The sequence below is a fragment of the Zalophus californianus genome, chromosome 15 (assembly GCF_009762305.2).
Source record: "Zalophus californianus isolate mZalCal1 chromosome 15, mZalCal1.pri.v2, whole genome shotgun sequence".
NCBI classification, from domain to species: domain Eukaryota; kingdom Metazoa; phylum Chordata; class Mammalia; order Carnivora; family Otariidae; genus Zalophus; species Zalophus californianus.
This window is the reverse complement of record NC_045609.1, coordinates 23711509-23855687: the sequence shown is the minus strand read 5'-3', so window position 1 is coordinate 23855687 and position 144179 is coordinate 23711509. Positions and strand designations below refer to the sequence as shown.

At 36.3% G+C, this 144179-nt stretch overlaps 1 protein-coding gene and 1 long non-coding RNA gene across 6 annotated transcripts; one reads left to right on the top strand and one right to left on the bottom strand.

The window, feature by feature from the left end:
* Positions 1–37203: 37203 nt before the first annotated feature.
* On the top strand, positions 37204–120989 carry RTKN2 (rhotekin 2). 5 transcript variants are annotated; one of them, XM_027597084.2, is made up of 13 exons: positions 37204–37482; positions 44191–44387; positions 58360–58418; positions 63504–63557; positions 65086–65203; positions 67596–67790; positions 87938–88032; positions 88346–88432; positions 98330–98436; positions 99364–99495; positions 111182–111347; positions 115343–115450; positions 116665–120989. In XM_027597084.2, the coding sequence occupies exons 1-13, from the start codon at positions 37423–37425 to the stop codon at positions 117198–117200; spliced, it is 1914 nt and encodes a 637-aa protein (XP_027452885.1). In that variant the 5' UTR covers positions 37204–37422; the 3' UTR covers positions 117201–120989. The 5 variants fall into 5 exon arrangements, with proteins under 5 accessions (XP_027452885.1, XP_027452884.1, XP_027452887.1 ...); XM_027597083.2 differs by having other exon boundaries at positions 58342–58418; XM_027597086.2 differs by lacking the exon at positions 88346–88432.
* LOC113923874 lies at positions 49581–97395 on the bottom strand. The gene is made up of 6 exons (XR_003520443.2): positions 97152–97395; positions 76522–76641; positions 75095–75145; positions 62261–62302; positions 60254–60401; positions 49581–49730 (listed from the first exon to the last, which is right to left on the bottom strand). It is a non-coding gene; the product is annotated as an uncharacterized LOC113923874 (long non-coding RNA).
* Positions 120990–144179: the final 23190 nt, after the last annotated feature.

The following is a 144179-nucleotide window of genomic DNA, read 5'->3' as shown; positions in this document are numbered from 1 at the left end:
AATGTATTTCATTTTTCTGCAACTAACTTAATTTCTATTTTTATGTCCTATTACCCCTGATATCTAATGCAGCCTGCCTCTGCCCATGGTTGTGTCTAAGTCAAGGAATGTAGGGCATTCCAAGGCATCATGGAGGAGGTCTGGTCCCTGGTCCTCTTCTGTCCCCAGACAGAAATATCTGAAATACTCTCTTTCCTACCTGGCCTCAGGTCATGAGTACCTCTGGCTCCTATTTCCTCCTGACCACAAAGTCACTTAGGTCCAGCTCCCTCTATCAACAGCCTTTGCCCATACTTGGTCTCTCAGGAAAGCATTCTGCTGCTTCTCCAGCCCTCCTGGGTTTGGGGGACTATGGGAGCTGACTCAGGCTCCTCTGTGCAGAGACCCCTCCCCCATACCTACTCTGTTGCTTCCCCACCACGATGCTGACAGGGGACCCATAAGGCTTGCTACCTTTCCTGGCTCCGCGAGAAGTAGCCCAGCAGTGGGGACCAAGGCACAGGCTATCTCTCCAGAAAACAACAGGGTCTAAGTGTGCTCTGTTTCTTCTTTCTTATGGATACGGTAGTTGAAAGGATGGGAAAAATTGTCTTGAACTGAGAACGTTTTCTTTATTATTCTGTTCTGAAGTCTTCAGAATCCAGGCTCTTGCAACTCGAAACACCTTTCATTTCAAGACAGTTATTTTTGCTATCATTCCAAAGGTCTATTTTAATACTCAAGCGCAGAGAATCGCCTACTTGTGCTCCTTTCTCTTGTATCATCTTGTCCAAGAAGCCGTCCCAGCGTCGGTGAGGAGAGTCACAAGAGGCAAAGGAGGATGGTGGGGGCGTGGTGGTGGTGGTGGTGGGGAGACATACGCTTCAGTTAATAGCTCAGTGTCCTCTCTTTCTACACACGCATAAAGGGGAAATGTTGATCAGGTTTTGTCAATTTCTCGACCTCCCTTCAACGCTCATCACTGTTTCATCGTTTTCCCCTGGCTACGTGTATTCTCTAGTGTCTAGCAATAGGAATTCATAATATAGATTACAAGAAGTTCCATCTCATAGACAACTATGCAGTCATTTATAATCATATTAAATTGATATTAGAGGACATGAATAATGATTCTGGAGATTGGAAATGTTAGCCTGCCCGCCTGACCACCCTGGGTTGTAAGGGAAACAGCCCCAGCAGCTCCTCTCGCTGCAGGGGGGCGGGGCCTGAGGCTTGTTTGACCACGTGGTCCTCCCTCCACGGTCGCTGATTGGCTAAGGAGTGAGTAACAGATGGAAGAGTAACCCAACAGTAGACTTACCAACAACCCATTATCTGTATGGGCTTGATGGAAAAATGAGCAGGGCAAAATTTGAAATTTGTACGAAAAATCCAGAAATCATGAGACAGTAAGGTTGACAGATCAGTTAAAAGGTCATAAGGTAAAATTGACATTGGAGCAGGTGCTGTGAGAAGTAGGAAGCTGAAAGTGTGGGGGCACCAAAGTTAAGAACAACTAGGAGAGCGGTTGAAGGCAGAGTGAGAAGACAGATGGAGGGCAGCCCCTGGAGGTTCTTGGCAGCTGCCTCGGATGCAGGCCCACACTGCAGTCATTTTCACAGGGGGCTTGCCCTAAGCCGACCCCGGCTTTTAGTTTTCCAAGACAATTTCCTTGCCATTCTTTGTAAATCCTGTCATTAAGCCCTTTGCACTGTAGGGCCTCAGTGGCTCCCCAGACTGCAACTCTTACAAGAGTATATAGACTTGAGCCCAATTTTATATTTTTAATGTGTGCTTACATATATGTATGCATATGAAGTAGAGTCACAAACTTACTAACAATATTCTTAGGTGTACCAAGATTATATGGCTTCTTTATTTCTTCATTAACTGATTTGATCACCCAAAAGTTACTAATCACTGGGTGCCTGGGACCGTTAAACTTGGCAATGTTCCAGCATGCTGTGGCATAATCCCGTTTATATATTCATTTAAAGTTCAACCCCTTAGGTTTTTGTTAAAGATATATCTCATGTAGACAAAAATAACACATTTATAAAGTCATTCATTGTACCACTGTTTGTAATGGCAAAACGTTATCTATGTCCATCAATAAGGAAAGAGTTGAATAAATCAGGAAGCATCCTTACAATGAAATAGTCTCCCAAAAAACAATGAATACATTATATACTATACAGATATGGAAATCCCAATAACGTATTTTAAATGAAAAAAAAGTGATGCCACCTTTGATTTAAGAAAATGAAAAATCAGATTAAGAATATATATTTGCATTTGCTAGTAATAGCATAAACTCTGGAGAGATACATCAGAAGCCAACTAAAATAACGTCCTTTGGGGGGAGTGCTCTTGGGGGAGTAGGAATGGGATGGAGGGAGACAGGATTCTTTGCTGTAAATCTCTGTACATTTTTTCAGTTTATGGATCATGTGACTATATTGTTATAAAAATGAAGCCTATTTTAAAAAGCAATTAACATTCAACCTATGAAAGCAATTTAAATAGTATCTTTTGTGTGACTCTGGGTAAAAAGATTGGTCCCTTCAGACTTACCCTAATTCTCTGGTTAGGGATAGATGGAGTCATCCCATGGTGGTGGAGTGAGGGGAACTGGGATCTTAGCTGGTGATCTCTCTTTTCTGCCTGGTCATGCTTGCCTTCCTGGCATCTGCAGCTGAAGTTGGCAACTGCTGTCCTCTACTGTCGGGTCTTTCTGAATGGGTCTGGTTGAGTGGTGCGACCAGGCTGAATTGGTCTTAGCGCTTGCTGGTACTCAAGACCTCCTGGGTCTCTCCCATATCTCCTATCTGGCTCTACTTTGAGTCTGATCCCACAGCCTCTGCTATAAGACCATCCTGCTCAGGCCTGCTGATTTCTACAGAGCATATTGGACCCTTATCCCCTACCTCATTTCCCACCTCCTCTTTCAGGAGACCCTGGGACCAATTGGTGACACCCAGGAATTAGAAGAGTTCCTGGAAAGCTATACTTCTATCTTCCCTGTATCTATCATGGAGAGAACTTCCCAATTCACACCGGTGTGGCCAACTCCCAGGTTGGTATGTGGAAAACTCGCAAGGCTATCTCCCCCAGAGACCCAAATGTGAATCTGAGCAAAAACTCCTGCCCTTAGCATTCCCTTCCACTTTTCTTACATAATTGGCTTTGGCCCAGAGAGAGGAAAAATTATAATTTTTACTTTTAAAAGAAACAATTTTTTTTAAGATCTTATTTACTTATTTGACAGAGGGAGAGAGAACACAAGCAGGGGGAGTGCAGAGGCAGAGGGAGAAGCTGGCTTCCTGTTGAGCAGGGAGCCCTATGCGGGGCTCGATCCCAGGACCCTGGGATCGACCTGAGCAGAAGGCAGATGCTTAACCAACTGAGCCACCCAGGCCTCCGAGTAAATTTTTTTAAATGTTAATTTTGTTTTGACTGGAGAGAACACGGGAGTTTGATATATTATCCTTTGTACTCTCCTGAATTTGTTTCCTTCTTGTTTTTTTGTTTTTTTCTTTTAATTTGAAGAAAAAAAATCATTTGGGCCCAGATTTAATGATGTTTTGGGGCCATTTTTAGAGCTATTTTTGGGGGGACAAACTGGAATTTGATTCAGCATTCATGATTAGTTTGTGAACTGCACAGGTGAGATGGGAGGGATTTATAAAATTAAAAATGGAAGATAAACCCCAATACGTACACACACACACACACACACACACACACACACACACACACACACACTTCATCCGTCATTGGTTGTTGTTTCCTTCCACTATCCAGATAATTGTTTCAAATCCCTAGTTTATTTGGCTAGTTCAAATCCAGCCTAGGAAACAGACATGGTAAGATGGTTTACATGGCTCTTCCATAACTATTTTTTCTCAGGTCTCAAAATTTGGATTTTGAACTTCATTCATTTGGTCAAGAGAATGCTGACCTTCTTCCTTAGTAATGGCTTTTTTTTAAGGTAAAAATGTACTCACAAAAATACTACCTCCTTGGAAATCTTGGCAAGTCTGCCTTCAGATTTCTTTTATGTAGAAAATAACTCTTGTGTTTTCAAACCACTGTAGTTGGGTTTCTTTTAATACCAAACTGATTTAATTCCTACCTGACACAATCATGGGTAGGAATTTGTTCATTCATTTATTCATTTAATCAACAAACTATTACTGGGCTTCCAGATTCCAGATGCTGCACTAAATATTGAGTATTCTGGGACCAGATATTGGAATAACGGAAATTTTAAAAGAATAATAATAATGAAGAATATTATGCTGAGTCCCTTTTCCACTTGCCCCTCTAAATCCACTCTTCATGCATCCTGCTTTGTGCCCCCGGGAGGCTGACCCAGTTGGCTGTTATCAGTGAACTCCCCAACTCTTTGGCTCTAGTTGGATTATTTTTCCCCCAGCTCCTTCCCTGTAGGATTTTCATAAAGTGGCTTTATCCCTCTACTGAAAGTCACAGCTCCTGTCAGGCAGCCCTCTCCAGCTATTCTCTCTGTCTTCAGGTTCTCACAACTGCCCCCTTTTCTTACTAGTTCAGGCCTCCAGGGGTCATACTGCCCAGTTGTACTAAGCTTGGGGTCTCATTACCGTCTTCCCAGGCCTTTATAAAGAGTTCCTTTCCAAAACTCTTCTCAAATTAATTCAACAGGAATGTACTATCTGTTTCTTTTTGGGAACCTGATGGTACAGCTCTCATTTATCAAGAACTTCTTTTGTGCTACACACTGCTAGGTATGCCATTTCATTGAATCTTGTCCACATTTTACCAAGTTAGGCTGATGAATAGAAGTTAACTATAACGAAGTTGTTAACTAGATTCTTTTATTTTCCTAACCAGGAATCTTACACAGAGAGGCTTGACCTTATACAAAACAGCATTTAGCAGGGGTGTACCCCTCCATCTTGCTCCCCATCGCAGCTTTTCTTTCTGTGCCTCTTGCTCAAAGTACCATGTGCTCCCTCTTGGGGTTCAAGGCTCCTGTCTGTGGTGCCTCTCTCTGGCCTGTCATACCAGCAGTGCTCCTTGCCCCAGCCATAGTTACCTTCCCTGTGGAAGGAGGGGAAAGGTATCAAGATAGTCATACCACATACCACATACCACTTGCTGTTAAGTATTAATTATTACCTCTCTGGGGGGTAGCAAGAACTCTAGTTGACCTGTTACCTTAATTCAAACAAAGGGCTTAACCTGTACCGGTAGTTTTAGAGACTGCTGTGATGATTTAAAGACATATTCTGGTGGTTATGTTCTTATTGACCACAGAGCCAATGGTACAAAGTGGTCTTATGCAAGGCACTAGAAAAACGCTAATATTTGGTTTTATGAAAAAATTCTGTGGCAATTCTCCACCAAAGTAATTTGATTCCTGAAATCATTTCCCCTTATGTGTCTTTACAAATTCTGAGTTACATATTCCACATGAGGAGAGCAATTCTCCAGGCAACATGTGGAATTAACAGAGGTAAAAAAGAAAATCATTTCTGCTGGTGGAACAATACTCCCTGTTACCTTTCATTTGAGTAAAAAAAGCCCAGCCAAGTCCATTTATCATTATCAAGGACAATAAGTAATTTTGCTTCATAAACACTTTTACATTCTCTTCCCACATTATAATACAATTTTTAAAAAGCGCTGTGTCCAAAAGTGCATTCAGTATGTTTCCCCAGACAACATATATTCTATAGTTTCAACTTATTTGTTTCTGGTATTATTGGGAGGCAGGGGAAAAAAATCCAAATGGTTTGAATTGTATAACAAAACCTACATGCCGGGAACTCTTTGAGTCACAATTCCAAAAGCAGCCCTCCAAATATGCATGTCCTGTTTCCATTATCCAAACAATTTTGGAGTGGCGTAGTGTATCCTAAATACAGAAGGCTTGTTTATACAGGATGATAATGATGGCAAAGAATTCTGCCAAAAACATTCTGTAGCACAGGTGTGAGGCTTGACTGAACCAGAGAACTCAGGAAACCCAGTAGTCATTTGGTTTAGCTTGGTACATTTAATCCCAATATAAAATTTTCAAGACAATGTGGAATCCCTTGCAATATTCTCTCTCCATGATGGTGGAGAGAAATGTACTACTCACACCTATGAATTTTCCTTGACTATTGCAGTAATAAGACAGAAGACTAGAATAACTCTGGCAGTTTTAAAACATGGCTGCAAATTCTTTGACACTCCTCCCCTTGAGAGATAGGGGCTCAGCCCTTCTTTTTGAATTTGAAAAGCTAGTGACAATTTTGACCAAGAGAGTATGGCAGAAGGCTGTGTATGTATGGCTGTGTGATTTAGAAGTCTGGGTCATAAAAGGTCATGCAGGTAAGCCTTGTTTGCTGGAACATTCTTCTTAGAGCCTTGAGCCACCATGTAAGAGTCTTGACTGCCTTGAGTCTGCCATGCTGGGAAAGCCTAGAATAGGCATTCCAGCTGAGGGTCCCAGTTGAGTCCAGGCTCCCGGCCATCCATCCCTACTAAGGACACATGAATGAAGATGACTTGGACCCTCCAGACAAGCCCAAATTTTCCAACTGAATACCAATAAGCAAACAGAAAATCCTCTAGGCAACCTCTGCCTGAAATCCTAAACCACGAAGTTGTGAGATGTTATTTTAACCACCAAAATTTGGGGAAGTTTGTTTTATAGGAACAGATAGCCCAAATCATTACCTCCTAAGTTATCTAATCACTGATGGGCATGCCACTATTCAGCAACATAGTTCTATCTGATAGACAAGAATCTGAACCACAAAGTCACACAGTAATGCAGAGCTGGAGCTTGATTTCAGTGATTACTGAGAACTCTGTGTTCTTTCTTCACTATGACATCTTTTCATGTTGGTCACAAAATTTTCAAACTAGAATATTAAAAACAACTAAGTCCATTGGCTCTCAAATTGTGTTCTCTGGAGCCTTAGGGTTCCAAAAAAAAAGGTGACTCAAGGATAGAACTGCCAAGCAAGGGAGGTTCTGGCTCTGTTTCAAACCACATTTGTTTTGCTTTTAGTAGCTGCATAAAACATATTAATATTCCACTTAAGAGATCTTTTAAAAAATGTTTCATTACCAAAACAAAACTGTCAAACAAGTTTTCAAAAGTAGTGATCTCATCTGAAATTTTCATTTTACAATTAAAAAGCCAAGTCTTGTGACTACACTTATCGTGGTGAGCACTGAGTCATGTATGAAATTGTTGAATCAATATGTTGTACCCCTGAAACTAATATAGCATTGTATGTTAATTATACTTCAATAAAAGGAAGCCCACATCCTGAGAAACAAAGCATCGGTATTATATCTAGTTATGGGCCAGTCAAATTCTGATTCCTAGCACAGTGATTTTACCATGATTAGACAATTAGTGTGTCATGAATATTAGCAAGACCAAAGACTGAGATGAGTTAATTTATCCAATCAGTATTTACCGAACACTTGTCAGGTACCAGTTCCCATACCAGGTGGAGATGTGGTGTTGACCATGATGCGCGTGGTCATTGTTCCCATTGGTGTTACCACTTGACAGGAAATAATTATTAACCAGTAATCCACAAGCTTCCTTTCTGAAAATGGCTTTGATGTCTGTCACCATCTTATTCATAACAAGTGCAATCAAAAGGGAAATGTTAAAAGTCATATAATTTAGTCTCTTGGTGAGGACAGATGTCACTCAAGAGAAAGAAAAGGAAGGATGCAGGAACTATAATAATCCAGAAACAGTAATAATTAGGTCCCAATTAAGCAGAGAGGGCCATGGACACAAGAGTACAAGGCAATCTGGAATTTTTAAGTTGTTATAAAATTACCAAAATGAATTTTCAAGAAGTTTTATCCACTTCTTTGAGTTGTTTGTTCAATTTTGTTTGAGAACATCTCCTTAACTGTTCCAAGAATTTTTTTAAGTACTACATGACTCAGGTAGCATTTATATAATATGCTTTATAAAGATTAAACTAAACTTAAGTAGGAATGTGAGACAGTTTTGAAAAAGAAATAGGCCACTTGAGAGGGTAAATGGACGTGGGTAATTTCTAAGCATCTACAGGCATAAAGATAACATATCAAAACACCTCATCAGTTGAGTCATAAAAGTTCAGTCTCTTCAGGCAAACCAGTTGTAGAACTTGTGAACCAAATGAGTCTTTATGACTGAGTTAACACCTGGACTCTTCACTTTTAAAGGTGCAAAGAGATATTTTAAACTTTTTATTTTAATTTAAATTTAAATAAGCAAAGGCTCTGCTTGAACTCTTGATAAAGTCTGGCTGTAGAACAATCTTTCCAACACATTTCCTTCTTTAAAAGACTCCAGTTTTGGCAAAATCATCTGCAATTCATCCACAAATCTTTTACTTTGCATAGTCCACAATTTAAACTGAAGGTATTTATCTGGCATTGTCATCATGAGATATTATGCTACTGCAAACTAAAATTCCAGAAAGTGATCATATTTAGTTTGTATAAATTATTGGTTTTCACATCCATAAAATATAAACAAAAATATCTCACACAAATTTATTTTTTCTTTTTAAAAATTGGTATTTTATTTAACTTATTTTTATTGAGGTGTAATTGACATATAACATGACATTAGTTTCAGGTATACAACATAATGATTTGATATTTATAAACATTATGAAATGATCACTACAAGAACTTTAGTTAACATCTATGTGTCACCATACCTTGTTACAAAAATTTTGTCTTTTTCTTCTTATGACAAGGACTTTTAAGATCTACTCTCTTAGCAGCTTTCAAATATACAATACAGTATTATTAACTATAGTCATATGTAGAACATTACATCATCATGAACTAAATTATTTTATAGCTGGAAGTTGTACCTTTTGACCACCTTCACCCATTTTGCCCCTCCCCTCCCTCACCCTGGCAACCACCAAACTGTTCTTTGTATCTATAAGCTTGATTTTTTTATTTGTTTGTTTTGTTTTTTAGATTCTAGATATAAGTGAGCTAATACAGTATCTGTTTTTCTTTGTCTGACTTATTTCACTTAGCATAATGCCCTCAAGTTCTATCCATGTTGTTGAAAATGGCAACATTGTGTTATTTTTTATGGCTGAATAGTATTGCGTTATGTAGGAAAAATAGTATTCCTTTATATATAAATATCACTTTATCCATTTATCCATTTATGGACACTTAGGTTGTTTTCATATCTTAGCTATTGAAGACAATGTTGTAATGAACACAGGTGTCCATATATCTTTTTGAATTATTATTTTCTTTTTCTTTGAATAAATATCCAAGAGTGAAATTGCTGGATATGGTAGTTCTATTTTTAATTTTTCAAGGAACTTCCATACTGGCTACACCAATTTATAATCCTAACCAACAGTGCACAAGGGTTCCCTTTCCTCCATATCCTTGTCAACACTTGCTATTTCTTGTCTTTTTTGATAACAGCCATCATAATAAGTGTGAAGTGATAACCCACTGTGGTTTTGATTTGCATTTCCCTGAATAGGGATGTTGAGCATCTCTTCCTCTGTCTGTTGGCCACCTGTATGTCCTCTTTGGAAAAATGTCTATTCAGATCCTCTGCCCATTTTTAAATTGAATTGCTTGGGTTTTTTGCTATTGAGTTGTGTAAGTTCTTTATATGCTTTGAATATTAACCTTTTATTAGATATATGATTTGCAAATATTTTCTTTTGTTCAGTGGATTGTCTTTTTATTTTGTTGATGGTTTCCTTTGTTGTGAAGAAGCCTTTTAGTTTGATATAGTCCCACTTGTTTATTTTTGCTTTTTGAGTCAGATCAAAAAAATCGTCAGCAAGACTCACGTCAAGGACCTTGTGCCTGTGTTTTCTTCTAAGAGTTTTATGGCTTCAGGTCTTACATTCAAGCCTTTGATCCAGTTTGAGTTAATTTTTGTGTACGGTGTAAAATAATAGTCTAGTTAGATTCTTTTGCATGTGCTGTTCAGTTTTCCCAACACCATTTATTGAAGAAGCTGTCCTTTCCCCTTTGCACATTTTTGACTTCTTCATTGTAAATTAATTGGCTATATATGCATGGGTTTCTCATGCAAATTTATGCTGATGATTATTTAAGCTTTGGTGATTCAAATGGCCCAACAAAGATGGAGTCTCAGAATCACATTTTAAACATTTATTCTCCTTGTTCACGACAGTACAAATGATGACAAATATAGGGTTGGGTCTCTAGCAATGCAGGAGCAAAACTTTGAAAACACTTTTAAAATCAATCATTTATGTGAGCTTTTTACCTCCATTTGTTTAAAAAGCATCCTTAAAAATAAAAAAAATAAACTTCATGCACATACACAAACACACACAGTTAGTTACATATATTTATCTATCCCCCCAAATCAGAGATTTTTGTGACTACAGCTTTTTTTCTTGAAGCTTTATATATCATGCTGTTAGTACAGAAGCCCATCCCAAAGACAGTACTCAATAAATGTTTGTTGACAGAGTAGATAATAAATAGTACTTCATAGCATCTTACCTACATTGATTAATTTCTTCTTGTTTTTCACAGCAATCTTGTGACAAAAGAAGGTCAACTAAAAAAAATGAGGCTTAGAATACTTGCCACGTTTTCAGTCATGGTGTTATTCTGTGGTGGAAACAGAACTGGACTTTTTTGACAGAATCCTATCTCCTTTCCATTCATGGACCTAGTTCCCCTTGTAGAAGGAGGAAATAAAGGCTTTCAGGTTTTTTATTGTTATCATTGTTATTCCAGCAAAATAAATCTGTGTTCTATTTATTCTCTAGCACTGTGCTTTTCTCATCTGTTTCACAATACTTACACAATCTGTAATTCCTTATGTATGTGTGTATTTGCTTGTTTATTGTCTGTCTCTCCTACTAAACTCTAAGTTCTACAAGAGCAGGGAGCCAGTGGCTTTCATGACGCAGACCTCAGCCCAGTGCCTTTGGCTAGTAGGCATTCAGGAAACAGGTAGGCATTCAAAAAACACGTGTTGACTGTTGCAAGTTACAGAATTGTTTCAATTCCGTCTTCAGTCCCTAACTACAATAATGTTAGGAAGTATGCTGACAGTGGGCGGCAGGGAACGCTAGGAAATGCGGTGTTACAGGCAGCACCAGCACCAGGCGCCTCAGATCCTATCTTTGTGAACTGACCACACTCTGAGTCGGGTAACTGACATTTATTCTCAAATATTAGCTTTCCATCTCATTCAGATGTTGTTTCCAATAGAATCTGACATTTTTGTCTGTGATTGATTTCCTACATTGGAAAAATAAAAATTGAGACTCCTTATAACTTGGCAAGTACTTCCTTTCATGGTTGTAAGCTTTTTTTTTTTTAATTTTGAAAATAAAACACACACCCGATACAAAACTCAAACAAATAATATATTAAAAATAACTCCTCCACAAATCTGGTCCCATTTCCAGAGAAAATCTCTTGTTTAGTTCCTTGTAAATCCTTTCCCAAAGGTTTGATTAATTTACTCCTCTATGTGGATACATGCACATATGTGTATGTGTGATCTTATAATTTATTATCCTAATCAAGACAGTTTTGAGGGTGAAAGAAGGTGCTATTAATAATTATGTAGGGAGAGCAAGCATAAACCAAGACTGTCCTTAGCAAACCTTGACACATAGTCACCCAATGTTGAAGTTTTATGCAAACCCTGGTAGTGTGCGTCAAGATCATGACCTTTAAGGGCTTGGTTTGCTGAGCTGTCCAGCTGTTCTGTCCTTTTGCCTTAGAGCTTAGTCTGTGATGAAGATTTTACTGGTCCTTAGGGAAAAAAGAATTAAAATCCAATCATGAGATTTGTTATAAAGCTAAGCTGATTCAATTTAAAAATGTATATTATATTCTGAGATTATGCTCTTCCCACTCTTTTTGGTACTTAAATGTCATTTCAAGTGCGTAATCGTTGTCATTTTCTTTTTTTGTTTTTTCATTGTCAGTTCCAGTTTGGAATTCAATTACAAGGAACAATAACCCATTAAAATAGTCTAACAAAAGTTTGGAAGTAGGTAGTCATGAGCCACTATGAAGGTTCAGTGGTGTCTCCGAAGACCCAGGCTCTTTCTGTACCTCTCTGCTCCACCATCCTTAGCATGATTCCTCCCCAACTCATGGTAGTAAGACAGTCACTGCGATTCTAGGCATCACATTCAAGTTCCAGGCAGAAAAAGTACAGAGAAGGGCCTTCTACTCATACTGCTTAGTCTGTTAAAAATTTGGCAGTCGAAGCCCTCTCTAGTAGATGTCCTTTTATATTTCATTAGACAGAAGTGGGCCGTGTAACAACTTTCAGACCACTCACTGACCAGGGTACGTCAAGACAGCTAGAGAGCTTTTAAAAAAACAAATCCCAGATCATGTGATGCTTCTGCACAAAGCTCCAATGGATTTCCCATTGTGCTCAGGGTAAAAGCCAAGGTCTCCCTGGCTCTACACCATCTGAACTTCACCACTGTATTCCCTCTCTGATCTTTTCCTTACTTATTCTCTCCCTCACTCATTCTGGTCCAAACACCCTGGCTTCTTTGCTGTTCTTTGAACACACCCAGCATGCCTCCTCCTAAAGGCCCCCATGCTTGCAGTGTCCTCTGCCTCCAGATGCCAGTATGACTCACTCACCTTTCACTGAGGCTGTCTCTAACCACTGTATGTAAAGTAACCATCATTCTCCACAACGGCCTATCACTTCCTACCTCATCTTGCTCAGTTTTTCTCCCTAGCTCACCACCTGGCATACTGTATTTGCTTATGTAGATAGTAACTGTTTGTCTCCTCCCACTAGAATATAAGCTTCTTGAAGGCAGGAGCTTTGTCTGTTTTGTTCACTGCTGTATCCCTAATGCTTAGGACGGTGCCTGGCTCATAGGTGTTTGATGATACATCGAATCAAGGGAAGAATGACCATAGTGGTCTCTGGAGTCTCATGATTCACCCCTAGGCCTGAAGTAAAGGCCTACCTTTCCTAAGGTCAAGAGATCTCCCCTCTCTAACTGAACAGGTCTGACTCAGCAGGTAGGAAAAGGCTGACAAGTAGGTAATAGGCAGTATCTGATACAAGGCTCTTACTCAGGAAATTGAACTATTGAAAACCAAATTTCGTTCCACCCAATTTAAAAACAAACAAACAAACATCAAAACTATAGTATCTAGAAACCTTCCTGGGCACTGAGATGATTGCCTCCCTAGCTCGCCTTTGCCCTGCCCCATCTATAGTGCTGGTGACCCTGAACCTCTGCCCTGCTGAGTTGGATGACCCTCCTGGGATCCTTCTTAGCTGTCTGCCTTCAACCCTGACAATCTCCACTTCCCAGGGCTGCCCTGTGGGTAGCTCCTTCTCTACCCTCTAATCCCCCCAGCTGTTGAAAATGGGACCCAAACAAATAAACCACTCTTCTTTTTCTTTTAACCATAAATTCCTAAGAAGCAAAGGAAAAATAAACCCTAATAACTACATCAGTCAAAACTGAAACAAAATCTATCGGATACTTCAAAACAAAATGTCTTAGAAGGCACATGCAAGGGCGCCTGGGTGGCTCAGATGGTTGGGCATCTGCCTTCGGCTCGGGTCACGATCCCAGGGTCCTGGGATCGAGTCCAGCATCGGGCTCCCTGCTCAGCGGGGAGCCTGCTTCTCCCTCTGCTCCTCTCTCTGTCTCTCTGTCTCTCATGAATAAATAAATAAAATCTTAAAAAAAAGGCACATGCAATAAAACATTTAGTAGCAAAATAATTTCAAAATTACTTAAGTTGCATTTCTTAAAGATAAATTCTCACTCTATTTGTTACTAATTTGAATCAAGATTTTAGTCTTTGGTCATTGATCACCATTGGAAATGTAATTAGATTCAAAATAACATGTTCCAAATTGTTGTTTTAACTCTCACAAATTGTTTTCTGCCTCTAAAGTTTACCCCTCCGCCTCCACTCGCCCCCCGCCCCCACCCCGGGGCTGTTACAAACTTGTGTGAGGAGTTTGCCTCTATTATTAGTCTAAAATTGTTTTTTAGCAAAATGATGATCAAATGTCAGGAAATTCGTAGTATTCTGCCTAATTCTGTGTTGCACAATTTGGAGAGTGGATATATCTACCATGTGGAGAACAGCCAGTGGGGTTGCGGGTGGGAGACAAGGGAAAGGGGGACAGATTTCCCCCCATCCCTGGCATGCACGGAACATCTGTTCCTTTATATTAAATGTAAAATCAGGCTCACCACAGCACGATAAACCAACTTCTGAGGTATAATTGGGTATTTAATATTCAAAAGAAATAGAATGCTCTGTAAAAACAAATTTTTCTTGGCAAGCGGGACTTTCCTTTTGAAATTTTGTACAAGATTAAATAACCTTTTATCACCATTTTGACATTAGATTTCAAAACAAACTTAAAGTGTTTTATACTCATTTGGTCTTAAGATGATAAGCAGATTGATGGCCCCGCTGAGGAGAAATGATGTGTATATTTTCATAGAATAAATTGATGTCACCACCATTGAATGGAATGTCTCCAATCCCTTGCTCCATTCCCTGTAAGTATGTGTGAACATGTGTGGTGAACATACATTCCATTTGGTTAAATATCCATATATTTAAACAATGGTGAAAAACCGATTGGAGCAATACTATCTGGGGTTTATGGAATGACATTTTTCTTTCTTCCTTTTTTTTTTTTTTTTTTTTAAGTAGGCTCCACTGGGTGTGGAGCCCAATGTGAGGATCAAGACCTGAGCAAGATCAAGAGCTGGACACTTAACCAACTGAGTCACCCAGGCGCCCCATGGAGTGAAAAATCTTAACAGGACTTCCCTTAATGGTATGGAATTCAGAGGAGAGGAGATCTCTTTTGTTGAGAGTAGTAAGTTAAGGGGAGTTCTTTTATCCCAAAATATATTAAATTGTAGTAATTTTTTTTCCTCTGTGCTTTTTTCCTCTTCCACTGCACTGACTGCAGCAAGTTGAATATTCAGTTAACTCAGTACAACCTAAGAACACTCTGTCTTCTAGAATAATTACTTGGGTTCATCTACAAAAGGTTGAAACTCTTCAATAAAAGCAAATACAAAGACATACTTTAAATAAGCTGCATGTACTCTCCCAAAGTTTCCTATGTCAGACTCCCAGAGAAAGCCCATTATTCCTCCAAATGAGTTTTCTGATCACTTAAACAAATAGAGCGTTCTGTTCCTCTCCTTACTTGTCATAATGAATATTCTCAAATTAATGTACTACACAGTTAATATGTATGACATTGTTGTTTTCTTACAGATTTGCTGTCAAACTTTGAAATAAACAGGTCCACAGTTAGAGAATAGATCTATGTGGTTTCAAATATTTTCAAAGCTCATTTCTATTCCTTCCATTCTAATTTCTGAAAGAAAAACAGAAGCATAATAAGTGCTTCCTTTCTTGAATATAACTTCCTGAATCTAGTGAGAAATATAGGACACTAAAAATGCTAAGCCTCAAAACTGAAATCTTCCAATATTTATCAACAAATATTAGCTTCTCTCTGATGTTCAGAAGTTGGCCTTAACAGACATTAGAATTTTCCATTGCTATTGATGTGGTTTAGAGAAGTGAGAAGAAGATGGAAAAGAGATGAGAATCTCATTCATTTCTATAGGGCAAGGTGCTTTCTAAGATGAAATTCAAATTGTGTATAAATATAGGTCCATTCCAAGTTAATATTAACATTAGGATACACTTTAGAATTATGTAAGTTTATAAGAGGAGGATTTGAATAAATCTGTATTTATTAAACAAAAGATATTAAGAGATAAATGATGCTCTTTTTTTTTTTTTAAAGAAGTATAGGTGTCAGGTTCAGGATAATCAGTAATCTGATGCAGGTTATCCTCTCATCATAGGACCTGTCCCAGGAGAAATTTTCTCTCTTCAACTTTAACCTCCCAGGTAAGTTCTGTTCCCCTACTTTCTCCTTTTCATTTTCTGAACTTTACTGTAGTATTCAGTGGGGGTATAATGGGGGCTTAGTAATTCAGATTTTCACAATAATTACAGTAAATGAGTGTGAATGGGTCCTTGAAGCCTTAAAGGAAGGCCAAGAGAACTTTAGCTTTAAAAAGAAATGAGTATTGTCAAAACAAAACTACTCAGGAAAGCACCAAATGAACTTTTAACTTTAAAACAACTTTTTTGGTGAACTCACTGAGAGAAAAAAACAGTTAAATGTATCCCTAGAAAATGGGTTGTTAACTATAAGGCAGTTAATTTTAGGGGAACATTTTCCAAACATGATGACTCTGTTATCTGTTATGCAGTATTAAACTGAAGTCTTTTTTTGGCAATAATTAGAAAACTGGGTCAGTTGTCAATTTCATAATGGGTCAAAATTAAAAACTTTGTTTTTAGGCTTTTTTCACATCCATTGGAGATATTTTTAACAAGATAGAATAATCAGATTCTACTTCTGTAAAGAATCTTGGAAAAGTCCTACCTTATCCACTCTTTCCCTGCTTCCCAACCCACTCCCTGTTTATTTACTGATGAGAAAACAGACAGGCCAGAAAGCTTGTGGAAGGCCACCAGTGGAGTTGGAAGTAGCCTAGGGTTTAAGCACATGCACCAAGAGTTCACCTGCTTCTGATTTTTGCTCAGGAAGTTCTCACCATCTCAACTTTCTAAAATGCAGTCATCATCTTACCAACTCTTGGAAAGTTTTGTGGAAACTTTCACCTTACTCCCCTCCTCTGCCATTCCTTTGCAAAACCATGATACACAGTGCACATGGCATGTCTGCTATGATGTAATTGCTGATTTCCCTCTATCTCCTTCATTAGACTGGGAGGACAGGTATTATGTGTCTTTCTGTATCCTCAGCACCGACATAATACCCAGAATATATTAGGAACTTAATGATCTATGTATTTAAAAGATTCAATCAGTAGAATTATAGTCTCCTTATTTCTTTTTTCTTTTTTTAATAGTCTCCTTATCTCTAAGACTACATTTTTCTCTATGCATTCTATACTTAGGCAATGCAAACCTTTGTTTTATTTTTTTTTAAGATTTTATTTTTTAAGTAATCTTTACACCCAACGTGGGGCTCGAACTTATAACCCTGAGATCAAGAGTCACATGCTCCACTGACTGAACTAGCCAGGTGTCCCATGTAAACATTTATTTTTGTTATTACACCAAACATTTGGATTTTTTTGTTGCATGTTTATTTTGTCTGTCTATATAGTATCCATTTCCATCTTCAGTTAGCAATATTGGGAAATGGCTCTACTCTCTGTGTGGTTGGGTAGGGTGGACCCCACCTTCAGCTCCAAGGGTCTCAGGAGACCTGATCGCTATATTTCATGTCTTTGGCTGGAGAAACTGTTCCATGGAAGAAAACAGAGCTCAAACCAGATGAATCTCACTAAATCCTAGGACACTTTGGGGACTCTTCTGGAGGAAATTCTTCTTAGGTTAAAACTGGTATCAGTAAATTTATGTTAGTTTATACCTGCCTGGGGTCACTACTTGGAGCCTGATAGTGAAGCCAACAAAGAGGGAAAAACAATTGTGAGAAAAACAGATAAACATTTGATAATATCCCTCAAGCTTTTGAACTTAACCATACCTGAAATCAGTATTATCAATTACAATGCCTTTGGCTACACATAAACATTGCAATAGAAGTGATCATTGCATTTCATCTAACAAAGAGTTCAGGGGTAGATTGTTCCAGATTTGCCCCACATCTCTTGTGTAACCACTGTGGCATCACATTCTCACACAACCATGACTAAAGACAGGAAGGAAAAGTCTTTCCCAAGGGTTCCATGTTGACTTCTCCTTGTGTCTCATTGGCCAGGATTAGGTCACATGCCCATACCTTAGCTGCAAGGGAAGCTGGGAAGCTAGTTAGATGCAGATCTGTCGATTTCCACTTGCACAGTGAGAGATAGGCCTTTCTGGTAAGGGAAAGAATGGTATGGGGTGGGAGGTGAGGAGGGTGTGTGTGTGGGGGGGGGGAACCACTAGTAGGGTCTACCACAGTGATTTTCCATGGATTTTTCGAGTACCTGAGGAAAAATAGTTCATTTATTTAAGCTATTTTGAATCAGTTTCTGTCCTTTGCAACTAATTGTGTATCATAAAATATTCCATTTTAAAAATTTATCTTTTTATTTTAAATTTTAAAATAGTTAAGAGAAATTTCTTATAAATTAGTGTACTATTACCAAAGAAGTAAAAAATTATAAAGGTTATTTAGTTTTAGAAGATGGGTTTGCTGTCCATATTTTCATACCGGTGACCCAAACATTCCTGTGTATGAAGTAGACCACTCATGTACTTACTGAGAAGGTAACTGAGCTATTATCTCACAAATAGGGCCCTGGAACAATTGCAACATAAAATCACTTAATATTTCATAGGGTTCTTCATCTTTATCTTGATTTCAATCTTTGAAATCTATCTCAATCTTTGAAATAAAAATATTTATGGAATTTAAGATTACTGTGCTCTTTTATCCACCACACATTCTGTAAATGCATGTCATTCCATTGCTCACTGTTTAAAATTTTTTTTACAGAAAAAGACCAAAGAGCATAAAGACATAAAAGTTGAACTCAGATGACTGGCAGAATTGGGACTCAAAAATTTTCTTCTCTTCACACACACAAAAAAACTAGCCTACTTCCAATGAAATTTTTTTTCTTTAGTGCGTTTTTTGGTGATTAACTTTTAAAGACTTGAATCATTTGTAAATTAGATATTCTTTCCAATTTTTTCTAAATGATGTTGCTTAATTTTTTCAAAAGCCAGGACAGATGGCTTGTTCATTTTCAAATTTAATTATAGCTGTACATATGAGGAGCAAAATTGTTACTGTGTTTTGTATTAATTTTCTCAAAAATTTTCAGACAATTTAGTGAATACTAAATTTCCTAGCTTTCATAATGGGTTTAGAAAATAGATATCAGAGGAGCAGGTGGACTAATTAGGAATGAGTATTGCAAAAAAATGAGCTTTGTACTTCAACCACAAATTGTAGTGAGATATCAAATTCTTCTGAGTATAACTACAGTTTAGTGAATAAAACTATAATCTGATCAGGGGACCAAGATAAAGGCTCATCCTAAGGGTATTTCAGGAGTCTCTCTAAAGTCATTCTGATATTCTTTTAATCTATGGTATATTTCAAATTATATGTTAGAAATAATTACTATTTATTTAGTGTAAACAATTTGTACCTAAGATGTGAAGATGATAAAAATGGACAAATTGGGAAAAGTTAGGGATAAAATAAAACTTGAATGTGACCATGCCTCTGGAGTTTCTCAACCTTGGTGCTATTGACAATTTAGCCAGATAATTCTTTGTTGGGGGAAAGGAGTTATCTCATGTACTGTAGGATATTTAGCAGCGTCCCTGGCCTCTTCCCACTAGATGCCAGTAGCACTCCCCTTCATTGTGACAACCCAAACTGTTTCCAGGTATTGACAAATGTCCCCTCGGGTCAAAACTGCCTGGATTGAGAACGAGCACTCTAGATCCTACTCCAGTTTACAAGAAGTTCAGAGGACAGAGGAACAGGACATGCAGTCAACAAAACCTACACCGTGGGAAATTATACAAATCAAGTGACATGTTTTTTTTTTTTTCTACAACTAAATCATAAGAAAGAGTAAAAAAGGGATTAAGAGAGACTTAAGAAGCATATCAACCATTTTCAATGTATGGATCATATTTTGACCCTGATTCATACAAATGAAGTATAAAAATGTTATGCAATGATAAGAGAACTATGAACACACTGGCTGGATATTTTATGACAGTAAGGAATTATTTAAATTATGGGACTATGGTTATGTTCTTAAAAAGAGATCTTGTCTTTTAGAGACCCTTCTGAAATACTTTCAGAAGAAGTGACATGCTGTTTGGTACTTGCTTCCAATTAATCAGTGTTGGAGCTGGAAGGAGGGGGCAACTTAGATAAAGCAAGACTGATTATGATTTGATAGTGTTGAACCCAGGTGATGAATTCGTGAGAACTCATTAAATTATTCTTCTTACTTAGAATTATGTTTAATATATGCCATCATGAAGAATTTAAACATATTTAAACATTTTTAACAGTTTTAGCTTCATACACCATCCTTACACTAGCAGCTTTTAATTTTTTTACTACACTCAGTAAAAAACTTTATTAGTTACTAAGTTAATTGCCAAGAGAAAAACACAATTCATTTGCTTTAATCTAAATTTGGTGGCTCTATTGATTAATTTAAGTATTGCTAAGTCACTATCTTATATTAAATAGAGAAAAATCTGACACAATGCCCAGTACATTAATTTTCAGGTAGTGTGCCTCACCAATCCTGAGGTTCCACAGAAGTACTTTCAGAAATACCTGATTCAAATTTCATGGTTTAAACACTTCCAATTATTTTTTAAAACTGCCATTTAAAAGACTCAATTTGGAAATCTACCTATCTATTACCATGTGTGCATGTTAATTCGATTTTCCTAAGAGTAAGAGTGAAGTTACTTCTGCCATCACTGTTTTATTAAGTAAAGAGCACCCTGAGAGTACAGGTGAGTGGTTGAAAAGTAGTGTAATTTCCATTACTAGTTTGTGTGAATCCAAATTTTTTCAATGTTTTCTAACCCACTCCCAAGATGTGAAAGTCTAAAGTACTTTATGACTGTAACTTGCAATCATAATACCCAATATTAATATTTTGTTTACTGTTATTTTTTTAAAGATTTTATTTATTTATATTGAGATCAGGGAGGGGGGAGGGCAGAGGGTGAGGGAAAAGCAGACTGCCCACTGAGATCATGACTTGAGTCAAAGGCACACGCTTAATCTAGACTGAGCCACCCAGGCGCCCTGTTTATTGTTATTTCGAATCAATGTAATACTATAGAAATGTTTGTAAATCTAATAAAATAATTTTATGCTAATCAAGTCCTGAGTTATTTATACATTTGAAAAAATTATGGTGCTACAACAAGAAGTTTGAATATCAATGTCCATGTGGAAAAAAACCCTGGGCATCAACTTTGAATAAACAGACCATGTGCATTGGTGGCAGGACCACACCTTGAGAAATGAGGCCTTATACATTAGAAATTCCATTCCACCTAAAAGCCCTATCAGGTCAAGAATTATATATGGTTTAGTCACAACCATATGCCCAGACTATTACTAAGGTGTGGCCTATGGAAGCTTTAGTTCCCACTTGAATCTTTATTAACTCTCTACTAGTGTCTCAAGACTCTCTAAATTCAAAAATTTAAAAATACCAGTCAGGATACGTGGAGGGAAAGGAAGTCAACTCAGGAAGATTGGAGAGATTCTAAGAAGGGCCTCCCCCCTGAGTCGTGAGCTGAGTGAAGGGAAACGACGCAGCATGGTGAGGTACCTAGGGTCCAGCAACAGGGGAAGCCATCGGTGTCCCTATGCCTAGAAGGGTAAAGAGAGGAAGCAATACTACTGAAACCCAAGGCAGTTGGAGCCTCGAACTGGAGGTAAAGCCGGGGAGGCATACAGCCACCACTCAAAGCAGGAGGGAATGAGGAAGAAGCAGGGACCCCTGTCTTCCCCCATCCTTCAAGTACTGCCAGTGTCTCCCGCCGGCATGCTGTGGTCACCACCCAGCAACCCGCATCTCCCGCATCTCCCGCATCTCCCGCATCTCCCATCCCCACCTGGGAGATGCGGGTCGCCGGGTGGTCTCCACAGCACAGCCCAGGCAACGGATGGATGATGGGCACGGATGAACAGAGAATAATCAGCAACCTTCTCCCTCCCCTGCCCCCAAAATTAGGAAAATGAATATTTAAAATCCTCAGGTTGACAACGTCATGGATTAAATAACAAATGAATGAAATCAAGTAAATCCTTCAATCTAGGGTGACGCTTGGGTGACCAGTGGGAATTACAAGCAATCCTTGTTTCAGCTTCTACTTAAAGATTCCGTTTATGTGAACAGGTCTTCATATATCTAATAAGTTTAACATTTTCATTTTATGGCGACCAGTCAATTCAGCTTTGTTCCGTCCCTGGGGTGGCAGCCTTGGATAGTGTGACTTGTATAGGGTGGCCCCAGCAACTTCTACTTCCAGTGATATCTGCGGAGATGGCTACTAACTTGCCTGCTCCTTAATTACAGGTCCCCACCAGTTGCCCAGAGTGTACCTTCACTGCAAGATCCCTTCTCTGGGGTCCAGTTCTCTCTGCAAAGTCAGCGCCATTCTCAAGGTGTACAGGGATCTGCATGCTGCTCCCGAGCTATGCTGGGCTCTGGGAGAGCTGTCAAGGACCTTTCCCTCTGGGCATGGGAGGGGACATGGGAATCCTTCTCTGCTTCTACAAAGAGGCAAGGGAAACTGTGGAGCCCTTTTCTAGCACATCTACATACCTAGTCAAGTATCCCTTCCCTGGGGCCTCACTGCTTCTCCAATCTCTATCCAGGAGTGAGGCCCAGGTCCTCTGATCAATGATCTTGGATCCTCAGCCTGTCTGCGGTTTCCCTTTTCCAGGGACACACAGTCTCTAAGCTCTCTGAGCTTCTCCTCCTACTTTCACCTCCCCTGACCAGTTGAATCGTATCAAGTTTGAGAGTGGTATCTGTGGTAGAAACCAGAGTTTTGACATTTTTTTCTTTATAGCAAAAAACATCTGGCTCTAATCCTATCAGACACAGGCTCTCCTATTGTACTCCAATTCTATTCTATTCTATTCTATTCTATTCTATTCTATTCTATTCTATTCTATTCTATTCTATTCCATAGCAAGTGGAAAAGTAGTGTAGTAGGCTCTAGAGTCCAACAGATCTGGTTTAAGTCTCAGCCAGGGTGGCCACTAATTAGTTGTGTGAATGAACAAGTTCCTTAATTTGTGAGTCTTCCCCCCTTCCTGCCCTGTATTCACCTGCCTCAGAGCAGTGAGGATTAAATAAGATAGAACATATAAAGCACTAAGTATCATCACTGCAGAACAAAATACCAAACAAATATTAGCTGCTCCTGCTGTTATTACTGTATGTAAAGTCTCTAATTCATACTTTATATCATGGGGCTACTGAAAAGATTCAGTGAGTAAGCAAACAGACTTCAATTCCATTTTCAAATGGGGAGAATATTTAGAAGGCACAGAAAACAGAAAAAATGGAAGGCTTTCCTAAGCACATCATTTAGTGAGTATACTAAGGTCCATAGAAATAATTTAAGAGTAGTGTAAGCTATGAAATCAAAGCCATTAGGAAAATATATACTACTTTTCATTAATGGGGGTAAGAAAAGAATTGACCCCAATTAAGTTAAATGATAAATTTAACATTCAGAAAAATTGGTTAGTAGAATTTTCAAGAATTGTGTTTTCAGGATAATGATTTTGCTTATCTTTATTCTGCAGTTATTTTCACATTTTTTCCATTTTAATATTCATCTGTAACTTAGCAATTGCTAAATGAAGTGGTAAATTCTATAAATACATAAAGGGAATGACATTTCTCAAATATAGTAACCATAGAAGAACTTAACCCTTTGTCAGAAACCCAGCATCTCTTCAACATGCCTACGATTCAAAGATTTAATTCTTACTCAACATTTCAGATCCTTATTCTTTACTATAGCTTGAAGGTAATATGCTTCTTGCTAATATTATATCTTTTGCTAAAAGATAAAGGGTTTGATTCTTAATCTCTTGGGTTCTAGCTTAAATTATTAAGAGATTTGTGTAGTAAACATAGAGTCACAAAAACCCAAACCAGGTTCAAAATAATTACAAAATGAAAGCTGTTAATGTACCCTTTTATACTTTTAGCTAAACATCTTGAAAATAATTTCCCCCTAATCAATAGTGTAATAATGAGAGGAATGTTTACACTATGAAGTCAAATATAATTAATTGTAGAATAAACCAATTTTTACAAAATGTATTAGAAGTAGAACTAATAAAATTACTGCAGTATTAACACATTAGTATACAATAATTAAAGAGAAAATAAGCACATCAAATTTAAAGGATAAAAACATGATTTATAATATCCATAAGGATTAACAACTTACAAGAGAATCACTTATTTCTTTAAACAGTTTTGGTTTATTAAAAAATAGAAGTGTGAAATGACTAAGACTTATTGCTAACTGACCTATTTCAGAAAAAAGCAAGTTGATTATTAGGAAAGCAATTGAGAGCCAAGAGAAATAATCTATCCTAATTGATCATTAATTAATTTTGACTGGTTATTCTTGCTAGACATTTGTATGAAATTATTAATATTGAAAGTACTTCAATAATTTAGCCATGTATTTGACATAAGTTATTTTAATGATACATGAAAGACATCTTGTTAACATTCTGGAATGAATAACTTTATTCATACCATCATAAATATGATGATCATAATAACAGATTCAAATATGTAGTCTCATTTTTTAAATTAATTACTATGGCATCAGACTGACATTTTACCTAGTGTTGTATAACCTTTTGATATTAATCTTGTTAATTTGAGGTTTGAAATGTAGCCACAGAAATAAATAATGATGAGCCTGAGAAATTATTTAATGTTACAAAGTATATGAGAGCATTGAAGCTGAGGGTGGAGGTGGCAAGGCTTTTTGTTGTATTTTTCATCTGAAAAATTAGAGACTTAATATTCAACAGATGCAATCCTATGTTTGGTTATGCCTCCAACTTTTCTCCAATAAAAACTGCAAAGAAATTCAACAGCATTGAGGCTGACTCTTGGCTTTGGACAGAGAAATGTGACGATCGTTCAAGAGCTCTATCTTAAAAGCTAGATTTTGCTTTTTATAAGAAGAGAAAAATTGCTGCTACTACAAGGAAGAAATAAAATGACTTTCTCAGTGGACAGATGACTATATTTATTCTGTGGCCAGTACAGCTGTAGCATAGTGCAATCAAGGAATCATTTTATTTAAAAGGCATTGCAACTGTCATGACCACTGAGCTCCTGGTTGATTAATGTCTTGTCTTATCTAAACTATGACAATTGGATCTGGGAGGTAGGAAAATAAGAAGCACGGCAGAATCTTCAGGGCTGGCATCTTTTCTTTAACACACTCTTGTTTCCCCATTGAAATAACTGTCTACACGTCCAACAGCATTTATAACTTTTAGGCTCACAGCTGGAAAGACAAACCGGAGCAAGAGCCTTTCACAACTGTCCTAGAAAGATGAGCATATGGAGATGGCCCTTGGGGAGATCACGTACTGCTACCTGGGTGAAACCCTGGCCAATACTGTAAGGAGTCATTTTAAAATGATGGGAAAAATACTGTGGTAGCTCATCATTAACAACCAATTTGGGTCCTTAAGTAAATGTTGTCATGGAAAAGGCCACATCAGAAAACCACTTTGTGAAACTCTTTTTTATCATATATTGGAATTGTACCTCATGCCATATAATATATATCAATGTTTATACAAATATATAATAAATGCTGGCGATGTATCATATTATGAAAGATCTTTCAGAAGAGATTACCAATATGCCTCAGTAGTATCTTAAAGGTACTTAATATGTAGTAAATTCTTTTGTTATTTTTATAATGCTTTATAATGATTACATTGTTTCTACCTTCTCCTACAAAACCGTAGAATAGAACTGGATAGGTACTCTCTAAGGCTTGCTCTAATTTCTAAAATTTTATGATTGAATCTTCTTGGCTCTGAAAGTCTTGTAATACATTTTGCCAATAGTCATAAAAATTCTGACCTGATTAAGCCATAAAGAGTTGCCATCAACCCAGATCCCTTTTTGCTACCATTGTTACACAATAGGTTTTACTCTGTACCTTAGAAAAACACAGCATAGCATCTGCCTTGTACACGTGGTGATAATTACTAAATCATTCTCATATTCAAAATATATATAGTAAAATCTTCCATTATTTAACAAATCTAACCTGTCATTCATTAATGACAATGTCTGGGACAATCAAAAATTTTTCAGGGGAAAATATTTTGTTTGAGTAATAAAAGGTGGTTAAATGCTTAATCAATAATTTGTTTCCTCTAATAATGAATTAAGATACAGAAAAAACCAATAAGATACACAAAGGGCTTTTAAATATTTTTTCCTAATTTCTACTGATGTTTTCAACTTATAAAATTCATTTTTGTTAGCACTGAATTATGTTAAAAAATAATTTATGATAATCCAGATTTCCATAGCCATTCTTTTTATTTTATTAATTTTATGAATTTGAAACACAGCTAATAGAGGCAAATTTAGTTTCAGTAAATAAGTAATGCTCCAAAGTGGAAACTAATTGCACCTTAGATAATAAAAGACATATAATTTTGTATGTAATTTCTACAATTAGCCTGAATGTAAGAAACTATTAAGCAAAGAAGCAAAGTAGAATTCGATTAAATAAAAACTATACAGAAAAACAAGATATCAGGGGCGCCCGGGTGTCTCAGTCAGTTAAGTGTCTGCCTTTGGCTCAGATCATGAGCCTGGGGTCCTGGGATTGAGTCCAGAGTTGGTCTTCTTGTTCAGCGGGGAGCCTGCTTCTCCTTCTCCCTCTGCCCCTCCCCACTGCTTGTGTGTTCTCTCTCTGCTCTCTCTCTCAAATAAATAAATAAAATCTTTAAAAAAAAGAAAAAAGAAAAACAAGATATTGGGCATTGGGAAGAAAATTCTTTTTTGGGGGCGCCTGGGTGGCTCAGTTGGCTAAGCGACTGCCTTTGGCTCAGGTCATGATCCTGGAGTCCCGGGATCGAGTCCCACATCGGGCTCCCTGCTGAGCAGGGAGTCTGCTTCTCCCTCTGACCCTCCCCCCTCTCATGCTCTCTCTCTCTCTCATTCTCTCTCTCAAATAAATAAATAAGTAAAATCTTTAAAAAAAATAAACTCTAGAAAATTCTTTTTTTTTTTTTTCTATTTATATGAGTATCTTTTTCTGGGCACAACATTTTAAAGGAATATTTTGGTTAGACACTTTCCAAGTATGAATCTGGTATGATTGTACATAGAATTCTTCAAAGTATTTAGTGTTACACATTAAGGAAGACACATTAAACCTGCAGGTAAAATCTCAGATTTTATTTATACCATGCTAAGGAGAAAGAGTAACATTGTTATAAAAAACATGCACCAAACAAAGAAATGAAACTCCAAATGGTGAAGATACTGTTAGGACATAAAAAAATAAAGATGTATATCGGATGACTATATTCTCAAGCCTACACAAATGTCCTTTCAAGAAGTCAGAGCCTCATTTTTGAAACAGAAGTGACAAGTTTCTTACTGATACTGTATACTATCTTACACTATTTATTTCAACTGAAGAATTTAGTGCATGCTTGATAATGAATGATTTCTGTAAGTAATAAAGAAATGGTTTGAATAAATTAAATTATATTCATGGTAGAATTAACAAAGGGAAAGAATTAGAGCAGTGGCCATCAAAAAGTAAGCTTTCATTTAGCATTAGCTATTATTTAACACTTAATTTGAGCATAACAAATCAGTAAAGCTTATACAGCTCAAAATGAATCCTAAATCTTTTAGATTTCCCATTGCAAAGCTAGAAAGGACAGAGATAAGTAATCCATTCCAGGTGTCTTATATATGAGAAGGAGCTCAGATTTTCGCGTATAATTATTCATCACACATCAACATCATTATTGTGACAGCACCAGTCAACACAGCACTTTACAGAATTAACATGGAGCCCGCCCTACCTGACTGGCCAGCGTAAGACAGCAAATGGCAAGCCAAAAATAACAATCCTGTAAGACCCAGAGTTCCTTGTCATGGACAACTTCAGTGTTCATGGTCTTTGTTAACCAGTGCAGAGCTGCTAAACAGGCTCGCACACTCTGGAAAGTGGTCACAGGATGTTTTCCTGCCTTTAGTTTTCAGAAAATAATAGGAAGGGCATTTTTATAAGACTTTATGATTTATTATTTCTAATGTGGTTCTTTCAATGGAAGATAAGGGTCAACTCAGAAGAACTCACAATTTTGTGGTGAAGAAATGGCTGAAGAAGTTTGAAAACAAAGCAGTTTAATAAGCTTGGTTCTGGAATTCATGGTAAGCAAGCCAACTCAATGCTCACTTTGATATCACATTAACAAAAAACATAATTTTTAAGGCCAAGATAAACTTCTTTTTCTTCCAAATTAACTTTGGTTTTATTTTTCTTAGGTATAACTCTTTAACTTACAATAGAATTTCAAAAGCATTAAAGACTCTTTAAAGAAGTTTATGTTTACAAAACAAAGTGTGTGTAGTTATTTAGATGTTTTAGATGGACATGTCTGTCTGAAATCATCAAGTCATTCATTGCACCATTATCTGATTTAAGTCTCGAGTTTTCATAACTTCATTAATGTTTTCTTCTTGGAATTGGCATTATATAGATGGGAATAAACCAATTCAATGTTGTTAATGACACTACTGGAATATATTTGCACCTCCTTTACATTTTTCAGACACCTTCACAAATGCTGGATACCAAAACCAAACCAGTGCAGCAGACAGGGGAAGAATTATTAGTCCTACCTGACAGGTGAAGGAACTTGGGTTTAGAGGCCCTAAACCTAAGTGACTTGGCATGTGGATACTAGGTGGCATACTTTAAATCCTGTCCCTCGGTTTTGTACTTGGATCACTCAGTATGGCCTATATGATGCTGTAGCAACAGGCAATCCCCGGATCCAGAGGTTCAAAACAGAGAAGATGGATTTCTTGCACTTAAAACATGTTCATCACAAGATATCTGGGGCTCCCTTTAGTTCTCTCCCTCTTCAACCCAGGATATTGTACCATCCACTATCTGGAAAGTTGCCTGTCACTGGGACAGAGGGAGAGAAAATTGTAGCAAATCACACACTTGCTCTTAAAGTTGCTGCACAGACACTTCTATTCATGGTTCATCAGTCAAAGCATACCTCACAGTCATGTCTAACTGCAAATGGGCAAGCCTATGAGGAAGTGAACCAAACCAGAAATATTTTGTGAATGTCACTGATTACAATAGTCCTTCAAGGCACCAAATACTTGATTCATTCAATATATACTCATCCCTCCCTGAAGGAGAAAACCCAAAAAGTGCCATTTAGTGAGTACCACAAGCACAAAGAGCAGGATCTATGGATGAGACTACAGCGTAGTCTCTACATCAGGGAGAAATGTGCTTCAGGTCTGGGTGTGGCTCCTCTTGAGCCAAAACACTTATAAACTAAAAAGTCAAGTAATCTGCTTGCCAAACATCCAGTATACACTGGTGAAACATGTTCAGGGTAACTTCAATAACGATTCCTATTAAGAAAAGAGAAGAATGGGAGACACAGCACTTTTGTCTGTAGCAGGTGTGAAATCCAAAGGGGCAGATATTTTAAGGATCCTCTAGTCCAAAGGAAGAGAAATTTTTTTATGTTTTTTTTTTTTTTTTTAGACCTACAAGGGGCTCTCCAATCCATTTATTCTCTATGGATCTTTGTTCTATCCTCTGAAAAATTCCATCTTTGTCCAAAGATGAACAATGGTGACCTTAGTGGGATACTGATCATTTTCAGGTGGAAGGAAAAAAACAAAAACAACATGGCAAGTTTCCCTTAAAACCAAAAGTGTGCAGTGTAAGACTGCTCTTTATTCTGCACTGGAGAATATTATATACTTCTTATATTTTTGGTGTTAAAAATACCCTTTCCTAGGGGCTTCTATATCAGCAGTGGGGTGGACTTCATGAACAGTGGTTCCTCTCATTATTGAACAAGTTTGCATGAAATATAAATTTTGCATAAAGTATAACTTTTGTAGCATTGCCGAAATCTCAGGAAAGAAGAAATAACTTTTAAGGGACTAAAAATTGAATAACAACCCAAAAGACCCCCAAACAAACAAAGCAACCAGGAGTTGAAACCTGAGCTGTGAGCTATACCTGCACACATGCTGTGGCCATACACAAATGGTTTTGCTCTGCCAGTGGCACGTAGAAGGACCTGCATCTGAGATTCTGCCATTAAACCTAGGAATCTGGGCTGAGTGGTCTTACATGTCTAGAGCCTTATGGCTCCCAGCAGAATGTGCAAATCCTCTCTGGAAGAAAGTTGAGGTTAGCTACATATGAACATCCAATTAAAGACTACAAAACACAAGGAAACAAGTCACCATGAGTAAATGTCAGTGGAAACATCAAATTAATATCCTCAAAAACTACAAATATTAGAATGACTAGATACGGAATGTAAAGTATGAAAAAGATTGAAAGAAATTAAAAATAGAATCACACGAATGCACAGGCAACAACAGATTACCCAAAATGACAAGGAAGATCAAAAAAGTAAAATGGAACTCTTACAAATGAAAAACATAATTGTTGAAATAAAGAAACTCAGTAGTTGAATTTAAGAGAAAATTAGACACAGATAAAGAAATAGCAAGATGGAAACATACTCAGAATTCAGCCACAAAAAGCAAGAAAATGGAGAATATAAAATAAAGTTTAGGAGATAAGAAATAGAATAAGATTTAACCTATGTCTAATTGCAGTCCTTAAATGATAGAACAGAGAGAAGAGAGGAGAGGCAATTCTTAGAGTTAATGCTTAAAAATGAAGGGCATAAATCCCAAGTAACAAGATATACAATGTAGTGAGATAAAGAAATGGTTAAACATTAGAAACATTTCCTTTAAAATCAGGAAGAAGACAAGCATGCCCACTTTCCCAGCTTCAATTTAACACTGTATTCGCTGCCTGTCCTTGCCACAGCGGTAAGTCGGGTAAGAAGAATAACAAGAATTAGAAAAGAAAGAAAGAAAACTGTTATAATTCACACTTCATTGTCTATATAGAAAAACACTCCCTGCCCTCGGCAAACCTACCATTTATTAGAAATAATAAGAGAATTTAAATTATCAAGGATAAATTGGTATTTGGATATAACACCAATAAATGGAAATCAGGCTTATTTTTATACACTAGTCACAAACAGGAGACATATTTTTAAAGCCATTATTTACCACAAGAAGAAGAGATATAAGGAATCCAAAAATATATGGAACAAAAGATATGCAAAGCCTATATGGAAAAAAGTACAAAACTTTTATTGAAAGACATTAAGGAAGATCTAAATTTGCAACATATGTGATGTTCGTGGAGAGGAACGCTCAGTACCCTAAACATGTAAGTTTCTTCTAAAGTCAATATAATTCCGATAAAAATTTCAACAGGCTTCTTTGTTGTTGCTTCAGAACTTGAGAAGCGGATTCAGAATTTTCCATGAGAGCAAAGGCCCCACAATAGCCAAAACAGAGAAAGGAGGAAACAATGGTGAATAGCTATAGACAGAACATCTCCAGAACGAGAGCAGGAAGAGAAGAATTTGTCCTTAGCCTAACTGACGGTATTAATGCACCTGAAGAAAAAAAATTCCTGGACGAGCTGAGTCTGTTTGGGAAACCAGAAGTGGTTAGGAGGGACAGTGAGGGGTGGTGGGAAGTGGAGGAGAGGAATCAGAGAAAAACTGGGGGAAGTGAGTCTGTAAGCATGCCTCTCTGTCAGACAGACACATCCAGGTTTTGCAGTGCAATGTTATTAGAGATCTACATCAGCAGTTTTCCAAAATATTAGTGCAAAACTCCGAAAAGAATTTTTAAAAACTCTGTATTTTTCAACGTGGCATCTATTATGTTTTAGCATATATTTAAATAGTTACAAAGGATGTACTAGCTGGTGTATTGAAAATAATTACAATGTACAATTTAAATCATTATATTTGCTAAGTGTATCTAATGGATCCCAAATGTTAAAGATTTGATACTCAGCCACCATCTTCCCTTTAGAAAAGACTTGAGCCACTTTATCTCTAAATCAGAAATTTTACATTGTTCCTTTTCTTACTTGAACTTCTGTTTTTATTCCACTTTCTCCACAGACTTTTCTACTTACATAAAATATTTTTATGCTTGAGGTCTTCTTTGCTCATCCTATCATGTTTCTCTCCAGCAAGCATATAAGCATAAATTGGAATTTTATACATTTTTACATCTCATGTGACTATAAGATTTAATGGTCAAGAGTTTTCTTTTAGATTGCATTGTTAAAATTGTTAGTATACAATTGATAACAAAATAAGCATATGATGAATTATAACAGATCAATATTAAAGATTGAGAGTAAAATTGTCCTGGAAATGAATCTCATAATGAGATAGATGAGCCCTTTTTTCCTCCAATTGGTTTATGTATCCATGAACAAATATTAATGCTAGAATGAGACAGTTCTCAACATCAAGTCTACTTCTGCTATGTAAGCAAATGAGCCCCTGGTTCATTGATTGTAGCAACATCAACACCAATGAATTTAATTGTCCCTTTGGCCCCCAGATGGTTTTTATAGCGAGGAGCAATGCTGTAGTGTGGATGGCTAACACAAGCGGGAAAAGGTGACTGTGAAAGGGCGATCAGTGTGAGGCCCAGACGACAGGCACCTTAGGTAGATCAACTTTAGGATAGGGTTGAAGATCTTAACAATGATTCCTTTAACACTGTCCAAGCCTATAAAACTTCGGGAAGTTTTGTGTGCCACTGTTTGAGGACCACGGATTCAAGTCATGTAACTAACTCCTCTGGCTGATTTTCTTGCTCAGTAAGGAGCCCTTTGATTTTAATGTCATTTGAATGTCTCTAGGCCTATGTGTAATATATAGGTCACATTAACAGTAACTACTCAAATTGCACTTCACTTCGTCCCCACCTGCTGACAAACCTCTCATCCTTTGCAAAATCTACCTACCTCACCTGCCATCCAAGCTCCCAAACAATGGCTCTGAAGTGTTCAGATAAACCCACATGGCCAGTTTTCATCTCTCGCTGGGCATAGGCACCAGCGCATTACAGCTGTGCTTTCACACTTTCACCTACTAAAATGTACCGGAAACGAATCAAACGTAAGTCAAATTTTGGAAGACAAAAAATGTATTGTTATTTTGCCAAGTAAGAATCTTTTAAAAGACTGTACATTATCACCATTGTTTAACTTGTACAAGAACATTTCAAATACCTTAGAATGATTTCTATTATGACATGTTGGAGGTATGCAAAAGAATATATGCAATATATATGTAAGTTACTAGGTAAACATTAAAATGAATACCTGGGAACCCAGTACCCAGCTTAAGAACTAAAACATTACTAGTAGCTTTGTGTCTGTGTGCTCTGTCTCCCTCCCATCCCCTTGCCTTTCTCCCAGAGGTAGTCACTCTTCTGCGTTTTGTTCTTAGTACTCTCTTCTTTTTAAAATATAAGCTTTTTATTACATGTATGTGTTTCTAAACATAATATTGTTTACATTCTCTTATTCAGCTTTGTAAAAAGTACATAGTCTATGTACTCCTCTGCAACTGATTCCTTCATTTAATATTTCCAAGATTCAGCCATGATGTTACATGTATCTATGGTTTACTCATTTTTACTGACATATGTCATTGGGTACACCACCACCATTTTTTTAAATCCATTGTCTTGAAATGAATATTTGGATTGTTTTGTATTTTTGCTATTACAAACATGTTGCTGGTACACGTTTGTAACAAGTTCCCTAAGGATATATGTACCTAAGAGTGGAATGGCTTGGTATATACATTTTTAACTTTACAAGATAGTTTTGAATTTTTTCCAAAGTAATTGCACAAATTTACATCTCCTCTATCAGTGTATAATACCCTTGTGACCTGTAAATTCGCCAGTCCTTAGTATTATCAAACTTCTTAATATTTACCAATGTAGTAACTATAAAATATTTACCTTGTTGGGGTCTTAACCTGTAAATTGCAAATTTGCAAATTTACAGATTAAACTGATAATAAAGTTGAGCAACTTTTCACATTTTATTTGCCACTTGGGTGTAATCTCCTACAATATGCCTACCATAACATTTGACTATTTTCCAGTTGGATATTTATTGATTTGTATTTCTTTATAATGTCATCGAGGTATTAATTATTTTTCAGTGGTAGGTGGTATATCTTGAATATGCCCAACCCTATTCATATAAGCTTTTCTCATTCAGATCTCAGTGTTCTGTGGGTCCTGTACATCCGCCCATAGGTGCTGATGCTTCCTTCCTACAGTAGCAGTGTCTCATGTTTTTGTGGATAACCAGTTTACAAAGCACTCTCACAAATCTTATCTCATTTGAGTCTCCCAACAACTTTTAAAAAACTAGCTAGGTATTATTATACTTGTTTTATAGATAAGGACACTGAGTGGCTTGCCCAAGGTCATAGAGCTAATAAGTCCTCAGATTCTGTATTCTATATCCTCCTTATGATTATATGATGCTTCTGCTGTTTGTAGATTATGGCCTATTCATTTAAGCAAATGCTGCACCTCTGCTTAGCATCTTTACTTGTTTCTTCCTTTTTTTCTTTTTTTTGTATATAATTCAAAATACAGCTCTAGTCTATGAAGTTCATTTTAAATGCATTGCCTATGAGATAACAGATGAATAGAGGAAGCATCGAGAGAATTTTTGAATAGGAGTTTTTTAAGAGAGTCTAGGAGGATATTAGAAACCACAACAGTTATCTGTTCTGGGGCAGATCACATTTTTAAACATAATAGGTCTATTATGTAAGAGAGCTGATTTCCAGTTCAGTATTTTCTTTTCTTTTGAACTTTTAGAGATTTAGAAAGGGGAATGCAGTGATTAAGAGAAGAAAAATTTGCTGTAACATTTATTAGTATTATCTAAATTGGCTGTCCTATGTCAAATACTGATTTTATATTATTAAATATTATCTATTTGTTATATTAGAGATAACAAATACTTATAATTAGTCTTGCATGTTGAACTTACCATGGTAAATAATATTGGTAGAACAGTAATCCCATCATTCACAATTCATCTGAAGCTTTTATACCTGGGCAATTGGGTAGGCATCCATCAGGTAGGAGCCTGAGGAGGGTGGGATATTAGCTCTCAAATGAGAGATACCCAAATACTATTTTTCAAACAGTTGAGATGGTAAAATGTCATACTTTTTACTTTCCGGGAGTTGTTAAAAGTCATTCATTCATTCATCCATCCATTCATTCATTCTCAAGCTAACCAAACTACTCATGTGAAATCTTTAAACTTTTGGTAGTTTCCATCTCTTTTGATGTACATCACATACACCAGAGAAACCTATGTTTGATGAAACTACCAGAGGGACCTGGGGATAAATAAGGAAACAGCATTCCTGCTCTGAGGTATTTTAATCACCATATAATAGTTATATCTTAAATACTTCCTGGACACATCCCTTGATGAATAATAAAGAGATAGGACTACATTATATCTTCTCCAAAGAGAAAGGTCTTTAATAGCAACTGTCAATTCCACAGGTAATTACTAAATATGGCTTCTCCTCAAGTATCATAAATAAATGCATCTCCAGTTAGTATTTACTCATCAAGTATTCCTACATCCGTGTCCAATTTAAAATTGGTTGGCTTGCCTCTGTTTCCATAAAGTGATGGCTTCTATAAGTATTTTGGTTTGAGTCTGAGAGCTGTGTGTGTTATATGAGAAATAATATATGTCTGTTGATGAGCTCCCTGTGTGTATTTCCTTTATGAGTCAGGTACTCTACTAGGCTCATGCAGCTCATTTTGAGTAGGGGATAATTATACCACAAAGTGGTAAGCAGAAGAGAGGGGTGTGCATTGGGGGAAGGGTACCTAATGACTTTGGAATTCAGATCTGTGTTTGAAGAGAATGAGGTGAACTCATTGTGTTGGTAATTTTGAGCTATACACATTTTATAGTTGTGTGTAAGGATATGGGTCATTGTTAATGACCCATACATTCCTAATGTAAGGGGAGGGTCATTCCTAGCTGGGAAGCTTCTAGTATCATCTTTTCCAGAGGGCCTCAAAGAGGCAAATCACCTATTTGAGAGGACGGGCCCTCTTCATTTTTTCAGAAGTAAATCTTCAAACCAACTGCTTAAAAAAGAGCCTTGTGGATAATGTGACCGTACAATTTAATATTCACTTTGTCTAGACGAGCGCAAGATTGGTGGGACATTGGGACAACAAACCTAAAAAGGGAATGTCTCAGGCAAATAAAAAACATACTCGTCCAATTTATGGAAGGAAAAGCGCCCAAGGCCTTTTATGAGGTGATGGTGGGAGGGTTATTTGGTTAATTTTGCACTCAGGAGAAAAAAATGTCAGAAGTCAAAGAGGAGTCCTGTTGCCTTTTCAAGGGTAAGTCAGGATAGGCCAGGACAATGGATTATAAGGATCTTACAAGGGCCTGAAATGTTTAGCACTTCAATTTTTATTTTAAGGATTCCATACTTTCCCATTATGATTAATAATAAAACCCTTTAAAGAGTCTTTGTATTGGGGGGGGTGCCTGGGTGGCCCACGCCGTTAAGCGTCTGCCTCCTGCTCAGGTATGGTCTAGAGTCCACAGATCAAGCCCCACAAAGGGCTCCCTGCTCAGTGGGGAGTCTACTTCTCTCTCTCCCTCTGCTCCTGCCCCCTGCTCGGGCTCGCTCTCTCTCTCTAATAAATACATAAAATCTTTTTTGTTGAAGAGTCTTTGTATTGGTCTTTAGGGACAGCATAAAATGGGGCTCTGGGAAAATAATACGTCATTCGGCTATCACCTTGGATGCTGGTGGGGAAGGAGTAATGAAATAAGTATTTTGCAAGAAAAGAATGAACTACTTTCAAGAAAGAAGTCTTTGCAAGATGAACAGACTACTTGGGTGTGTGTGGTGGGGTCTCTGGAATTATAAAGAAACACTGGGGACAAAAGAAGGGACCTTGGTATCTCACCAGCGGGTTTATAGGGCCCTGGTCTCTGAGTGACCCTGTGCTGTGTGAGAGCGCTGGGGGCAGTGTCCCTTGGTTCTCTGGGAATGAGGCCATAGGCTCCTAGTGACACCGTGTGTCCCTGAGTTGTCCGTAAGAACGCAGGGACCGCAGCCAGCCCGAGGGCTGTGGAAGGAAGGCCTGCATTGGGATGCAGGCAAAATGCACTGGGATGCAGGCAAAATGCACTCGGCGCCAAGGGCGTGCCTCGAATGCCACCAGCAGAAACCCTGTGCCGGGCCAGGTGCGCTCCGTGGCCGGCGCTCTCCCCACCGCCCGGCCCACTCCCGTCCCAGGCCCGCCCACACCCCAGTCACTGCCTTAAGTCGGCCCTCCGCTCCGCATTTCTCCTCCGGCACGGAGAGCTCGGGTCTCCGCCCGCTTCCCGCTCGCGAGGCCCGGGCGCGGGGCGCTCCCACTGCGCGTGCGCCCTCCGGCTGCGAGCCCCCCGCGCCCCTCCCCCCGCGCCCGGACTTGGTACGGCCGGGACGGCGGTTGGCGTCGTCCGCGGCTCCCCCGAGCGGCGGGCTTTTCAAATCTTACCTTTGGAGGAGTGGCGGCGGCCCGGGCTGTGGCGCTGGAGATGGAGGGGCAGACGGTGAGGGGTCCCGAGCTCCGCCTGGCGGGCCTTCCCGCCCAGCAGGTGAGTGAGGAAGGGCCCGGCCTCGAGTCCTCAAGCCACCGTTGTGCCTCGTCGTGGAGAAACCCCCACCCCGCGTCTCCGATTCAGCCGTGGCCAGAAACAAAGGGAAGGGCTAGGAGGCCGCACTTTTGAGGCTCCAAGGGAGCTTAGAAAATTCCTCATCCCCCACGGCCCCCGATTTCTTATGGAGGAGACAGACCCGAATCGGGAAGCGATGCCAGAGTTCCGCCGAGCGTTTCCGGGCGCACCTGCCCGCTGCTTCTCGCCACCCTCCAGGGTTTGGACCCCCCAGTGTAGGCGATGCCGGGGGAAGGGAGGCCCCGGGGTTTCCGAGAAGTCCAATCGAGGCCAGGGGAGGACAGTTTGCTTATTACTCGATTTGACGGAAGCACAAGTACTGGAGCGCTGTCTCCGCGCGACAGAAACTTGAGGGGACAGGGTGGAGGAGCAAACTGCAACCTTGGAACTTCAGAAAAAGTTGGTTTGATAGTGGATTCTTTTTGAATTGGATTAGAAAGAAGCTTGATAGTTTGCTATTTCGCCATGTAAAATGTGTGTCAGAAACCTTTTTTAATGGAGACCAACATTTTTTCGTAGGGAAATCAGTTATTAAAATGTTATATTTTCCCCTTAACCATAATTTTAAAGTCTTAAAACTGATGTCTTTAAGCTGGAGCTTCACTTCTGTTTTAATCTCCACCTTCTTTTACCTGCTTCTGAGATAGATTAAACCATATGAAAATACCAGTTTTGTAGGTCAAAATTGGTAGACTAGTAGGAATTTTATATGGTCCAACCTATTATCTTTGCTTAGAAACCTGGCAAAGACTTTCCTTAGAAACTTATTCTTTGTTAGAAGCCTCAGTAGATGCAACATTGTTAGTAAATCTTCAATAATACTGAGAAAAATAAAGTAAGACATTAAGAATCATTATGCAGAAAAGTCCAACTCCTTTATTAGTAATGCTGTTTTATGCCAGCATTTTCAAAATTTTCAAACATTTTAATGTAAAATACTTCTTTTTCTGTCCTATCCGTTAAGTACTTTGGCTGTCCCAATTGTTCTGGTTTGTTTGTTTGTTTGTTTGTTTGTTTAAGATTTTATTTATTTGACAGAGAGAGAAAGAGAGAGTGAGAGAGGGAACACAAGCAGGGGGAATGGGAGAGGGAGAAGCAGGTTTTCTGCTGAAAAAGGGAGCCCGATATGGGGATTCCAGGAGCGAAAGGCAGCCGGTTAAGGACTCAGCCACCCAGGTGCCCTGGCTGTCGCAATTGTTAACAAAATCTTGATTTCTAGTGAATTGGCAATCTGTTGAGGTTCTTGTGTGTATTACACAGGTGTTTGTATAGTCGTTCAAGTATATTTATTTTGTTGTGTTCAGCAGTAATATTTAGGAATTACTCAAAAGAGAGAAGAGTATAAGGTCATGAAAGAAGTTTAGCTACATGGAATGAAAATAAATGTTTAAAAATACACCAGGCTGGATTATTTTCATGTGAAAAGGTACAGTATTTAGTGATTTCTTAGGCAGCAAGAAAAGCAAATAATTGAGTTGTGGAATTCTTTCTGTTCAGATCTTGGATAAAAACTGCAAAATAGTAATAGGTTTTAACCTATTATTGAGGGTCACTAAGAGAATTTTATACATGACTAACTGAATTTTTATTTACTGTTTTTCCTTTGATGTTAATGAACCTGCCATCTAATAAGGATAGGACCAAAAATTATTGGGTGGTCGTAACACTATGAAACACCTCTCCTCAAACCTTGGAGTCATCTATGAGTACACACAGCATAGAGTATTGGCTTTAGAGTCAAATTAAGGTCAAATCCAACTCTGCTTGTTGTACAGCCTTGAATAAGTTATCTGTCTTTTCTAAGTCCTTGGTTTCCACAGCTGTAAAATGGGTAAGATGGTTATTCCAGAAAGTTGCTGGGAGTTGAGAACTTCTTTAAAATACTTAGCATAGTACCCAACACTCAGAATGTGCTTGAGAGAAAACGCTTTTTCTTACCATCTTCTGTCCCATTCATCTGAGATGTTGGGGCACCTACCTTTTCTTACAAATACTGAAGCTTTTGAAAACCCAATAAAAACGAAATTCAAGAAGTAATGCTTTGATGCCAGCAGGCCAGGTCAGAGGACCCGTCGGCGGGGGTCTCGCAGGACCAGCCCAGAGGGTCCTTAGCTTCCTGCAGGATGGAAATCTCACATGAGCCCACGGAGGTGAAAAAGTTCATTGAAGATATAGAGAGAGCAGATACAGACAAATGCCCAGGAAACTCAGAAAGACAAGGAGCATGAGTCTTGTCTTAGTGTGGGGTCCGGGGGTTTTTATTGAGGATGATGATCTGGTGTTTGTGTCCTCTCAGGCATCCAGGAACTGGTTAGAACAAAGAGGAGGACCCAAGTGTTATTGCTTGGAGCCAGGGTGCTGGGGGGGGGGTCTTGGTGTCTAGATACCTAGTGCTGGTGGTCTGGAATACACATATGGTAGATCCCTCCAGTCATTCTCATCTGGTTCTTCCTTAGATGTTATCTGTTCTAGAGAAATCATGAACTCCTTGTCCCTTACAAGGAGGAAATACTCTATTTGCATTACAAGGCATGTGTAAAGTGGGGTGTGGGTGCAAGTCCTAGCAAGAATAGAAGCAGGAAAAGGAGCAAAAAGAAGATTTTTTATGGAGTTCTTCAGTTTCTCTGTCTCATTATCTCATTTCAGCAAAGTAAACATATACAGAAACATGAATTTAAGAATTCTTTCTCTAATGCCATTCCCCAGAATGACCACTATTGACGATTTCCAGACTTTTTCTGTACATAAACAATGCTTAAAATAACACGCAATTTCTTTTAGAAGAAGGATGTATGCTATATATCTTCTTTTGCAGTCTTTTTCATCATGGTCTCTTAGCAAACATGGTTTAACTATATCCATTGTGTGGGTGATAGTTTCTGTCTGGATTACTACAGTTGTCTTTCTAGCAGCCCAACTTCATTTTTTTTTTAAGTCCATGCTTAATTTCAAAACTAAGGCCACTGTCTTTGCACTTCCTTTGTCCCATTCTAGCTCTTCAAACCCAGTATCTTTCTGTTTTCTACATAATTTAGAATTGCACTTTTAAGTTCTTTCCCTATTTCATTTTTAGCCTTGCCCTGTCGGTTTATTTTTATTAGCCTGACTTTAGATACCTACATGATCAGGACATTGTCATAAGCTTCGTTTGACTTGATTACAAGGAAGCTCTGATTTAGAAAATTGAAGAAGAAATGGCAAGAGGGGGGTTTCCCCCCCATTCTTTGCTCTTTCTGGAGACTTGCTTTCAGACACTTCTAAGAGGGATGGGTATATCCTTTTGTCTGGGGTCTTACTCAGTCTTAACTCTGCCATTATGATTGAGGCAGCGGCAGTAGGGATTTTAACTTCCTCCTGTTCCACTTTGAGGTTGAGTAAGCATCATCCTTGAACACTCAGTCTTTGCCCTCATTACAGGATCATTGTTCTCACTGTGGCTAGCACCTCAACTCTTACCCCAGGAGTACTTTGCACCCCTAACTAAAATTAACTTCTTTGACTCCATAAAGACTTTCTTGGCTGGAGTAATAGCACTTGACCAGAGAGGTTTTTCTCTGTGTGTGAAGTATAAATGTGTACTAAAGTTGCATGGGGAACACAAAACTAGCTAACACCACAGCTCTCTCTCTCTCTTTTTTTTTAACCTCAGTACATTCGAAAGCATACATACACTTAACAATTCATGCCACTCACGTCAGCTCTCCCAGATCCACATCCACTCACTATAGAAGAGGAGAGGTAAGCTAGTTTACTATGAATGTTAATTTGGCTGGGTTAGGGATCAGCGAACTCTTTCTGTAAAAGAACAGGTAGGTAAATATTTTCAGCTTTGTGGGCCATGTGGTCTTAGTTGAAATTACTCACCTCTGCCATTGTAGTTTGAAAGTAGCCTTAGATAATACAAATGGGCGTGATTGTGCCCCAGTGCAAGTTTATTTACAAAAAGACAAGCATTGACTGGGCTATAATTTGCTGATCCCTGCTCTAAAGGATAGAATTCTAATGTTAATTTGTTAGATATATCTCATTTCCTCAATGAACCTTACAAATAAGGGGATTTAAAAAAAGAAGCCCTAACTTTGCATTTCATTTCTGCACTATTTCCCAAGCCTCTATAGTTTTATAGTCTATCAATAAGTGATGAAGAGAAGACAATCTTCATTTATAAGAGGGAAACCTTGGAAGCCCAAACTGATTCTTTAATGTGTTTGTGGCCACCTGCTGGTTCCTTGAGGTTGTTGCAACTTTCCAGATTGCTATGGAATTTCAAGTACTACAGCAGTGGATCTCTACCCTGGCTGTACATTGAATCAACAGAGGAACTTAAAAAAAACAGCAGCAACAAAAACTCAGGCTCAGGGCGCCTGGGTGGCTCAGTCGGTTAAGCGTCTGCCTTCGGCTCAGGTCATGATCCCAGGGTCCTGGGATCGAGCCCCACATCGGGCTCCTGGCTCAGCAAGGAGCCTGCTTCTCCCTCTCCCTCTGCCTCTCTCCCTGATCATGCTCTCTCTCTCTCTCTCTGTATCTCTGTGTTTCAAATGAATAAATAAAATCTTCAAAAACAAAACAAAACAAAAACAAAAACTCAGGCTCCACCTCCTGAGAGTCTAATTGTTTTGGGGTGAGTCTTAACTTAGGTACTTTTATAAGGCCCTTCTGCTACCAAAGGTGATTCTAATGTGCAGCCAGCTTTAAGAACCGCTGCGCTGGTTCGACTGGCTGCCTCACAGTAACATTTAAAAAGCAAAATTGAATTTAATGGCAGCAGATGGTATTTGTTTATATCTGAGTTGTGGGGTAAAGCTATTCATCCTGGTTTCACGTTGTTCCCTGCATGTACTCTCCAATACTAAACAGTCGGCCAGAGCTTAATCTGTATAGACATATGGGTCACATAGATAATTCTTATAATTAATTATTAATTACATTAAAGAAGAATTTACTTTGGGACTGACAAAGTCATAAAAAGATAAAACAGAATTGCTGAAATTCAGCCTTGTGTAAAGAAGGAAAACCAGCAAACAACTACATTTATATAGTATACCAGTTTTGAGTTCTACTACTAAAGAAGGTTTTTATGTGGTAATTACATGATATAATTACAGAAAGTCATTAGACAGATCTGTTTTTCTGCATGTGAATAGTGCATTTGATTGATTTGGATAGTCAAGTTAAATCATCTACTGCAACTTCTCTTTTAGGGTTATTTTCATAGACTTGCTCTCCTAACTTTTAGGTTTTCCTTTTGAAAAGATTGTCTTTTTAATATCTGGAACTTCTGTTATTAGATTCCGTTTACATTTTTTGATACAGATTTTGATCTAATTAAAAGGTAAATTATAACACTCATTTTTTACCACAGAAGCCAGGATGGTCACTTTACTTTTAGAAATAGATATACTGGAGCATTATTATGTTTGTAGTATAGTAAAGAGTATCATTGGAGTATCCAATGATTTTTAATTTTTTAAAAAGCCACTGTGAATTAAATCAGAATAGTACATTGTAGTTTATAGAATTTTAATGTTACATGTGTAACTTGTATATAGAACCAGGCCATTACAAGATTATTGTATGGAACAAAAGACTTTCAGAACTGAAGTGATTTAGTAGTTTCATGGTGACTCTTAAAACTAAAGTAAACATATCCAAAAATGTATTCTAAATCTCTGTTCCATCTGATAGCTAAAGCTTTTGACATTTTCTGGGCACAGTGTTTTCACTCTTGCTTCTGAGATTTTATTTACATTGCTTACCACAGCCGCTAAACCTTAGTCCCTTTTCCAGCATCTTCTCCTTTAGAAAATTTTTCCTTGGTTAATTAGTCATCAGCCACATCTTGCCATTCCACAATACAACTTATATAATATGTGCATGTGCTTTATTGTTTACATTAGTTACTATATTATTGTATTAGTTTCCCGAGGTTGTCCTATAACAAATTACCAAAACTGGGTGGCTTTAGACAGTAGAAGTTTATTCTCTCATTGTTCTGGGATCCAGAAATATGAAATCAAGGTACCTACTTGCAGGCCCATATTCCTGCTAAGGGCTGTGGGAAGAAATCTTCCCTTGCCTTTTCCAGCTTCCGGTGGTTGCTTGGTGGTCCTTGGCTTGTAGACTCATTATTCCCATCTCTGTTTTAGTCTTTGCATGTAGTTCTCTCTGTGTGTGTCTCTTTCTTCATGTGCTTTCCTATAAGGACACCAGCCATTGGGCTTGGGCCCATACTACTCCAGTATGACCTCATCTTAGCTAATTATATCTGCAAAACCCTATATTCGAATAAGATCACATTCTGCAGTTCTGGGAGGACAGGAATATTTGGGGGACATTATCCAACCTCGTGAAATTATGCTAAGAATATGTAATGTTTCTCACCCTTGTTTCTGTTCTGTTTCTCCACTAGATTGTAAAGACTTCCTAATAAAATAAGAAATGAAGGTTTGCAAAGAGCATTTTCAAATAGCTATATCTTTTGTGCTATTATACATTAAAACTTTGTTACTTTCTCAATATGTTATAACATTAAAATGATGTCTAGTACCTTTTCCATCTATTGGGGTAAAAAGAAATGTTATAATTTTGAATTTTTGCTATCTTTTAAGAATATTTTCTCTTTTTTTTAAGGATTGCAGCATTCAAGAAAAAATAGATTTAGAAATTCGAATGCGAGAAGGAATATGGAAGCTCCTTTCTCTGAGCACTCAGAAAGACCAGATCTTGCGTGCAGTTAAGAATCTCATGGTATGCAATGCTCGAATAATGGCTTACACATCGGAGCTACAAAAATTAGAAGAACAGGTTGCAAATCAAACTGGAAGATGGTTAGTAGCATAGTTTTCTTATGGCTTTTAATGCACTCAAGTATTTGAATAAGAACACAATATAATTTAATTTTAATGTCAATTATCAAGTCACAAAAGCTTTTAAAAGATAAATATACCAAAGTAGTCTCTGATATTATAAACATTTTGGCAGTAGAACTCAGAGTAAACTTAATATTATTAGCAGTTTTCACTAGGCAGTTTTGTTGTGTTCCAGATTATAAAATGGTTAAGAAGCAAGAACTGAGGGAATATTTTAAAAAGGACCCAAGACTAGGGCCCCTGGGTGGCTTAGTCAGTTAAGCCTCTGACTCGATTTCAGTTCAGGTTAGGATCTCAAGGTTGTGAGCGTGAGCATCGCCTCAGGCTCCACACTCAGTGGGAGTCTGCTTGAGATTCTCTCCCTCTTGGTCTGCTCCTCTCCCCACAAGCTCACTCTTTCTCTCTCAAATGATAAATAAATAAATCTTCAAAAAAAAAAAAAAAAGGACGAAGACTGATAGTTGAGTACATAGAAATGTGAATTTGAAAAATTGCTTAAAAATGCTAATAAAGAGGTGCTAGCTGAGAGTAATGGGAACTTAAGTGTAGAAATTGAAATGCACACTCCTTTCATATGGTGAACATAAGTCCTAGAGAGGCAAGCAACTTACTCAAGGACATGTCACTGGCTAGTGACAGATGCTAACGAGAGGTTGCTTAGGATTTGCTGAGTACCTTCTGGTCCTTGTTCTCTCGGTTACTCTGTGCTGCCATTTTGGATCAGGGCTAGGATTTATTTGTAAATAAAATTTACATCCTATCCCATTTACAATGCCAAGTCTTTTTTTTTTATTTCAACTTTTTATTATCAAAGTTTTCAAACATGCACAAAAGAAGAGACTGTTGAGTAACACCCATATATCCATCCTTAGGTTAAATAATTTTTCAATATTTTGCTGTACTGATTCATCTATCCCCTTTTTTCTTTCTTAAAATTTTTTTGACTTTTATTATTTTTTATTTTTTTAATTTTTTTTGATGTAGTGTTCCATGATTCATTGTTTGCATATAACACCCAGTGCTCCATAATGCCAAGTCTTCTTGAACCTAAGAATTGACTCAACTATGTTGGTCTCTTTTCTAATATAAATGGTCTTACATCACCCATTGTTGATCAGTCTTAAAGCTCTAGCACTAGTGAAGAATTTCTTTTTATATCTTAGGGGCCATTGTGCCGTTCACAGTACACCTCTACTAAATAGATACATAAGATAAAAACACAGGTTACAGAATAAGATTTTTGTAAAAATAAAATGTTGATGAGATTGTGATATAATAAAGACTTGTGTACAAAGTAATATTTATTCGCTGTACTGCTTTTGGATAGCTATTTAATCTCTTTGTGCCTCAGTTCCTTCATTATAGTTGGCAAGATAATATTTACATTTTTAAAACTAAGATTATATTAAAAACCTAATCTAATACTTTTTACATAATTGTTATTCAACAAATGTCAAATAATTTTCATTATTATTTATCCCTGACATTATAAAATGAAATTACTCTTGTGTCATAATTTAGGAAAATATTTTTTCAAACGGACATACCTTGGTTTAAGTCAGTGCCTCTCAAACTGGGTCACATATATCACTGAGAGTATGTGATTATGTGTCAAGAGATAAAAAAGCCATGATAAATATGGCATATCTTCTTTATAACCATGAATTTTTAGGGTAAAACATGAGAAATTTGGAATTGTGGTATAATTTGAATTATTCTATGCACAGAGATATATGTTCTCCCCTCCCCATCCTTTTTAAGGACATTTTGTCAGGAAGGGGCTGTTTCAGTGGAAGAGTTTGAGAAGCACTGGTTTAAGTACAGGGTGGGACTAAACCCTTGCTATTACATCGTCTCTCGCAGTTACATGAAATACTCCTCTGGGAATCCTATCTGTTCTCCACATTTATGTTCTTTATATATTTTTAGTGAATTGTGAATTGACTGTTTTCCTAATTTGGTAGTATGACTTTTCTAAAGTTACTGATTTATAAAAATGTTAAATAAACTTAATCCTTATTGGATTGATAGAAAAAAGATAGGAAAAAATATTTGGGACTCTCAACTGGAAATGTATATGATTTTCAGTTTCTTTAGGGATTATCTTCATTAGATGAAACTAGCTTTGCGCTAACATGTATTTGTTCATAATTCCTATAAAAAATTGTCTCCCTTAATTATAAAATTATTTCTTTAAAGAAATCTGAATATTCCCTATGAATTCTTTTGTTTACAATTGCATTTTGTCATGTGCAGATATGATCTGCACTGATCAAATGTAACTGGAAATTGTAATTTTTTTTAAAGATTTTATTTATTTATTTGACAGAGAGAGACACAGCGAGAGAGGGAACACAAGCAGGGGGAGTGGCAGGCAGAGAGAGAAGCAGCATTTCAAGAAAGAAAAATAGCAAAATAAAAGCTAAGGGTGAAAGATGACCATGGGTTATTTAAGAGCAGTGACGAGCTGTGTTTTGCTGAGGCTCAAGTTGAAGCCAAAAGTTGAAAAGCAAGGGGGAAGCAAGATTCAGGGAAGTTTAGAAGGCTAGCTGGCAAGTGAACAGTTGTTAACTGACAGATTTCCAGGTGCCAGATACTATGTTAAGGTGTGCACAAATATCACGTTATAAACTGAGAGAAGTATAAACCTCTATTAAAGACTCGGCAAATGGGACTTTGCAATATTAGATAACTGTTTCAAAGGACACACAGTGACTACGTGGCTAGGATGTGAACCCAGATGACCCAAAGGCCTGAGGACTCCTCACCCTGGAGGAAGTTAATGGGGGTTAACGGACAGCCCTAGGTGCCAGATAATTGTGCTAAGGTGTTCGCAAATGTCACATTATAAACTGAGAGCAATAAACCTCTTCTTAAACTTCCCAGCATTCTTTTTGTCACCTTCATGCGTATTCTTAAGTTCTAATTTTTGTTGTCCTCTACGCTTGCCGTGTTAAATGTCAAGTATTATTCCCTACTTTGTTCAGTTTTTTAGTCAACTTTTTATTATGAAATTTCATATGTAAAAAAATAGTAAGAATAGTATGATAAAAATTGTAAGAATAATATATTCTCTACCTAGATGGGCCAGTTAATAGTTTATAGGTTCATCTACTCTCCCTTCTGTCTTTGTATTGTATGTACACACATACACATGCACACATATACGTTTTTCTTTTTTTGTATTGATCCATTTGAAAATAATTTGCAGACAACATGGCATGTACATCTCAATGGTTCTAAAAACAAACATTCTGCTACACAGCCAAAATATGATTATCATATGTAAAATATTAACAATAATTCCATAGTAATCATCTAATATTCAGTCTGAATTCACTTTCAGCTAGTTGTTAAAAGAAAATCCTTTATAGTTGTTTTTCCCAAACCAGAACTCAATCAAAGTTCATGTAGTACAATATCCTTTAAAAATATCCTGCATTTTCTATTTCTTTAATTAGCTCTTTATAGTATCATTGAAACTTTTCTCCTATTTTCTGTTTTTGCTGTATCTGGAATTTGGGTTTAAAGGCTTATTCATAAGACTCAGGTTAAATATTTTTTTGGCTAGAATCTTTTGAAGGGATGTTGGGTAGGGTCTGTGCTGTTGATGTGAATGTGATGGGATTTACCACTCTGTGTGCTGCAGTTCAATCCCTTGGTTTGGATGGCAGTTGCTTGATTTCTCCTTTGTAATATAATGGTTTTTCCTTTGCAATTCCTAAGTAATCTTTGGGACATTATATTGGGACTAGGAGAATATTCTGTTATCTAACTAGCTTTCACTTAGTGGTTATATACATTTATGATCCTCACCTACATTATTATAATGGGGTTTGCAAATAGTGATTATCTAACCCTATTATTTTTTCTACACTTTGTAGTTAATCTTCTGTAAGGAAGGGCATTGCTGTCCTTTCTCTCTCCATAGATTCATGGATTGTTATTTATTCAGTGTGTTATCATTTATAGTCATTAGTCTTTTGACAGATAAATTGTCTCAAATTTGTTTGATGGAAGTTCCTTCAGACTGACATCTTTATTCTTTTGACTTGCCTTTATTAGTCCTTAAGAACTTTCTTACTTTCTAGCACAAAAGGATGACCCAGGCTTGCCTTGTATTTTCTGTGCCTCACACCTAGAATCAGCCATTTGTCTAATGAGTCCTGGTTCCCTTCACTGGCAAATGGTATTTTGAAATCAAGATCTGGGCACTGGGTGTGCCCATTGTTACTGGGGATCACTGATTTTAAACCTTTTTAGTAGACATAGCTATGGGAGAGATTTTTTTAAAAATTGTGAGTTTAAATTGATATTTGTAGGTTTTTGTTTTCTTGAATTATTTTATATTTATCTTTTTACTTATTCTGAAAATCTTAAGTCCTAGTAATAGTAATCTTTTTCCTTATTTGTTTAATAATATGATTATGTAAAGTAGTTTCATAATTTTAGTATCAGTATGATTACTGACAGTAATCATAGGCATAGACAAGTTCAGGATTTCTTTGCAGTTCTTTTCCAACATACAGAAATTATGAAATTTTCCAACATACAAAAAGGTTAAAAGAATTATACAATGAAGACTCATATACCCACCACCTGGATTCTACAATTAATATTTTAACTATATTTGCTTTATTCTAAATTCATCCTTCTGTTCATCCATCAATTCATCTTACTTTTTGTGATGTAATTCAAAGAAAGTTCAGTGTGTGTGTGTGTGTGTGTGTGTGTGTGTGTGTGTGTGTGTCTATGTACATGCAAACATGTATACATTCCTGTGGATAGACAGAAGACCATGATTAAAAGTTACTTAAAAATTATCTTTTTCTTTCTGAATGGTTATGTTATCAGTTTCATAGACAGAGTCATCTATTGTTTCAATTTGAATTTGCCTTTTTTTTTTACCCTTGGAATAAATGATACTTCTTGGATACATCCTGTTTCTTTTTCTCCAACTCTCAATTAGTAGTACCTACCTCTGCCCCCCACTCTAAGAGGCAAGCATTGTTAACTGATTTTTTTTTCCACCATAGGTTTTGTGGGTTCTAGAGCTTAATATAAACGGAATTGTCTAGTATGTACTCTGTTTTTTCCTTCAGCATAATACTTTTAAGGTTCATTATGTAACTAGTGATTTGCTCCTCTTTATTGATAAGTAGTATTCCATTGTATGACTATACCATGGTGCCACTCCTTTGTAGTGTTGACTCTTCTCTAATTTCTTCTTACTTTTGGTTGCTTGTCAGTCCTTTCAGTTCGTTGTTTTTTAAGTAGTTTTTCTGGATTTTATGTTGTTTTCTGTGGGAAACAGAAGAGGGAGAAGTAGAGTTTTTCTAATATGAGGTATTTGGACATTACCAAAGAGGAATTCATTTTATATCTTGATCAAACAGATTTTTTTAAATTCTACTTTAAGGAATATTTTGTAATTTTCTTTCTGACTTAATATAGTCAATCTTCATAACTTTCATGGGCTTTTAAAGTTACATTTCTTTTTACTATGATACAAAGTTTAGTTCAAAAGATCTGTGTTATTGATTGTTTTTAAAGTCTTCTCTAGGGGCACCTGGGTGGTTCAGTTGGTTAAGCATCTGCCTTCGGCTCAGGTCATGATACCAAGATCCTGGGATCGAGTCCCACATAGGGCTCCCTGATCTCAGGGAGCCTGCTTCTCTCTCTCTCCCTCTGCCTCTCCCCCAGCTGTGTGTTCTCTCTAACTCTCTCAAAAAATAAAATCTTAAAAAAAATAAAGTCTTCTATAGTCTTATTTTTTGACCACTTGAACTGTCTTGGACTGAAAGATAGGTTGAGATTTTTGTTATTAAGGTTTTTCTGTCTTACCCCTTTTATATTTGATATTTTCTGTTTTATGAATCATTTGGTATCTTTGCACTTGTTACATACATATTGTCAATTGCAGCCTTTAGTATTATAAAGTGTCCTTTTGTTGCTGTTGTCTCACAATGCTTTTTTAGACTTGAATTCTGGGGTTGCCTGTTAACAAGAAGATCATAACCACAGGCATTCTTAGTGTTTGCATTTGTTTGGTTTATCTTTGCCCATCTCTTTATTTTAGCCTTTATGAATCACTTTGTTGGAGGTGTGTTTCCTGTGTTCATCCCAGAGTTGGGTTTTACATTATGAGCATATCTGAAAATCCTTTAACTAGGGGGTTTAAGCCTATTTACATTTATATTACTGATATACTTGATTTTAACTTTGTCATATTCTTTTATGTTATGTTAACTTATGTGTATTATAATTATGGTTTGTCTTTTAGTATTTGGTTTGTTCTGCTCTTTTTAATTTTTTTTTAATTTAAGAAGAGTTTTATTGGTTATAGTAGTTACTGGAACTTTATATTTAAAAAAATCTATATAATGACTTAAGCTCTTTTTTTCCCCCCTGACTTAGGCTTTTACTATTTTGTTTTTTACTTTAAAAGATGTCATTTTGTTATCACTTATCATCTGTGGGTAGATCAATGAACTTATTTTGCCATTTATTTCCTTCTCTATCTTTCTATTTTATTTTGGTTTATTATTATTATTTTCTAGGCTGTCTTCTCCTTTGGTTGAGTAGATACTATTCACATGCTAATCCTGTACTTGTCTCTTACCTTTTTTTTAGTCTTTGATCTACTATTAAATATGTATAACGTTCACTACCTGTCCTTTTGTACTTTCCAAAATCATCTCTTATTTGGAGAAAGGTTATGATCTAGTAGATTTCTCAATGTGAGTATAGCTTTCTTCACATTCTTTTGTGTTTAAAGTGCTTTTCTTTAGTGTTTGAACTTAAAAGCACAGCTTGGCTGTATACAAAATACTTGGCCAATGCTTCTTTCCTGGAGTTTCTTAAAAACCACGCTCCTCTGTTTTATCAGGAAATCTAATGTCTAATTTTCTTTCCTTTGTAAATGACTTGGTCTTTTTGTCTAAAGACTGAAAATACTTTTCACTATCTTAAAGTCTGATAATTTTATTGGGGTATGTTTAAAGGCTGAGCATTTTGGCTCGCTTAGGACTCTTTCAGTATGTAGCTTCAGTTCTTTTATTTTCAGACAGTTTTCCTGGAGTTAAAGCCTCTAGAATAAAGCATTAATTGTCTCATTATTTTGTTTTTATTATTTAAAGACTCCAATTACACATAAGTTAGATCTTCTTTGCCTGTCTTCTATGTCTATCACTTTCTCTTTGATGTTTTTAAAAATCTTTATCTCATTTTTGTCTTTTGGCTCTTTTCATTCTCATCCACTATGTCCCTTAATGTACTTTCAGTTTTATGGCTTCATCCTTGGGCACTTGGTATTTTACTCTTCATTTCAGAAATGATTTTATTTCCCTTTTTCCAATTTCTTTCCTGTTCTTATTCTCATTTTTTTTGCATATTTACCTATTGTTTATCCTTTATTAGTCTGAGATATAAAGATTTCAAATTCCTCACTTCCTCATATTTGTAATAGCTTATTTATTGCACTTAATTCATTTTGGAATATCGTGTTTTTGTTACTTTATACGTTTTGAGGAGTGGTTGATGGAGTATTTTTATCAGCTGAAGCATTTTAACTCTTCCTACCTTCGTTTTATAGTAGCTTTCTATGGATGTTTGGGTCCTTTTTTTTTTTTTTTTTTTTGGTCCCTAGTTAAATATGCAGGATGTAGAGTTTTCCTGGGCCAAGTGATGATTTATGGGTAGAGGGACTTACTTGTTTTTTGTTTGCTTGTTTGTTTATTTTTTTGGTCCAAGTGTGTTTTCGATTATTGGAACTGTGAAGAGCAGTTTCTTTAATAAATGATGCCTTTGGGATGTTGGTTAGTTGGTTTCCTGATTTTTTTTTATGGTATTTTGTTTTTTAAGGCTTTTAACTTCAATTGCTTTCTTCTTCTTTTTTTTTTTTTTCATGGCTAAACCTTTAAAGGATACCTGTTTCACTGTGTGTCTTTCTTCTCCATAAGACTAACTTCTGAACCAGAATTCTTTTGGAGTCCCTTTCAACTCTCTAGGAACCAGTGCTATGGTATCCATCAGGTCTTATATCCATTGTCTTTTCTTCTAGGAGAGATCATAAGTTGATATTGTGTTTTGCAATGGGTACCTGACCTCCAGGAGCTGGCTTTGACGGTTGCAGTTGTCAATTTTCCCACTTACATGTAAATTGTAGTTTGTTTAGTCTCTGTTTTCTAGTTATGCTGTAAAGTATGGGCTATAGGTGATTTTATTTGCTTTCCTTGTTGATCTGAAAGCTTTTGTAAGATACCTGAAGAAATTCAGGTTTAGCTACCATTATCTTACAGGAACTGGGAAGTCTTCTCTGATCACTTTTTTTTTTTTTTTAAGATTTTATTTGTCAGAGAGAGAGCACAAGCAGAGGGGGCAGCAGGCAGAGCAGGCAGAGGGAGAATCAGGCTCCCCACTGAGCAAGGAGCCCGATGTGGGACTTGATCCCAGGACCCCAGGATCATGACCGGAGCCAAAGGCAGACGATTAACCGATTGAGCCACCCAGGTGTCCCCATACTCTGCTCACTTTAACAAATGTTTTAGTGCCTTTTCCACATAAGCTCCAAGTTAAATACTGAGGCCCAAAATATAAATAAAGAGTCATCCTTTTATTTGTGTAACATATCTAAAATGACATAGAATACATTTAAAATATTATTTCATTCAGTACCTATGAGGTAAGTAGATATTTCTCCTATTTTACAGATGATGATGCTGAGGCTAAGAGGTTAACAGCAACTCTTTAGCATAACTAGTTATTGATGGTAAGAATCAGACCTAAGATTCAGACTGAATCTACTAAATACTCCCTCCTCCATCAAAATGGCCACATATATCTCACTTCATTCAGTATTCACTAAACATTTATTGTCTTAGAAGGTACTAAGCTGTATACCAGGTACTGGTGATTCAGCAGTGAACAAAATAGATGAAAGAAATCCTTACAGACCTTACATTCTAGCAATAATATTCTCTTCTATCCCAGCCTGCGAATATATCTCTTGTCTTAACTTCTGAAATACTTTATTTGGTTTTGTAAAAATAACATTAGCCAAACTCATTTGTAGTGCCTAATTATGTATATCATTCAATGTAATTGTGATTTTAATAATGCCACACTAACCAGTTTCTTATAATCCAGTTGCCTAATATATTGCTTAAATACTAATAAACTGAAAAAAGAAAAAGTATAGATGGCAAGTGAAAATTGTGTACTCCTGGTAATTCTACAATAAAACATGGTATATTAAAAACATCGCTGACTTTATTTTTTAAACTTTATATTATTTGGTGTCGATTGAGTTTGTTAGGTCAAGGTTTGAAATATAAACCTCATCTTCCCAATTTAAGATATAGAAAGTTATTAATTTTATACCACATAATTTAAGATGTTTTAAATTCCACATTAAGCACTTCTGAATGTCATAGTTTTCACATATTTGCATAAGAGGTGAAGGATTTTATAACCTGCTTCCAAAAAATAGAATCCCAGTTAGAATTCTCTTAGTACTTCATTAAGAAAATATAAAATACTTTCATAGTTGTTTAATTTATAATTATACCTTGTTAATTTTGGCAAATAAATGCTTTTTTAAATTCCCATATTGAATAATATAAAATAGGATAATCTGTACTTAGTCAATTTTAATACAGACTTTTGAGCAACAAAGTGGTTGATTGGCACCCTCTGTTGGTCATTTTATTTACCTACAGGCAGAAATTAAGTAAAAAAGCAAAATTAAAAGTTTGTCTTTAATATTTTTATCATTATCTTTTAAATTAGCATTTACAAGTCTCACCAAAATAATACTCTAAACTGGCTTTATAAGAATAAGGTACACTACTATTTAGCTGTGCCTCTGTTTGGATAATTTTGTGGTTATTTGCTTTTTCCTCAGGCTGGCTCTCTAATTGTAGCGTTTAGAATTGGCATTAACATTGCAGATTTTCAAACAAGTATTTATTTAACTGTAGCAAACTATTAGCTACAGTAGCACATTATTAAACAGAGAATGTTTAACAATTTTATTGTCAATTTGGATTAATTAGAAAAACATCACATTTTAGCACCCTAAATAACAGTTTGAGGAGTTATTTGAATTGAAAATAATTCAGGCTTCAGCAAAATGAGGCTGAATTAGTTCAGTGTATCTCTCATTTAAAAAAAAACAGATTTAATTATTCTGTAAGATTATATGATTAAATGGATTTATATTATAGTTTGATAATATTTATGTATAATAAGTTTGTTGGCTGGCCTGGAAATGCCTATGCAAGTATATTATAATACAGAGAAGAAAGCTGTATGTACTCTGCCATGTGGTTAAATCATTTGGGGGGAATTTTTTTTGTGTGTGTGTGCTAAATTTTCAGCAAGTTTGCTTTTGGTGGTTCTTATATTTCAGAATTTCACTTACCTGCAAAAGCGTCACGTTTAATCCAATTTAGTAATACCTAATGGATCTCAACTTTAGCATAATCTATGACCTATTCCATAATACTCAAGTTACTCACCATATTAGAGCTTTCTTGCATTTCTTCACTGAAATAAGTATTTTAGGAATTTATATTATGCATTGCTCATATAGAAGGTGTTTTTAGAAATATTACTTACAAGTGCCAGCCAACTGTATATATATTGTATTTCTTATACCAATTTGAGGAAATTGAGATTTGTGTTTGATTTCTAGTGTGCCTTAGAGTAGGCTAGTCAATTGAAGTTTTCACTCTGAGATGAACTAATAAGCAAGCTAATGTTCTCCAACATGACAAACTAAACTTGAGTATAAAATTTTGAACTTGACTCTTAAAATTTATGATTCAATGAAACATTATTTTTAAGTAATCAATGAATACTTTTTTTACTTAGTGAATTCCCTGTTTTAACTTAAATACTAATGTGACCACAAAGAAATTAGATAGGATCTTGAGAAATTTATGGTTTTAAGTCTACTACATTACTTTAGTTATACCTCACATGTAGTTCTATAAATACTATATACATGTCTTATGTAAGTTTATCAACTTAAGTATATCAGTATATTATTTCAGCTCATATGGACTATATTTCCCTAAAGTGCTTATGTGCTTAATCCGGTAAGAGTAAGAGAAGTAGACTGATATATTGTCTTCAAATCTTGATGTATAATAAAGAATATCTATGCAATCTTTTTAACATGCCTACTGAAACGCAATGAGATGGTGTCATACTCTTCTGAAAATTAGTTACACTTCAGAATCCCACCCAATCTTTCTCCAAAAGCTCTGTTAGAATCAAACATTGCTAAAATGTCTATGCTGCCCAGAGCAGTCCATACTTTCAATGCCATCCCGATCAAAATACCAACAGCATTTTTCAAAGTGCTGGAACAAACAATCCTAAAATTTGTATGGAATCAGAAAAGACCCCGAATTGCCAAGGAAATGTTGAAAAAGAAAAACAAAGCTGGGGGCATCATGTTGCCAGATTTCAAGCTATATTACAAAACAGTGATCACCTGGACAACGTGGTACTAGCATAAAAACAGACATATAGACCAATGGAACAGAATAGAGAGCCCAGAAATGGACCCTCAACTCTATGGTCAAATAATCTTCGACAAAGCAGGAAAAAATATGCAATGGAAAAAAGACAGTCTCTTCAATAAATGGTGCTGGGAAAATTGGACAGCTATTTACAGAAGAATGAAACTTGACCATTCTCTTACACCATAACGAAGATAAACTCAAAATGGATGAAAGACCTCAATGTGAGACAAGAATCCATCAAAATCCTGGAGGAGAACAGAGGCAGTAACCTTTTCGACATCAGTCACAGCAACTTCTTTCAAAACACGTCTCCAAAGGCAAGGGAAACAAAAGTAAAAATGAACTTTGGGACTTCATCAAGATAAAAAGCTTCTGCACAGCAAAGGAAACAGTCAACAAAACAAAGAGGCAACCCACAGAATGGGAGAAGATATTTGCAAATGACATCACAGACAAAGCGCTGATTTCCAAGATCTATAAAGGACTTCTCAAACTCAACACCCAAAAAACAAGTCAAAAAATGGGCAGAAGACGTGAACAGATACTTCTCTGAAGAAGACATACAAATGGCTAACAGACACATGAAAAAATGTTCATCATCATTAGCCATCAGGGAAATTCAAATCAAAACCACATTGAGATACCACCTTACACCAGTTAGAATGGCAAAAATTGACAAGGCAAGAAGCAACAAATGTTGGAGAGGTTGTGGGGAATGAGGAACCCTCTTACATTGTTGGTGAGAATGCAAGTTGGTACAGCCACTTTGGAAAATGGTATGGAGGTCCCTCAAAAAATTAAAAATAGAGCTACCCTATGACCCAGCAATTGCACTCCTGGGTATTTACCCCAAAGATACAGATGTAGTGAAAAGAAGGGCCATATGCACCCCAATGTTCATAGCAGCTCAATGTCCACAATAGCCAGACTGTGGAAAGAGCCGAGATGTCCTTCAACAGATGAATGGATAAAGAAGATGTGGTCCATATATACAATGGAATATTACTCAGCCATCAGAAAGGATGAATACCCACCATTTGCATCGACATGGGTGGAACTGGAGGGGATTATGCTAAGTGAAATAAGTCAAGCAGAGAAAGTCAATTATCATATGGTTTCACTTATTTGTGGAACATAAAGAATAGCATGGAGGACATTAGGAGAAGGAAGGGGAAAATGAAGGGGGGGAATCGGAGGGAGAGATGAACCATGAGAGACTATGGACTCTGAGAAACAAACAGGATTTTAGAGGGGAGGGGGGTGGGGGGATGGGTTAGCCCGGTGATGGGTATTAAGGAGGGCACGTTCTGCATGGAGCACTGGGTGTTATACGCAAACAATGAATCATGGAATACTACATCAAAAACTTACATCAAAAACTAATGATGTACTGTATGGTGACTAACATAATAAAAAAAAGAATCAAACAGTGTTTTCAGATGAAAAGTTTTAATCTTATAACCGTATTTGAAGTACCTAATTAAATTAGCCAGTAGTTAATTAGCTAGCCAAATTAAGTCGAGACCCACCCTCACCCCCAAAAAAGTGCAAAGCAGAATACTCTGGGAAATAGTGCTCCAGAAATGCAATGCTAATTTCTAAATGTGGGATATTAGGAAATAAGATATTGGAAAAGTATTCAAGGGTGGGATTGATTTGATTTACCAGGAGATAACTATTTTGAATTTTTTTTATGGTAATAGTATATTCTAAAGTCAGATCTGGGAGTGTCTTATATACCAAGAATTTTACTTGAGACTTTTTCTATTGTCATGACAATGTTTTACTCCATATTTTATTCTCTGCAGAGCCACTCCCTTCCTTTAGTGCCTGAGTTAATTTATTGTTTTAGTATATAGTTTTTTTGAATGTCAAAGAAATGATATATATTGCTGCATATAAATATATAGCAGAGAATAAATTTTTTGATATTTGTAAGATTTTTATAAGGATAAAGTACTACTGAGCAGCAAATTCATGGTTGGGAAGCTCTTTAGCTTTTTCAGGCAACTATAATCTGGTAAGCTAGAAATGTAATTTACGAAAGGTGATCCAAGGTATTACACTTCCTAGGACCTGGACAAATATTGCACATCTTGCTTATAAATAAGTGTGCACAGAAGGCTTTCATTGTAGGGTAAGCCAGTATATAATCTTCAGGGAATGTAAAGCTTATATGAAAAATGAAAGAGAATGTCTCTATATATTTCTCTTAAAAGGCAGCTAGCTGTTGACTAAACATGGTGAAGTTTGAGTGAAGCAGTTTATGTTAACTGGAAGTCATTATTATGCGTGGATATGTGTCTGTTTTTAATATTTAGGCATTTGTGAAAGATTGTTAAAATATTCCTTATTAGAAAAGATCTTTTTTTTATTAGGTTTTTTCCTTTTGACAGTGATGTGAATTTTGACAGTAAAGAACGGACAGCATGTAAAGGAAAGATTGCCATATCAGGTATGATTGTTTTTATATTGCTGAATAAATTCTATTAAGTACCTTCTTAGAATTCGTGGGCTTTTAACTCCCTGCATCCATTCTTTTTCTTCATTTTATTTTGCATACCTCTATCTATAGTTGTTCCAAAACACTGTTTTCATCACTCTGCTGTACATTTATGTAAGATTTTACAGTTTGAGAAAGCTGTTTCATATGTATTATATATATTATGCAGTTTTCTCTTCAGTGCAGTTTTGTGAAGTAGGTAGGATAATTCTCTTTTTCTAGACTCAGACTTCCTGTAAGTGGTTGGGCTGGGCTACAAACTCAAATATTTGACTCCATTCCTTTTCTGCTCAGAAGTTTCAGTAGCATTTCTAGTGTTTGTCCAGGCTAGAAGTTCCATGAGGGTTGGAAGTATGTTTTGTTCATCACTGTATACCCTGAAGCCAAAACAGTGCTTACACATAGTAATTGCTCATTGGATATTGATTGGATGGATGACTGCTTCTTGTTTTCCATAGGATAAAAACCAAACTTTCCCCCTCAAGAGTTTTCCATTCTGACACAACTATTTTTCTAGCCATATCTTCTACTCCTGTACATAAACTGTCTGCTTAGCCAGACATTTCTCTCCCTTTTCTGTCAATACACTGCCTACTTCTGACACCAAATTAGCTCTTGAAATAACTATATTATCTTCAGGACCTGTTTGCTCATCTATAAAGCCTTCCCTCTTATCATTCCAGCTGGAAATGATGTTTTCTTTCTTTAAATTCCTAATCCAGATGGGAGACCCTTTACCACTAGATGGCACTTATGCTGTGCTGTCTCAGTTTCTCCAAAGTGTTAAGGAAACCAGACAGTGGCTTGGAGATGCCACAGATTGAAGTGAACACAGGCTGACTCGTGTACACTAGCCAGATAATGTACCTTTTACAAATATTATCTCATCGGTACATTTTGGGAACAACCGACCTCCATCAGCCCTAAAGTCATAACTAGCTTGTTTCATTGGCCGGAGGCCTTGTTCTCTTAGCTCCAGGGTACATGCAGCTGCATTTCAGCTCTCTTACCCAAGAAACTGTTTTTAGAAATGTCTTTATGGATAAACAAAATTCTCATGCAGGAAGGATAGATCTGAATTTTATAGGATGTAATTGTCCTAAATCATAAGAATTGCCCTCAGCAAAAAATTCTTCAGGAAAGTAACTGAACTATATAAAATCTGTTGCTTGTTTTATAGTTATTTATATTCATGTCTTCATATTTCCAATTATAAGACTGGAATAAAACTTGTTTTATTCCTCCTTATATGTTTGTGATGCCAAACACAGTACTTTTATGTAGTAGCTGTGCACTATGTTCGATACATTTCAATGTGAATAAATAAAATATTTGAGATCTTTAAGGGAGATTTTCTAAAAATACTTAAACATAATCCTCATTTCTTGCTTCTGATTTAGTGCCACTAAGTACACGAGTAAGATATGTTAAATTGCTGTTGAAGACTAAAATGACATGATAGAGTTAACATCTATCGACATAATAGTTTATTTGCTACAGCAATTCATGATATTAACATTTACTGCACATTTAGAAGAGTACTTAAGTAAAAGCATTTAAAGTAAGAGAAAAAAACTATTTTCCTGACCACAAATACTCAAGTGTAGAAATTAAACTTATTTCTGCATGTGCTCCTTCTTTCCAAGAGATAATTTTAAGTTAAGGAACTGGAAGCCTCAGAAAATGGAATACATATGTAATTTCTCTTCATCTTTGCTTCACCTTAATTATATCTTGTCTGTTTATTTGTAAGAAATAAAAACAAAGAAAATTAAAAACTAATTCACCTTTATAAATACATTTTCTTTTGACATTGGGATGACTTTTGATCAAAGTGAGTATTTGCAACAAAGGTTCCTAATGTTCTGAGATTACATTGATTACCAGGCAATACCTGGGTTTTCCATTTCCAGCTTCACCACTCATGGCCAGATCCTTATAAAAATAAAAAGATAAGTCAGATATATCCTGATCGTTCTTACTAAATATCAAATAATTGCATTGTGGCAATTGTCTCTGCTTATTCATTGACTACTAATTCAATATCTAAAGCCAAATCAATTCATAAAGTGCCTCAGTTTTTACTTCTGAAAATGATAGACTTTTAGGAGTTGACAGCATCAAGTTAGCCATTGTATCATGTATGTCTCTTTCAGTTTATCATAAAAGTGTCAATGAAGACATAAAAAGAGACAAAGGTAAGAGCACTGTCAGCTAAAACTGAGCCAACCATTTGCAAGAATCTGGAAGGAATTTCTATTTGAAGCTGAATTAAAAATCATAGTTGGTAGGTTACACATCTTTTGTCATCTGAACAGTACCTGACCACCTGGAAAATAGATAAGAAATGTGTGCCTTCTCTTGAGAATTTGACGTAGCTAGGCATGGGAAAAGGCAAGACTGACCCATAGGCTAATGGTATATAGCAGAGGAACTCAGGGTTCATGTTCCTCCCAAGATAGTGTAAATAGTTAATACCACCCTAATAGGACAAGAACAGCTGTGAACAAGAACAGTTGTGAAATGAAATGAGTCAGCAACTGTGGCCAAGCAAGAAGCAGGCTCTTTGACAGGGTATCAGCCAAGTCATAATTATAAAACAATAAAGGCAATCCCATTAAAATCAAGGACAAAGTAAAAATGTCTATTATTATCAATATAATTTTGACACAATTTAAGAAATTGTAGCTAAAATAGCAAGAATGAAAGATGAAACTGCTGAAAAGAAATAGAGAAACTGAATACTATTTTAAAATAATAGATTGCAGACCTAGAAAATCTAAGGAAATTTACTGAAACACTATTTGAACTAATAAAGAAATCAGTAGAAGTGGCTAGATTCAAGGTAAATATACAAAAAGTGGTAAGCTGTTCTCAAAACCAATAATATCTACTTAGAAAATATGGCAAAAAGATCTTTTACAATAAAGACAACAAAAAACAAAAATATTAAATAGCCCAAGAATAACCTTAATAAAAACGTAAGGGTAACTGTATAGTGCTACTGAATATATATGGACAGAGTATTATAAAGTTACCAGTTCTCAAATTAATTTGGATAATAGAATTCTAATAAAATGTTTTATTTATTTATTTATTTTTATTTGATTATGTTATGTTAATCACCATACATTAGAGGGGGAATTTGGACAGTATATTTCTAAAATTCACATAAAGAAATTAGCAATTGAGAATAAGATGTTTTGGAAGGATATATTTCTAGCAAATGGTAAATTATCCTATAAAGATTCAGTAGTTATAAATGGTATTGCTATTGGGATAGACAGTAACTGTTAAATGGTTCAGTTAGGTCTGTAAAGCATATCGCCAAAGGACAGATACTCAGAATGGCATATATGAGAAAGATCCATTGAATCATTAAATCAATGAGGAAGGGAATGCCTGTTAGATATATAAATGGAGCTGGAACAATTATTTTTATAAGAAGAATATTTTACCTCATATACCCCAAAATTCTCACATAGATTAAATAATTAACTTTTAAAAGTACAAAGCATAACCAGTATGTTAAAAAAAAGAAAAATGGGTCATGGATACAAACATTCACTGAGATGGCTGATAAATGTATTAACATTTTTCTTGTTAATTAAAAAAATGCAAATCTAAATTTGTCAATTGTCTGTTAAATTAGCAAATATATTTTCCTAAAAATTATGGTTAGATGAGATGTATATAAAGTGTTTAGCTGGGCACATGGAGAGAGCCCAGTAAGTAATATTTTTTTTATCAAAACTGCTTAGGTAGCAGTGGCAGGGACACTCATACATACATACCTGGTTGGACGGGTAAGGATGAAGGAGTATTATAAAGCTTTTCTAGAAAGGAAATTAGAAATAGGCGTTAAGAACCTTAAAAAGGATTCTAAACAAATGAATATGTAGACAAAGAATCATAGGACTTAAAGTGAAGCACAACATAAATGTAGCCAAGCAGCTTATGTTCATAAAGATTTGTAATTATTTGAAAGTGGCATAATTAATAGGTATGAAAATATGCATATCGACATCCTAAGTGTAATAGGGAAGTGTCTTGAACAGAGCAATTTTCCACAAAGGTTTGAGGTATTTATACTCTGAGTAATTAAAACTGATTTCACTTTATCATTGAGCTTTCTACTGTGCTGTGTTATGCTGTAATTCATATATCTTAATTTACTTGGTAGAACTTTGATTCTCTTTGAAAATATATAGATACCGTTAGAATGTCAGAGGAAAATTGTTGATCTAGTATTAAAAGTAAAGGGAAGAATGGAGGTAACTAGGAAGGAAAAATTTTGACTGTGTCAAAGGTCTAGATTAACATCTGGAATAAGGATCATTAACATAATTACTTTAAGGTTTGAAGAATGTGTGAATGAGAGAAAATACATTTTGATCACTTTTAGAACATATGCCCTTTCCTTGATCTTGAAGAAGGAATGCATTACTTTTTTTAGTTTTATTTCTTAAGGGAAATGCCATAGTTTGTAACATGAATATACAAAGATCTGCAAATTCTTTCATAGACAAGTTAAATCTTCTTAATGAAAAAGTTTGGATCTGTTTGTCACGAACAATGATCTTAGACAAGTCACTTAATTTTCATCTTTAAAGTTTGCATAGTGGAAGTCCTGACATCCTTTCTACCTACTATTTTATGATTTTGAAATGTATTTAACTACATTTGTTGCTACTGCTTACCCAAAATAGAAATTCAACTATTTCATCTATTGCAAAAACACAAATCACAAAATGAAAATGTTATGGCATAAGCTTATTACAGACCTTACTTAATAATTTCTTGAGTAATAGTTGGTAGGGTTTTTTAGTAAATTATTTAAATAACTATAAGAGATTTTATGTTTCTAGTCTAAGCTATTTTTGAGAAAATATTGCCTGTGTTAGAATATTTAAATAATAAATTTTATATTGGCTTTAATGGTCAGAATCCGTTATGGAATTCAGAGGTTCATTTCACGCTAAGAAATGAAATTTATCAAGATTATTACTTGTCATTTCTTTTTCCCTTCCTTCATAGATATTCGTATACCACTAATGTGGAAAGACTCTGATCACTTCAGCAATAAGGAACGTATGTACGATTTTAATTTATATTTTAAATGTTTTCTTTAGGGTATAGTAAATTTGTGATTATTGGGAGAAAAAGCTGCTACCACACTGAAATCAATTGATGTCAGATGGCAGAATAAGCTGTATCTTGCTGAACTGTGTTTTTTCCTATTTTTAGTACAAATATGTTGTAATTGCTTGATACTAATTAAGATAATACCTACCTAATGTACTTTTAGTTGTTGATTGGAACCCATGCAAGAACTGTAACAGGTTGTGTGGAAGGGAAGGGTACAACAAAAGAAAATGTTTAAGGAGTAAAGGTAAAGGCAGCATTTCTTTTTGACCAGAATCTGGGAGATCTTTTCTGCCTTGTTTTGTTACTTCAGATTATTTAACAGGTTTAAGAGGGAAAGATTTTTAGCTTGATCTGATTTTCCCCCTTCAGCATTTACAAATCCATGTATTTTCACAAATCCATGTATTGCTTAGGTCATAGAAATTAACCTCAAATGATTTCTAGCTGTTAGAGGCAAAGTGGAAAAGATATGATAATCCTTTATCTTTCTTGTCTATTGTGATAGCTTTGTTCCTCATAGTTTAAAAACTGAATCATATTGAGCATAATTAGTTTTGTATGAAGAATCCAAAGTCAGGTTAGTATATTTGTTATTCAATTAGAAAATATAATTTACTTTACAAAGGAATACATGTGGGGATTAAGTGTATCTTTCTGATTACTATAGAGAATAAGTTTTTCTGAAGAGCTACACTTTCTCAGTAATGAGGTTTTAGCCCTTTAATCACCCATTACTTTTAAAAAACATCACCAAATTAAAAGGCTCAGCAGCTATGTTTTTTGTGTTCACATGTCTACATTTTATTGTTTTTGTGGTTTCCTCCTTTGCTCTCAGTTTTGTGGAAAATGTTTTGCTGTTGTTAACGTGCCTGCCCCTAACCTCTTATAATAGAAAACTTCTTCTTAAATAGACTTGGAAACCAAAATGACAGCAGTAATAGTATATATACAATAATAAATTGGCTATTAATGAAAGTCTAAAGAGTTTCTAGGAATAAAATTTATGAATGTGATGCTTGCTTTAGGCTGCTGAGAGGCCTGTATTTTCAGCTGTATTTTTTGATATTCCTTGGTTTAATTGCTTTGTTCTGGTTGGGAAAGGCGTTAACATAGACTGACAGAGCAGTCCCTATAAAAAGTTGATTACAGTGTAACATATATGAAAATAAGAATCTTTTAACAAGGGTGCCTGTGTGGCTCAGTTGGTTAAGCGACTGCCTTCGGCTCAGGTCATGATCCTGGAGTCCCAGGATCGAGTCCCGCATCGGGCTCCCTGCTCAGTGGGGAGTCTGCTTCTCCCTCTGACTCTCCCCCCTCTCATGTTCTCTCTCTCATTCTCTCTCTCTCTCTCAAATAAATAAAATCATAAAAAAAAACTTTTAACAGATATTAGAGATAATTTGTCATTTTCAAATAGATTTCAACATGATATAGGCATGATTCATCTCATGGAGCACTCTTTTTTCCCTAGGATCACAGCAGTATGCCATTTTCTGTTTATTCAAAATGGGAGCTGAAGTTTTTGATACTGACATGGTGATTGTGGATAAAACAATCACAGATCTATGTTTTGAAAATGTAACTATATTGTAAGTATGTTTAAATCTTCAGAGAATGAGAACAATTTAAAATTCTACCTTTAAAGGAAGGCAAAATTATTGGGTTTGGATTATTTTTGAAGCATTAAGATCTTTAAATGTTTAAATTGATTTTGAAAATTACTTTATTCAGAAGAAGCCCATTTTTGCATTTGAAATTTTTCAATGTAAAATAAAGTAGAAATCATATAATATTAGTAGTAAATATTTTACTCATTGGATATGATAAATTTTTATTAGTTTCTTTATACATGTATAGTTTCATTATTAACCAAGCTGTGAATACAATGGAATCTCATTATAACATTATTTTATATAAAGTGAATTTGAGCATAAAACAGGTTCTTATATCTCATATGGGATATTTAGTTACAGAAATGCTAAAATAGTTATAACAACTTTATTTATAAGATTGTCCTGAAATATGTACCATAGAGAAAGCACTTTGGTAAAATTTCGAGATGTTCTTTTTCTTACACTGTACTTCTTTCGTGTACTCCAAAACAGTAAAAAATTGGGTGATCCTTAGGGCTGTTTTTATTGCCCCTGCTCTTTTACAGGCTCATTTTATTGTGGTCATAATACAGAACCAGAAGGAACTCCTCAGGTAGCCATAGAAATCATTTTTAACCAACATAAGTTTTTCCTGGCCTCTTTCAGAGGTTCTATTGGTCTAACTCAGTGTGTGATTTGTATTTCTTTCAGGGTTTCAAAAACACGTCTTTGTATCTAAATATTAATAGCTACTTAACTATTAAAATAAAACTGAATGTACATGGTTTTTGCCATTTTCAGTTATGGAGCTAAACAGTAGAGATTGGAGAGTAGTTTTGCCACTCACATAACATTAGGAAAACTATTGCAAACCATGTTTTGTGGCTTCTGTCCAGTATGCCATAAATAATTGTGTAGCACAGAAAAATAAAACACATTGTTCTGAGTTATTAGCAGTTGTGCAGGCCCTCTTACAAACTATTGAACAAAGGAATTTATTTAGGATCCTCAAAATATCACCAAATGCTTATGTAACTGAGACTAAAAGAATAATTTTCCTTGGTTATCTAACTACTTTTATTTCCATAATCAACTTTTGCTAGTGCATTTTTTTCTACCAAAACTGTCCTCTTAATGGGCTCTTTTCTTCACATCACTTTGCTATTCTTTGCTTTTAGCACAAAGACAAAATCACAATTTTTTTTTTCATTGAGAGAACAATGCAAGTTACTTCGGAAGACACCACATGATTTATAATTTTTAAAAAATTCTGTAAATATTTTAAATTGTTCCAAAAATAACTGCTGACAAATGTTCTAAATGTTTAAAAATGTGCTTTTGTTATGATTGTTTTTAATAAGTATTCAATATTTATGAATCTCTGGTTTTTCTCTAAATATTGACATTTGTTAGTCATTACCAGTAATACTGTATGTTTAAAGGTTGCCAAGTAAATTATAAAAATATCTGGGAGTTACTCCTTGGATGTATCCAAAGTATAGATTGGCCATTTAAAATCTCTGAGACTGAGATGGATCTTCCATGTAAGGCAACATCTACTGCTGATGGATCTCTTGTGGTTTTAAATAAATTTTGTTAGTAATACCACCACAATCTTTTATGGTAAAGGTAGTTCATTGTGTCTGAAAAAGTGCAAAGCCAGACTTAGCATTTGCTAAAAGTGCAAAATTTTTACATATGAGTATAATAGTGTATTGAGTACCTTTTATGCAAGATTAAGAATATAGAGATTACCAAGGCAGCACTCTCCCTCAAGGAGTTCCTGCCTTGTAGTATATAGCTCTTTGTATTGCTTCTTGCTTGTGTGTTTGTTTTCCCCTAGATAACCAAACAGTGCAGCATTATTTTAGAGTTATTGGGTACAAAGGTGGGGTGGGGAGGGCATGGTAGTGATTGGACTGTGACTCTTTATGAAAAAGAAATGAACACTGAAGTTTTCAGCAGAAAAATCCTTTTCTTTGGTTTTATAAGTTTTTCCTTTTGGAGGAATAGTTATTTCAGGAAATCACACATATTATGTAAATACCTTACAAAAAGGTATAACTGAAGACATGACATCAGGAAAACAGCATTGGCAATAAGATGACCAGGGCATATCATTGTTTTTCTTTAGGACTGTGCCTACATATATTGATCGCATTGTGTTAATTTGGCCCTACTTTAGAAGCTGGTAGCTCTGGAAGTTACACTGACTCTCTGAGGTCATTTAGATACTAAATAAACACAGGGAGATTCTGTCTCATTAACATATATTAACATAAACCTGTTTCAAATTGTGATTTTAAATGTTATGAAAACACCAAAGGATGTTCCAGTTTTATTTTCTACTGAATTAAGTTTCTAATGTTATGAATGCTCTTGATTTTAGTAATGAAGGAGGGCCAGACTTTCAGATAAAGGTGGAGGTATATAGCTGCTGTACAGAAGAATCTTCTATAACCAACACACCAAAAAAACTAGCTAAGAAACTGAAGACTTCTATAAGTAAAGCTACAGGGAAGAAAATAAATTTGGTGATTCAAGAAGATCATGAAACATGCTCGTCTTACAGTTCTGCTATTTTGTAAGTTTTTTAATACAGCATTTATAGTGACATAGTATTACTATGTATTTGTGACATTTTAAAGTACTGTATGTAGAGTATAAGTTTACATTTTAAATGGAAAAAACATCCTGAAGAAGAAACAAAACTGACATTTACCCAGTTGAGGTATCCTTAATACCTTCCATTGAAAGTAGGAAGTTGGGGGACAGTGTGTTTTAGTGATTTGGAATTCCAGGACCTACCACAAAACTGAAATGTTTTTCTTGAAAAGAAACTATCTATTTGTCAAAGTGTTTGCTGCCTGTCAGCCTACTAACTGGATTTCTATATAGGTCATGCGTTATTCTTACAGATTTTTAAAAAAATATTTTATCTCTGTATAACAAAACTTCAGTACTGTTACCATGTCTAACAAAATAAAAAATAAGTCCTTAATATCATCTGGTATCCAGTCTGTATTCAAATTGCCCCAATTATGAAAATGTCATCTTGTAATTTGTTTATGCAAATCAGGATCCAAACAAGGTCTACAGTGTTGCATTTAAGTGAATCTTTTAAGTTTCTTTTAATCTTTAATGATTTCCTGTCTACTTTTTTCTTGCCATTGTTTATTGAAGAAATCAGATCTTGTAGAATTTCCCATATTTTTAATTTAGCTAATTGCATCTTTGTCTTTCTAAACATCTTTTTCTATTCCCTGTTTCCTACAATTGGTAGATCTAGAGGCCTGATTTGATTCAGGTTCTTTTTTAGGCAGTAATACTTCACATTGATTATGGATACTTCCTACTGTCTCCCATTAAGAGGCCTTGTCCCACTTACAGTTATGTTAAAATTGATCAGTGGGTTCAGGTGTTGCCAGCCTAATTCATCCATTATAACATTCCCTATCAATGTTTTATCTAATGGTCTTAACAGCTATCACTGATAAGTATTTCATTAGGGATTAAAATTTGGTGACTTTCTAAATTTGTCATGCATTTTTTTAAAAGATTTTGTTTATTTATTTGACAGAGAGAGAGGGACAGAGTGAGAGCGAACACAAGCAGGGGGAGTGGGAGAGGGAGAAGCAGGCTTCCCGAGGAGCAGGGAGCCTGACACAGGGCTCGATGCCAGGACCCTGGGATCATGACCTGAGCTGAACGCAGATGCTTAATGACTGAGCCACCCAGGCGCCCCTGTCATGCATTTTTTTTAAACTTTGAATTTTCTCAAAGAGGAACTTCCCTTCATGAACTGTGGATATAAATGAAAAAAAATTGATGGAGGAAAGGGAGAAAAAAATGCTAGATTCTTTTATTTACCCAATTTTAGAATAATGAGTTGATATCCTAGCAACCATGGAGGTAATCAGTGTTCTCTTTTATTTGAACTCTTGAATTTTTGTATATGTTTGTGTTTCAATCTGTTACACTTATTATTCTCTTTGAAGCCAAGTTGTCCCATCTTTGATCAGGGGGAAACTTTTCAGCTGACTCCTGCAGCTTTTGACATAAGCTAATCTCTGATAGCTTCTTTGCTTTCTGAGATAAGATGTTCCACATTCATCTTGTATTTTTCTGCCCAGACTTAGAGTAACCATTTCTTCAAGGAGCCATAGTTTCTTTCAGATACTTTCTTTAAACATTGTGTTGTTACTTCACAAATAGTTTTATGTTTATGTTTCTTGGGAAAACTGTTGATCAGTCTATATTCTTAGAATTTCTTTGCATGTTCTGATAGATATGGCTCTTCAGCATGTCAATAACTTTACTATGATTACAAAAAGCAAAATATTTCAGGTATATAGACCCTGGAAATGTTAATCATCACAACATAATTATATAACTCTTTTCATGTCAGATACATTAGATATGGAAAATGTCTTGGGATTCTAGAATTGTAGCTTTCAGTCTCTTTTGATTGAGGCCTATGCTAGAAATACATTTTACATCATTACTGAGTGTACAGCAGCATAAGCAACATAGATTTCATGAAGCAATACTTGGCCCTAGCTATTTATAATACATTTATCAGACTTTTTTATTCTATTTTTAGTTTTTTAAAATGCAGTTTATGAGTCATAGGTTGATGTCACGATCCATTGGATGGGTTCCCCCCCCATTTTCCACTGAAAAATAGTCATAGAAGATGTTAAGTCTTTTCTCATATAAATATCATTAAAAAGTAGGTAAAGGACCCTTTAATTTTCTTCCTTTAGAATTAAGGCCTTCTTAAAACTTTTCTAGATTAAGATATGTCAAGAATTTTCCATTGAGTTGAGTAGTTTTTAAAACTTTTTTAAGCAGCAAAATTTATTTTGCTTTATTCAAAACAACGAAAGGACCAGTAATGTCCTGGAGAAGTTACATTATTCCCTGGGTCTCAGTTTTCTCATATGAAAGGTAAGGATGCTTAGACACAATCATTTATTAGGCACCTCCTTAGAGACATTTCTAGGGTTTCATACGCCTTAAAGCTTGTATAAAAAAAAGGGGGGGGAGGGCCTCAAGCCTCATTTTAAAACCTTATTGTTTGGCAGTGAATATTTAATTTTTTATCCTGTCGTGTATTATTTGTGTGACCCAGGGCAGGTTAATTTGCATGTAACATATTAGCTTCAGGTGTACAAAATAATGATTCAATTTTGTATACACTGAGAAATGATCACTACAGTAAGTCTAGTTACTGCCTAGTAACTAGTTCACCATTCCAAGTTAAAGATTTTTTTTCTTGTGATGAGAATTTTTAAGATTTAAACTTTCAAATATTTAATACAATATGATTGACTGTAGTCACCATGCTATAAATTACATCCTCATGACTTATTTATTTTATAACTGGAAGTTTTCACCTCTCGACTCCCTTCACCTATTTTGCCAAATCCCCAAAACACCTCCCCTCTGACAGGCACCAGTCTGTTCTCTATATTTATTAGTTTCATTTTATTTGTTTTGTTTTTTTTAATTCCACATATAAGTGAAATCATATGGTATTTGTCTTTTTTGTCTGACTTATTTCACTTGGCATAATATCCTCAAGGTCCATCCATATTGTTGCAAAAGGCAAGATTTCATTCTTTTTTATGGCCGAGTAGTCATCCATTATATAAATATACCTCATCTTCTTTATCTATTCATCCATTGGTGGGCACTTAGGTTGTTTCCATATCTTGGTTATTATAAATAATGCTACAGTGAACATAGGGATGCATACACCTTTTTGAATTAGTGTTTTCATTTTCTTTGTATAAATACCAGTAGTGGAATTGTTACATCAAACTAAAAAGCTTTTGTATAGTGAAGGAAACCATCAACAAAATGAACAGGCAGCCTACTGAATGATATGAGATATTTTCAAATCATATATCTCTTAAGGGGTTAGTATCCATATACATAAAGGATTCTTAAGATTTAATAGCAAAAAAAAAAAAAAAATAGGGGCGCCTGGGTGGCTCAGTCGTTAAGCGTCTGACTTCAGCTCGGGTCATGATTCCAGGGTCCTGGGATCGAGCCCCACATCAGGCTCTCTGCTCAGTGAGGAGCCTGCTTCTCCCTCTCCCTCTGCCTGCTGCTCTGCCTACTTGTGCTCTCTCTCTTCAAATAAATAAATATTAAATTAAATAAATAAATAAAATCCAATTAGAATAGAGGCAGATGATCTGAATAGACATTATTCCAAAACAGACATACAGATGGCCAACAGAAACACGAAAAGATGGTCAACATCAAAAATCATCAGGGAAATGCAAATCAAAACGACAGTAAGATATCACCTCATACCTGTTACAGTGACTGTTATTAAAAAAATAAGAAATAAATGTTGGTGAGAATGTGGAGAAAGGGAGAACCCTTATGCACTGTTGGTGGGAATGTAAATTGGTGCAACCACTGGAAAACAGTACGGGGGGGGTTCCTCAAAAATTGATAATTGAAAAAAATAAAAATATAGTGGGAATTTAATAATTGTAGCTCTTTCCATTATTGTTACTATTTTTACTGTGCTGAGACTAGTGCTTTTCCTTAACTTTTTTTTCAAACTCATGCTAAAGCATTGCAATTTAAAAATAACATAGGATTATAAAATAGATATTTTAAAATTTAAAACCATTGTTTATAATTTCATAGAAGATAATCTAAGTGATGTTAGAACTTGCATTTAACCTATATTCTTTTTGAAGCCTGGAGGAATTTTTGAGCATAATATTGTTGGTATTAAGTTCCTTTTTTTGTTTGTTTTTTAGACATTTGAGAGTGAGAGAGAGAGAGCACTAGCGGGGAGTGGGGGGAGAGGGCCAAAGGGAGAAGCAGACTCCCTCCTAAGCAGGGAGCCTGATGTGGGGCTCCATCCTAGGACCCTGGGATTATGACTTGAGCCAAAGGCAGATGCTTAACCAACTGAGCCACCCAGGCACCCCAGTATTAAGTTCTTTTAAATAACAACTGACTTATTTGTTTTGTTCATTCTATTTAGATTTGTTATTCTACTTGGTTTATACCTGAATCCAAACACTAATTTTCTTTATGAACATTCCCCATGCAACTTGCATGCCATTTGCTTATTTATACCAATTAAAGTTGGTCAAAGGAAGAGTCAAATCTTTTACATTTCACTGAATCATTTCTGCTAATACCTATATTCTGCTGAGCTTCAGGTATGAATCCAGCATATTCTAGGTTAAATTCATAGCCCAGGACGACTCTTAACTAGTAATTCCTTAACTGACTGCTTCAGCACCATGATAGGAGTTTGAGAATAGCACTAGTGATCAGAATGCATAAGGGGATCAGTTTTGTTTCTTTAATAGTGATCTAGTTCAATGAGAAGATTCCCAATACAGCTTTTAATTTTCAACCAAAATGGTCATAAAAGATCAAAGTTGGGCTGTATATATCTTCTCTAGTAATATGGCACGTGACCGAATGTAGCTGTTCTTTCTGACAAAAGAATGCGTTTTTTAGACTACCATTTAAAGTAGTCATTTATTTTTTCATAACATTTTTGGACCAATATCCACCCTCCCTGCAATGTTATAACAATTGGCCTATTTGATAAAAAAAAATGTAACTGATTAAACTGTTGGGAACTCAATATTAGGGTTGGCTAAAAGGAATGAGTGTAATGTTTTAGTAAGAAAATGTTATCCTGACAAGAATGTTTTAAAAGTGAGATCATTGTTGGTTTTGGAAGCATTGGCATTGTAATTAGTCATGGTTTAAAAATGAAGTAACTTGAAATATCATCATAAAGTATTGTTTGATCCAAAAGAAGACAGTGACATTTTTGGTAATTTTTAGCATACTCCTTGATGTGATTTATTTATTCATTTTATTCGTGGAATTTCACTTACTGAAATTCCTTTAGCCAGATTTTCCCAGTGTCTCTAATAGCTGAGTTCACTATTTTATGCTTCTTGAGAACTATTTATTTAGTACATTATTCATCACTGTGTAAATATACATCATTTTAAACCATCATTTCAAGAAAACAGGTAAAATTGAGAGTGATTATTTGACAAAAAGGTATATTAATTTTTTTAAAAAAATTAAGACACTATACTGCATTTTAAATTAGATTGAAGTTATAAAACAAGTATCTTAATACTTGTCCAGCACAAATGGATTATTTATGTTTTGAGGACAATGAAGTTACTGTTTTGATTGTGTGAAAGATGATGCAGAGTTCACACGTAACTAAGGAGCTCCTCAGCCATTGGGTGTAATTTCATTATTCATTCATTTAATAATCTTAGAAAGGGTTATTCAGCAGTTATATCATATGGCACATTGGATTCCAAGGTTAATAAGTCATGCTCTCTGAACTCAAAATTCTTGCAGTGGTAAAATATGGTCCCTTGTATCTGTTTTAACAGAAAAAAAGTACCATAATTTTAAGCTATTTCCTAATGAAGTATAAAGGTAGTAAGTATAGTGGGGCTTTCTTCCCAGTATACTACTTGCCTAGCAAGAGGCAAGTCAATTATATTCTCTGAACTTCAGTTTCTTCCTCTGAAAACATGGACCAAACTATCTGCTATGCCTACCTCAAGTAGTTATTGTGAATCTTTAAAAAGATATTGCTTGTCAAAATGCCTTACACTGTACATATGTGGTATTAATAATGCTTTGCCTGTCTCTGATTTTTATGGGAGAGTTCCATCATACTACTGCTTCACCACATTATTTGATTACAAAAATTATCAAATAGAATCTAGAAGAGAAAAAAAGTTATTCATACTTCATTCTAATTCAAATACTTTTTATATATGGACTGATTTTTTTTAAGGTTTTAAGTACCTAGCTTTAGGGGATAGTTAGATATTCATAGTTATCTACACATTCAGCTTTTTTTCTGGAGTTATTACAGAGTCATCACATAATCATTTTAATGACCACATTATCTATCATTTGGCTCTATCATAGTTTATTTAACCATCCTTAGAAGTTATCAATAACTTTCTTCCGATTGTTATTTTCAGATGTGTCATTTATTGAAAATAGAGGCAAATATGCTCCGTGTTTACCTGGAAGTAGCTGAGGAAAAGATGTCTTAGTCACAATTATTTCTTTAGTCTCTCATGGTTCATCTCCCCCTCTGATTCCCCCCCCTTCATTTTTCCCTTCCTACTATCTTTTTTTTTTAACATATAATGTATTTGTTTCAGAGGTACAGGTCTGTGATTCATCAGTCTTACACAATTACTTCTCAAGGTCTGAAAAAAAATTCGAACATATACCTCACTCATCACATAATTTTAGCCTGTACTGCCACGCAAGTTGCTTTCTGAACATGCCACCTCCCCAGTGCACTTGGTGCAAATGCACAGCCTATAACCAGCTGCTTCCTGTGCACACTAATAGCAGTATTTTATATTATATTATGTATTGAAATGATGCTATTCCTGAAGTGAAGAATAGTCAAATGTTTTTAGTGGTTAGTAAGAATAAATTACAGTGTCACTCCGAAAAATAAAAAGTATCTTCATTCTCTTTCTCTCCCTCTCCCGGCCTCCCACTATTTCAGATATTTTTCCTGATGGACTTAAAAAGACATGTAGTCTATCCATCTAATACCTTGATGTATCAGTTTTGTGAACCCCTGCCTCCAGTGATCTTGTCCTTCTGCCTATTTCAGTCCTCCACCCTATTATTGTGCCCTAGACTTTGTTGTTATGAATAATTGCACACCCTCTACCATCTTTATAGCAAGTATCCCACTCTATCTACCACCTCCCACATTTCCAGCTTGCGCCCTTTAGTACTCCCTTTAGTACTCAAAATTAGCCTGGACTCCATGATTTACCACTTTATTCTTTCCTAGCATTTTTCTCATGTCATACTTACCTTGGAAAAAACTCCAACCTTGGTTAAATCCTCCTTTGAGTTCCTCTGCACCTGCACTCATGAGAAATAGATGAGGAAGCTGGAGAAAAACAGTCAGAATGACTGGTCTCCCTTTAGACCCATGATCACTAACCTTAAATGAGTTCTTAGTGTGACAGCAATCCTACTAAGTTTCCATAGCCTTACACTTTACCTCTCTTCAGGGAAAGCATGTCACATCATATTACTGTCTCCTCTGAAGACTCCAATTCCCCCTCCTCTCTACTCCTTATTCAAAGCTGATGACTTTGTTTCACCTATCACTAATACTACTAAAGCAGTCAGGAGAGAACGTGCATATCTTCCATCTGCCAAATCTGTCAGCCTGTCTGCATCTGTATCTTTATTTGCTGCTTTCCCTCTTTGGGAACTCTGCCTCATCTAAGGCCACCTTCTTGTGCACTGGATCCCATTTTCTGAACTATTCAAAAGTAAACTCCTGCGCATGTCCCCCACTCCCCTACATCATCAATTTTTTTTACTGCATCATTGCTACCAACAAAGAAGCATGCTGAAATATTTCCCATTCGTACTGCCCCATTTGACAGCTACCCTTTACAGAAAAGTTTTCTATATTCCCTGCCTCTACTTCCTCTCCTCTTACTCTCTCTTGGACAATTTCTGTTAATTTGCCTTCTGGATCCACTTCCCTGTTTTTTCTTCTACCTCTGACTGTTCCTCACCTGCCTCCTTTGTTCATGTTCTTCAACTTGACCTGAAATGATGAAGTGTGTCTCATTTTTCAGTCCTTGGACTTCACTTGACTTTCTAACTTTAAATTTCATTTATTTACTGGTAACTCCCAAATTTAATTCTTCCATATTTTTTTCTTCTAACTCCAAATTGATATGTCCAGCTACCTACCCTACAACCCATCTAGATATCTAAAACAATTTTAAACTTGACTCATCCACAACTAAATTCGTATTTCCCGTATCTATTCTTCTCTGTCAGCCTTACTGCAGTGTAATAACAATTCCATTTTTCTGGTTGCTCAGGCCAAAAGCTTTGGAGTTGTTTTCAGCTCTTTTTTTTTTTTTTTTCACCTCCCATGTCCACATTGGGTCGACTTGAAGAATAGATCAAGAATCTTGCCACTTCTCACCAGCTCACCAGCTAACACCCTATTCCAGTCCTGCATCAGCTTTTTTGACCTGCAGTCAGGTCAACTGCAGAAGCTTTCTAGTTGGTGTCCATTTTCACTCTTGGCCCCTGTGGCCTGTTCTGCACATGGCAGCCAGAGGGATCATTTAAAAATACAAGTCACATCATAGTGCATGCCTCTGCTCACAACCTACCATTTGTTCCCATCTCACTCAGAAGAAAATCCAGTGTCCTTAGTATGCCCCACAAAGCACTGCCATGTACAGTGTCTGCCCCCTACTTACATTTGGGACATCTCTCCTTCTCCTTCATCGTACTCCAGCCACACCGGGCTTGTGGTTTGTCACACACATCTAGCATCTTTCTCTCGCACCACTTCCCTGCTTATTGACAATCAGCTGTTCCTGAAGATAACACGCTGCATTAAAATGCCAGTAGGGAGTCTAATCCCCTTTATTCTAAGTGGGAGAAATTATAATGTAGTTCTATAAAACTTATATATCAGGGACAAATTATCATGTTGAGATAATGCTTAACATATTGGGCCCTGATCACCAGACAGTTAGTGATTATTAGTAGCCACTTTGTATGTATTCATATTTGCTCTTCCATTGTAACTGCTGTTCTCAATTGCTTTGACTTTTTTCTCCATAGTTTTCATTAATACTTTCTCAACTTTTGTGGGGGGACTCATTGTGTAATGCTAGGGAAAAGTAAGAGCTAACTATGGAAGGTACTATAGAAACCCAGGATAAGTAGTAGCAGAGAATGGCCCACACCGAGTACGAGGCTGGTGCCTTTTAGCTCCTGCAACAGTGGAGATTTGTTGGTGCTTAGTGAATTTTTCCAGAAGTCTGCATAGTAGTTGACATTATACCAATTTTATTTAGAATGTAGCTTGAAATTTTAGTCATGCATCACTTTGTTAAATTCTTGTTGAGTTTTAGAGACAGAAACATGAATTTCCCTATATAAACACTGACAAAAGACATTGGGTATTGAGAGATATCTCTAGTCTATGGTGGTTGTATATTAAAAACCAAGGTAAATCAGACCATCATGCTGTACTTATAAAGTATTTCCATTATTTCTCAATAAAACTGGAGAAGAAAACAAACCAACAGGTGTTCTCCAAGGGAGTAACGTTCTGTGGAGTATGCATTACACACCTACTACATGTATACATACTTTTTCTTTGTAGTAGAGATTCTATTAAGGATTTAGTATGAGACAAAGAAGGTTTATGAAACATATCACTTGGCACAATTAATAAAAATTCCTATCATACTTCTCTCTTCTCCAAAGTTTGTCTATATTACTGTCTGTCTGTCTGTCTCATTTTAACATGCTTTCTGATGTTTTGAATGTTGAGGTTTTACTAATTTGGAAAATAAATAATAAAACCAAGAAAAAGTCTTGAAATAAAATTAAGATTACTAGCACAGAAAATAGAATTATTATTGAATGAAAATTCACTCTTTATCACCACAAAGTACCAGGATATTAAATTTAGCATCAGAATTTTTAGATACTTTGGCAAGAGTGCTATTTTAACCCAAGTAGCATAAAGGGGACTATCATGAAAAAAAGTGGAATTAGTAATGAAGTCCTTCATTTTCCCATATGATGGATGAAAATCCCAAATCTTTGGAGTTGGTAAATCAGAAGAAGATTCATTCTTATTCCCAGGAAGTAAATATGAATCAGATCCCATCACTATCTTCTTATTAACTTTCTCCAATGACTTCCTGTTACACTTGGAATCAAATCCACTCTTCTCCAAAGCTCCCAGCAAAGTCCGAGGGATCTAATCCCTGCCATTATCTTTGACCTTGTGTCCTAAGGTGGTGTTTCCCACTTGCTCCCTATGCTCTAGCTACACTGCTCTTCTTTCAGTCCTCTCTGCTTGGAATGTTTTCCCACATTCTTTGCTTCGTCCCATCCTCTTATGAGATCATCACCATTACCCCTTAGAGAGTACTTTCCTGTTTCTCCTGCTTAACAGGTCCTCAGTTTTCTTATCCCCTTTGTTTTATAGAAAAGGTTGCATTATAACTTACAAATGCCATTATTTTATTTATCCCTCTGCTTACTTTTTCACCCCTCCCCCTTGCATCAGAATATAATACTGAGTCTTGTTTACCAAAATGCCCATCACCTTGCATAGGACTTGGCACATTTTAGGCGTTCAGTTAATATTTTTGAATGAATGGAGATCTTTCAGAGAAACATTTGTGAGTTAAACCAAATAACTTGCAGATTTTCTTAAGATAAAATAGCATAAAGAGATAAACATAGTAAGTTGATAATTCATTTATGTTTATAATCTGTCATCTATAACATCTAAATGTGGCTTTTCTTCATTTTTTATTATGGTTAAATATATTATAAAATTTACCATTTTAACCATTTTTAAGTGTATAATTCAATGGCATTAAGTACATTCACAGTGTTGTGCAACCATCGCCATCATCCATTCCCAGAACTTCTTAATCTTTCCAAACTGAAATTCTATACCCAATAAACAATAGCACCCTGTTCCCCCCTCCAACTAGACTTTTTGTTTCTATGAATTAGACCACTCCAGGGACTTTACATGTAGAATTAAGCAGTATTTGTCCTTTCGTGATTGACTTATTTCATTTAGTGTAAGGTCTTTAAGGTTAATTCATGTTGTAGCCTGTGTCAGAATTTCCTTCCCTTTTAAGGCTGAATAATATTCCATTGTATGTATGTACCACTATTTATCCTTTCATCCTTTGAATGGACAGTTGACCTTCGTCTCCTGTTTGGCTATTGTGAGTAATGCTGCTATTTATACAGGTGTACACATATCCAATTGAGTCACTATTTTAAATTCTTCTGGTATATACCCAGAAGAATTTGGCTCAGGTCATCTTAGGGAATTGCTGAATCATATGGTAATTCTATTTATAATTTTTTGAGGAACCACCATACGTTTTCCATAGTGGCTGTAGCATTTTACTTTTTCATCAGCAATGCAAAAAGGTTCCAATTTGTCCACATCCTAGCCAACAATTATTTTCTGTTTTATTTTTTTTTAATAAAAGCCATCCTAATGGATGTGAAGTGGTGTCTTGTATTTTTTTTAAATTTTTTATTGTTATGTTAATCACCATATATTACATCATTAGCTTTTGATATAGTGTTCCATGATTCATTGTTTGTGCATAACACCCAGTGCTCCATGCAGAATGTGCCCTCTTTAATACCCATCACCAGGCTAACCCATCCCCCTACCCTCCTCCCCTCTAGAACCCTCAGTTTGTTTTTCAGAGTCCATCGTCTCTCATGGTTCATCTCCCCCTCTGACTTACTCCCCTTCATTCTTCCCCTCCTGCTATCTTCTTCTTTTTCTTTTTTCTTAACATATGTTGCATTATTTGTTTCAGAAGTATAGATCTGTGATTCAACAGTCTTGCACAATTCACAGCGCTCACCATAGCACATACTCTACCCAATGTCTATCACCCAGCCACCCCATCCCTCCCACCCCCCACCACTCCAGCAACACTCAGTTTGTTTCCTGAGATTAAGAATTCCTCATATCAGTGAGGTCATATGACACATGTCTTTCCCTGATTGACTTATTTCACTCAGCATAACACCCTCCAGTTCCATCCATGTCGTTGCAAATGGCAAGATCTCATTCCTTTTGATGGCTGCATAATATTCCATTGTGTATATATACCACCTCTTCTTTATCCATTCATCTGTCGATGGACATCTTGGCTCTTTCCACAGTTTGGCTATTGTGGACATTGCTGCTATAAACATCGGAGTGTACGTACCCCTTCGGATCCCTACATTTGTATCTTTGTGGTAAATACCCAGTACTGCAATTGCTGGATCATATGGTAGCTCTATTTTCAACTGTTTCAGGAACCTCCATACTGTTTTCCCAGAGGGGTTATACCAGCTTGCATTCCCACCAACAGTGTAGGAGGGTTCCCCTTTCTCCACATCCCCGCCAACATCTGTCGTTTCCTGACTTGTTAATTGTAGCCATTCTGACTGGTGTGAGGTGTTATCTCATTGAGGTTTTGATTTGGATTTCCCTGATGCTGAGCGATGTGGAGACTTTTTCATGTGTCTGTTGGCCATTTGGATGTCTTCTTTGGAAAAATGTCTGTTCATATCTTCTGCCCATTTCTTGATGGGATTATTTGTTCTTTGGGTGTTGAGTTTGATAAGTTCTTTTTTTTTTTTAATTTTTTATTGTTATGTTAATCACCATATATTACATCATTAGTTTTTGGTGCAGTGTTCCATGATTCATTGTTTGTTCATAACACCCAGTGCTCCATGCAGAATGTGCCCTCTTTAATACCCATCACCAGGCTAACCCATCCCCCTGCCCTCCTCCCCTCTAGAACCCTCAGTTTGTTTTTCAGAGTCCATCATCTCTCATGGTTCCTCTCCCCCTCTGACTTACTCCCCTTCATTCTTCCTCTCCTGTTATCTTCTTCTTTTTCTTTTTTCTTAAAATATGTTGCGTTGTTTCAGAAGTACAGATCTGTGATTCAACAGTCTTGCACAATTCACAGCGCTCACCGTAGCACATACCCTCCCCAATGTCTATCACCCAGCCACCCCAACCCTCCCACCCCCAACCACTCCAGTAACACTCAGTTTCTTTCCTGAGATTAAGAATTCCTCATATCAGTGAGGTCATGTGATACATGTCTTTCTCTGATTGACTTATTTCACTCAGCATAACACCCTCCAGTTCCATCCACGTCGTTGCAAATGGCAAGATCTCATTCCTTTTGATGGCAGCATAATATTCCATTGTGTATATATACCACATCTTCTTTATCCATTCATCTGTCGATGGGCATCTTGGCTCTTTCCACAGTTTGGCTATGGTGGACATTGCTGCTATAAACATTGGGGTACACGTACCCCTTCGGGTCCCTACATTTGTATCTTTGTGGTAAATACCCAGTAGTGCAATTGCTGGATCGAACGGTAGCTCTAATTTCAACTGTTTGAGGAACCTCCATACTGTTTTCCAGAGTGGTTGCACCAGCTTGCATTCCCACCAACAGTGTAGGAGGGTTCCCCTTTCTCCACATCCCCGCCAACATCTGTCGTTCCCTGACTTGTTAATTTTAGCCATTCTGACGGGTGTGAGGTGGTATCTCATTGAGGTTTTGATTTGGATTTCCCTGATGCCGAGCGATGTTGAGCACTTTTTCATGTGCCTGTTGGCCATTTGGATGTCTTCTTTGGAGAAATGTCTGTTCATGTCTTCTGCCCATTTCTTGATTGGATTATTTGTTCTTTGGGTGTTGAGTTTGATAAGTTCTTTATAGATTTTGGATACTAGCCCTTTATCTGATATGTCATTTGCAAATATTTTCTCCCATTCTGTCTGTTGTCTTTCGGTTTTGTGGACTGTTTCTTTTGCTGTGCAAAAGCTTTTTATCTTGATGAAATCCCAATAGTTCATTTTTGCCCTTGCTTCCCTTGCCTTTGGCAATGTTTTTAGGAAGAAGTTGCTGTGGCTGAGGTCAAAGAGGTTGCTACCTGTGTTCTCCTTTAGGATTTTGATGGACTCCTGTCTCACGTTTAGATCTTTCAACCATTTGGAGTCTATTTTTGTGTGTGGTGTAAGGAAATGGTCCAGTTTCATTCTTCTGCATGTGGCTGTCCAATTTTCCCAACACCATTTGTTGAAGAGACTGTCTTTTTTCCATTGGACATTCTTTCCTGCTTTGTCAAAGATGAGTTGACCATAGAGTTGAGGGTCCATTTCTGGGCTCTCTATTCTGTTCCATTGATCTATGTGTCTGTTTTTGTGCCAGTACCATACTGTCTTGATGATGACAGCTTTGTAAGAGAGCTGGAAGTCCGGAATTGTGATGCCGCCAGCTTTGCTTTTCTTTTTCAATATTCCTCTGGCTATTCAGCGTCTCTTCTGGTTCCGTACAAATTTTAGGATTATTTGTTCCATTTCTTTGAAAAAAGTGGATGGTATTTTGATGGGGATTGCTTTGAATGTGTAGATTGCTCTAGGTAGCATTGACATCTTCACAATGTTGGTTCTCCCAATCCATGAGCATGGAACGCTTTTCCATTTCTTTGTGTCTTCTTCAATTTCTTTCATGAGTATTTTATAGTTTTCTGAGTACAGATCCTTTGCCTCTTTGGTTAGATTTATTCCTAGGTATCTTATGGCAATTGTAAATGGGATCGACTCCTTGATTTGTCTCTCTTGTGTCTTGTTGTTGGTGTATAGGAATGCCACTGATTTCTGTGCATTGATTTTATATCCTGCCACTTTACTGAATTCCTGTATGAGTTCTAGCAGTTTTGGGGTGGAGTCTTTTGGCTTTTCCACATACAATATCATATCATCTGCAAAGAGTGAGAGTTTGACTTCCTCTTTGCCGATTTGGATGCCTTTGATTTCTTTTTGTTGTCTGATTGCTGCGTCTAGGACTTCTAATACTATGTTGAAGAGCAGTGGTGAGAGTGGACATCCCTGCCGCGTTCCTGACCTTAGGGGAAAAGCTCTCAGCTTTTCCCCATTGAGAATGATATTCGTTGTGGGTTTTTCATAGATGGCTTTTAGGATATTGAGGTATGTACCCTCTATCCCTATACTCTGAAGAGTTTTGATCAAGAAAGGATGCTGTACTTTGTCAAATGCTTTTTCTGCATCTATTGAGAGGATCCTATGATTCTTGTTCTTTCTTTTGTTAATGTATTGTATCACATTGATTGATTTGCGGATGTTGAACCATCCTTGCAGCCCAGGGATAAATCCCACTTGGTCGTGGTGAATAATCCTTTTAATGTACTGTTGGATCCTATTCGCTAGTATTTTGGTGAGAATTTTTGCATCCATGTTCATCAAGGATATTGGTCTGTAATTCTCCTTTTTGATGGGGTCTTTGTCTGGTTTGGGGATCAAGGTAACGGTGGCCTCATAATATGAGTTTGGAAGTTTTCCTTCCATTTCTATTTTTTGGAACAGTTTCAGGAGAATAGGTATTCATTCTTCTTTAAATGTTTGGTAGAATTCCCCTGGGAAGCCATCTGGCCCCGGGCTTTTGTTTCTTGGGAGATTTTTGATGACTGCTTCAATTTCCTTAGTGGCTATAGGTCTGTTCAGGTTTTCTATTTCTTCCTGGTTCAATTTTGGTAGTTGATACATCTCTAGGAATGCACCCATTTCTTCCAGGTTATCTAATTTGCTGGCATAGAGTTGCTCATAATATGTTCTTATAATTGTTTGTATTTCTTTGGTGTTGGTTGTGATCGCTCCTCTTTTATTCATGATTTTGTTGATTTGGGTCATTTCTCTCTTCTTTTTGATATGTCTGGCCAGGGGTTTATTAATCTTGTTAATTCTTTCAAAGAACCAGCTCCTAGTTTCGTTGATCTGTTCTACTGTTCTTTTGGTTTCTATTTCATTGCTTTCTGCTCTGATCTTTACTATTTCTCTTCTCCTGCTGGGTTTATGCTTTTTTTGCTGTTCTTTCTCCAGCTCCTTTAGGTGTAGGGTTAGGTTGTGTATTTGAGACCTTTCTTGTTTCTTGAGAAGGGCTTGTGTTGCTATATACTTTCTTCTCAGGACTGCCTTTTTGTAGCCCAAAGATTTTGAACAGTTGTGTTTTCATTTTCATTGGTTTCCATGAATTTTTTTAATTCTTCTTTAATTTCCTGGTTGACCCATTCATTCTTTAGTAGGATGCTCTTTAGCCTCCATGTATTTGAGTTCTTTCCGACTTTCCTCTTGTGATTGAGTTCTAGTTTCAAAGCATTGTAGTCTGAAAATATGCAGGGAATAATCCCAATCTTTTGGTACTGGTTGAGGCCTGATTTGTGACCTAGGATGTGATCAATTCTGGAGAATGTTCCATGGCACTAGAGAAGAATGTGTATTCCGTTGCTTTGGGATGGAATGTTCTGAATATGTCTGTGAAGTCCATTTGGTCCAGTGTGTCATTTAATTTCCTTGTTGAGCTTTTGCTTAGATGCTCTGTCCATTTCAGTCAGGTGGGTGTTAAAGTCCCCCACTATTATTGTATTGTTGTCAATGTGTTTCTTCGCTTTTGTTATTAATTGCCTTATATAATTGGCTGCTCCCATATTCGGGGCATAGATATTTACAATTGTTAGATCTTCTTGTTGGATAGACCCTTTAAGTAGGATATAGTGTCCTTCCTCATCTCTTATTACAGTCTTTGTTTTAAAGTCTAGTTTGTCTGATATAAGGATTGCCACCCCAGCTTTCTTTTGGTGTCCATTAGCATGGTAAATTGTTTTCCACCCCCTCACTTTCAACCTGGGGGTGTCTTTGGGTCTAAAATTAGTCTCTTGCAGACAGCATATTGATGGGTCTTGTGTTTTAATCCAATCTGATAGCCTGTGTCTTTTGATTGGGGCATTTAGCCCATTTACATTCAGGGTAACTATTGAAAGGTATGAATTTAGTGCCATTGTATTGCCTGTAAGGTGACTGTTACCGTATGTTGTCTGTGTTCCTTTCTGATCTATGCTGCTTTTAGGCTCTCTCTTTGCTTAGAGGACCCCTTTCAATATTTCTTGGAGGGCTGGTTTCATGTTTGCAAATTCCTTTGGTTTTTGTTTGTTGTGGAAGCTTTTTATCTCTCCTTCTATTTTCAATGACAGCCTAGCTGGCTATAGTATTCTGGGCTGCATATTTTTCTTGTTTAGTGCTCTGAAGATATCTTGCCAGTCCTTTCTGGCCTGCCAGGTCTCTGTGGATAGGTCTGTTGCCCATCTAATATTTCTACCACTGTAGGTTACATATCTCTTCTTCCGAGCTGCTTTCAGGATTTTCTCTTTGTCTCTGAGACTCGTAAGTTTTACTATTAGATGTTGGGGTGTTGACCTATTATTATTGATTTTGAGAGGGGTTCTCTGTGCCTCCTGGATTTGATGCCTGTTTCCTTCCTCACATTAGGGAAGTTCTCTGCTATTATTTGCTCCAATATACCTTCTGCCCCTCTCTCTCTTTCTTCTTCTTTTGGGATCCCAATTATTCTAATGTTTTGTCTTATCGTATCAGTTATCTCTTGAATTCTGCCCTCGTGATCCTGTAGTTGTTTATCTCTCTTTTTCTCAGCCTCTTTATTTTCCATCATTTGGTCTTCTATATCACTGATTCTCTCTTCTGCCTCATTTATCCTAGCAGTTAGTGCCCCCATTTTTGATTGTACCTCACCAATAGCCTTTTTGATTTCAACTTGGTTAGATTTTAGTTCTTTTATTTCTCCAGAAAGGGTTTCTCTAATAACTTCCACGCTTTTTTCAAGCCCAGCTAGTATCTTTAAAGTAATGATTCTGAACTCTAGGTCCGACATCGTACTAATATCCGTATTGAGTAGGTCCCTGGCTGACGGTACTACCTCTTGTTCTTTTTGCTGAGGTGATTTTTTTCATCTTGTCATTTTGTCCAGAGGGGAATAGATGAATGAGAGAACAAAATGCTAACCAGTTAACAACGTCCCCAGCAAATATAATGTATACAAATCAGAAAGGACCTGAAACCAGGGGAAAAGAAAGGGGAAGAAAGAAAAAAGAAAGAGGAAAAAAGGAAAAGAAAAAGAAAGATAAAAACAGAAACAGAACAATACAAAAAAGGCAGAATATGATCAAATATGATCAGGCTAGTGCATAGATCAGTGCCACACACTAGATTTTGGGTGTATTTTGGTCTGTTAGAAAAGAGTGCCTCCTAAAATTTAAAGGAAGAAAGACACATATATGTACAAAATAAGGGTTGATACAATGAAGGGATGGAAGATGACTGTAAAGATGAAAATTATAAAAGATTTTATAAAAAGAATTGATAAGATAAGTTGTTTGAAAAAAGAAAGAAGAAGATTTAAAAAAAAAAAAAAGGGAGAGAATGTGATCAGGCAGGAGATTATAACAAAGCCATACACTAGTGATTTAGGGTATATTTTGATCTGTTAGAAGAAACTGTATCTCAAAATTTTAAAGAGAGAACAACTTATATATATATATGCCAAAAATAAGGGTAACTACTATGAAGGGATAAAATATGACTCTAAAAATGAAAAATAAAAAAATGTTTTTTTTTAAAAGGATTGATAAGATGCTGGTTGAAAAAGGGAAAAAGAAAAATTTAAAAAAAAAACAGTTAAAAAATTAACTTTGATGAACTAATGAATTATGGTAAAAAAAAGCCATGAATTCTATGTGCAGTATTCTCCTAGCGCTGGAGTTCTCCCGTTCTCCTTGATCGGTAAACTTGGTCTTGGCTTGCTGGCTGTTCGTGCTGATCTTCTGGGGGAGGGGCCTGTTGCCGTGGTTTCCAAATGTCTTTGTCCTCCGGGCTAAGCAAGCTGCTCGGGTTTGCTCTCAGGAGCTTTTGTTCCCTGCAAGCTCTCGGTACAGCTTTGGAGGACCAGGGTGAAAATGGTGGCCTCCCAATCTCCACCCGGAGGAGCTGAGAACTCAGGGTCCCGCTCTTCAGTGCGCCCCCAGAGAAAAGCAGTCACTCCCGTCTCCCTGGTCTCTGGCCACACTCCGTGCTCACCCGGCCTGTGACCCAGCATTTCTGTCTCTAGCACCCGACCCCGTGTGGAGTCTCCAAACCCAGCAGATCCCTGCGGTGCGTTCCCGCGCCGCTCCTCCCAGGGGAGAAAGGGGAGTCTCCCCAGCTCTGCCGCTTGTTGAGCCCCTGCTGCAGGAGCAGTGGCCTGACTGGGCCGTGGATTACAGTTTATGGCCACCCTGAGCTGAGAGCCCACGCCTCGGCTTCGTCTCTGCAGCTGGCTTCCCCGCTCCGTCCGATACATGGGAGCTCTGCCGCACTCAGGCACCCCCCGGTCTTTCTGTGGCCCCAAGGGTCCTGAGACCACACTGTCCCGGGAGGATTCCACCCCCCACTTAGGCACTGCAGCAACGTCCTTCAGCGGAGCCGACTTCTAAAAGTTCTGATTTTGTGCTCCGCGGCTCTATCACTTGCCAGAAGCGGCTGGCTGAGCCCCCCTCCCCCACCGTCTATCCTCCCGAATATCGCCTTGGATTCACTTCTCCGCACATCCCACCTTCCAGAAAGTGGTCGCTTCTCTGTTAAGAGAGTTGTTGCTACTCTCCTCTTCGATCTCCTGTTGAGTTCATAGGTGTTCAGAATGGTTTGATCCCTATTCAGCTGAATTCCTGAGACCAGACTAAATCTAGGTCTCCTACTCCTCCGCCATCTTGCTCCGCCCCCTCCTTGTATTTTTTTATTTAAATATTAAAATATTTATTTATTTGAGAGAGAAAGAGCACACGCGCTTGTACGTAAATGTGGGGCAGGGCAGAGCGAGAGCCAGAGAATCTCAAGCAGACTTTGTGCTGAACACAGAGGTGGATGCGGGGCTCAATCCAACAACCCTGAGATAATGACCTGAGCTGAAAATGAGAGTCAGATGTTCAATTGACTGAGCCACCCAGGCGCCCTGCTCATTGTGGATTTGATTTGCATTTTCTAATGATTCGTGATCTTAAGCATTTTCATGTTTTTATTGGCCATTTGTATATCTTCTTTGGAGAAATATCTATTAAAGACCTCAGCCTGTTTTTCAATCAGGTTGTTTATTTTCTGTTATTGAACATCTAAATATTTTATGTAGTAGAAAATATACTAAAATACTCAAAGTATGTCTTATTTCCCCCTATTACTAGTGGTGCAAAGTATAATTTGCTGGCTCATACTACTCTGACCTTGGAAAGTGCTGAGGATAGTTTCAAGACACATAATCTGTCTATTAATGGAAATGGTGAGTATAGTCTATATTTTACTTATTACATATGTTATGTTAATAGATAACGTGGTGTCAGTAATAATTTCTAATTTTAATATGCTCCTCTGAAGCGGATGTTGGCTTAAATAATGTAGGCATGCGTTTATCTGTGGGTTTTTTCTAATATGTCTATTCCTTTTCCCTTAAAGAGAAAAAAAAATTGTTTTTCTTTTTCCATGCCATTTGCCAGAGATTTGTTTGTGAGGCTAGCTTAGTGAGGATAGAAAGATTTTGTGTATTCTGAATCTTTGTCTTTGACTTGAAATTGATTACTTTACCACCCCTCTAGTTGGCAGTCGAAGACCTGTCTTATTTTTGAAGTTGAAATTGAGGAAGCCAACCCTCCTGTTGGTAGAAACAGAGAATATAGGAGAAGGTAGGGCTGAATTAATCTGAACCCTTTTCTCTCTGGGTGATACTGGTAGTTGTAGTTTATCTAAAAAAATAATATAACAAGTTGAAGAAGGGAGCTAAGTGATTAGAAAGATTTGTAAAATTTAACAAGAGTATTCTCCATTCTCCCAGATTATTTTACCTATGAGGAAAAATACAGAGTGGTGATGGCAAAGTAGTTTAGAAATATAATTTGAGTTATTTATTCTTGTCCATTTTCTGAAGGAGAATATATAAAATTATGTACAACCTTACTTATACTTATTGTTGTAAAGATGGGTGACTCCATACTGATGAAATAGATGATTTTACAAGAATATTTTTAGATTTTGCACTAAAAATTACATTAAAAATACAGAAACGTTCTTAAAACGTAAATGTACAGTGTAACAAATAATTATGAGATGAATATATGCATAACTACCTTCATGTCAAGAAAGAACATTGCCAACATTACTTCTTAATTATTCTAGGTGTAAATGTATCCCAGTTTTTATGGTATTCACTTCCTTGCATTTATTTTTGGTTTTACCACCTATGTGTGCTTCTCTAAATAATACAATTTAGTTTTTTCTGGTTTGAACTTTATATGGATAAAATCACATTATGTCTTCTTGGCAACTTGGTTTTTGTTCATTCAGTATTGTATTGCTTATAGTATTTCATTGTATGGTTATATCACTATAACACTATTCAATTATTTTTAATAGTTACAGGGTTCTTTAGGTTTACTCTTTCTTGAGTCAGGTTTAGTAAGTTATATTTTTATATATATGCATCTATTTTATCTAAAATTTGAGGTTCATGGGGGCACCTGGGTGGCTCAGTCGGTTAAGCATCCAGCTCTTGATTTTGGCTCAGGTCATCTTAGGGTTGTGAGATTGTACCCGTGTTGGGCTCCTTGTTGAGAGTGGAGCCTACTTAAGATTCTCTCTCTCCCTCTCCCTCTCCCCCTCCCCCCCCACCACTTGCACACGTGCATGCTCTCTCTCTCAAAAAATAAAACATAAATTAAATAAACTAAAATTTGAGGTTCATAAGCATTAACTTCTTAATGGTGGTTTTATGGAATTTCCCCAGCATCTATAGTGATGTTCCTCCTTTCTATTTGATACTGGCTTTCTGTATATTCTCTTGTCTTTTCATTATCATTCTTGTAATAGGCTTGTCAGTGTTTTTATTCAGCTGTCTTTTCTATATATTCTGTTTGTTAGAAGTAATTATTGTAGTCTATATACTCTATATTACTATGAGAGGTGTGATAAAATCTGCTGTGATTGTAGATTTTTCTAGTTCTCACAGTTACATCTATTTTTGCTTTATATTATTTGAGCCTTTGCTATTTGATGCACACAATGTATTTTTAAGGGGATGCCACACTGGAGCTCAATGTGAGGCTTGAACTCAACTCTGAGATCAAGAGTTGGACATGTAACTGACTGAACCACCCAGGAGCCCCTGATACACAATTTTTAAATTGTGCATTTTCTTCCACTCTTTTACCTTAAACTGTACTTATTTTTATATTGTAGATATGCCTCTTCAAACAGGATTATATACTGGATTTTAATTTTTATCCAATTTGACAATCTTTGTGTTTTTAATGGAGCATTTAGTCATTTTACATTTAATACCAAATAGTTTAGAAGCCATATTATATGATATTAAATATTTGGGCTTAAATCTCCCTTCATATCCTGTGTTTGCTATTGATCTTACACATACCATGTGTTTTTCTGTTCTTTCTTGCCTTTTTAAGGATTGATAATTTTATCATTTCACTTTTTCCTTGTTCTAAGTAAAGTTATAATTCTTTTTCTCATCTTTCAGAAATTACTTTTAGAAATGTCATTAATCATACTTATTAAAGTCTAAAATTAAAAGATGGTTTTACTGTTTTCTTAGACAATGCAAGGACTTTCAAACAGTTAAACTCCATTTCTCAGGTGGGAGGGATTGGGTGGCTGTGTGATAGACATTGGGGAGGGTATGTGCTATGGTGAGCACTGTGAATTGTACAAGACTGTTGAATCACGGATCTGTACTTCTGAAACAAATAATGCAATATATGTTAGGGAAAAAAAAAAGAAGAAGAAGATAGCAGGAGGGGAAGAAGGAAGGGGAGTAAGTCAGAGGGGGAGATGAACCATGAGAGACGATGGACTCTGAGAAACAAACTGAGGGTTCTAGAGGGGAGGGGGATGGGGGATGGGTTAGCCTGGTGATGGGTATTAAAGAGGGCACATTCTGCGTGGAGCACTGGGTGTTATGCACAAACAATGAATCATGGAACACTACATCAAAAACTAATGATGTAAGGTATGGTGATTAACATAACAATAAAAATTATTAAAAAAAAGAACTCCATTTCTCTGACCTGTGTGCTATTGTTGTATATTATAATTCTATTTGATTTTTAAAGTTCACAAGATGTTTTATACATTTTGTATTTACTTAGATTTACCTATAAGTTTCTGTGTACTATTTGTACCTTATATCTCACATCTGGGATTACTTCCCTTATGCTTTAAGTATAATCCTTAGAATTTCATTTAGTGTGTTCCACCAGTACCATACTTCTTTGTTCTTGTGTTTGTCTGAAGATGACTCTATTTTGCTTCATTCTTGAAAGGTATCTTTTATAGGATATAGGATTTTGGCAGTTTCAATTTTTTCTTTTTGAATATTAAAGATATAATTGCACTCTCTTCTGGCTTCTTTTACTAGCTATTGAAAATCATTTGTCAGTGTGTCACTTCTGGGAAGGTAACTTTATTTTCTCTTTGTCTTTGGTTTTCTGAAGTTTCATTATAATATAGGTGTAGAATATAATTTCATTTATCCTGCTTTTGGAACTCCTTTAACTTCTTAAATTACTGATTGGTATCTTTCATTAGTTCTGAACAAAAATCTCACTTTGCTACTCAGAGAGCCTCTGTTCCATCCTCTTGCTTTTCTTCTAGCATTCCTGTTAAACCTGTGTCCATCTTTCTGGCTTTATCCTCTATGTTTCTTACCCTTTATGATGTATTTTTTATCTTTTTGTCTGTCTTTAATGCTTTTCTGGATTGCTTTATGAACTATGTTCTATTTCCTTTATTCTCTCTGCAGCTCCATCTGATATGCTGTTAAACCTATATACCAAGAGTTCTTCATTTCTTTTTTTTATTATGTTATGTTAATCACCATACATTACATCATTAGTTTTTGATGTAGTGTTCCATGATTCATTGTTTGTGCATAACACCCAGTGTTCTATGCAGAATGTGCCCTCTTTAATACCCATCACCAGGCTAACCCATCCCCCCACCCCCCTCCCCTCTAGAACCCTCAGTTTGTTTTTCAGAGTCCATAGTCTCTCATGGTTCGTCTCCCCCTCTGATCAGATTTCCCCCCCTTCATTCTTCCCCTCCTGCTATCTTCTTCTTCTTCTTCTTCTTTTTTGTTTTTAACATATAATGTATTATTTGTTTCAGGGGTACAGATCTGTGATTCAACAGTCTTACAGAGTTCACAGCGCTCAGCATAGCACATACCCTCCCAAATGTCTATCACCCAGCTGCCCAAGAGTTCTTCATTTCTGTTCTTGTATTTCTTGGCTCTGGAAGTTCTATTTGACTTTTTCAGATTTGCTCTGGAACTTTGTATTTCCTGCATGCATTGTCAATGTTATCTTTTAGGTTTTTAGTAAAAAGGCTCTTTTATAGTCTATGACTAATAATACAGATATATAATAATGTCTTTCTGGATCTATTTCTGTTGTCTTTTTCTAGTGGTTCTCATGATGTTTCAATTCCTTGAATGTCTTCATATACTTGTTATCATAATCAAAAGTTTACATACAGGAATAAATTGATGCGTAATGTTTCTGTTTGCTTCTGGCAGGCACCTAGGGGGACTATCAGTCTAGGCCTGCTTTACCCAAAGATCGTGTCTGAGTTTCTCTGGGCCCCTTCTATCCCCTGCCTCTAGGCATTGAGACTCCTGGGCTTGGATTATTTCTAGTTCACCACTACCCTGTTGGTGATTCCTTCAGGATATCAGCCTAGCATGAGGAGGATCTCCCATTAAACTGGTTACATTGTTCAGGCCCTAGACTTTGATTTCTGCTTCCTCATCTTGCAAGATCATTAAATCATAAATTCAGACTTGCTGGGATTGGCAAATGCTCTCAGGACAAACACAGCTTCTGTGCTCACTTAACTCACTGGTTCTCATCTATCAGATTTGTACTGGTAATTTCTTATAGTGTTTTACCTCTTTGTTGCTCTGGGAAAAAAATTTAACTATATTTGATTCAGCATTTTCAGTAGTTTTCAGTGGGAAGTTTGGTCTGAACAATCTAGACTTCCATCACCCAAAACTTGAAGTCCATTATAGAATTAGCATTATCAGTTTCATCAGAAAATCTGGCAGATGGAGTTTATTGTCATTTCATTTGTGTCAGTTCTCTAGAATTATAAAAATTACCATCATATGTTGAGTGTCTATTATGTGTCAGACACTGTTCTGTGAAATACTATTCAGCCTTAAAAAGGAAAAAAATTCTGCCGTATGTGGCAACATGAATGCACCTTGAGGACATCATGCTAACTGAAATAGACAGTCACAGAAGGACAAATACTGCCTGATTCCACTTATATGAGGTAACTAAAATAGTCAGATTCAGAGACGCAGGCATAGAATGGCAGTTGCCAGGGGAAAGAAGGAGTTGCTAAATAACGGGTATAAAATTTCAGGTATGCAAGGTGGGTAAGTTCTAGAGATCTGCACAATGCACTGCCTATTGTTAACAGTACTGTATTGTGCACTTAAAAATCTGGTAAGAGGATAGATCTCCTGTTAGGTGTTCTTACCACAATAAAATGTAAATAAATAAATACTTTGTAGCAGTTTTCATTGCTAGTATCTGTGAGATATATCTATAAAGAAATGTTACAATGAAGTGATTAATAGCCTGGACTGTGGAGCCATCAGCCTTGGACTCCTGTTCTAGTTCTACCATTGGCTAGCTCTGTGACCTTCACAAGTTCCTCATTTTATTGTCATTTACATTTTACAGATGGGTGAATTGCAGCCTAGAGAAAATAACATGCTGGATCATGTAGCTAGGAAGTGGGTGAGCCAGACTTTAAATAATCCAGGACAGGCTGCGCTCTTTCTGCTATGCTTTCTGGTTGGGGATGATGACTGCTAAAACACCTAAAGAATCAAAATACTATCAGTGTGTGAATAATGGAATTGATGATGAAAGGGTCCATTCTTTCAACCAAATCATCTGAAAAGTTGTGGAAAGGAATACAATTCATAAAGGAAGCATTAATTTAGCAGTGATTCCTCAGTTGTCTTCAGTATTCTGTAAGATAGTACTAGATTCTTATTTAATAAAATGCTCATGGGCAGATCAGCATGGGAACTGTGTGGTATGGCTCTGTTTTAGAGAAACACAATCCAGACTAACATATTAAAGACTGTGAGAAGACCTATGCCTAAAATAATAACACCCAAAAACTGTTGACTTTGGAACTTGTAGGCTCCACAGAAAAAAATTTAAGAAATAGTAACATATGTGCCTAACTCTTTATATAATACGTATGTATATTCCTAGGAGTGTGGGTAAATTAAAATCTTGGAAATCATATTTTGAAAAATAAGAAATATTGTAATCTAAAGGAAACAATTTTATACAGCAAAAAGCCATCCTCAAATTTATTCATTAATATAAATCTACGTTAATATAGTGGGTTTTCCTAAATATGTCTATAAAATTAAGAGGAAATACTAGAATTTTAAAAATTTATAACTCAGTTTTATTATTCTTGATAATTGAAAGGAAAAGCTAAAATGATATCTTTGTCATCAAGAAATTTTTATGCTTTTTATAAAACAATGAAACCACATTGTGAAGATTGACTCACACGGAACTGAGATGTTATCTGGATTCTTTCCCTTGCCTGTGTTTTGTTTTTGTTGTTGCTGTCATTTTTAAACACCATTTTGTTCCCCATTTGAAACTACAAATGAATTAGATAAAATCTTTAAGTAGTGAAAAGTCAAATTGCTTTTTCACTTCCTGTTTCATCTTGTCCTAATGCTGCCCTTGGTTAGAAAAGAATTAAATATTTCGATTAGTTATGTTGCACAAGGACAGAGACAGCTCTGAAAATGGAAAGGGTGTGGTTTTGAGAGTGAGACTGCCCTGGATATGAAATTATGAGAAGCAGCTACTGTGTGCCAGACACAATGATAGATGCCATTTACACTTTGTGATTTTCACAACCCTCCTACCTAAGAAGGTAGTATTTTTAAAAATGAAGACTTGATACTCAGATAGGTGAAGTAACTAGCCTAGATGCCATATTTCTTGTCAGAAGTCAAGAGAAGCAGCTGTGACTCTACACTTCATTCCACAGGGGTCCTGAGCTATAAAGAAACCTAGGTTAGAAGGGACAGGTGATTGCAGAGTATGTGGCAAGGAGTCTGTAGAAAAAGGAATTCTACATCCAATATCCCTTTTTAAGGACTGCAATCAGGAAGAAATTATTTTTCTCTGCGTGCTATGAAATCTAAACTTATTTTAACAGAGAAGCACATGGTTACATGTGGTATTTAGGTTCCAGATACATTATTGATTGGAGAAACTTTATGAACTCGTCTGAAACACTAATCATCATTTATGATTCTATTTTTTTAGAAAGTGCATCCTAACTTAAATACAACTAGCTTACAGATATTTAGAACGTAAGCCATTCATAAATCTGGGATTGCTATATAAAGAAATTTGCTTTCAAACTTTAAATTCATAACTCACAAAGTTGATTTCAGATGTATTACTTAGATGCCTGCTTTTATGCAATTTTTATTTCATTTCCTGCCTATTTTAGGAAAAGAGATTCTCATATTTATTTATTTATTTATGTCTGTGTTTTAGAATCATTGCCTTTTTTGTATTTATGCATTTATTTCTCCTAGTTCAAACCCTTTATTTCTGAAAGATAGCAGCTTTACCAAGGTATTAATAAAAAAGATTTTAATAGTCCCAGGCAATTTGTTGTGTTCTATTCTATAGTAGAATGATGAGCAAGCTGGTTGTTAAAAACTTTGTTTTACTTTGTATACTTCATTTCGGCTGGTCTTTTTCATATTACTGATGTACCAAACCTTGGCATGGCATCTATATATAATATAATTGTATTTTTACCTAAAAATGTTTTATTTTCCAGAATTATTAAGACTTTTGCGTCAATAATAGTCAGAGCCAATAGCTAGCCATTTTATAGTCATTACCAACAGGGATGCAGTAGAAACTTTGAAAATCATTTTCGTGTGGTCGAGTGTGGGCAAAGGGCCATATATTGGGTTTTTATTTAGACCCTAATACAGAGAATTATGCAAATGTGAAAGCTCTATGCCCACCTACACACTACATTAAAGGAATATCTTAATGTTTTTTGAAAGAACTTTTTAAACAATTGCACACTTACAGAAAAATTACAAGTTAAATGTCAAGATCTTCCCCCCCCAAAATACATGAGAGCAAGTTGTTTACATGATTCTCCATTAGCCCCAAATATGTTAGTATGTATTTCCTACTGTAGGACATGGGCTACATCACTACCACTCTCCAAGTCAGGAAATGAATATTAATACATTACCACCTTTAATCATCATACTCTATTAAAGTGTTGCTTATTGTCCCAATAATGTCTTTCATGACAAAAGGAGCCAGTGCAGAATCCTGCATTGCTTTTAATTATCATTCTTTTTTCAGTTTCTTTCAAACTGGACCAGTTCTTTTTTTTTGTCATTTATAACCTTGACATTTTTAAAAATCATAGTCTCTTATTTTGTAGAAGGTCCCTAAATTTGGGTTTGTCTGATGTTTTCTTGGGATAAGATTTAGGATATGCATCTCTGGCAGAAATATCACGGAAGTGATGCTAAGTTCTCATTGCATTCTGTCAAATGGCATATAATTTCGATTCATCCCGTTACTAATAATTTTCACTTTGATCACTTGATTAGTGTGGTGTCTGCCCACCTTCTCGACTGTACAGTTATTCTTGTTTCCCCTTTGCAATTAATACATATTTTGTGTGGAGGAGGGGAGTGTTTTGAAACTATGTCGGTGTATTTCTTATTAGTCTTTCAGTTTACTCATTGATTTATTTATATCAATATGGACTCATGTTTTCCTATTTTATTCAGTGCATCAAAATTGGTTAATATTGCTTACTTTAAGGTTCAGGTTGTCTCCAGTTTGGCCAAGGGGAGCACATTCAAGATGGGTTCTGTTGTCTTTTTGACAGCGTTCTCATCATTCATTGAGTAGTTTCCTTGCTTTATGGCATAACAAGATATTTCAATCTCATCAGGTACTTTCTGTGCCCCAGCCTAGGAACCAGTCATTTCTCCAAGGAATGCCAGTTCTTTTTAATGGAAATAATACTTAGAAGACACGGTCTGGGATCTAGGTACACTCCCTGCCATAAGAGTACCACCATTAGGGTGCTGCTTTCCCCAGGCCCTCTCAGCGGGCACAGCAACACATATGCACATATGTGGTCTTATATTTCTTAATCTCTATATGTTGGAAACCATGAGTCCACACCAGTGTATCCAGTTCTAATCCCAACAGTGCAAGTTCATTCTACACATTTGTAACTCCTTTCTCTGACAGAGAGAAAACTGTCTTCTATTACCTTTAAAAATGTATTTTCTTTGATCAGTCTTCCTGAAGGCAGCCATTTTTCTATCTCCCCCAGATGGATGCTCTTTTCTCCTTGCTGGAGCTCTGACTCATTCTAGGCTGTCCCTTGCCCCGTGTGGCCACTCCTTACCTTGCTGAGGCTTACACAGCCCACATAGGCCTACGTCCTCAGGCTTTCAGTTCTCATGCCTGGCTGCCCTTTCCCTTATGCCATGTGGACACCCCCCTCAGCCCGCCTGTGCTCTGGCACCCCATGCCCAGTGCCTGTTCTCAGATGTCACCGGGCTCTGACACACTGTTCTGGGTCACTGAATGTATGGATTGTGTCCTCACAGCTCTTGGACTCTGACTCCCATGGCTGAGTCACATGCCAAATGTGTGCACTCTCCTTACTCTTTGGCTTCTGATACCTCGCATTGGGCAGCCACACCATGTAGACACTCCTCACTCTGCTTGGGCCTTGATCCCCTACACCAGACCACTCCCTGAGGAAAGATTCCCCCACGTCATCCATCTTCCCCAGCCCATTCAGGCTCTGACACCTTGTGCCTGGCAGCTCTCCTACTCACCCTCCCCATCCTGCCTGGCTGTAGCACCTTGCTCTGGCGCACCACAGCTCCCCCCACAACCCCTGGCACAGATGCCCATGTTGGAGGGCTTCTCCTAATGTTCAGTAAGGGAAGGGAAAGAAGAAGAGCCAAAAGGCTTATTAAAGTATTATCATGAAATTGTGCTCTGAAGTGTTTTATTTAGAGGATCACTTTGCTAGCTATTATAATGAAAATCAGAGCAAAAAGTAGAATTTGACGTATGAAAATCATTTTATTAGAAGTTTTTTATATTAGGTGAGTTTCTTTATATGCCCTGAACTACTTCCTTTGATTAAATACTTTAAAGCTCAAATGAGAGATCAAGAAACTAAAAGTTCTATGTCTATTCTAGGTGAAAGTGTTTTATAAACTATCAGTTTAATATCATCTTATCCTATCTATTTTCTCATATTTGATTTTGTCATTAACTATGGCACTTGTATATGAGTAGGATGAACCTTTACATATGTTCTTATATAAAGCAAAAAAAAGTTGCAAAAAGAAAAAACATAAAAATGTATAATGACCTTAAATAAACATGTTTGTAATTTGATTTTTTTTTTCTATCTTGTTTAAATAGAGGAGTCTTCATTTTGGCTTCCCTTATATGGCAACATGTGCTGCCGCCTAGTCGCCCAGCCAGCTTGTATGGCTGAGGATGCATTTGCAGGATTTCTTAATCAGCAGGTTGGAGGACTTTAAATATCCTACAATTATAGCTACAATCTAGATCTTAATATACTGGCAGTTGTTTCACCTTCTGATAATAAGTATTTTTTAAAGTCTTCTTTTAAATGACAGTTTTCTCCATGTTAGACATAGAATGATGGGTGACAGGGTTGGGGGTGAGAAGGGGGGAAGGGTGGGGTCTGATGCAGTTTAGATGGCTAAGGAGCTACCTCTCCAGGTTCCTCTGTTTCATAAGAGCAGGAACCGGATAGTCAGCAGCAGAGGACTCCTTGTGGAAGCGGATGATGACTGCTCCACACCTTTCATAGAAGGGCCTTTCTGGCAGACAGCTTTTGGCACAGTTTAGTCCTCTGGGCTTCCAAGGCTGCCTCTGTGCCACCTACTCCTGATTTATTTATAACCAAAGTTATTTATATTCAGTAAATAATTAATTATGGGCTTCAATGAATCAATAACTTTTCTTTAAAAGATTCCATTAAGAGGAGAGAAAATTTGCATTCCTATGGGGTAGTCAACATTTTCCAGTGTTCTGAGAACAGTAAGGGAAAATTATATTTTGAGTATTGAGTTATTTTTATAATTTTTTTGAGTCATTAGATGGCTTGCTGTGGAATTTAAAGCACTAAGTTTGAATAGACTAGCTTTTCTAAAACTGCATTGATTTATGATTTTATGTGTGTAAAAGTTATGTGGTAATCTTTACCTCCATTTTGCTTAATGCTTTTGAGAATTCCAAACCTTTCTTCTGTGATACTAACTTACTCTGATTTTGGACTGTTGACTTATTGCACACTAAATTAATGGGTAACTCTATCACATTTAAAAATTTTTTTAACTAATGTAACTTTGATAATTAAGTATTTTGTTGAATTTAATGATGATAAATAATGATTAAGGTCGATGGTTTCTTGAATTTTTTTTCAGCAAATGGAAGAAAGCCTGATTAGTTGGAGAAGGTTGTATTGTGTTTTAAGAGGGGGTAAACTTTATTGTTTTTACACTCCAGAAGAAATTGAAGCTAAAGTGGAACCAGCTTTGGTAGTGTCCATTAACAAGGTAAATAAAATGCTATTTTGAAAATAAAGATATAACATTTTATAAAGTTTGTTCTTTTCTGTACAATTCACATTGTTACCATTTATGGACAAAAGGGAAGGACTGCTAAAAATAGGTTAGTTCAGCGGTGCCTGGGTGGCTCAGTTGCTTAAGCTTCTACCTTCAGCTCAAGTCATGATCCCAGGGTCCTGGAATCGAGCCCTGAGTCAGGCTCCCTGCTTAGCGGCGAGTGTGCTTCTCTCTCTCCTCCCTCTTCATGCTCTCTCGCTATTTCTGTCTCTCTCTTCTAACTAAATAAGTAAAATCTTAAAAAAGATAAAAACAAAAAATAAAAAGTTAAAAATTAGTTCATAAAGATAAATTAATCTTATTTTTCCTCCATTACAGAGCTTATCTGGTAAAGGAAATACTGTATATTTCCTAAAAAAACATAGTATTGGAAATCTATACCAGTAAATAGGTTTTAAAGCAGAGAATGTAACTCCACATTAACATGATATTTAAATTTTTCATGAATTTATTTAAGAGATTATATAAACATAAATTGTTAGTTCATATTACAGTGATGCTTTTTGTAGTTAATATTCAAATGAACCCATAAAAAGACATTCCTGAGAATACTTCCTGATTTCTTATGTGATTGATGGGCAGTTGTCCAGCCTTGTGTCAGAATAGGAAAGCCTGATCCCTCCCCACCCCACCCCCTGCCATGCACACACGTGCGCACACACATGCACACACACGTACGCATGCGCACACATGCATGCACGTGCACACACATACCTGCATGCGTGCACACATGCATGCACACGCACATACATGCATGCGCGCACACATACATGCACGCGCACACACATGCATGCGCACACATACACACATGCGTGTGCACACAAGCACACACATGCATGCTCACACATACACACACATACATGCATGCGCACACAAGCACACACATGCATGCGCGCACACAAGCACACGTACATGCATGCGCACACACATACACACACACATGCATGTGCACGCACACACACTTACACCGTCATCTTGAATTTATCTTCATCTGTTATCCAAGCCTAGTATTCCCCAGCCCCCTTTTTGGCATTCCTACTCTGGAGTACTTAAAGTCATTTCTAGAGCAGAATATCATGTTTTCTCTCCATAGACTGTACTTAATTGTTTCTAGTTGTTTTACTTTGCTTGCTTGTGGAGTGATTGAATTGAAGGCAATGGTAAAGCATGAGCCATCACATCTGTTAACTGTGCATGTTCTACTTGACTTTAAATTATCTTTTGAAAAAAAAAGTTGTATGTCCTGAGAAACATATGGATACTAGGTTGCTAATCTATAAGGACTTGAGTTAATTTCTCTGATCTTTTCCAATAACAACATTTGGTCTGTTTCTATCCTGCTTTTGGAAATTATACTGCTTTTTCTTAAAGGAAATTCTTCAGTGAGACCTTTTAAATTAAGTCCACTTAATTTATCCGTTTTGTGTATCAGGAAGATTACTGCTGCTCTTAAATAATAAACCTCGATGTTACAACATGGTGAATTTATTTTGGTTTAGATAATTAGGTTTATGAAAGTATATTTTTATTATTGGAAAATTGATATAATTTTTTCATTACTTGCACGGTGTTTTGTTTTGTTTATGCAGTGTCCACTTTTCTCCACCTTAGCCTTTTGAAAATTTCAGATGTGCAGAAGAGTTGAAAGAATAGAATAATGAACAGCTGTCATTAATATTTTCCCATATTTGCTTTCTCTTTACGTAGTTTGAGATTTTTTTCAGAACCATTTGAAAATAAGTAGCAAACAGCATAACGTTTCTTCCCCAAAAACAAGGACATTTCCTTCATAACCATAATATTATTACCACACTCAAGAAATTTATTGTTGATACAATAATAATACCTAATATATAGAGCAAATTATCCCAATTGTCCCTACAGTGTTCTTGCTATTGTTTGTTTATTGTTTGATCCAAGACCCCCATCAGGGATCACAAATTGCAGCTGGTCACCATGTCGTTTGATTGTTTCCTTTTTTTTCTAAATTGGACCCATCACTCACTGCCTCTTTTTCTTTTTTTGTCTTTTATTATATTGACATTTTGGAAAAGTCCATGCCAGTCCCCACATCTGTTTTTGACTGTTTCACTAGGATTCAGGTAGATGTTTTTGACAAGAGTTCTGTGTAGATGATTTTGTCTAAACTGTTTTTCACTAGGTACCTAGGTAGTAAAAATGGAATTCTACCAATTTTTCTCTTACATGTTGTACAATAGAATATGGATAGTCCTAAAACAAATTAAAATGTAATCTAGACAAAGGGTATTTTAAAATTCATTTGTTTTATTTGAAAATAATTTTCAAGGTATTCATTTTACCATATCAGTCCTTTATGGCAGACAGAGCAGGTAAGTCAGCCCTGTTTTATAGGTATGTTATTTCTGTTTTATAAGTGAAGAAACTGACTCACAGATCAGATAGAACTTGTCTAGCTAGTAAGTAAAATTATATGGCTCACTGTTTTTCTATTTCCTTACAGACATACTGCTAGACTAGATTTGGAAGACAAAATTAGACTTTTTCCTAGCCCCATACCCACTCTGAATACGTTTTGAAAGTAAGAAATATCTCTGAAATGAGGTTGTGAGCCTGAAGCCACAGTTTCTACCTCTAGGCAATGGCGTAGACATGTGTTGAATCTTTAGCATTTAAATGTAAGAGGGCAGTTATAGTGGAACCCCTCTGTTACTGTAACCAGGGTATGTGTATTTTCTTGTCTGATGACAAGGGTGTAATTCCAGAAAAGCAGTTAACAGTGTTTACATGGCCCAGCTGAATTGACCTTTTTTCAATTGATTCATTTTTCCTTGTGGTTATAAAAGCTGAAGGCCTGGTGACTGATGTGATTCTGTAGTCAATCAGCTCCATTATTAAGATGCCTGAAGTCACCATACTTAGAAATCCCAGTGGTGGTTTCACAATTGACCATTACAAATTCACAGGAAAATGATTAATCTAGTAATTTGTATAGACTTGACCTTAGACTTGGGGACAACCATGGGCTATATTTGACCCTGAGGACTGATGACATAAATTGTCATTGTGCATGACTTTTGTCTCAAGTACAAAAGAGGATTTTAAGATTAAACCATGAGGTAAGGGTTAGGTTGAGAAGATTAATAGAATTTAGTTGCTGATCTCAAAGATTGAACTGATACCAAGGTGCAACATTCTCTAGCTTTGTGATGTTGCTGTCTTCATTTTCTCCAGGGCTGATTCCTGCCCTCTCTCTACAGCAGCTCTCCTGTTGGCAGTTCCTACTCCTACCTCAGGTTTCCCTTGAGCCCTTCCATTCACCTGAAAACTGCTCTTTAGCAGTAAATACCCTGGTTACCTTATTTAAATATGACTATCTGGGTCAAGAAATCTGTTTGTTACTTCTGTAAGCCTGGCTGCCATGTAGTTATATCTTCTATTAAAGTCATTTTTACTTATTTTTTCTCAACTTAGACAATGATTCAGATTTGTGAAGAAGTTGAAGCAATACTGGAGTGACACTCATGCCACCTAGATTCAGCAGTTACTGTTGCTGTCCAGTTTGCTTTCTCTCTAGGTGTTCTTCTTGGGGGGAGTTGAAGCTCTTTGTATTTCATTTTTAATTTGTCTTATGACGGTATAGCTTACATAAAATAAAATTCACCAATTGTAAGTGTACAATTTGATAATTTTGACAGATAATATACAGTTGTGTAATCATTACTGCAATCATTATTGGATTATAGGTTTTTTAAGCTTTTTTGGGAGAACATTTAAGTTCTATTCTCTTCACAAATTTCAATTATACAGTAGTGTCATCAACTATAGTCACTTTCAGACCTTATTTATCTTACAGCTGTGAGTCTATAAAGCCTCTTATCTACATTTTTTGCTGACCCGTTTGAACATAAGTCTCCAACATTGACACTTCATCCCCAAATACTTCAACGTGCAACTCTTAAAAATAGGAAACTCTAAAACAAAAGTGTACCTGTGTGTGAATGAAATTACAATACCATTATCACAGCTAACCAAATGAACAGTAATTGTCTTATATCATCTAATCATCCGGTCCATATTCACCATTTCCCCATTTTCCCTAAGACATCCTTTTTAGCTTTTGCTTTCAATCTAGGAATGTTCAAGGATTATGCATTCTACTAAACTGTAAATTAGGTCTAGAGGCTTGATTAGATTCATTCTTAAACATCATTTACCACCATGTTTCCTGCATAGTGACAAATACTTTATAGGGCATTCTGTTCAGAGGCACATGATGTCAGGTTGTCTCATTGTTGGCAATGTCACGTTTAATGACTGGTTAAGGTGGTGACCACTAGCTCTCTTCAGCATAAAGGTAAGTTTTCCTCTTTACTATTAGCAAGTAGTCAGTGAGGTGATAGTTTGGCACTGTGTGACTATCTTTGTCCTCCAATAGTCTTTCACGTAATAGTTTTATTACCTGATTGCCCTTGTCTGAATTGATTATTACACCGGAGATTGCATATGCTTTCTCATAATACCCCTCATTCTACATGTATTAGCTGGCATTCTTTTGTAAAGAAGGACTTTTTCTCGTCAAGTAGGAATGAATGAATCCCAGTCCCTCCTGAAAAGGCAGGGTGAAAGCTTACTGTTTTAATTACCAGTTTTCAGAGTAAGGAGTTGGTATTACTTACTGGTCTTGTACTGATATTGGCAGTGTGTATTGGAGCACTATTACTCCCTCCAGAAGAAGCAAATGGGTGTTGTGTCTGTTGTGTTCTCCCCGTACTAATGATAAACTCATAGATTTTTATTTATTAAATGTTTTAAATTACTTGGTTTTTAAATATAAGGTAGATGTTTTCATTGTTTGGCTTACTTTGGAAATATTCTAAGGGACACATGCTATTAGTATATTCTCAAATAAACAAGATCTTTGATAAATGCCAACTTGGTATTTTCTGATCTGTAGAGCAGGTAAGCACCAAATAAAACTTTTAAATAATAGTGCTTTTGTTTCAGTTTTTAGTATATTTTCAATGCTGGGGCTCTAAGATCTTTTTATGCTTAATAATGTTAAATATTAAATACAAATCAGAGTTCTTTTCTTTTGGTTGTCTTTCTTCTCTCATGATTTAGAAAATAATAATTTTGTTTAATGCCACTTTATGTAAAAACATAAATTTTGCAGTTGCTAAGGTATATATAAATAATAGTTCTGTTATTTTGATCACAGGATCTGTTCTCTAACCATAATTTTTGTTCTTCTACATGGCATTTCCTATAAAGCTAAGTCAGTTTATTAATTTTCATAGGGAGCCATCTGTGGAAAGAGTCACATGAAGGAAAGAAAAGCCTAAGCTATTCCCCTCCTCTTTTCAATCCAAATTTGAAAGGATGGTTTACTTCAAAGTGATTGCTTCAACTTCAAAAAACTTCCCTATTAATGTTCTTGAGCAAGACATTCCCAATCAGGGGTACTTAACAGAGCCACTGAATCCTCTATACATTGTAGAAAACATTTTATTAGCCAAAGTTTTATTCATTGCCAGTGGGGTGGGGAGTGGGATGGAAAAGTGGCGTGGGTCTTTGTGATCAAAAGTCTTTTCTTGATTTAAATACTGTATATCACTTCAATTTAATGAATAATAAAAGTTGTACTAAACAAATCAGTATCACTACTTGGTGTGATAGGCCTTTGTTAAATTGTCTTGAAATTGCTTTTAACCATTATGTTTGTCATGGATCCTAGCAAGCAGATTATTATGAAGCACATGGGATTTTTTTTCTGATTATGTTAGTCCTTTAATGTCTCAATGCTACCAATGATTTAGATTGTCCTTTATTAAATATAGCAAAAATAATTATTTAAACAAACCTCTTCCTTTAGGAATTTACATCTGATTTAATTGGCATAAATTGAAAATAATTATATCACACTAATACTAATCCTTCCTAATGCTTGGTTTAATTTATGGTTATGGTTTATGTATTTCAAACATTCCTTGCCGTATATTGTGAAGGTATACTTTCTTTGTCATTAGAGTATATATAAGGTCTAAAGCTTGTTTTTGGCCAGCAACATTTTGTTTTTGTTCCTGATTAACAAGACTTTAGACCAAACACCTTTCAAAGAACTCATTTATTCTTACAACATGTTTATGAGGAAGCTGTGAGTGAAATAATGTTATCGGTAGGAAAGGAGGCACTTAGTTTTTTGTACTTGTATTTTATTTTCAATTTTTGAGGGGAAAAATTTAAAGATAATCTATAAAGAGAAAGGTAGAAGTAAACCTATATCTGCCTTCACACATTGTCCCCACCATAGAATTATTTTGAAGCAAATCTTGGAGACTGTATGATTTAACTTGTAAATATAACAATTATCATACTTTAGAAAAATAGTCATATGTATAGTCAATCTATCATCAAAATTTCAGTGTTCAAATTTCCCAGTCTTGTAATTTTTAAATTCGTTTTTGAATCAGGATTTTGAAATAGGGTTATATATTGCAGTTAATTGATTTGGTCATTTAAATCTCCAAATCTGTTGGAATGCTCTAGCACTCTCGTGTGCTTTCTCTCTCTCTCTCTCTCTCACACAGACACACATATACACACCCACACACTCTCACACACACAATTTATTGAAGAAATTCGGTCATGTATCCTACAGAGTTTTCCATAGTCTGGATTTTGTTGCTTGCATCTTTGAGTTGTCTTTTTCCTTTTCCCTTCTATTTTTGGCTGATTTAGGTTGGTTAGTAACAATATGTCTTAGGAAATATTTTGTACTTTTATTGGGAGGCATTTAAAGTTTTTTTTTTTTTTTTTTTTAAGAGAGAGAGAGGGCGTGAGTTGGAGGAGGGAGAGAGAGTCTGAAGCAGACTCTGCACTGAGTGTGGAGCCTGACCTGGGGCTTGGTCTCACCACCACAAGATCATGACCTGAGCTGACACCACGAGTCTGAGGCTTGACCAATTGAACCACCCAGGCACCCCATATTGGGAGGCATTTAATATGTCTGAGTCTTCTATTCATATTAACATTCACAGATGAGCATTGCTTAGATCCTTTATTTCATTAGGGATTGCAAACTGATGATATTTTAATATTCTTCATTTATTAGCTGGGAAACTTCTACTTTATCAGCTATTTGCTTGAGGTACAATTCTTATAGGGAAGACAGAATAAAGACTTTAACTAGTTACCAAAATAGTGAGGTAGTTCCCTTAGAATCCTTAAAAAGTGACAAATGAGTTCATTTTTAAATATCATTATGAATTTATAGATTTAAAGATATTTCCTGCATCAATCCATTACCGTTCTTATTGACATCAGATGGTCCCATCTTTGTCTACTGGAAGCCTCTTCAACTTGGCTCCTGAGTCCTTTTGATACAACCCTAGTAATCTTTGATTTCTGGTGGGAGAACATGTTCTAGGATTATCCTGTACATTTCCTGGCCCAGGCTGAGAATCAGCCATCTCTGTAAAGAGATCTGGTTCCTTTTAGCAGGAAAGAGTATTTAGAAACCATAATCTGAGTACATAGTAGCCTTTTAAAGATCGTGTAGTCAAAAAGTAAGGTAAGAAACAGTTCATAAATCTAGTCCTGACTTAGTAATTTTCCATTATCACAGAAATCAAGAGGTTGAAGTACAGTCTTAATTCAAAATAAGGAATAACCTAAAAGAAACTTTCCTTTGATTTCAGAGTTAACTGTATTTTGTTACAAAATTGACTTCTCAGATTATATTTTTATTGACTACACTTGGCCTTCTCTGAGTACCCACTATCTCATGCAGTGGAAGATTGCAGTTCGGTATGTAATAACTGACAGAGTAGATCCAGCTGAGGATTAAAATTTCAGAGTGAATAGTCTCAGATCTATCCACAAAGCAATAAAAGTTGACTGTAAAACCTCCCAAATCAGGGGCGCCTGGGTGACTCAGTCAGTTAAGCTTCTGCTTTCGGCTCAGGTCATGATCCCAGGGTCCTGGGATCAAGCCCCACATCAGGCTCCCTGTTCTGCCAGGAGCCTGCTTCTCCCTCTCCCTCTGCCCACCTCCCCACTTGTGATTTCTCTCTCTCTCTCTCAAATAAATAAATGAAATCTTAAAAAACAAAAACAAAAAACCCCTCCCAAATCATCTAAATGGTTTGGGCAGAAAACTCTGACTTTGGATAGAAAACTGATTTCGGAACATCAGTGTCCTCATCTATAAAGAGTAGGATTAGGGTCATCTCTGGGATCGGAGTCTGTCAACCTACAACTGTCATTACTGAGTTGTTCTCCTATCTCATTCACTTATTTTTCAAATATATTTCAAATACAGTGAGTGACAGATAATATTTTAGGCGGCTGAAGTAGGGGGAGCGAAAATACCCAAGCTTCTTGCTTTCATACCCTAAAATGCACCTTGTGTTTTCTAATCCATTCTTTGTTTGAGAAGTGCAGTTTTAAGCACTCTTATTGATACTTTGTCCACAATGAAAAACAACTTGCATAGACTTTCTGACATTATCAGAAACTTTATTTGTTTAATGACTTTTTCTTTGACATGGAGTTTTTTGGTTGAAAAACTTCCCATTAGTTAAATTATGCTAAAATATAGTAAGTTAATTCAAATGGTCTATTTTGTGTTTCATTTGCACCCGTTAAAAGCTTCTCATGTTTTATTTTTTTTAACTTTTTATTTATTTATTCATGAGAGACAGAGAGAGAGAAAGAGAGGGGCAGAGGGAGAAGCAGGCTCCCAAGGAGCAGGGAGCCTGATGCGGGACTCGATCCCAGGACCCTGGGATCATGACCTGAGCCGAAGGCAAACGCTTAACCATCTGAGCCACCCAGGCGCCCGCTTCTCACGTTTTAAAAATTTAGTGGTATTTATGGTTCTCAGAGTTAATGGAGTGTATAATGTATAGTATTTTTATATTATTGCATTATATCCTCTTAGAAGGATATAAATGATCCAGTTCGTCAGATTTTCTACATAGCTGTTTTCATTTGAAATGGTATCTTGGTGTTATTAAAAATGTACATATTCATCTGTAAAAATCACACTTTCCTTATTTAAAAGTTGAATCCATTTTAATCCTATATACAAAAGGTAGTCAGAAATTTGTATTAAGATAGATTTGGATGGAGGGAAGCACAATTTCAACAACAGCAATACTTCATATTTCATTGTTTGTTTTTTTTAATACTAACAGCAAGGAGGGTTCTCTTGCCCTCCTCCCCCACTGAGTCAGCCTTCAATAAATCTTATTGAGAGCATATTAAAGATTCTTCCTAGAGCTTAAGTCATTCTCTGCTAGTGATAATAAGCTTTCTATTTAAAGAGATGGATTATATGCATTTTCAGCCTCCAAGGATGCCATTTAGGGCACCATTTTGTTTTTATATTGTATAAATAATTACTTAAAAGAGTTAATTCACAAAGTTCATTACCATGGCATAGGAATGTAAAAAGACCCTGTTCTTTTAGATTACAATGTTGACCATAAGTCCATTATAACCCTCTGAAGACATTCACATTCCTACATTTTAAAATTGACAGGATAGACTGTCTCTAAGATGGTTACCAAATCCTTACCTTTTGTGATGCTCAAAACTTTCAAAGTTATGTTGCTACTTCATGCAGCATACATTTTTTTCTCATGTGATTCTTGAATAAGAATTCCTTCCTTCAGGAAAGAACTTCTGTAGTATAAGTCCCTTCCTATCTGCAGGGGATATGTTCCAAGACCCCTAGTGGGGGCCTGATACTGTGGATAGTACTGAACCTGTGCTATGCTGTTTTTTCCTATACATACACAGTTCTGATAAAGTTTAACTTATAAATTGGGCATAGTAAGATATTAACAACAGCAACTAATAGTAGAATAGAATAATTCTAACAATATATGTAATAAAGGTTATGTGAATGTGGTCTTTCTGTCTCTCAGAATACTTTGTTGTACTGTACTCACCCTTCTTGTGATGATTGGAGATGGTAAAATGCCTGAGTGATGAGACAAAGTGAGGTGAATGACGTAGGTGCTGTGACGTAGCTACTGCTGACCTTGGGACCATATGTCAGAAGAAGGATCATCTGCTTCTGGACTGCAGTTGACTGGAGGCAACTGAAACTGCAGAAAGTCACAAACTGAGGATGAGGGGGAGCTGGTGTATATGGTGTTCACCTGCCCGTAGTCACCCATTCTTCAGGGAATTTACAGTGTTTCTTTGTAACTCTTTGCTACTTCTGTAACGTCCACATAGACATCATTATATGTGTATGTTGGTTTTGGGGTATGACTATACATACAATCTCTCTTCACTCAATACTGAAAGAAATGAGGAATTTCTTCTCATTCCCAATCAGCTTTTGTAACTGCCAGCTAACTACTCTTCTACACACACTACAGTAGGTTTACACATATGAGTCTAGACCTGTTCAACCCGGTCAGGAGCCACTAGGCACCAGTGGCTGTTAAGCACCTAAAATGTGCCTGGTCCAAATGGAGATGTGCTGTAAGTTTCAAATAGAGACTGGATTTTGGAGACTTAGTATGAAAAAGAGTGTAAAATATCTCAAAAAATGTTTTTTGCTCACATGTTAAACTAATATTTTGGATGTGTTGGTTACATAAAAACATGATTTTAAAATAATGTAACAATTAATACATAATGATTTTCACCAGTTTCATTTTACCTTCTTAATGTGGTTACTAGAGACTCTTAAATTACATATGTGGCTCACATATTTCTAATGGACAACACTGCTCTAGAATAACATCAGTCATTATCCAAGCAGCCAAATCCCTATTGTTGCATAAATAGATAGTTGTATTCCAGACTTCTTTCCCCCAAACTCCTTGGAAACTGCATGTAGATGCTAGTTTGTCATGAGGTGTGGTGGTGTTTGAATGCCTTGGGAACAAGACTTTTCTGCATGTAGATACAATAAGCACCACAATGTCATACCTAGTACCATGCAGAAAAAGTTTAAACTACCAACATGAATGAAATCATTGCCTTTGTTGTAGATCGGTGCATTCAGCGTTTAAAAAGATAATTGTTACTATCACGAAGGTTATAGTACTTCATGGATCTTTAGCTATGAGCTTTGTAAATGAATGGTACATATGAAATAAATGTTAATGGAGAAAACCTAACTGCTTTGCTGCAGTAAACACTAAGTTATGGTTTTACTGCTTTAAGTGATAACACTGTATATAATGCCTAAATATTAGAATAACAAACATATTTTACAGATTCTTTTATTACTGTTGAAAATGTAGTTAACATAATTCACATTACAGTTATGACATGCTGTACTTGTTTTATTGCAAATTTTAAGATGTATATAAAAGACAGCAAACTCCTACTTAAACAGATTAAAACAGGTTATGTTTTAATCTCATGTAATTTAAAGTACGTTCGCTACGTAGCATACTTTGAAACATTACTCAGTATTTTTCAAACAAAGCATTTTTTATCAATTTGAGTCTGAATATTGAAAGTTCTCAAAATTACATATTTTAAATGATCAGCAATAAGATTTATAATTGCATCTGGTGTAAGTAGGGTAGCTAAGCAGTAAAACATTTATTTGATCATACAAAAATACTCTCCTGTAAAACACCAATTTTGTCTTAATTTTTAGGAAACCAGAATTCGGGCAATGGATAAGGATGCCAAGAAAAAAATTCATAATTTCTCTGTCATCAACCCTGTTGCCGGACAGGCTGTAACTCATATTTTTGCAGTGGACAATAGAGAAGATCTTCAGAAATGGATGGAAGCCTTCTGGCAACATTTCTTTGATCTTAGTAAGTTGATGTTTGGATTTGCTAGTAATGTATTCATGAAGCATGAAAGGATGCACAAAGCAATCTAAATATTAAAATTATAATCTTATATGGTTTGTATCAAGATATTTTATGCTCTTGAATAAAATGATAGTATATAGCATCAATGCATCGATGCCTTTTTCTCTCAACCTTTCCCCAGTGCCTGACTTACTGTAGTTTATTATACCTTTGAATTCCTCGTATCCCTACCTATTATTTTTAAGTTTCTCTGGTCCCTAAAATAATTAGACCACATTTTTTCAAAATATTGGGTTTTAACTGGTTAAGGCAGTGTGTTTAATCAAAGGGATAAGAAGCCATTTGAGTAGTAAAAAACTTCTCTAGGTTACTGATGATCCTAAAATTTGAAATGTTCAAGAGATTCATGTAACCTTCTGGTAACTCCAGATTTGTTATATCACCTTGGACATCATCCAAAGATTTCTTTTAAACCATACATATGGTTTTTCAGTTTCAATAATACAGCCCATGATTATAAAAACAATGTGACAGTAATATAATAGAGTTCTATGTAAAATATGTGAGGTCCTAATATTCTCAATTTAAGGAGGAATTTTATCAACAAGAAAATATTGAAGTCATATATTGAAAATGTAGACTATTGATAACAGCTATTTCTAGTCAAACTAAGCCTACCATTAGATTCAACCAGTATTTTATGTCTTTAGAATGGCTTTTTTTATAGAATTACGAAAGAGAGCCATTTCCAAACGATACAAAGTTGTTTCTGCAACTCCTAGAAATAATCCTACAGAAATTTTAGGACTTCTTAAGATCTGTTTTTGAAAACTTTATAAAAGAGTTAATACCTGCTGTCCTCAAATTAATTTTTATAAGCCTACTGTGATCCATGACCTGGTCAAGTATTATAGTGATGTTTGGGGTGGGGGCAAAGAAGGGAACTAAATTTATTGATTACCTTCCACATACCACATGGCTTCATTTATTTCTCACAACAGCCCAGCAGGGCAGAAATGATTTCCCTCTGCTCTGAGGTTGAGAAAATTGAGGCCTGAAGAGATTGCTGGTTTACTGCAGGAAACCAGAGGACTCCCTCCATAGCCTGGAATTCTTTAGGACTTGTTTCCCTTAAGTACTACCCCTAGGCACTGAAGATAGATGTTTAAATATTTGTTCCATGCTTATCAGCATGCACTACATTTTTTTTTTTAATTTCAGCTGATCTTAGATGTGTAACTTAAAAGACAACAACTTCCTTTCGTTTGCTGATCACATCTGAAATTTTAACTGCTTTCCTAAATGCTCTGCTCTAGAGAGTCTGTCTTACAAAGACTATATTATTTTTAGAAGTGATTCTGCTATTTTACACTTTTTATGTGTATAAAAACAGGAACGAGGGGTGAAAGGAGGTAAAAATGCAGAATATTATGGTCTGGATATCAACTGCTACTAGACGGTCTTATGTTTTTATTCGCCAGAGTAGGTAAAATAATTTATCATGCTAAAATGGGGGAGTTGCAGGGATACAAATCTCATGATATTACCATCAAAATAGGGAAGGAATGACAAGTAGGTTCTTACATCTGGCTACTTCTTTAGTATTTAATGATTTGTGGATAAAATCTGCCAATCTTTAAAGTATAAATTCTATTAGATTTGCACTTTAGAATTCATGAATGAAGATATGAAGCAAAGATGGAAATGTTTGTACTATCCTAAAGATTGACTTTTAAGTGATAAGTGTAAGTGTAGCCTCTTGTGACCTTAGGTAAAATATGATGTGTAGAACAAAGTAGAGGATAGATATTTAGGGCAGAATAAACTAAGGGTAACTTAATATTTAGAGCAAAATTCAATTACTTGACTCTGATTAAGAGTAGAAAATCAGGAGAATGAGAAAATTAAAAACCAAGAAAAAACATAAATGGCAGTAGGTCTGTTTAGCCTGGCGAAGAACAACCTGAAGAGTGGAGGTTGGAGGCAAGGCGGGTGTCATAGCTAATTTTTAATATTTGAGAGCTAACGAACTTGTAAAAGAGGAATGACACTTGTTTTGGTTGATCAAAAGGGGTAGAGCTAGGAATGGTGGCTCAAACGTTTTTTCCAAGTATTTAATAATATAAATATTGAGTTACATAAGCAGCTTAGCATAACAGATCATTTTGACTGGGAACGTTATAGCAAATATTATTGTGGTAAACATCTTCAGTGTACAGATTTTATGTGAACACAACATAGCCGTTTAATATTTCATACGGGGCCTTTATTTTTACGTTAGCATGTTGGTATCAGGTATAACAGTGCATACTAATTTATTCACTGATAAAATAAATGTTTCCATTGTAAAATTGATCAGTGAACATACCACGTGACTCTGACTTCAGTAACGCATGGGATAATATGGCTTTATATTCCAGTCTTCAACATGATTAGTATTCTGCTACCAGTTTAACAATGCAAAGCTTTCATCTATGAATGTAGAGAGAATACTATACTTCATAATTTGCCAAAGATTTGATGGAGAAATGTTTGCTAGTTCAAAGTATTTCATTATTTTTCTATTAGATAAGACCTTATTTTTTTCTGCCCCCAAGAAGGAAAAGCTGGCTTTTATATATTTATCTAAAAAAAGGAAGTGGAGGGGAGGAATAAGTTATCAGATCTCAGATCCTACTAGATTTAAATTCTGCAGAGCAACCTTTGAAGCCTCAAACTCAAGATTTCATTCCCTTTATGAGATGCTACGTGGGCTATTTTGAAATTTTTACCATATTCTATACTTAGCATTGTAATAAAACATACTAAAAGGTTTTTTATGTTTCTTAGCTATTGAAGGTGATGGATTTAAAATTTATGCATATTACCATATAACCATGGCTGTATATTAGATTTAAAACAACAAAAATGAATAGATAACTTGACCAAACATGAAATGTCTTTTATTTTTAAGCTATGGAAAATAACTAAATTGGATATTGAGTATGGAGACTGAGAATATAATAAGAAGAAGAGAAATATAGATCATAAATCATTCCAAAAAGGCACATGTGTATTACATTTACTTTTCTACAGATGTAAGATAGAGTATAAGAATAGTGAGGTGCAATAACCTACTTTTATAACATGGATATAGAGGCACATAGTCTCTGACACAGTTGTTATCCAGCACGCAGGCACACAATAAACATGGAAAGGTTAAAGTTTTTATATCCACTCAGAAGAAAAAGTCTGAGCATTTTAAGATGAAAATAGTAAAACATAATTAAAAGAAAAATTAATGTTGTCCACACTCTTAAATTTTAACTTAAAAATCAAAACAACTTATTTAAGAGTATTTTTTTAATTCCAAATGACTAATGGCTTTAATTAAAGTGTCCTTCCTAAAATAAATTAGATCTAGTTAGAATTTTGACTGATGTGTAATAGGCTCTTATATACCTTTTACTTGAATGAAAATGCAGCATTTTTCTAGAGTTATACAAATTTTGAAAAGCATAATCATTTGAAGAAATAATTGTTAAATAAGCAATTCTTATTTCTTAATTAGAATTTTCAAAGTTAACACCATTTTTGAGAAGCACTGTTTCCTTCTAGATAACTCTATTTCAGTTGATTTTTGCCTTTCAACTGCCTTAAGTACTGGATATTTTTATTTAATATTTAAAAGAGGAGAACTTGTACAAATTTTTGCCATGAATAGAAATTTCATTTACTAGACCATTTAGTGAAATAGTATAGTATTTAATAGCCTAGAGATCTTAGCTTCTTATATCTGTGCACAGAACTTTATTTTCCAAATAGATTACTCTTATGCTTAGACTTGGACTTTAAAATTATAGGTAGTACTAGGTTTTTGTGGCTTCCTTAAGGCAATGCTTTATAAATTCACTCTTACTTTTCACAGCAAAAAATATGTTGATACCTATTGAAAATGAAGTATACGTCTTCACATTTATGTTTTAAACTAGCCTTCCTTTTTCTGTCTTTCTTAGGCCAATGGAAGCATTGTTGTGAAGAACTTATGAAAATTGAGATTATGTCACCACGGAAACCACCTTTGTTCTTGACAAAAGAGGCGACCTCAGTCTACCATGATATGAGTAAGTGGGGTTTGTCTTTTCTAAGCTGCAGGGTAACAAAAACAACATTGTCCAACTCAAGCAGCTTATTCTATTGACATTAAAATGCTAAAATTTTCAGGGCACAGTCAAAATGAATGAAAAAAGACTATGATTATAGACTAAGGAACTCATGTTTAATAGATGAATTAATACAAAATTAATGAATACACATTTTTCATAGTTTGAATGCTTCAGATCAAACAAAATGTTAAGGCTTCAAAATGAATAAGGGTGCACTGAAAATAAATATTAGCTGAGTAGCTGATGAAAATTCTGAAAATGTAAACTTGCAGATTCTAAAATATAATCATGTTCTGTAATTTTTTCTGTATTTTATTAAATTTGTTTTAAAGAATGTTGATAAATGAATATTAATAAATGGTAGCTTTCATCTCAGGTCAAAAAACTGGTTAAGTTTAATACTTTGGAAAATTTTAAATTTCTAGATTCATGAATATTCCATTTTCCCATACTTTGAAGGGTATTTATTTCTCTGTGGGATTGCCTGAGTGAACAGTGCTGTGAACAAACACAGGTCAACACTAAATTCTATTTTATTTTGCCACAATATGTACTTTACACACACTTTAAAATGTTAGATTAAAAATGATACAACCAGTGATTCATTTAATACCAGTAATTCATTTAATAGACATTTATCCCTGTTCTTTTATTTTCTCCCAAGGAAAAATTCATCCAGCATCTTTATCACCAAACAGATATCAGGGCTTCACTCTGTTTCCTTGGGTTTCTGGTTTTGGAATTTTCCCCTATTAACAGAGACTTTGCTAGTCTACAGGAAAGGATGCTAATCCAGTTATACTTGTCCAAGTTTACATATCAGGCTTTTATAAAAAGGGAATCCACTCTTACCTAGAAGTCAGAATAGATTTTAAATCCAAGAAAAGTTATTTAATAAATATTTAATCTGTAGGATTGAAAAACCTGATGTAACTTCACTCCTTTGAAAACTGGCTTTTACTCATTTATTTTGGAATATATTTGTGTGTGCAGTGCATAGTGAATGATCTTATTTTTTGGTTCTGTTGGTAGGGTTATTTTTAAACCAAAACCACTTGCTTATCCAATGTGTTTTTGATGACTGTTACAGATACTGGTTTAGAAAACAATAACTCAAAATGTACACAATTTTTAAATTTTCCCCCATATATTTTTTCTCAAAATTATTATAGGCATTGATTCACCTGTAAAACTTGAAAGTTTAACTGATGCAATACAAAAAAAACTTGAAGAGACAAATGGACAGTTTCTTATTGGTCAGCATGAAGAATCCTCACCACCTCTTTGGGCCAGCCTCTTTGATGGTAATCATCAAGTGGTTATCCAGAAAAAGGTATTATCTCCTGCAAGCAAGCAGTTACATGATGGGAAAGGGAAAAAAAGACGCGCTCCCCTTCCTCCTTCTGATAAAGCTCCACTCAGCTTAAAAACCCAGAGCAACACAGATCAATTGGTTAAGGACAACTGGGAGAAAATAAGTGTGTCTTGGACCTCGCCTTTGGATACCAAATTATCAACCCTAATGCATCACTTCCAGAAACCAATGGCTGCTCCTCGAAAACTTCTTCCTGCCAGGAAAAATCATTTAAATGATGGTGAACACACAGACACTAAAACCAATTTTGAAGCCAAGCCAGTGCCAGCTCCAAGGCAGAAATCTATCAAAGACATTTTGGACCCTAGATCATGGTTGCAGGCACAAGTATAGAAAACCTTAATGTATAAAGCATTTAATAAAATCTATAACTGTTAGGCTTAATTCAGAAGCACTAGAGATATGGTAATATGTAATTATGTTGGTAAATATGATAGTGATTTACGTCAATAATTAATAAGCTATTAGGTATTAAAAATGCTTTATAATGAAGAAATGGATTTCTCTTTTACTTCTGATCTTCAGAATATAAGTGATTTCCCTGGTAGAGTGTAAAAGGCAGTTTCTAGACAATATCCTAATTGTTGGAAGGGTTAATTCCTAAATTAGTGCCAGCAGTGAGCAAGCACTAGGGCAGAAGAAGGCATTAAAATTTCTTTGGGGAGAGACTGTCTAGTAATTTAAAATGTGTTAAATATGAGCCATATTCTCATTGTGAGAATTTTAATAGTAATGGAATGTTTCTAAAGTTTTATTCAAACCACAAATTATAGAATCCACCCAAGAAAATTTCTTCTTAGCATTCTGGAATTCTCATCTAATGGTTCACTGGCTCTCATCTGTTGTTTAACACACTAGTTAACTCACTGACCTTTCAAATTCCTGAGATGAATCTTGGAATATTAAATTCTTCATCTTTAAAGGGAATTTATAATGTGCTATTCAGAGTTGTTTCCTTGATGAGCCCTGAAATCCTGTTGACATTAACTCTCATAAGTGAAGCATAACATTTATTAGTTTAGAGAAAAGGTAAATGAAATGTTCTTTATTTCCATTTTTCTATGCATGGTGCTAATTTCCATTGTGACATTGGAATTTGGGGAAGTGAGTAGCTGATTAACACCTTAAAGTTCATTTAATACTTATTTAAAAAGCAGATGGCCAATTCAAAAATATCAGAAAAGTTGGCCATGATAATAATTTTCAGAATTAATCCTTTTAAAACATTTTAATTAAATTTCCTTTTTCTAGTAAGGGTTGATGTCTGCTATTGATATTATTCATTAAAAGTCATATTCTTACAACAATGACATCGGAATCATTTCCATAGGAGGTAATTTCCATAGCAACTAATCATAGTGACCCAAACAGGATTATGAAATCAAGTGAGGAATTAATAGCAAGAGGATGAATCCTTAAAGGAACAAAAATCCATTTTTTAAATAATAATGCTTCTTGTAAACAAGAGCTGAACAATTTTAAAAACCAAATCAGAATTTCCAAATAAAACAGTTTCCATAAGGTGTCAGCAATGGCACAAAAAATCTGACTTCACACTGAACCCTAAATGTCATTGCAAGAAATAAAAATATAAGAATTAAATTACTGCCCTGTGTTTAATCTCTAGAGATCTTTTTAAAGCTCACGAGAACTCTATTTGGATCAGAACTACATTATTACAAAGTAAAATGAACACTTGACAGAAAAGTAACATTAATTTAAATGGAGGCTTTCATTATTTTTAGATAGCAGTCTTTCTTCATTTATATGGAATGATGTAACTGCCAGGTTACTTTCGTGTTTGCGGGGGACTCCTAGTAAGAATTGCAACTCCAGGGAGTAATGACACAAAAGGTCTCTTGTGACCTGCGACACCAGGATAGACATAGTATTTGGTGAGAAGGAAGCCCCATGTGCCTGCCTTAGAGAATTGTAGAGACAATCACATGCATGAAAACCTGCAAAGGTAGGATTAATTTGTTTTTCTAACAAGAAGGCTCTCATAAATTCTGTTGTGGTTGCCAATTCAGTAAATGACGTATTAAAAATCTACAGGATATTATTGTTTAAATTTTTGTTTATTTTTTGAACCTCACTGCTGTTTCTGACAGTGTTTGTGGCTGTCATTGCCACTAAATTATTGAACTAGAAGATGTTGCAGGCAAAATTGTTTCTGAAACTGGTATCTAAGCAATTTTTTTTTTTAGTCGAAGCCTTCCTTGTAACAACCAGTGTTAAAACTTCCAAATTATATTCTTGTCATTTCCTCATGCATATTATATCAAGAAGGATTTAAGGTGTACTGGAAAGAGAATTTATTCATAGAGAAACTACCTAGCAGTTGTGCCCTCAGTGGGATACTTTGAAAACAAGGCTGAGGCCCTTCCTCCTAGAAATATTTATGTGAAGCCTGACCAAGGACCACAGTTACTCAGGCTATTTCTGGGGGCCCATCTAGCTGTATGCTACAGAGACTTTGGGATCAGGCTGAAGGCTTCAGCTTCACTTCCTTTAGAGTAGTGTTCATTAAATGTTAGTTCACTTCCCCCAAAAGGTATAATACAAAGTCGGGGCTCCCTCCCTTCCTTCTTTCCTTCTTACTCCCTTCCTTCCTTCCTTCCTTCCACAGTTAAAAAAAATCTAAAAATACTTAAACACTTTGTCAAGGAGTTCGTCAAAAGAAGTATTTGTTTTCTCATTTCCTAAACCGGAAGTTTATGACAGATAAAAATATGTCATGTAATAAAAGACGTTTCAGCTTTTTATGAGCTGCCTTTTCACATTCCTTTTTTGTCCTTTTAATTTGTTTCTTGATATATGAAGACTATAAACTTGAAAACAAAGAGTTAGCTGTCAGATCTTGATAATAATATTATAATTAGAGAAACCGAAAGAATAGATATTTTATGATATTATGATAATTCTGATGATCTGAAGATAATGTCTTAGAAAATTACATTTACATTTCAAGCTCTGGGACATAAATTACTTACAAAAGCATTAAGATAGTATTATTTTTACTTGCTACAAAGTGGTGAGTTTTTTATTTAAACATCTCGCCAAAGACAAAGACGGCATTTTGTTATTATAAACACATACCTCCTAAGGTAAACACAGTCTTTCAGAATATCAAGCGTGCCAACTCTTGGGGAGTTTGGTTAAATCCTCCTTAACTGTCTGCAGTGCCCCCTGACTTCTTTTAAATGGATGTGCATGTATGTGGAAAACTAATTTCATTTATTATAAATGCCTTATCTTTACCGTTTGAGATCCTACTAAGTAAATTTTTCTGGTGCTGTTTATTAAAAATGGAAGCTGCCTTGTGTTAGAGATGATTCATAATAAGGTAGGTTAAGCAGTCAAGTATTTCCTTAGGCTTGTGTTCAGCACCTCAGTCACCTACTGAGAAGTTAATTAATTCAGTCCAAAATGAAATTATAGGGCAGTTTGGCTCAATTTATGGTAAATGCCATTTGAATGTAATCACCTGTGTTACCATGAATGAGGAACAACTGTATTAGATACAGACAGAACGCTGTACCAGGAACAAGAAGATAGTGCTTTGGCAGGGAAAATGTCTGTCCCTGTGGTCAGAATTTATCAAAGCCCTTGTCCTTTTAAAGAGTGAATTATTGAACAGTAATTAAACTTTAACTGATGATCATTTGGATAGTGTTCTGTTAGTCTTAAACTATAAAGTAGACAGAGTTGACTTTGTGCCCTTACATTTCAAAGGCATCACTATTTTTAAATGTTTACATGTTTAAATGTAACTGCTTCACTGCTAATAATAGTTCTATGAAAAAACAGTTTATTTTGGATCATGCATATTTTTAGTTAACACTAGAAAAGGTGTTACCTTTGAATTTTAAAAAGACAAGATTTCATTTGAAAATACGCTAGGGGGTGTTATTTTTTATAACATGCTTGCGTAATTGGCATTGTTTGTAATTTTTATTTTTTAATTAAATGTAGGTCAAGCATATGGATTAAAACATATTCATGGGGCACCTGGGTGGCTCAGGTGGCTAAGGGTACAACTCCTGATTTTGGCTCCAGTCATGATTGCAAAGGTCCTGAGATAGAGCCCCACGTCAGGCTCCATGCTGGGCATGGTGCCTGCTTGAGATTCTCCCTCTCCCTCTACCCCTCCCCCCGACTCTGCTGGCACTCTTAAAAAAAAAAAAAAAAGTATTCTATTATGGGTATGTATTTTTTAAAGTATTTTTTAAAGATTGGTAAGGAAGCCAATGTCATGTGATTAAAATTTCTATACATTAAAGGAACTGATTCATGAAGACATTTGCTAGCTTTTTCTTTAGGTACCCCCTTCTGTGCTAGACTGATAGAAGTAAACTGTTGTGAAATCAGCTCAATCAGAGAAAGACATACCCAAAGCTGCTGCTAATTATTATGACTAATATTTGATAACCTTGCTATAACTAATAATCATTAAAATGTTTACATATAATCTTTCTTATAGTATACTCTTTTAAAAATTCACTGATATAAACTTAGTTTTAGGTTACTGATATAGAATTTGCCCAGAGCTTAAGTCACTCTGATAATAAATTAGCGACCTAGGCTACTCAGTTGCTGTTAGCCACAAGGAGACTCCTTATTCTAATGTACCTCCCTCCCTGCTTAATTTATTCCCATGGAGCTCCTCAGGGGAGGGGGGAGAGAAATGAGCTATCCTGGCTCAATTATATTATTTCAACATTTTACTTCTGAATCTGAAACATGACCAGAAATATTTAACATTTCTTTTTTTTTAAAAAGCTTCCCATTCTCTGAGGAGATTATTACATAAATATTTTTGTTTATCTGAATATAGGAAAAATACCAGTCCTAGCATGTTTGATAATTAGAAAACTAGGCAAAATCATTCCAAATCTTACTGAAAATTGTGTTTTAAATCACAGCAGTTTGCTTTCAGAGACAAGGTAATCTCTTAATGTACTACTGAAGGAGAGATTGAAAAGATCTTGTATATACATAATTATGCCATGTCATAAACATGTTTCAAGATATTCAAATAAAATGTTTCAAACAGAAAACAGAATCAGACCTGTAAATACAGAAGACAAACTGATGGTTGCCAATGGAGAGAGGGCCAGGGGGGATGGACAAAATGGGTAAGCAGAGTGGGAGATACAGGTGTCCAGTTATGGAATGAATAAGGCATGGATATAAAAGGCCCAGCACAGGGAATATAGTCAATGGTATTGCCATAGTGTATGGGGACAAACGGTGGCTACACTTGTGGTGAGCACAGCATAACCTATAGACTTGTCTGTCGAGTCACTATGTTGTACACCAGAAACTAATTAACATTGTGTGTCAACTATACTCAAAAAAATGTCTTTTAAATAGATGGTTTTGTTGAAAATGGGTACTTTTCTAAGTGTTGTATTTTTATGTTTGTTTACTCAAAAACCATTTTCTTTCTGTTTTTGTGAGTAGATACATTTTTGTTGAATTTAGCCATCTTAATAAACATCTTAATTTACTTAGTTGTGGTAATTTTCGTTTTATATTAAAGAGGAGAAAAAGTATTAAGAAGAGTTATCTATCCACTTCCCTCAAACATTAAAACATGTGTTTATATATATATATACTATAAAATTGTAGACACATACATATACTCCATCAAGTCTTCAATCCAGATATTTTCAATTAGTTTTAAAGGACTCTTTTGTAAGTGCTGCCAGTGCTGGCAGGATAAAAGTCCAGGCCTCTCCACAGCTGGCGGAAAGCGTCAGTCATAGTCCCCTTCCAACCTGCCACGCCCTACTGGGCGCATTTCTCTTGCTGCTCTCAGCATTTGGACGTTGCCGCAACAAGTTTCTGCTTGCTCATCATTTTCTTATGCTATCCTCTCTGCCTAGAACATCTCTCCTCCCTCTCTTCTTCATGCACTCTTCCCTCAGCCCACAGCCAGCAAATTTTATTTGTTCTTCAAAATGGTAGCACCTCTAAATTCCTCAAGACTTCATGCCCTCTTCAACCTCTCCACCAGGATAATTACTCCTTTCTTTGTGTTTTATTCCTACCTCTACAACCCAAGTCCTTGTTCATAGTTTTGTGTTCCCTTACATATTAGTTTTGTGAATTTGTCCCCTGTATAACAAATTACGGTAAACTTACCAACTTAAAACAACAAACATTTATTATCTCACATTTCTTTAGATCACAATTCTGCATGGGCTCCAGTGGATTCTCAGCTTGGGATCCCACAAGACCGACATGAAGGTGCCAGACAGCCTGGGCTCTCTAATATGGAGCCTCTGGGGAAAATCCACTTCTAGGCTTACCTGTTATTCCGCTGTTGGCAGAATTCAGTTCCTAGTGCTTGTGGATTGACCAGGGGTCACTCTCAGCAACTGGAGGTCACGCTCCAGTTTTGGCACACGGCCCCCTCTTCGAAGATAGCAACAACTCATTAAGTCTGCTGAATTGAATCCCCCTCATGGAGGAGTTGAATCTATCTAATTCAAATCTGTCTGACTTTTCCATCCACTACCAGCTGGGGAAAAATACTTTTAAAGGAGTTATGTGAGTAGATGTAGCCCACCAGGATAATTTCCCTTTTCATTAGTTCAAGATCCACTGATTAGTAACCTTAATTACATCTGGAAAAATCTCTTTTGCATATAATATGATCATGGGCATGATATATTCATAGGGCAGGACATCTTGGGGTGCATTTTAGAATTCTACCTATCACAAATTAGGTTTTTCAAAGACAGGGAGCATGTCTTATTGACCTTTTAATCCTGTCACAGTGAAATGCTGATGGTGGAATAGCATTGGGTAAATATGTGTAGGGCATTGTGCTAAGCATATGAATTAACTCAGTAGCCCACTAAGCAAACACAGAAGAATTGCCTGGGGTCACATTGCATGGTAGTTAGAGGAGTGTAGATTCTGGAATCAGACCTGGATTTAGTTCTAGCTCTGTGCGACCTTGCTGTGTAATTTGAGACTTTTTTTTAACATTATCTAAATTTGGGGTTTTGGTTTTTCTAATCTTTAAGGTAAAAATAGTATTTACCTCATAGGATAGCCATGATTATTAAGATAATGCAGGTAACAAACATAAAGCCCAGGGCCTGGCATATAAGTTCTTACCTTGTCTCTATAGTGTGACATATAAAATTGTAACAAAGGTATAAAGAAAGGAATGAGAAGATCTAGCTAATATATACACATACATACATATATTCTTAAAAGAATTTTAACCCAGCCCCATTTTTTTTCACTTGATGTGAAAATATTGGACTTTAAGAGATATCTAAAAATGAGTCCAAATACTTATTGTCCCTATATTAGAACCCTATGTTAGGCACCACTGGGGTTTGCAAAATTAAAAAGAATACTTATTTTTGAGAAGTTCATGTAAGAGTTTGTAGGATCAACCATATTAGAGAATATTGAAGTGAATTACTGCTTGAATTTGCATTCTGCATATCTAACAGCAATATATCTGTACACAGACATTTAAAACAATCCCTATCTACCACCAGTGTACCTGAGAAATTAGTTGAAAAGATAATACATAAAACAACGATAGGCGATATAAAAGAGTATTCAGTATAACACAAACACCTAATTTTAAGAGTTATGAGCAATCAGACAGAAACATGAGAACTTTTACAAAGCAATTTTTCAACAAGTGCAAAATGCCTTGTATCTTTTCGCTACTAAAATGAGTTAAGCAATGCAAAATTATATACTATGAGTATCTTGGGACAATGTGAGAGCAAGTCGTAATAGGAAGATTTTTCAAATCTAGGAGAAATAAGTAAAATAGAAATCAGTTTATCCAGTAGGTTCCCGGAGGAGTTTAATTTTACAGCATTCAAATTTAAGGGGGGAATGTAGTCATGAAAGTTGTGGAAAAGAATGGATTAGATAAGGCAGTGAACCTATTTTTAAGGTAAGAATCCATAGAACATGGTGAAGATTGGCATGGCTAAAGTAAAATTGGCAATAGGGGAAAGGTAGGGTATGTTGGACCACATGCAGGACCTTGAATGCCAGTTCAGGAAAATAAGACAAACTGAAATAGGAATAGTTGACATCAGCAATAGAGTTGGCAGAGTTAGTGGAAGGAGTATTCAGTTTATGAGTTGGGAGAATTGGATTTTCTAGTCCTTGGCTTACCATTAACTAGCCATGTTGCCTGGGCAAGCTATTTATTCATCTGTTCAACTTTCCTATCAGTAAAACCGCTGGAATGGCTGTTGGTATTTATCTCAAACTAATCCAGAGAGCCCTAGGCTCTTGAGTTGATAACCTTTGAGGTAGACCCAGCGAGAGTGATGCCAAGTAAATAGCCTCTGGTTCTCCCTCTCCTAATTCAGCTAGAGCAGCTCCAAGTTGATCTGCCTCGTTTTATCCCCTCAGGGTGGTATCATAACAATCACCATTTTACAAATGAGCGATTTAAGGCACAGAACAATTAAGTAACTTGCCTAAAGTCTCACGGGGAGTGAGACAGGATTTGAACATCATCATTCATGATCCAAAGTGAGTGCTCAACTTCCTCATTGTACTCCCAGCCTCTAATAAATGTGAAAGAGCAAAAAAGCATTAAGGGCAAGTTTTGCCAGACTAGCTTCCAAACTTTTCCCCTAGTGATGTGGTCCCTGGGTATATCCCTTTGTATTGGAGCCCCAAATGAAAATCCATTTCATTCACAATAAGATCCAGCATATACTATTCTGGGCATGATGCTTGGCCCCAGGAGGCATTCAGGAGGGACCTGCTTTGGGTATGTGTAAACTTGAATCGACTACCAAGCTGTGGAAAGCATTATAATAGAAATATGAAGGGGAAGAAAAGATAACTTCCATCTAAGGAAATCAGGGAGAACTGGAAGAAATGGTATTTGAGCCAGACCTTGAAAAAGAAGAGAGTGGGTAGGGGAATTTATTGAAAGGCTATTGGAGTCAGGAGTGAAGGAAGCCCGGGAACAGTTGACAGGACAAATCAGAGTCCTCAGCAACATAAAGTTGAAAGAATAAAGTCACATTCTAGATTGTTAGAACAGTCTTTTAGAGTAGTGAATACAACAGCATATTAAAGCTGTTTAGTATCGGGGTTTCGGGGTTACAAAAATAAATCACTGAACTTTTAACATCTAGAACTGTGGTTCCAAACCAGGGGTGATTTGTGTTCACCATGGAACATTTGACCATATCTGGAGACAGTTTTGATCGCCATGCCTGGGGTTTGGGGTGCCACTCAGATCTGTTGGGAAGAGACCAGGATGCTGCTAACTATTAAGTCATGTCCTTTGGGGCCATGCCTATTTGGAAGGGCATTCTGAGCAGAGGGAACAGAACAAATGGTAAGGCAGGAGCATTATGGTGGTTTAAAATACATCTACAGATTCTTTGACACTTCTCTTCAAAGGTGGAGCCTCATTCCCCTCGCCTTGAATAAGTGCTTCCTAAATTCTTGACCCACAAAAACTTATAGTAAGATAACAAATGCTTCTTGTTTTAACCAGTAACTTTTGGGGGGTTTGTTTCCATAGCAATATATGGCCTTAAAAAGCGTGAAAATATAGGGTATGCCGAGGGCCTGAAATGGTTTAATTGCACATGGCTGGGGATTAGTGAGAAATAAGGTGAATGAAGCATAGGGTTGGATGAACTGCCTTGAATGTCAGATGAACTGAAATATTTGCCTTTCGTTTAGTTTCTGAAGAACTCTGCCATGTGGGCTGAGCGCATCCAGATAACCTGTGACCTACTACTGTCTTTAGAGCAGGAGGGCTGGAGTGGTGACAGTTGGAATTGGGGGAGCACGCTCGCCATGTCTCTAGAAGAAGAAAAACAGTAGCCTGTACACGCCACCGCTACCTGGGAAGTCCATGGACGGCAGGGGCTAGTTTTGAGTCTTGCTTTGTCAATACAAAGGTGCTGAGAGGATCAAGCCTTCCCTGGCTTGATTAAAAAAAAAAAAATTAAGAAGAGAAATAACTTTTCACATGTATCCAGGTCACTAACGTGACACCATTGACTTGATTCTTCTTACCTACCAGCCTCTTTACAAACAGAGGGTGACACATTAAATTGCTTCCCCCTGCGACATCTGAGCATGATTGAATTTATCAAATTCTCTTTTCAGTAGGCAAGAGGAAGGAGAGGCCTGAAGGGTTGTGAAGAGGGACCCAGAGCCATGAACAGATTGAAGGGAGGAAACATTCACGGGCCCAGGGCAAACCTCATACGTCCATCCATACCAAGCCCTGTGAATGGAGTTCATGATTCCTGCCTCCCTCTGTGGAAAATGCAACTGTACTTTTTTTTTCGTAATTTGTGATACCAAAAGTGCTTTTTAAATAGTCAATTATGAGAGCAATGCTGACATCATCCCCAAATGAGTCATTCAAAGTTTCTTCAGGAAATTAGAATGGTGTGCCCAGGATACTTCCACACCTTTGCTATTTCATGCAGCAAAGCATCCCAAGAAATGAAACTCAATAAAAATGCAGAGATATGATGCCACTTTAGACTGATTTCAACCCAAATCAATTACTAAAATAAAATGCTTCAAATGGAGAGCCCAGAAAGTGTCGGGCTAAATGTACCACAGGCCTGATCAACACCAGTGAAAATACTCTGTTGTTTAATTTTCTGCCGTGAACTTCCTGGGAAGTAGCAGGTGACTTGTATTATTAATGTAATGGGGAAAACACGACATGCATTCAGCCAGCACTTTAGTAGTTCCCATCATATGTAGGGCTCTGCTAGCTGCCCGGTCAGGGGAAGATGAGGATGAAGGCTAGTCTCTGTCCTCAAGGAGATTATAGATTACTTGGATTGATTCATGGGGTTTAGTTCCAGTGCCAGAAAAAAACACAAGTACTTTTCTGATCAGTAACCAGCATTAAAATGACAAGTACACAATTCTATGCTTTTGTTGCAGCAGCAGGACCCCATTTCCAAGCAAAATCTTATGTGGGTCTTTTAATAATAAAACAGGTCTCAGTGCAACTACTCTGGAGTGGAAAGGGAGTAAGGAGCGCATGGCCTCCCCATCCTGTTGCCTGCCGATCCCACTCTTGCCATTCCAGAAGCTGCTCTCTAGGACCGTGGGCTTTCCCACAGCGATTTGGAAACCATTAGTCTAATGCATTCCTTGAGTCTTAGTGAGGTGCTGCTAGACATTCAATTTAGAAACTGATGAGCTTTAGACTAACTCCTCTTTCTCCTTTTTGCAGTTAGTTGGGACCTTCTAGAAACTTCCATTTGGACTGCTCAGTACTGGATTACTCAGTTTACAAAACTAAGCAAATCTCCATCCAACAACACCCCCCACACACACACACATACACACACACACACACGTGCGTGAGAGAGAGTGAGAGAGAGGCAGATTTTTCAATAAGAAGAAAAGAAACTATATTAATTCCAGCACCCATATAAGATTAAATTTAATGGGTTTTATTGTACTCCTGTTTTTGAATTCTATAAGGTGGAGGGAAGGGGGCACCCAAATCTTCCACGTCTCCCAAGGGCTTAAATGAGCCCTGAACGGATTCCTGGGACCATGAATTAAGGAGAGAACATATCTCATTAAACGACACATGTCCTTTCCTCACGGGCTGATAGCCACATTCCCTGTTGTGCCAACTCCCATTCCAGTGAAGAGACAGAAGGACGCCAACAGGTTCACTGTGTGCTCTGTTCCTCCATGGCTATAAAGTCTCCGTATTTGTCCCCCTCAAATCAAGATAATGTTTCTTCATCAATCCTGTTTCTGGTAAATCGCTCACTTAACTTGTCCTTCTTTAACAAAACTTTACTGAGATACATAGAAGGTATCTCTTTTTGGAACTTCACACTATCTACATGCATCAAGTAGAAGTTTTAGCTGAATTATAGACGATTTCTCCAAGTGAAACAAAACAAGGACAAGATACACATGTACAAGTCAAGAAAAGGTGAGAATGAGCTCTCCTAGAAGGGGAGGCAGGCATGGAGAAGAGAAAGCGAAGGCGTGATGGCCCGGCTCCCTCCCACAGGGAATCCCACTCCACAGTCTGGCCAGCACAGTGCTGAAGGAAACCAGCGGAGGGCTGAGTCCCAGGGAAAGGTGCTGCCTTCACCCACTGGCCTTAAGCCAGTCAGCGTAAGGCTGCTAAGCCACAGACCTTGTAAAAGGGTAATGATAGGACCTTCTTCAGAGGGTCATTGCAAAGATTCAGTGAGAAACTACACATAAAGCTATCTGCAAAGTTCCAAGGAAATAGTACGTGTCCAGTAAATGTTAGCTGCTAAGGCTATTCTTACCGTCCCAACGCCTGAAGTTGTTCAAAGCACAAGAAACATCTAATAGACTGCTTGGAAGACAACCCAGCTTGGGGTGGCTGCAAGGTGAGGAGCCAGTAGTCATGCGGTAACTGTATTAACATGAATTCCGATGTTCGGTTAACCTGGGCTCTTCCTGAAGGACACCATTCGAAAGTGAGACAATGGCTTTGCCAGAGGAGCCCTTTTTGAATCAGAGCCAGGGGAACTGTTGCAATCAAATGCTCATTGGCTTAGGATGTGCACCTAAGTGCCAGTCAACTTGGAGAAGCTGCCAATCAAAAATGTGAGTTTTTATTTTTACTATGGAGGCCTTTTTAAAGAATAATTATAGAAGCGAGGAATGGTAAACTAAATTTTAAGATGAAACAAGAGTCATCTGAAGTTGGCACTGAAATCTGAAATGTGGGTGGAAAATTAGTTAGAACAGGGAGGCAAAAGCTAGGGGAAAGACGTTAGCAAGGTTTCTGGGGAGTTGGGGATGCTGGTGGTGGCAGGGGACCCTGGACTGATCGTTGACCAGTTTGGTGGTTTACCAATGAAATTTGACAGACGTTTGGCCCGCAAATGGTAAGATTTCTAATGAACTTAAGGCAAAAAAAAAATATCTGGTAAAATCTATACTTTTATTTAACTCTCTTCAGTAATTAACAAGCCCTGTTTGTTTTCTTTAGCTCCATCTCTGGTTTGAGATCATTGTTAAATAATTATAAAATATAAATAGAATCAGCATCTTGGGTGTATTTGGCTATTGAGAAATCTTTCTCTAGAGAAAACATAACTTCACAATTGTACTTATTTAGGTTCCTTCAAGCTAGGAAGGAATCTCAAAGGCAGTCTAATTCAACCACCTTTCAGAGACAGAAGCCACTCCCAGGAGTCCATAATATCTGTGAACTTCTAGCCTGTATTTGACATAAGTTTTTGTTTGGGTGTTTTTTTTTTTTTTAATCTTACAGTGTTTTTAGAACATTCAGCCTAATTTCTTGTAAGTTCTAGTTTTAAGAAAGGTCTTACATATAAAGATGGCTTATCTTTCCTGAGACTTGCAACTTTTTCCACTGACTGTACTTTGTGATTCTGCTTGGTGGTGATTTTCTGGGTTTCTCCTTACCTTTGTGGGACTAAAGGTGGTTTTTTTCAAAATAATAGTAATCAACTACATAATTTCCAGAAATGGGTACAGCCTGTAACCTCCAATTTCCTCTTCACATAGCATCTCAAAAACTTCATTAAAATGGTGATGCCAAACTTAAAACACAATGTGGCATTTCTCTGGCAGAATATAAGCTTCATGAGGGAAAAGACATGTGTTTTCTTCTTGTATTCATTAGCACCTAATACAGTACCTGACACATAATGGTCTCAGAAGAATACTTAGGGGCATTGAATGAACGTTTGTTAGAGCTGTCACTGTTTATTATTTTTCATTCACTGTGTACCAGTAAGTTCTTTTAACAATGTCTACTATTTAGACAGTCACTTCATTGTTCATTAGTACATGACTTTGGTAAGTATATCTCTTGTGAAGAGAAATAATTTAACAAACTCTTATGACATTCAACACTGATATTTCAGTTACTCAACTAATCCACCCACTGATAGAGTGAACTTTGAATTAAATGCTTTGAAGAATAAAGTCAAGTAAATCTTGATAAAAATCAAAGGCTGCGGAAATCTTGTTTGACAGAAGGCATGAACAAAATGCTAAAATGAATACTGTTTGGGGAGAAATACTCGTTCTACGTCAGACTAAATGAAGAGTAGTAGTTCAAGAGTATCAAAATGCCTGTGTGATCAAAAGGCAGAAACAGCTTCTTTTTACTATGTCTTAATATTCCAGGACTCATGATAACCTGCCTCCATGAGCACCTGTCTTTGTGGTAACTCAAAGTATTTGAACACCTTATCTCATCCAACCTCAAATTTCCTGTGAGGTGGGTAAGTGCTGAGAGCTCTTGGTGCTGTTTTCAAGATTAGGCAAGTGAATTAGAGAGGCTGTTTACACACCAAATTTCACAGAGCTCTGAGAAGGAAGAGAAGGTAAGAATTAGCAGTTAATTCCCAGTCATAGAAATCAGTGTCAGAGCTTGAAAGGACATTGCCAAGACCCTGGTCCAATGTGGGCTTTTCTGATAAGATTTATTTGTGATGACTTGATTCATTTCACCAACCACACAAATTGTATATGATTTTCTAGTTACAAAAGTAATACAGGACACAGTAACACATACATACATTCATGTAATACATGGTACAGAAGGGTATTAAATTTAAAAACAAACAAAAGACATGGATTAGTCTCTCCTTTTATATCCCAGTGCCATTTATGAAGATTCCCATTATCCAGAGGTAACTGCTGTTAACTGTTTTGATGTATATTTCCAAAAATTTCTTACGTATATAAAAGTGGGTGCATGTATCAATTACATCTCCCACTTCTTATTAAATAGCTACACTGGGAAGCTCAATAATCATTCCAAACTTAACATGACCTTCTACTCTTGTCTCCTGGTCCTGATCTTCTCAGTTCATCTGGAGGATACCAACTCCATCCTCCTAGGTGAGAGGGTCAAGAACCTTGAGATCATCCTTGGCTTCTCTAGCTCCTTCCTACTCCATGTCCAAGTCATCAGTAAATCTTGTTGGATGTAGGTCCAAAATACGTCCAGAATCCAACCACTTATCACCTCTCTGTTGCTTCTACCCTCATTCAAGCCACCATTATCTCTTGTCTGAATTATTACAATCATCTTCTAACTGGTCTCCCTACTTCTTTTAGCTTCCTATTGTGTGTGCTCAGTCTAGTGGAAAGAGGGATCCTGTGAAAAGGCAATTTAACATACAATGTGTATTTCTTCCCTACTCAGAAACCACCAAGGTTCTCCATTTAATTCAGAGTAAAAGCCAAACTTCTTACAATGGCCTACAAGGCTCTATATGAACTGCTGACCCCTTACCTCTCTGATTTTATCTCCTCCCAGTCTTGGGACCCCTCATCCCTCTGCTTCAGACAAATCAGCCTTTTTGCTGTCTTGAATATGCAAAGCATATTCCTCTTTGGGGCCTTTGCACTTGTTTCCTCTGCCTGGAATGTTCTTCCCCCAGTTTCCTCTATTTCCTTCAAGTTTTAATGTAAACATAACTTTCTCAATGAATCCTGATTGCAATTCATACTACACCCTTCCCTGCTTTAGTTCTCTCCTATTATTTATTTTCACTGATTTATCTTTGTTATCTTCTCTCAGAGGTAGATTGTTTCCAAAGATGACTACAACATTAGCTGCCATCCCACATGCTCTTTTCTGAGGTGACATTGCCACTCCCCCATCAAGAAATGGAGTCTGTTTCCTCTCACTCCGGTCTGGGCTTCTGCTTTTGATGTCTGGAGTGCTTCCTTTTGGAACCAACAGACAAGTAAGAAGATCAGCTACCCACAGACCAGCAAGCCCAAAGGAAGCTCAAGCTAGCCAAGTGCTGCGAGGCCACATATGGGTAATACCAAGGCTCCAGGCATGTAAATAAAGCCTTCTTGACCTTCCCAGCCTATCATAGCTATCAGCTGAATGGAGCCAAGTGAATGCCCTCTACAACACTATCTGGAACAGAGCTGCCAAGCTGGGCCCTGAATTCCTGACTCAGGAAATAAAAAGTTGTATTTGATGACACCATGTTTTGGGATAGTTTATTAAACAGCAGTGGATATAAAAACATGCCTACTAGGGCGCCTGGGTGGCTCAGTTGGTTAAGCGACTGCCTTCGGCTCAGGTCATGATCCTGGAGTCCTGGGATCGAGTCCCGCATCGGGCTCCCTGCTCGGCGAGGAGCCTGCTTCTCCCTCTGACCCTCCCCCCTCTCATGTGCTCTCTCTCATTCTCACTCTCTCAAATAAATAAATAAATCTTTAAAAAAAAAAAAACATGCCTACTAGAATATTAAGTTTTGTGAGGAAGAGGATTTTTATTGGTTTTTGTTGACTGCTGTGTCCCCACTGCTTACAATAATGCCTGGAACAAGGTAGCAAGTCTCAGTTTTGTCCCTCTGCTAACAGTTCCCTTGGTAGTTGGTCTAGAAAATAATGTGTAGGCACAAGTTAGCCCTTAAGATTCCCCCTATTTTGTTACTTGCTTTCCCTCTACACGGTATATTAAAGAGTGTTCCCAGAATGTGTCTAAAACAACATTTAGCTTCCATGTACTGAATATTATTATAGCCATGGCCCATTTAATCCTCACAACAACTCAGTGAGGTAGGCACCGTCATTATTCCCATTTTATACATGAGGAAACTGAGGCTTGAATAGGCAGCATAACTTGTCCTGATAAATTTGAACTCTTAACTTCCTTCCTCCACTGCCTCTGTCACAGATCCTGAACTCATTATCTTTAAGTGCTACACTCTTATAGTCCATTGCAGTAAGAGGCCAGCAATTTTGAAACTATCTTTTATGCATTGTAGGCTTGAGCAAACGATACAAATCCTGAGGATAATGGGATCCAGGTTTCTACTGGTGGGTTACAGGTCGGCGAAGGGAAAGAGTAGAACATACCATGCATTGCTGGATTGGAATTGGAAGTGTCACGATTAACTCCTTTCTCTTACCTATCCTGGCTCTCTCCACGGCGGAGGCCTGGAGATCATGACGTGCCAGTGTCAGTGAGTATACCTGGTGCCCAGACCTTGGTTCTAAATACTCTTCTCCACTAAAAGAAACCAAAGTTCCTTGTAGAAATGGCTGACACTATTGTTAGGATAGGGACAGCACAAGATGAGTCTGGAACACCTTGTTGCACCAGAAAGTACGGAAGTGTCCCAACAGCCAAAGCTGGAACCATGTGAGCAACAAAACCAAGTAGAATTAGGTTATAACACAAAATATAAAATAAATATTCACGAATCCATACTGTTGTAAATAAATGATTGAATAAATAAAAAGAGAAGAATTCTAATATATCTTCATTTATGGGAATCACATATTTATTTACATATTTATTTATATATATATTTACACACACACACACACACACACACACACACACACATGTATACAACTTATGTGGATACTCCCTTCTCCAGGAGATGAAGCGTAACCCTCCACTCCTTAGGCTGAGGCTACACAGAGTGACTTTCTTCCAGAGAGAACAGTATGGAGAGGAGGGAAGAGAGTAACTTCACAGTTGTGAGACTTGACAAACTCTACCTCAGCCATGCGAGCTCTTTTCCTTGGCCCCTGTGTTTCTTTGACACACTCCAGTGACTGTGTTTTTGAACGAGTGCTTTCCCACTTTCTGGTAGCACGGAATTCTCCAGGCTACCTGTGTATTTCCTGTCTTAGTCCTAAAATCAGCCATTTCTTCAAAGAACTCTGGTTCCTTTTATTCATTGTTACTGAGTCTTCTCGCTTCTGGATCTCTCTGCTGACAGAGCAAGAAAATGGGAACACATGAATGTATCCACATCTATAAATATTTCTATCTGTAATCATGTATTTATAGTAAGCTCAACCTGAGTTTAAACTTACGTATCCAGCTCGAAACCATTACCTCGGAGATCAGTCTCGCCACTTCTCCTTGATTATTTGTAACCTCCCACTCAAATAGTGAGAAACCTGGCTCCCACATCCACCACCAATTAACGTAATTGTTCAATTCCAGTGTATGTGTATCGTGGCAGCCCATCTTTTCAATTTTAATCATTGTAATGAGTAGGTAGTAGTATCTTAACTGAGGTTTCGATTTCCATCTTCCTCATGATTAAAGATATTGAGCATCTTTGCCAGTGCTCATTTGCCATCAGTGTAGCTTCTTTGGTGATGTATCTGTTCAAGTCTTTTGATCCTTTAAAAAACTGAATTGTTTGTTTTCTTCTTATTATGTTTTGAAAGTTCTTCATATACTCCGGATACAGCCTTTTCCCAGATAATTTGATTTGCAAGTATTTTCTCCCAGTCTGTGCTTTGTCTCTTCATTCTCTGAACAGTGATTTAAATGTGGATGCAGTTTATTTATCAGGGTTTTTTTTTTTTTAATTTTATGAATCATATTTTTGGTGTCATATTTAGAAAGTCTGCCTAACCCAAGATCACTGAGGTTTTCTCCTATGTTTTCTTCTAAAAGCTTAATAGTTTTTAGGTTTCACATTTTGTCTCTGATCCATTATAGTTTATTTTGTATATGGTGTGACATATCATTTCTATATGGGTATTCTCATTATTCCAGCACCATTTATTGAAATGACTACTCTCTCTCCACTGAACTGCCTTTGCACATTTGTAGAGAATCAGCCCATGCATTTGTAAGTCATTTTGACTTGGATGCTCTCTATTTTGTTCCATGATCTATTGTCTTTACACCAAGGCCACACTCCAGCTTTGTAGTAAGTCTTGAAATCAGATTGTTAGTCCTACAGCTTTATTCTTTTTCCAAGTTGTTTTGACTTATTTGAGATCCTTTGCATTTCCATATGAGGTTTAGAATCAGCTTGCTAGTATCTACAAAATCCCTGCTGGCATTTTGATTGAGATTCCATTTAATCTATAGATTAATTTGAGGCCTCCGACAATGGGTTGGGAAGTATTACATCCTTTTCAGTTTTCTGGAAGAACTTGTATAAAATTTGCATTATTTCTTCCTTACATGTTTCATAAAATTCACTAATAAAACCCTCTGGGCCTGGTTTTTTTTTTCCTTTGAAAGTTTCTTCGAAAAACTTAATTCCTTTAATAAATACAGGGCCACTCAGCTTATCTATTTCTTCTTGAGAGAGCTTTCACAGTTTGTGTCCTTCAAAAAATTGAGGCATGTAATCGACATTGTTAAATCTATTGACATAACATTGTTTGTAATATTCTTTAATTATCTTTTTAATATCTGTAGACTCTATTAGTGTCAATTCTCTCATTCCTGATATTGATTATTTGTTTTTTCTCTTATTTTTTCCTGATAAATCTGGCTAGAACTTTGTTAATTTTATTGCTCTCAAAAAGCCAGCTTTTATTTTATTGATTTTCTTTATTGATTTTTGTTTCTAAGACAATTGATTTCCACTTAATTCCCTATTGTTTCCCTTCTGCTTACTTTGAGTTTCATTTGCCCTTGATTTTCTAGTTTCCTAGTGTGGGAACTGAGTTCACTAATTTGAGACTGCTCTTCTTTTCTATTATAGGCAGTTAGTGCATGAATTCCCCTCTAAGCCTGGCTTTAGTAGCATCTTACAAATTTTGACATGCTGTGTTTTCATTTCATTCAGTTCAAAATACTTTTATATTTCCTATTTTATTCCTTCATTGATCGTAAGTTATTTAGAAAAGTGTTATTTAATTTCCTAAACATTTGGAGATTTTCTATAGATCTTTTTGGTATTTATTTCTACTTAATACCACTGTGCCAACAAACATACATTGTATAGTTTGAATACTTTTAAATGTATTGAGATTTGCTTTGTGGTCCAGAATGTTGTCACTCTTGATTAATGTTTCACGTGTCTGCACTTGAAAAGAACATCTATTCTCTGTCATTGGATGGAATGTTCTATACATGTCAGTTAAGTCCAGTGGTTGATTATGTTGTTCAAGTATTCTATATACCTGTCATCTACCTTTTATTTACCCGTTTAGTCAATTGGGGAGAGATGGATATTGAAATCCCTAACTATAGTTGTGGATTTATTTATTTTTCCTTGTAGTTTTATCAGTTTTACAAATATATTTTGAAATTCTGTTAATAGATTCATAAAAGTTTAGTATTTTCATATCCTTCTGATGAACTGATTCCTTTAGCTTTGTGAAATAAATTTCTTTCTCCCTGTCACTGTTTTTGCTCTGAAATCTACTTCATTTGATATTAACATAGCCACTCTGGCTTTTTTTGATTAATATTAGCACATCACATCTCTTTTTAGCCTTTTACAATCCTTGTACATTTAACCCCATTTGTTCTTTTCTATTTGTTCCATTAGTTCATTGTTCCCCTCTTCCTTCTTTTTTGCCCTATTTTAGATTACTATTATAATAACAATTATTATTACATTTTATTATGCTTTTTGATTTATGAGCTGTAACATTTGTTTTAGTGATTCTTTTAGACTGCATAGTAAAAACCATCTATTTAGATATGCAGTGGGATTTCTCTGCTATATAATGCCTATCTCTTAAAACTTTTACAGAAATTACATTTTTGGATATCTCCTATGTGTTACATAGTGTTCAGCACTTTAAATGTATTTACTCATACAATACAACAAAACTGTGAAAACAGTCCCAAGAATTTCATGGACATTTGCTTAAGGTTACACAGCTAGTAAATTAAACCACTCTTTCCTTAGCCCTGGCTGTTTATGGTAGCTTAAACATCAAAGATTTCTTTGAATTTTTTAAATGTTTGTTATAATTAAATTGTTATAATGTGTTTTATTATTTATACAGTTATTTTTATTATTTCTATTTTAATTTTATTTTAATTCCAGTATAGTTAACATACAGTGTTATATTTGTTTCAGGTGTATAATATACTGATTCAACAATTCTATATATTATTAAGTGCTCATCAAGATAAGTGTACCCTTAATCCCCTTTACCTATTTCACCATGCCCCCCACCCACCTCCCCTTTGGTAACATCTGTTTGTTCTCTATAGTTAAAAGTCTGTTTTTTGGTTTGTCTCTTTTTTCCCTTTGTTCATTTCTTTTGTTTCTTAAATTCCACATATGAGTGAAATCATATGGTATTTGTCTACCTCTAACTAACTTATTTTTTTAGCATTATACTGTCTAGATCTATCCATGTGGTTGCAAATGGCAAGATTTCACTCTTTTTTATGGCTGAGTAATATTCCATTTTATATATGCTACGTCTTCTTTACCTATTCATCTATCGGTGGACACTTGGGCTGCTTCCGTAATTTAGCTATTATAAATAATGCTACAATAAACACAGGAGTGCATATATCCTTTTGAATTAGTGTTTTTATATTCTTTGGGTAAATACTCAGTTGTGTGATGGCTGGATAATACAGTAGTCCTATTTTTAATTTTTGAGGAACCTCCATACTGTGGTTGCACCAGTTTGCACTCCCACCAACAGTGCACAAGGGTTCCTTTTTCTCTACATCCTCACCAACACTTGTTTCTTGTGTTTTTTATTTTCGCCATTCTGACAGGTGTGAAGCTCACTGTGGTTTTGATTTGCATTTCCCTGATGATGAGTGATGTTGAGCATGTATTCCTGTGTCTTTTGGCCATCTGGATGTCTTATTTGGAGAAATATCTGTTCATGTCTTCTGACCATTTTTTAACTGAATTATTATTATTATTTTTTTTTTTTTAGGTAGTGAGTTGCAGTTCTTTATATATTTTGGATACTAACCTCTATCTGATATGTCATTTGCAAATATCTTCTCCATTTTGCTGATTGTTTCCTTCCTTGTGCAGAAGCTTTTTATTTTGATGAAATCCTAATAGTTTATTTTTGTTTTTGTTTCCCTTGCCTCAGGAGACAGATCTAGAAAAATGTTTGTATGGCTGACATTAGAGAAATTATTGCCTGTTTTCTGTTCTAGGTGTTACATTTAGGTCCTTAATCCATTTTGAGTTTATTTTTGTGTATGGTGATTCTTTGCATGTAGCTGTCCAGTTTTCCCAACACCATTTGTTGAAGAGACTTTTTCCCATTGGATATTCTTGCCTTCTTTGTCAAAGATTAATTGACCATATAATCATGGGTTTATTTCTGGGCTTTCTATTCTGTTCCCTTGATCTATATATCTATTTTTGTGCCAGTACCATACTGTTTTGGTTACTACAGCTTTGTAGTATAACTTGAAATCAGGAATTGTGATACCTCCAGCTTTGTTTTTTCTTTTTCAAGTTTACTTTGGCTATTTGGGGTCTTTTGTGGTTCCACACAAATTTTAGGATTGTTTGTTCTAGTTCTGTGAAAAATGCTGTTGGGATTTTGATAAGGATTGCCTTAAATCTATAGATTGTAGGGCACCTGGGTGGCTTAGTCAGTTAAGTGTCCTACTCTTGGTTTTGACTCAGGTCATGATCTCAGGGTCATGGGATCGAAGCCTGCATCAGGCTCCATGCACACATGGAGTCTGCTAGATTCTCTGCCTCTCCCTCTCTTTCTGTCCCTCCCCCTGCTTGTGCACATGTGCTCTCTCTCTCTCTAAAAAAATAAATAAAAATCTTTAAAAAATCTATAGATTGCTTTGGGTGGTATGGACATTTTAACAATGTTTGTTCTTCCAATCCATGAGCATTGAATATTTTTCCCTTTGTGTCGACTTCAATTTCTTTCATCACTGTTTTATAGATTTCAGAGTACAGTTCTTTCCCTTCCTTGATTAAATTTATTCCTAGGCATTTTATTATTTTTGGTGCAATTGTAAATGGGAAGGTTTTTTAATTTCTCTTTCTGCTGCTTCATTATTAGTGTATGGAAATGCAATGGATTTCTCTACATTGATTTTGTGTCATGTGACCTTACTGAATTCATTTATTAGTTCTAGTGGTTTTTTGGTGGTCTTTAGAGTTTTGTATATATAGTATCATGTCATCTGCAAACAGTGAAAGTTTGACTTCTTCCTTACCAATTTGGATGCCTTTTACTCCTTTTCCTGTCTGATTGCTGTGGCTAGGACTTCCAGCACTTCCTTGAATTTTTAATTTTATGATTTGCGAAATTGTCATATCACATGGTTCCATGCATGAACTTCTCAGTTCCTGTAAAGTAATCCATCAAACTAAAATCATGGTATTTATTGTTTTAAATACTCTTCCACTGGACGTTAGGTTGAACTCTATCATTTCTGTGGTTTTTATTAACCAGCTTTATTGGTCTTTTAAAATTCTCCCCAAAATTGATTACTAAAACTTATAATTTGTTTATAATTTTTAAATGTGGTATTGTCCCATGTAATATGGAAGTACATTTTCTTGTTGCCCAGAAAATACTGTACCAGAAGAATAAGATTCCCTTGCTCAATGATTTCAGCTAATATGAATGTATGTTTAGCAGGTTGGTGTATAACACTTATATTATTATCTAAGTGTGATCCACAGATCCCTGGCTATTGGAGGTAGTGGGGATATCTCTGAGACGCTTTCAGCAATATGAGAAAGCAAAACAATTTTCACAATAACGCTAAAAAGATAATTTACCTTCTTCACTATATTGACATTTGCACTGATGGTAAAAAAAAAAAAAAATGGATAAAACTGGCATCTTAGCAGGAACACCAGCTAGTAGTCATTATATTTTTAACCACCATGTGGAGGGAAAAAGAAGACAGTTTTGTTTAGCACCCTTGATGGATCATTTAAAAATTATTACTTGTATTAAATATTGACCCTTGATTACATGTATTTTTTAATACTCTATCTGGTGAAATAGGAAGTATGTATAAAGCACTGTGTACCAAAGTATGATGGTTGCCTTCAGGAGTGTGGTTGCTTGAGTTGTGAGCCCAACTAGCCTCTCTCTCTCTCTCTCTCTCTCTTTTTTAAATGGAACATTTTTACTTAAAAGAATAACTGACAGACAAATTATGGTTATTTAGACTTGGTTATTTGGCAGACATATTCTCAAAAATGAATGAAGTCGGCTTGTCACCACAGTCATGCAATTGACAGTACTTTTTGCCAATGCTAAAATTTAAGCTTTCAAGTGAAAATTAGAATTTTAGAAAACTTGTATCAGTCACCATGAATGTGACAGTTTCTCGATACTTAAAATTCTTCAGATGAGATTGGTAATGATATCTCCCAGCTCACACTGAGCCTGCCTCTCTGATAACTGCCCCTTCCTCTGTCCACAGGGTGTGATTATTTACCTAGGCTGTGATCCTTCCCCTCCTACCCATCAGTATACTGGGGGTGAGAAGGGTTGGGAAGTGGAGTACTGAGTGGATACCCATCTTATTCTCTTACAATTCAAGTGGGACCTTAAAAGTTCTGGTGTCTCTCCAGTGCCTGATCCCATAATACATGATGTCTGTTACCATATCAGGCCCAACTTTCCGTCTAGTGGAGGGAGTAGAGCAGTATTGGTTTGCAGACTAAGAAGAGAATGAAACAGGTAAAGAGAATAAAGATGGGAGGCAGAGCAAAAATATAAATTCCCAAGGTTTCCCACAGACCTCTAGTCCCTGGTTCGTTTGTGCCTGAGGACAGGCATGGGTTCCATGGAAGAGCCCAGTATCAGAGTAAATAAAGAATATCTTTTCCTTTAGCTAGCTTGAGTGGGCGGGTGTCTCTTAACTTGAAATCACGTGAATCATTTATAGCTAATAAAGTAGGCCATATGTGATCTGTTATCAAACTTTGTAAAGTTTATGATGTGCTCTACACTTTAGAGCATGATTAGACTAGGAAGACAAAGCCAAGGTTTCCTGGAAATGCAAAGATACTATTTCTATATTGAAGTTAAGAAGAATTACCATAGGCTACACATGGATTAATTACTATCTTCAAAGAATTAGAACTCTATCAAACATCTTACAACAAAATTATGCTGAACAAAATTTAATCTTTCTATGACCGTTCAGAAGAATTTAGAATGTTTTAATGCTCCAGGGACATTACCATTTTATAAACTGCACACAAAAAAATTCTCATTATTTCAGCTTTCTGGTAGTTTGGATTCAGAATAAATGGGAATTTACTGTAATACTTTGAATTATTAAGTTCTGGGGAGCTCAAAGTACTTCAAATATACATGAATTATATCACTTATCTTTCTCAACGGTAGAATGAAATTTACAAATGGAAACAGCAATGGGTGGATTCAGGATACAAAGTCGTGTTTCTTGATGTTCTAGTGAATAATCCTTCTATTTGGTTATTCTGAACTGATACTGGCTTCCCTTTCTACTTAAAAATATGATTTTTTTTTTTCAGCTAAAGATCAAGTAGGACTAAGGCCAGCAGCAAAGAATGTGGGCTATAATTTTATTTTATTATTAAGTATATAGTGATTTGATTGTAGGTTTCAGCTCATAAATTTTCAGATGAACCTGGGTCCTGTAGTTTACTTTCACAAAAGAGAAAAACTCAAATAGAGTGGGAAAAAAATAAAATACATTTATATATAATCCTAGCATTTGTCAGAACTAAAAGTATGATTTAAAATGTATGGGAAATAAATAAAATATTTAATTAAAAATTTTTTACTCTAGTATTTAGACTAGAGCTCAGTATCCTATCGTTTGACTTTCTATTTACGGATTTTCGTGACCAAATATATTTAAAATAAAAACTCCTTTCTTGCTATCAAACTCCCTTCTGAACATCTCTCTCCCTTAAAATGTAATTAGTTTCTTTCTGCTACTAAAAAATTTAATGCTCTCTGAAGCCAAAGCTTATTTCTGTATCACCTGCTGTTTTGGAGGATCTGTACCTTTCCTCCTGCCAGTTAGCATGGATAATCAAAAGTGAACTGTAAGGAGAAATCTTCCATTTAGGAAACATCAATTTGTACTAAGTCTAATCTAAAAGATTAATATGGAGCATGTGGTACATTCAATAGGAAGACGGCATTTAAATATTAATACTAGATAAATACACTCTTGCTGCTATCTTTGATAATTCATAAGTCATACACTTCTAGAAGGAAGTAAATCACTTTTTTCTTTTATGCTGTTGCTCAGTAACATTATATAGCAACATGTCAAACAAGGCACCATTTTCCTAGTCAGATCTGACAAGGGGAAGTGAAATATTGGGGTCCAATTTCAACCTCATTTCCTTACAGCCTAGATTTGTGTCACATGCCTGATCCTAACTGGTGCTTTCCAAATTAAATGTATATTTCTCAAACCAATATCTTGAGTGGTAATGTTCCAACAGTCCAAATGTCGATTACCAAAACAAACATTTGTTTCTCTAGCAAGTGTTTTCACACAAAAGCATTTGATTCACGTACTGCAGCAAACAAACATTTGCTTTAGGCAGTTAAGGCAGCCAAAAGTTCTTGCAGAAATATTTCACAGGCTGGCTGGCATTCCTCCCTGGAGCAGGGCTCGCTGAGGTCCGAGAATTGCTTGTGAAGCCAGTTGCTGACCAAGAGAATCCTTCGCAAGACATTGAGGCCATGAGGAGGCGCAAGCATCTTCCAAACACATCTATTGAGAAAATGTGCTTCTAATTATGATTTTTCCATTAGAAAATGTCTTCATGTCTTCACAAAGCTTCATTTGGTAATATGAATTCAACCTTTGATGTAATCACAAAACCAATTTTTTTTGAAATTTCACAAGGCACTTTTCACATAAAAACATTCATATAGTTCGGGAATCATTATTTATGCAGCAACCCCTGAGAGTTCATTACATAAATAGTCCTATTACTACATTAAAGTTTATTTTCTCTCTGAACAAGATGTAGATTATATGTGTAAATATGTTTTTCTTAAGCGCATGTCTACTTTGCTGTCGAGATGCAGGTTTCACATAAAATTCCTCTTGTTTTCTCTATTATTTAAATGCTTTTGGAATGAATCAATATTTCTGAGAAAGTCATTTACTTAAATGTAAGTTCTCTAAAGCATGGGGAAATTGATTCTTAACTTCTGCTCCAAAGACAGAGTTTCCTAGCAACCAGGTCAAGATTGATTCTTGGCTAGCTCTAAACTGAGAATAGTTACTAGCTCACTTACAAGCAAACTAAGAGGAGTTCATTTTAGATAATTGAATGAATTGAGTGAATTGAATTGAATCAATTGAATAATTGAATGGATGAATGAATGAATGAATGAAAACACATGCACACACACACTAAGTTGACACTTAGAATGTATTTGATAGAACACATGACAATTTGGACCTCTAGCTAAGCAACTTGCAAGAAGAGTTTGCTGACTACTTTCCATGGGTTTGATTCTATTTTGGCATTGATGGGATGGGGCAAGTATGTTGCAGAGAGAAGGTAAGCAACCATAATCATTATAGTAACAATTGATTTAGCATGTATTATGGCCTAGTGCATA

Excerpts from the sequence above, each read along its gene's own strand:
- RTKN2 (XM_027597083.2), top strand. The coding sequence starts at position 37,423 with ATGGAGGGGCAGACGGTGAGGGGTCCCGAGCTCCGCCTGGCGGGCCTT. Across the intron at positions 37,483-44,190 it reads CGGGCCTTCCCGCCCAGCAG|GATTGCAGCATTCAAGAAAA; the intron begins GTGAGTGAGGAA and ends CTTTTTTTTAAG. Across the intron at positions 88,433-98,329 it reads AACAGAGAATATAGGAGAAG|AGGAGTCTTCATTTTGGCTT; the intron begins GTAGGGCTGAAT and ends TTGTTTAAATAG.